This window comes from Budorcas taxicolor, chromosome 1 (assembly GCF_023091745.1).
Source record: "Budorcas taxicolor isolate Tak-1 chromosome 1, Takin1.1, whole genome shotgun sequence".
In the NCBI taxonomy this organism is placed as follows: domain Eukaryota; kingdom Metazoa; phylum Chordata; class Mammalia; order Artiodactyla; family Bovidae; genus Budorcas; species Budorcas taxicolor.
In genome coordinates this window covers 2,145,058-2,284,429 of record NC_068910.1, presented here as the reverse complement: position 1 = coordinate 2,284,429, position 139,372 = coordinate 2,145,058, and the positions used below count along the sequence as shown (strand labels likewise).

The 139,372-nt window shown below is 56.3% G+C and overlaps 1 protein-coding gene across 1 annotated transcript; it reads left to right on the top strand.

Moving 5' to 3' along the window:
- Positions 1-42,637: 42,637 nt before the first annotated feature.
- On the top strand, positions 42,638-138,815 carry NUP210 (nucleoporin 210). The gene is made up of 40 exons (XM_052635703.1): positions 42,638-42,810; positions 56,697-56,833; positions 58,800-58,931; positions 63,231-63,327; positions 67,712-67,862; positions 70,358-70,490; positions 76,789-76,947; positions 77,504-77,572; positions 78,572-78,678; positions 79,384-79,524; positions 80,345-80,482; positions 81,433-81,588; positions 83,268-83,466; positions 86,917-87,062; positions 89,734-89,955; positions 90,449-90,622; positions 93,514-93,706; positions 94,180-94,286; positions 94,850-94,954; positions 95,044-95,145; positions 103,393-103,521; positions 105,805-105,932; positions 106,031-106,166; positions 107,634-107,696; positions 107,851-108,030; positions 109,701-109,781; positions 110,797-110,928; positions 112,084-112,242; positions 115,819-115,910; positions 117,638-117,812; positions 119,610-119,785; positions 122,985-123,205; positions 124,366-124,502; positions 126,513-126,636; positions 127,935-128,081; positions 129,495-129,745; positions 130,952-131,168; positions 136,012-136,107; positions 136,195-136,278; positions 137,488-138,815. The coding sequence occupies exons 1-40, from the start codon at positions 42,638-42,640 to the stop codon at positions 137,586-137,588; spliced, it is 5,670 nt and encodes a 1,889-aa protein (XP_052491663.1). The 3' UTR covers positions 137,589-138,815.
- Positions 138,816-139,372: the final 557 nt, after the last annotated feature.

Genomic DNA, 139,372 nt, shown 5'->3' with positions numbered 1-139,372 from the left:
CGCGTCTTAGTGGTCCCAAGGCCGGGAGATCCGGGGAGCTAGGGACGCCCGGCTTCCGGGCGGGCTCGGAGGCGGAGTCGCTATGTGACCCCGACCCCAGCGGGGCGAGCGTCTGCGCTCTAGGGTCTCTGTTTCCACTAGCGGGATGGGGTCGGGGGCCGGGTGTTCTGGCCTTGACATTTCCGACCTAATACGATGCATGACCTCGCTGCCTCGAGGTCCCCCGCTCCCACTGCCCAGCCTCGTCCGGCAGCTCCGACTTGAGACAAGCGCTCCGCACTCAGTCCTTTAGCCTCTCCGAGCCTCCGTGTCCTTATCAGTAGAACCAGACTGGTGATCCAGTCTTCAGGGTACAGTTGTTTATCATCTGCACGTTCACCCCTCCTCCAGCTCGGGAAGCCAAGACTAGCCGGGTAACAGCTGAGTGTCTTGGGGCTGCGCCCTGGGAGGAGGCCCCAACAATAGAGCCCCAGAAGATGGAGACAATGGGCTTCTCTGAAGGCCCAGCCGCCCCGCCCAGCACACAGGAGCAGCTGACCCCAGGGCTGCCAGGCACAGGGCAGCTGGGATCCCTGCTGGCTGTGTGAGAGCGTAGGTGTCACGGGCCTGGAGACTGGGGGTCCCTATGAAGGGGAAGGGCACAGTCGTTTGAACGGTGTCCTCCACATTCCTATCACCTGATTGCGTGTCAGCACTGGACTCTCAGAGCTCCCCTCGCGGCTCAGAACGTAAACAGACTGCCTCCAACTCAGGAGACCTGGGTTTGATCCCTGGGTGGGGAAGATTCCCTGGAGAAGGGAAAGGCTACCCACTCCAGGATTCTTGCCTGGAGAATCCTATGGACAGAGGAGTCTGACAGGCTACAGTCCAAGGGGTTGCAAAGAGTCAGACATGACTGAGCAACTAGCCCTTTTCACTTTCACTGGACTCTCACAACCTAATACTACCAGGGGGCTCCATCATCACCCCAAGTTTATCATGAGGTCACTGAGGTTCAGGCCTGGATTAAATCCAGACCCAGCCAGCAGCCTGCCAGCGCTGTGGCCTTGGGCAACTGGTCCTTCATTTCTTTGTCTCAAGGTGAAGTGATGCCTGCCCTTCCACCCCATGGAGAGATGGAGAGAATCCAAACAGATACTCATGCTGATTATTATTAAAATAGCACGGAGCATGTGCTCGGCTCAATTCTAAAAGCTTTAAGCTCAGTTGATCCTAGGAACCTAGAATTTGATCCATACAGCAAACCTAGGAGTTGAACTATGGTTATCCCTGTTTTACAGATGGGGTCACTAGGGGCACAGAGTAAAGTACTTTGCCCAAAGGCTGGGGATGCGGACAGATAACCAACCTATAGCCACAAAAAGAAAGAGTCCATATTTAATAATAACATGGGGAAAAAGTGCGCACCGGGGTCCATTGTCTTTCGGAGAGGCGGGCTTCATCTCAGAGAGCCTGCTCTGTGGTTTGGGAAGTCGTGTGGCTGAGCCTCTTGGTGACAGAACAAAGATCTGGGGCAGACTGAATTGGGACCTGAGGCCGAAAGAGTGGGCAAGAGGATTCGCAGGCCGTGTCCTGTGTGGTTGAGGAGCAAGGTGGCCTGGGGAGCCCTGGGACTCGAGAGCACCGTCAAACATCCACGCTAGCCTGGACCACCTTCCCACACTGCTATGGCTGGAGAGATAAACTAAGTTATTTGTGCTGAGTGTTGGGGGGCCTCTTGTTACAGAGTCCTACTCTGTCCACCGAGACACCCCGCAGGCAAGATCTAAAAGCTTTTGTCAGGTCGGCAGGGCCTCTGGAGAGCAGCGGGGACGACTCCCGTCTCTGGACGCCTAGCAGCAGCCGGCTCCGCCAGGGAGGACAGGCCCTGAGGGAGGTCACTGCACAGCCTCGGCATCTCATGAGCCCGCAGCTGCCTGGGCCCTGTCCCTCGAGGGGTGTCCAGCAGCCGCACACATGGAGGGACACACTCCACGGCCATAGGCACACACGCACGACATCACACCCAGACACACACACAAGCACACAGGCGGGCACAGGTGTGAAGCGGATACAAACGCACTAACAGCGTGGTCCACCGTGCCCCGCCCGCGGCCCACTAACCCTGGCCAATTCTTTGGTTCTCCCAGGACGGGTTTTGTGGATTGTCCCAGAAGGCGGCAAGCCCTACACAGTGCTCCCATGGACTCCTGACCCTCCCTGAAATGGAGAGTCTTCACCCCGGTGCCTCCGCCCCAGAAGGGGACGTTGCTGGAATACAGATGCTGAAAGAAGAGAGATGGGAGCGAGGGAGGAGACGCAGACATGGGCGTGTCACATGTGGCTTCTAACCTGTGGGCAGCACAGATCTGCAAGCCCATAAACACCTATGGGAGCACATTCACAGGTTCCCGGACTCCAGGCCTGCTCCAGGTGACCATTAAGGGCTGGGCCCAGGGGCTACCAGCCTTCAGAGACCCCTTCAGCCCTCACTCAGAAAATGGGCTTTGGTTGAGCTGGTTCAGACCAGCAGAGCATCCACTCAGAGCCTTCCCCATCTGCGCTCCTATTTCAGAGGAGTGGACTCTCCTGCCATCTCACCTGGACCCCACCTCCAAGCTCACCTGCCCCATAGATCCAGGTGGGCCGGCCCAGAAGGGTATGAGGCTCCCTCTGGAGAGAACTCTGGGCTGTCAGTGAAGTTACAGCTTCCAGCCTTTAAAGCCAGCAGTACTCCCAGCCCAGCTCCGCCAGCTCTTTCCCTGAGTATGAGAAACAGACCCAGAGACGGAGGGCGTGGATTCTACGAGGGTCCTCATGGGCAACAGCAGTTCATTACGCACACACACACACACACACACACAACCATCACACATTCGTCAGCAGTGCAAGAGATTTTTCAAGGTTTTCTTTTTCAATACAGAAGAACATGAAGAAAATGAAAAGCGGCTTGGAATGCCACTGCACAGATAATCCTGGTGGCATTTAAAAAATAAAGTTAATGTATGCACACATTTAGAAAATTTAAACTGTTCCCAAAAGATGGTAAGATAAGAACTAAAAGCTTCTCTACCGCAGGCCTCCTCCGGGAGGTGATTCCTTTTTTCGCATTTCCTTCCTGAATGCTTGGGTAAATCAGCATTTTTACTGATTGAAACAGAGTTGCTCTCTGCCGGCTGTTCTGTACTTTGCAAGTGTTACACCTGAACGACGTCCCTGAAGATCTCTCCAGACCAACACGGCCTCCGCCTCCACCTCTTTTTGAATGGTTGTATGTTATTTCCACGGTAAGATTGCATTCTCTGTGCACGTGTGTTCATTTCCCGTTTCTTTGCTCTTACAAAGCCCCGGCTGCATCTCCTGGGTGTTCCTGGATGTGCAGCATTTCCATAGGGTCAGCTGGAAGTGGAAGCCCTCGGATGAAGGGCGTGTGCGCTTTTAAATCTGGCAGCGGTTGCCAAAATGCTCTTCAGAAAGGTGCCACCAATTTACACTTTTATCGACGGTATAAGAGGGAGTCTATATCCTTACACTCTTACTAATTTTGCCAGTCTGAGAAGTGCAAAGTCATATGTCAGTGTTTTCTTAACAGCTTTATGAGATGTAATTCACCTGCTAAACAATTCACCCATTTAAAGTGCACAATTTAATCATCTCAATATATTGAGTGTCATGCCACCATCCGCATAATCAGTTTTAGAACATTTCATCACCACTCTCCCGCAAAAAAAAATCTGTGATCACTAACAGACACTGCTGCGTTTCCTCCTGCCCCCGAGCCCCAGGCAACCATTAGTCCACTCTCTGCATCTATTGATTGGCCTATTCTGGACATTTTATAAAATGAAATGATGTATTATATGGACTTCCATGTCTGACATTTCACTGAGTGGGATGTTTTTTTCGAGGCTCGTCCACGTCGTAGCAGGTCTCAGGACTTCATTCCTTTTGCGATAGAATAACATTCCGTGATAGGGACAGAGCACGTCCTGCTTATCCATTTATCAGATGATGGACGCTTGGCTTGTTCCCATCTTTTGGGTTTGGGGAATACTGTTGCTATGCACATTAGGGCTCAAGTTTTGCGTGCACCTGTCGTTTCCTGTCTCATGAACTTGGGCAAACTCCGGGAGCTGGCGAAGGACAGGGAGGCCTGGTGTGCTGCGGCCCATGAGGTTGTGAAGAGTCAGACACGACTGAGGGACTAACACTTACACACAGTAGGACACCCAGCTGGTACCACAGACTTGCTCGCTGTCAGAATAGAGCCCACACAGCGTCACTGGTGGGCAGAATTACAACTGGTGTCAGAACCTTACTGCAGAGTTGAGCTCTCTGTTAATCACGGAAAGCTAGTCCGCTGTCTGGCATGTGTATTCTAAACAGATTTTTCTAGTTTGTCATTCATGTTTTTGCTTCATTTACCGTATTTGGTGACATCCAGGAATCAAATGTTTTTATGTTTTTAAAAGTTACGGGCTTTTTCCTCTTTAGGCTTATAACCAGCTTTGGCAGATCGTCCCCACCGTGAGTATAAACTTATTCATAGCTCCTTCAGGAACTTTCACGGCTTTTCCGTCCCTTCCTTCTCCTATTGTCACATTTAAGACTCTGATCCGTATGGGATTTAATCTGATGCCAGGCGTAAACACCCAGCGGTCTTTCCAGATGCTGAAGTAATCGTCTCAGCAGCGCTGGTTGAAGAACCCTTCTTGTTGCCACCAGTGTGAAATGCCACTTTACCATAAATTACACGTTCCTGGGTGCCAAGCCCGCTTCGGGACTTGCCAGCCCAGTGGTTCTCAGTCCTGGCTGCGCAAGAGTCCCCTTAACTACAGAATTAAACACTGATAAAGACGAAGTTTTTAGAAGGGAAGAAAACCCCAGTGCCCAGGGGCCACCCTGATGGATCACAGTCTCTGGGAATAAGGCCCAAGCACTGTCTCCTGTTTGTGTGTTTTTTAGAAGCATTTTAGGGGAGCCTAACGTGAAGCCAGGGCTGAGAACCACTACTCAGCAGCACCCCACTGATCTATCGAGCTACTCTTTCCCACCAGGCTGTGTCCTTTTAGGGCGGGCCCTGGTCCCTTCTTTTTTCTGGCTAATCTTGGCTGTTATTCGCAGATGTATTTTTCCAGGTGAACTTTACTATCATTTTGTTGATTTAGGGAAGCCGGAAGCCTGTTATTCTAATTTGAGCCACACTGCTCTAATCTTTGTGACCCAGATAACCACGATGGTGTGATCACTCATCTAGAGCCAGACATCCCGGAATCTGAAGTCAAGTGGGCCTTAGGAAGCATCACTATGGACAAAGCTAGTAGAGGTGATGGAATTCCAGTTGAGCTATTTCAAATCCTGAAAGATGATGCTGTGAAAGTGCTGCACTCAATATGCCAGCAAGTTTGGAAAACTCAGCAGTGGCCACAGGACTGGAAAAGGTCAGTTTTCATTCCAATCCCAAAGAAAGGCAATACCAAAGAATGCTTAAACTACCGCAAATTCTCCAAGCCAGGCTTCAGCAATACATGAACCGTGAACTTCCAGATGTTCAAGCTGGTTTTCGAAAAGGCAGAGGAACCAGAGATCAAATTGCCAACATCCGCTGGATCATGGAGAAAGCAAGAGAGTTCCAAAAAAACATCTACTTCTGCTTTATTGACTATGCCAAAGCCTTTGACTGTGTGGATCACAGCAAACTGTGGAAAATTCTGAAAGAGATGGGAATTCCAAACCACCTGACCTGCCTCCTGAGAAATCTGTATACAGGTCAAGAAGCATCTGCATACAGTTAGAACTGGATATGGAACGACAGACTGTGCCTGCAGCCATAAAATTAAAAGACGCTTGCTCCTTGGAAGAAAAGCTATGACCAATCCAGACAGCATATTAAAAAGCAGAGACATCACTTTGCCAACAAAGGTCCATCTAGTCAAAGCTATGGTTTTTCCAGTGGTCATGTATGGATCTGAGAGCTGCACTATAAAGAAAGCTGAGCACCAAAGACTTGATGCTTTTGAACTGTGGTGTTGGAGAAGACTCTTGGGAGTCCCCTGGACAGCAAGGAGATCCAACCAGTCAATCCTAGAGGAAATCAGTCCTGAACATTCATTGGAAGGACTGATGCTGAAGCTGAAACTCCAATACTTTGACCATCTGATGCAAAGAACTGACTCATTTGAAAATACCCTGATGCTGGGAAAGATTGAGGGCAGGAGGAGAAGGGGACGACAGAGGATGAGATGGTTGGATGGCATCACTGACTCGATGGACATGAGTTTGGGTGAACTGCAGGAGTTGGTGATGGACAGGGAGGCCTGGAGTGCTGCAGTCCACGGGGTCGCAAAGAGTGGGACACGACTGAGCGACTGAACTGAACTGACCTGATCTTCAGCCAACAGATATTTGCTGAGCGTCTCCTGTGTGCCATGTAGAGGAGGAAGTGGCAACCCACTCCAGTATTCTTGTCTGGGAAATCCCACAGACAGGAGCCTGGTGGGCTACAGTCCATGGAATTACGGAGTTGGATACGACAGACCCCTTGGGCACGAACATGATGAAGATTCCCAGGAACATGCTGAGTGTGCCCCTCGGGCTGTGTCATCTTCCCCAGCAGGAGGGGTGGGCACGACTTTGTGGTTCCGGAGGGTTGGCAGGATTTCAAGGGGCTTTTTCCCCATTGAAATATTTCACACAGTTACAAATGTGGAGAGAATTATACAAAAGAGCCCCAAGTCCCCATCCTCTGGCCTCGGTAAGGATCAACTCGTGACGAACTTGTTTCAATTGTATCTTTGTTTCCATTCTGAAGCAAATCCCAGGCAACACATCCTGACATTCATTTATTGCAATTAAAAGAGATAAGTCCCCTGATGCCTCTGGGAAGATACAGAAATGTGTTTCCTAACCAAGCAAAACTAAGTGCAACCCCAGTGTATAAATGAACACTGACCCCTGCTACATGACAGTCGTTTACTTCATGCTGGTCAATTCTCTTTCTATTACGCTTGTCAAGCCTGTCACCAGTGGGGGCAAGCACTACCAAAGCATATGGATGTTAGGAATCAAGAAAAATTGGGGCCATTATAACCATCAATTGACCACAGGCTGCATCCTCAGCAGATGGGAGCATGATCTCCATGGCAACCAGCAGGGACCATTCCTGATGCTTGGCTGGGACCAAGATGACACCTCAGTGGAGGCTGCTGACCTGCCCCCAACAGATGCGTCAGCACCATGTTTAATCCCTTTGGGATGTTGGTATATCCTGGGGTTAGGGAGAAAGCAATCTTTGAATTGCCAACCTAGAGGAATGGGGTCTGGAAATAGAAATTAAATTAAGGGACGAAAATTACAGATACTAGCATTTGAGTCCATAACAAATGAGAGAATAATGGCCTCAGGTGGAGTGCAGCGCGGAGGCGGAGCGGGCGGGGAACACTAGAATTCCATGAAGAAATGTCCACCGCTGGAGGGAAAAAAACCCTCCCACCTCCTTGGACTTGCCCCTGTGGTGGTCAGCAGGGTGCTTAAATAGCAACCGGCATCACCCCCTCATTTCACAAGCCAGGAAGCAGAGCCCAGGGAGGGGCGATGCCTGGTCTGAGGTCCCTCGTTTGAGCTGCTGCGGGGACGCGAGCAGCCTGAGGGTCTCTGCTGCACCGGCTGCGCTGGGTCTGCGGCAAACACTCCAGTTGCTTCTTAATTGGAGGCTCCTGCTTCATTAGCTGCTTCCTGAGCAGACTGTGCTCCCTGTCTGGAAATCTCAATTAACACCGTCTCCTCTAATTGGCATGACCGCGCTCTGCTCATCTTTCCGCACTGGGACGTGCTTCCTGGTTTTGGGGTGGGTGGTTAGGTAGGACAGCTGGGGAGGGGACGGCCTGAAGGCAGCGCTTGGAGAGGGACAGCTGTGCTCGCCAGCACCCCTGCTCCCTCGACTTGGGAGCACTCGGCAACCTCACACAGGGGCAGGAGCTGGGAACAGGCACGCTGCCCTCAGTCCTGGGTTTGCTCTGACTTCTCCTGTGTCTTTTTTTTACACTTTTTGACTGCACCCTGAGACATGTGGGATCTTAGGTCTTAGTTCCCTGATCAGGGGTCAAACCTGCGCCCCCTGGATTGGAAGGCAGAGTCTTAAGCGCTGGACGGCGAGGGAAGTCCCTTCCTGTGTGTTTTTGAGCAGATCGCTGTCCCTCTCTGGGCCTCAGTGGCCACTTAAGGTGTCCCCCAGGTCAGGGTTACCAGGTTTAGCAAATAAAAGTGCAATATGCTCATTTACATTTGAATTTCAGTAAATAACAAAGACTCTTAACATCGGTGCGCCCCTGCAATATGGGACATGAAAGAAAGTGAGAGCGAAAGCGAAGTCGCGAAGTCGTGTCTGACTCTGCGACCCCACGGACTGTAGCCTACGAGATTCCTCCATCCATGGAATTTTCCAGGCAAGAGTACTGGAGTGGGTTGCCATTTCCTTCTCCAGGGGATCTTCCTGACGCAGGGATTGAACCTGGGTCTCCAGCATTGCAGGCAGACAATTTTACCGTCTGAGCCGCCAGGGACTAAAAAAAAACCCGCTGTTTACGTGAAGCCCAACTTTAACCAGGCACCTTGCATTTTGTCTGAGCACTCTAGCGCACATGCAAAATTCTGCCCCATTCTGCTTTACAGGGGCGGCCGGATGCAGCACTCAGAGCAGAGACTGCAGTCAGTGTTGGTCTGGGTGTAAAGCCCATTTACCTGGCTCCCATTCCTGTGTAATCTTGGGCAAGTCCCTTCACTTCTCTGAGCCTCAAGTTTCTGAATTACAAGGGACACGTCACTCCCTGGTTCGTTCTCTCTCATGACTGACGTCAGCGTAAATGAGAGGACATTCATTAGAATCCCCTTATAGACTGAAAAATGTGCTGCAGTCTTGAACCTTTATTAGGAAGCTACTCCAACAATTTATAAAAGAAGCTACTGTATGTAGCATGCTGTACCAAATATGAGAATCAGAGATAACAGCGCAACTGGAAGACATTTGCGTAAGAAAAGGAAAATCTGAGGCTATCTATTTTTCCACGGAATCCTTCCATAAAGGGAAATTCCATCACGAATGTGAATTATGACTGCCACGCACTGATAAGGAGTTAGATGGTTTAGGAAAAAAATAATCTGTGCCGTCTTGGGAAAGAGTCACCCCTGGGCTTGATTCCAGAAAGAGCGGGAATAAATCCTTGGATACACTGGGCTTTCAAAGGCACCTTTGGGAAGGGACCTGACTAATTCAAGGTGATCGAGCTAATCAGTTTGGGTGGAATCGCTCTCATCTTTCCTGTGGGCCTTGGAGGTGCCCCTGCTGGGGGAAGAGAGAAGACTAATTCCCACCTGCCAGGAGCCTAGGCTGGTCCGGTGTAGGTCGGAGGAATTGCCTGCCCAGCGCCGCCTGCCGTTAAAAGGACCCACCTTGGCCACCCAGAGAATGGGAGAAAATAGTTGCACGTTACATAGTGGTGAGCTGGACCTAAAGAAGGCTGAGTGGGAAGAATTCTCCGGTTTAGGACTTCCCGGGTGACACAGTGATGGAGAATCCGCCTGCCAATGCAGGACACCCGAGAGACGCAGGTTCGATCCCCGTGTCGGCAAGATCCCCTGGAGGAGGAAACGGCAGCCTCCCGCGGTATCCCTGCCTGGGAAAGCCCATGAATGGAGGAGCTGGACAGGCTGTAGTCCCCGGGGCCGCAAAGAGTCTGAAGCAAGCAAGCAGCTAACAGCACACGCAGCACGCACTAACCCGTCTCACCGGTCGGGGTGTTCCTGACGGGACAGCCCTTGCAGGAATGGACACGTAGAGCCGCCAACGGGGACATCACCGCTGGGCCATCCCCACCAGGGCTCAACGCCAGGCCTAGCTGTGTGTGTTGGCAGAGGAGTGCATATGGCACTTACGCTAAGAATGCCCGGCACAGTGGGCGTGATCTGGGGATGACGGCTCAACACGAGATTAGGAGCCCAGGCCTCAAAGAGTGTGGGACAGCGCTGTGGCCCGAACACGGGCCCAGGGCCAGGCTGCACGGGACCGGGGCTCCACAGAAACTCTCAGTGTGGCAGGGACGGAAGAAATCCCGACCAGCTCGCACCCTGTGAGAGGCTGGACCCAGCTCTCTTTCGAGAGTTCCTTTGAATTGCTGGATTAACTCTTCACCATCTTCCAAAAAGCCATGCTTACCTAGCAGGTGCAGACTGAAGTCTGTTTTAGTTTCAAAAACCAGAGGGGGACTTTATTTCCGCCCCCAAGTTGCTAAACCAAGCACAGGTCACCCTTAATTCTGTTGGTCAGTTGCCTCTTCAGTGCGGGTGCCCCCCTTAGTCGCAGCCCCTACCTGAGGCTTCTTTTCTCCTTTTCTGGTTTGCTCTTGATCTGCAACCATGACGGCAGAAGCATGGGCGTGATTACTGGGACGAGGTTTAGTGTTCTCTCACTTACAAGGGAGAGGGGGAGCTAGGTCAGATGCGTTCAAGACGATTAGTCCCATTTGTTTCCCAACCTCGGCATCCATCCAGGACCGCCAACATAATCATTCGTCAGTGCTCCCAGATTCCTTCTGATCGTGGGCCGGTTTCCCAGGATGCCTTGGCTGTGCTGGAAATTTGTGCAGAGGGAGGGCAACTCGAGGCTGGGGGCTGGCAGAGAGGTGACGCCCTCTAAGGGCCTGTCTATATCTTCTGTGTGTTAGAACTCCCTTTTTTCATGGTTTTTTTTTTTTGTTCGTTTGTTTTAACAATTTAATTTTTTAATAAATCATTATTTTAAAAAATTTTTACAATGCTGTCTTGGTTTCTGCAACAATGCAGATCAGCCATAATTATGCATCCATCCCCCGTCTCTTGAGATTCCCACCCCTCCCCTCACCCCACGCCTCTAGGTCATCAGAGGGCCAGACTGGGCTCCCTGTGTCACACTCGACTTCTCACCAGCTATCCATTTTGCACACGATAGTTTCTCCACGCCTCTCCCTCCTTCCCTGACTGTGTCCACAAGCCATTCTCTCCATCTGCATCCCCATTCCTTCTTTGCAAACAGGCTCATCAGTACCATTTTTCTAGATTCCATATATATGTGCTAATATATTAATACCATATTTGTTTTCCTCTTTCTGACTTACTTCACTTTGTATAACAGGCTCTGGGTTCATCCACCTCACTAAAAGTGACTCAAATTTGTTCTTTGTATGGCTGAGTAATATTCCATTCCAACACTGAATATTATTAATATTATTTAATGTTAGTAATTAGTAATATTCCAACACCGAAATCAGATTGATTATATTCTTTGCAGCCAAAGATGGAGAAGCTCTATAGAGTCAGCAAAAACAAGACTGGGAGCTGACTGTGGCTCAGATCATGAACTCCTTATTGCCAAATTCAGACTTAATTGAAGAAAGTAGGGAAAACCTCTAGACCATTCAGGTATGACCTAAATCAAATCTCTTATGATTATACAGTGGAAGTGAGAAGTAGATTTAAGGGACTATATCTGATAGATGGAATGCCTGATGAACTATGGACGGAGGTTCGTGACATTGTACAGGAGACAGGAATCAAGACCATCTCCGTGGAAAATAAATGCAAAAAAGCAAAATGGCTGTCTGGGGAGGCCTTACAAATAGCTGTGAAAAGAAGAGAAGTGAAAAGTAAAGGAGAAAAGGAAAGATATAAGCATCTGAATGCAGAGTTCCAAAAAATAGCAAGGAGAGATAAGAAACCCTTCTTCAGCGATTAATGCAAAGAAATAGAGGAAAACAACAGAACAGGAAAGACTAGAGATCTCTTCAAGAAAATTAGAGATACCAAGGGAACATTTCATGCAAAGATGGGCTCGATATAGGACAGAAATGGTCTGGACCTAACAGAAGCAGAAGATATTAAGAAGAGATGGCAAGAATACACAGAAGAACTGTAAAAAAAGATCTTCACGACCCAGATAATCACGGTGGTGTGATCACTCGCTTAGAGCCAGACATCCTGGAATGTGAAGTCAAGTGGGCCTTAGAAAGCATCACTATGAACAAAGCTAGTGGAGGTGATGGAATTCCAGCTATTCCAGGTGATGGAGCTATTTCAAATCCTGAAAGATGATGCTGTGAAAGTGCTGCACTCAATATGCCAGCAAATGTGGAAAACTCAGCAGTGGCCACAGGACTGGAAAAGGTCAGTTTTCATTCCAATCCCAAAGAAAGGCAACGCCAAAGAATGCTCAAACTACCACACAATTGCACTCATCTCACACACTAGTAAAGTAATGCTCAAAATTCTCCAAGCCAGGCTTCAGCAATACGTGAACCGTGAATTTCCAAATGTTCAAGCTGGTTTTCGAAAAGGCAGAGGAACCAGAGATCAAATTGCCAACATTCGCTGGATCATTGAAAAGCAAGAGAGTTCCAGAAAAACATCTATTTCTGCTTGATTGACTATGCCAAAGCCTTTGACTGTGTGGATCACAATAAACTGTGGAAAATTCTGAAAGAGTTGGAAATACCAGACCACCTGACCTGCCTCTTGAGAAACCTGTATGCAGGTCAGGAAGCAACAGTTAGAACTGGACATGGAACAACAGACTGGTTCCAAATAGGAAAAGGGGTACGTCAAGGCTGTATGTTGTCACCCTGCTTATTTAACTTCTATGCAGAGTACATCATGAGAAACGCTGGGCTGGAAGAAGCACAAGCTGGAATCAAGATTGCCAGGAGAAATATCAATAACCTCAGATATGCAGATGACACCACCCTTATGGCAGAAAGTGAAGAGGAACTAAAAAACCTCTTGATGAAAGTGAAAGAGGAAAGTGAAAAAGTTGGCTTAAAGCTCAACATTCAGAAAACAAAGATCATGGCATCCGGTCCCATCACTTCATGGGAAATAGATGGGGAAACAGTGGAAGCAGTGTCAGACTTTCTTTTGGGGGGCTCCAAAATCACTGCAGATGGTGATTGCAGCCATGAAATTAAAAGACGCTTACTCCTTGGAAGAAAAGTTATGACCAACCTAGCTAGCATATTCAAAATCAGAGACATTACTTTGCCAATAAAGGTCCGTCTAGTCAAGGCTATGGTTTTTCCAGTGGTCATGTATGGATGTGAGAGTTGGACTGTGAAGAAGGCTGAGCGCCAAAGAATTGATGCTTTTGAACTGTGGTGTTGGAGAAGACTCTTGAGAGTCCCTTGGACTGCAAGGAGATCCAACCAGTCCATTCTGAAGGAGATCAACCCTGGGATTTCTTTGGAAGGAATGATGCTGAAGCTGAAGCTCCAGTACTTTGGCCACCTCATGCAAAGAGTTGACTCATTGGAAAAGACTCTGATGCTGGGAGGGATTGGGGGCAGGAGACGAAGGGGACGACCGAGGATGAGATGGCTGGATGGCATCACTGACTCGATGGACGTGAGTCTGAGTGAGCTCTGGGAGTTGGTGATGGACAGGGAGGCCTGGCGTGCTGGGATTCACAGGGTCGCAAAGAGTCGGACAAGACTGAGCGACTGGACTGAACTGAACTGAATGTTCCATTGTGTATATGTATGAACCCCATCTTCTTTATCCATTTATCTGCCGATGGACATCGAGGTTGCTTCCTCGTCCTGGTTACTGTAAATGGTGCTGCAGTGGATGTTGGGGTGCATGTATCTTTTGTAACTGTGGCTTTCTCAGGGTATATGCCCGGGAGGGGGTTGCTGGGTCACATAGGACCTTTTTTATTTACTGTCCTTTCAATACTCAGTCTTTCTTTCATCGAACCCTTTGAATTGACTGGGATAAAGACTTGGCTGCTAAACCCAGAAACAACAGCAAGCTTAGATCAGCTGGAGTTTTATTTCTTGCTCATAAAAGTCAGTGTGGGTGACCCAGGACAGGTAATGAGTGCACAGATATCTCTGTAAGACACGGCTTTTGGTGGTTTTCCATATATTCCCAGAAGTGAAATTGCTGGAACGTGTCGATTCTACGTCTAACTTGTTGAGGACCCACCATCTTGTTGTTGGTAGGGGCTGCACTGTTTTGAAAATGTTTTCTCTTTATAATGAAAAGTCTTAGGGTTTGTTCTCCTAATAAGTTTCCATGTAGCCGTGGTCACGGTAGATACCATGCCGTACGTTACATCCCTAGTAGTTATTTCTCATACAGTTAGAAGCTTGTATCTTTTGACCACCTTGTTCCAATTTCATCCCGCCTCGTAACCTGAGGTAACCTCAAAGCTGATCACTTTTTCTGGTTTTGTTTGTTGTACATTCCACGGGTAGATGAGATCATATGGTGTTTATCTTTCTCAGACATTTCACTTAGCACCATGCCCTCAAAGGCCGTCTGTGTTGTCAAAAATGGCAGGATTTCCTCTCTTATATGGGTAAACAGTCTTCCATTGTGGGATATATGGAGACTGCTTCTGTGCTGTGCTCAGACATGGCTGACTCCTTGCAACTTTATGGACTGTAGCCGCTGGGCTCCAGTGTCCATGGGGTTTCCCAGGCAAAATCACTGGAGTGGGTTGCCATTTCCTGCTCCAGAGGATCTCCCTCACCCAGGGATCTCAGACCTGCATCTCTTCGGTGTCCTGGACTGACAGGCGAATTCTTTACCACCCAGCCACCTGGAAAGTATGGATGAACCACATTTTCTTTACACATTCATCCATCGATGGACACATGAGTTGCTTTCATATCTTGGCTATTGGAAATAATGCTGCTTTGAATGTGGGGGTGCAGATATATTTTCAAGTGTTTTCATTTCTTTTGGACATATTCCCAGAAGAGGAATTACTGGACCATATGGTAGTTCTATTTTTAAATTTTTTTAGGAACCTCCATACTGTTCTCCATACCGGCTGCACCAGTTTGCACTCCCACAAGAGTTCTCTTTCCTCCATATCCTGGCCAATGCGTCTCAGTTCTTGTCTTTTTCATGACGGCCATCCTAACAGGTGTGACGTGGTATCTCACTGTGATTTTGCTTTGCATTTCCCTAAAGAATAGTAATGATAAGCATTTTTCATGTGCTTATTGGCCATTCGTATATCTTCTTTGGAAAAATGTCTATTCAGATCTTTTGCCCCTCTTTAAGTTGGGTTATTTGGGGGGTAGCTTGTTATTCTGTTGAATGAGTTCTTTATGTATTCCGGATATTGCTTTTGTGTCTAGCTTCATTCATTCGACATCAAAACCGTAGGACTTGTTTTCATCTTCACATTTGGGGCTTGTTTATTTTACTGCTGACTGGTACCACTTTATGGATATACTACAATTTAGTTATGAGTTCTACTCTAATGGGTGTTTAGGTTACTTCCAGTCTGAAGCTTGGGTGTAAACCTGTGAATATTTGCATATGAGATTTCTTCGTGTGTGGACATATTGCTTTAACTAGATAAAGACCTAGCTGAATTGCTTGGTCACAGAGTTGGTCTCATTTTGTAAGCAACTGTTGAACAAATCTCAGAAGCCATTGTACCCTTTCAAACTCCCACCAGCGAAGGATGAGCGTCGATTGATCCACAGCCCGGAGAGCGTTTGGGATTGTCACTGTTTCAGCTGTTCTAGCGGGTGGGAAGGGCTGTCTCACTGTGATATTATCTTGCATTTCTCTGATGACTACTGACAGTGGGCACTTTGTCATGTACTTATTGGTCATTTGTGTGTCTTTTATGAAATGTATTTTCACTTTTCCCTACTTTTTCTTTATTGAACTTTGTCTTTTCAGTATTATTTTGTTGCGCTGTTTTCTTGGTTTGCCTATTCTGGAAAAATTCCCTGGTCAGAAGTAAATTTTCTGATATTTTCCGTCAGTTTCATCTTGCTGATTTTTTTTTCACTTTTAAAGACAGCTTTGAGACGTACAACAATCTGCACATTTTAAAAGCGTAAAATTTAATAAACGTTGACGTAGCTACACCATGAAAACCAAGAGTGCGATCGAGGCACTTGAGTGTATCCATCCATCCGTCACCTCAAAGGTTTCCTGATGCCCCTCTGTGATTCCTTCTTGTGCGCCCTCCCACTGATCTCCTCACTGTCTACATGTTTGTATACACTTACCATGCCCATTGCCCTCCCGTTACCCTTCTTGTGTTTGACTAACCAGTCAGCATCTGCTCAGTCGCTCAGTCGTGTCCGACTCTTTGTGACCCTGTGGACGGCAGCGCGCCCGGCCTCCCTGTCCATCACCAGCTCCCGGAGTTCACTCAGACGTGAGTCCATGGAGTCGGTGATGCCATCCAACCGTCTCATCCTCTGTCGTCCCCTTCTCCTCCTGCCTTCAATCTTTCCCAGCATCAGGGTCTTTTTCAATGAGTTGGTTCTTTGCATCAGTTAGCTTAAGTATTGGAGTTTCAGCTTCAGCATCAGTCCTTCCAATGAATGTTCAGGACTGATCTCCTTTAGGATGGACCGGTTGGATCTCCTTGCAGTCCAAGGGACTCTCAAGAGTCTTCTCCAGCACCACAGTTCAAAAGCATCAATTCTCCTGTGCTCAGCCTTCTTCACAGTCCAACTCTCACATCCACACATGACCACTGGAAAAACCATAGCCTTGACTAGACGGACCTTTGTTGGCAAAGTAATGTCTCTGCTTATTAATATGCTCTCTAGGTTGGTTATAACTTTTCTTCCAAGGAGAAAGCAATCAGCATAGCTTTTTTTTTTTTAAAGAGATTCCTCTCACCCTCGTGTATTAAGAGTTCCCTTGGAACCCCGCCCACTCGGACTCCCTCAGACCGTCCCTCACGCCGAGCTTCCTCTCCTCTGCCTCCCGCCCTCCTCACTCAGCACTCCTATTTTTAAATTAATCCACGCCCAGTTCAGTATCAACACACATCCCTTGCATGGATACACCACAGTTGCTTTTTTGCTGATGGACATTTGGGTTGGTTTCAGTGTGGAGCTAAATCAGCCTGAGCCACCGTGAACATCTGGACCCAGTTCTTCGCGAGATGTAGCCTTCCGCTTCTCTGGGTAAGTACCTAGGAGTGACATTGCTGGGTCGTATCCTAGGTGTATGTTTCACGTCTTTAAAAAGAGCTGATTTCCAAAGTGGTTGTACCATTTCACATTCCTGCCAGTTTGGGATGAGGATTCAAATTCCAACACATTCTCATCGCCATTCGGATTGATCCCTCTTTTTCATTTCTTTGTAAATGTATCTCACTGTGAAAATATTTGCAAATATTTTCTCCAAATCTGGGGCTGTCTTTTCATTGTCTTACCAGTGTCTTCAATGAGCAGAAATTTAAAATTTTGATGAAGTCCAGTTCATCTGTTTGTTTTCTTGTATGGTTTTGCTAGTTAGAAATCTCTGCCTGCCCCAAGGTCATATAGGTATTCGCCCATGTTTTTTTCCAGACAATTTATGGTTCTGGCTGTATCTCAAATTATTTTTTATGTTTTTGTGCACTACTCATTAAAAAAGCTTGTGTTTCCCATTAAATTACTGTAGCATCTTTGCCAAAATTCAGTTGACCATGTACGTTTTATATCATAAATCTGCCTGTCTATTTTTAAATGTCAGTACCATAAAAGTTTGATTACGAGTCTTAAAATTAAAAAGGGTAAGTCTTCCAACTTTGTCCCTTTTCAAAATCATTTTGGCTCTCCTGATGCTGGGAAAGATTGAAGGTGGGACGAGGAGGGGACGACAGGATGAGATGGTTGGATGGCATCAGTGACTCAATGGACATGAGTTTGGGTAAACTCCGGGAGTTGGTGATGGACAGGGAGGCCTGGTGTGCTTCAGTCCATCGGGTCGCAAAGAGTTGGACATGACTGAGCGACTGAACTGAACTGAGACCCTTTTCATTTTCATATAAATTTGAGGATCAGCTTGTCAGTTTCTACTAAACAGCCTGCTGAGTTTTTTTCTTGGATTTGTGTTAAAATTATAGGTGAATTTGGGGATGATGGACATCTTCAGTCAGTCAGTTCAGTTGCTCCGTTGTGTCCGACTCTGCGACCCCATGAACTGCAGCATGCCAGGCCTCCCTGTCCATCACCAACGCCTGGAGTTCACTCAGACTCACGTCCATCAAGTCGGTGATGCCACCCAGCCATCTCATCCTTGGTCGTCCCCTTCTCCTCCTGCCCCCAATCCCTCCCAGCATCAGAGTCTTTTCCAATGAGTCAACTCTTCGCATGAAGTGGCCAAAGTACTGGAGTTTCAGCTTTAGCATCATTCCTTCCAAAGAAATCCCAGGGCTGATCTCCTTCAGAATGGACTGGTTGGATCTCCTTGCAGTCCAAGGGACTCTCAAGAGCCTTCTCCAACACCACAGTTCCAAAGCATCAATTCTTCGATGCTCAGCTTTCTTCACAGTCCAACTCTCTCATCCATACATGACCACAGGAAAAACCATAGCCTTGACTAGACAGACCTTTATTGGCAAAGTAATGTCTCTGCTTTTTAATATGCTGTCTAGGTTGGTCATAACTTTCCTTCCAAGGAGTAAGCGTCTTTTGATTTCATGGCTGCAATCACCATCTGCAGTAATTTTGGAGCCCCCCAAAATGGACATCTTACAGATTTTTAATCCTCCAATCCATGAAAACAGTGTATCCATCCATCTATTTAAATCTTTTAAAATTTCCCTCAATGGTGTTTTATACTTTTTGATATAGAAATTTTGCATCTATTTTATTAGTTTCTAAGTATTAATATGTGATGTTCTTATGGTATTACAAATGATGTCCTTTTATATTTTTTCTTGTTTCTAGTATATGTAACTCAGGCTTTATATATTGATCTTATATTCTCTGTAAAGGAGCAAAATTCGCCAACCCCAAATGTATTACCATCTCTCTAGCCCGCAGATTATTTTGAGTTGAAAATAAAGGCCCCGAAGACTCTGGAAGAATCTTTGATATTCCCCTAACTGCCTAAAGCGCTTCCCACGTGTGACCAGTGGTAAAAAACCTGCCTGCCAATGCAAGAGATGTGTGTTCGACCCCTGGGTCAGGAAGATCCCCTGGAGAAGGGAACGACAGCCCACTCCAGTGCTCTTGCCTGGAGAATCCCATGGACAGAGGAGCCTGGTAGGCTGCAGACCGTGGGGCTGCAGAGTCAGACACAACTGAGTGACTGAACACACACACACACACACACACACACACACATGCACACAAGCACGCACACACACACACACGCACAGACACACACGGACACACACATGCACACGCACACAGACGCACACACACACGCGTACACACACGCACGCACACATGCACACAGACACACACACACACACGGTCACACACACACTCACACACGCACAACTGTCTCAAAGAACACAGATAAAGGTCCTGTTACAGGAAGGGAGCTATAACACAGGTAACTATAGGCAACGTGAACTAGGTGTGTAGGAAGGAGGAACCTGGCAAAGTCTGCTGGTTCAGTTCCTCTCAGTGTCGCATTGTGTATACCGATCAAGCAATCACTTGTTTGCCAGGCATTTGCTTTTTCATTGTCTCTGTGAATTAATTGCCTTCCTGCCCTTTGAGGTCCCAAACCTAGTACTACCTCCAGCACCCTCCCTGTATTTAGCTGAAGGTGCTATTTAAGGTGAGGCTTTCAGCTGTTTCACTAAATTACTTTGTTTTCCTGGGTCTCTCCCATGTATACATATTATTAAAGTTTTGGTTGATTTTCTCCTGTTAATCCATCTCAATTCAATTTAATGCTTAGACCAACCAGAAGAACCTAGAAGCTCAGAGGAAAATTTCTTCCTCCATAACACCTACAACATTGTTAATTCACTTGCTGGTTTTTTGCAGATTTTGCTTTGTATGATTCTGTGGGTTTTCTGTATGCAGAATGGTGTTGCCTGCAAATAGAAACAGCTGTATCTCTTCCTTCCGATACGTATTCTTTTTTTCTCTTATTTGCTGCACTGGCTAGAACTTCCAGTAGAATGTTGAATCAACGTGGTGAGATTAGGCATTCTTGCCTCATGGCTGAAGTGAAGAAAAGTTTTCCACGCTTCATTATTAAGCAGTTGGGTAACTATGTGTATTTATAGATGCAGTTTATTACTTTTCTTCCTATTTCATTGAAAGCGGTTATCATGAGTGGGTGTTGAGCGTCCTAAACTGCTTTTTCTGCCTTAATGAGATGGTCGCGTGGTTTTTGCCTTTTACCTCCTCAATGTGATGATATTTACTGATTGTTTTTTATATTTATTTGTTTGTTTGGCTGCAGCAAGTCTTAGCTGTGGCATGTAGGATCTAGTTCCCTGACCAGGGATCAAACCTGGGCCCCTGCATTGGGAGCATGGAGTCTTAGCCAGTGGACCACCAGGGAAGTCCCCTGATTGAGTTTTGGATGCGAAACCAATTTCACATTCCTGGGACAAGTTTTCTTGGTCATAATGTAGTATATTTTTATATATTACTGGATTCTCTTTTCCAATATTTTGTTAAGATTTTTGTGTTTAAGAGAGATATTGATCTTCACTTTTCTCTGCTTGTATAGCTTCGTCAGAGTTTGGTACGAGAGTTATATCAGCCCACTAAAAGGAGTAGAGAAGCATGTTCACTTCCTCTATATTCTGGAAGAGAAGGTGTAAATTTCCATTATTTCTTCCATAAACGTGTGCTAGACTGTCCCCAGAGAAGCCATCTTGACCTGGATTTTTCCTTGTGGGAAAGTTTTTTGTTGCAAACGTATTTTTTTTAAGTTAAGGGATCATTCAAACTTTTTATGTCTTTTTTGTATCCCTTTCACTGAGTTGTGATTCTCAGGGAATTTGTTACTTTCATGTAGGTTGTCAAATTTATTAGCTTGAAGTTGTTTGTAATATTGAATATTTTAACACCTCCTTCAGTAGACAAAAAAATAATTGAAACAGCAGCGAGGATATAGAATATTTAAGCAACACTATCAACAAACTGTCCTAGTTGATATTTAAGGACTATTACGCTGAACTCTTGCAGAATACACATCCCTTTCAAGTAGCAATGAAATATACATGGCACATAGTTCACATGCTGGACCATAAAGTAACTCTCAAAGTGTGAAAGTGGCTCAGTCGTGTCCGACTCTGCAACCCCATGGACCCTCCAGGCCAGAATATTGGAGTGGGTAGCCGTTCCCTTCTCCAGGGGATCTTCCCAACCCAGGGATCGAACCCAGGTCTCCATCATTGCTGGTGGATTCTTTACCAGCTGAGCCACCAGGGAAGATAAGTTATTTCGGACGACTGTTAGAATGGATACTGTTTTTAAAAATCCAGAAAATAGCAAGTGTTGGCAAGGATGCAGAGAAATTGGAGCTCTTGTGCATTGCTGGTGGGAAGGCAAAATGGAGCAGGCGCTGTGGAAACCAGTGTGATCGTTTCTCCAGAAATTGGACATAGAATTACCATGTGATGCAGCAAGTCCCCTCCTGCATAAACATCCAAACAGCTGAACGCAGGGTCTCAAGAGAGAGTTTTACAAATACGTGCACCATCGTACTATTCACAAGAGCTAAAAGTGTCGAAGCACCCAAGGTGTCCATCAACAGACGATGGACAAGCAGACTGTGGTCTCTGCAGACGGCAGGATATTGGGCCCTAGAAAGGAAGGGAATTCTGATGCACGAGACAACATTGCTGAGCCTGGAGGACGCTATGCTCAGCGAATAGCCGGTCACAAAAAGACAAGTACTGCCTGATTCCACCTACATGTGGTTCCTAGAGTGGTCAGGTTCACAGAGATAGAATGTAGACAGGTAGCTGCCAGGGGCTCAGGGAGAGAGGAATGGAGAGTTAGTGCTTACTGGGGACACAGTCAGCCTGATAATGTGAAGGAGCTCTGGAGACGATGGCGGTGATGCTTGCCCAGCAACGTGAATGCGCGTAAGGCAGTGAACCAGGCCCTTAAAGATGGTTCAGAAGATGATACCGTCGTGTGCACTTACCACGTTATTATCAGGTTTTCATTAGGGAGTTCCCCAGTGGTCGAGGGATTTAAGGCTTTGCCTTCCAGTGCAGGGGGCCAGGTTTCATCCCTGGTCAGGGAAATAAGGCGCCACATGCCATGGGGTGCAGTCAAAAAATTTTTTTTAATTAAAAAGCTATCCAGAAAATCTCAAAAATCTTTTAAATCAAACCACTTCCCAAGTGACTCAGTGGATAAAGAATCTTCCTGCCAGTGCGGGAGACTCAGATTTGATCCCTGGGTTGGGAAGACCCTCTGGAGAAGGGAATGGCAGCCCGCTCTCGTATTCTTGCCTGGGAAATCCTATGGACAGAGGAGCCTGGTGGGCTACAGTCCATGGAGTCCCAAGAGTCGGACTTGGCTGAGTGTGCACTCAAAAAACAAAACAAGGGAAGTTTCAAAATATTTTGAACTGAATGGGAGTGAAAACACAGCGTGTCAGAATTTGTGGGTAGTCCAGAACCAGTGCTTGGAGGAACTTAGCAGATTAAGCTTTATTCGCCAGCTTGACTGGGTCTGGGGGCAGACGTTTGGTCAGTGTTCTGGGTGTGTCTGTGAAGACATCTGTGGGTGGCATTAATGTCTGAATCAGTAGGCTGAGTACACTGAATTGTCATCCCGAATATTGTCTAACCCTAACCCTAACTGAAGACCCAAGTGGAAAAAAAAGCTTGAGTAAGAGGGAATTTTGTGACCTGAGTTCTGAGCTGGGACTTGGGTGCTTTCTTGCCCTTGGGCTGGAACTTGCCCCTTTGGTTTTCCCAGTTTTCTGACCTTCAAACTTGGACTGGACCGCAGCACCGGCCCTTCAGAGTCTCTGGCTTGCAGGCCAGAGATGTTGAGATTTGCAAGCCTCCTTAACTGTGTGAATCATTCCTTATAATAAATGAAATGTACCTGCGTGTTTGTGTACACACGGGCACATTCTGTCCTGGTTCTCTGGACGACCCTTATTAATACACTAAGCAGCTGTGTCAGGAGAGAATGAAGGTTCATAATAAGGACAGGACGGAAGTCGAGGTTACTTGACCGAGGCCCATCAGTGGTGGAGGAGCCAGGGCGGGTGTGCAGACAGCGAGGCTCGGGTTGGGGTCGAGTCCTCATCCTCAGGCTAAGCTGTGTCTCGGTGTCCCCTCCTGCTGTGGGCCTATGTCCAGCGTGCAGAGGATAGACAAGGGGGGCGGGGGCGGCAGAGTTTAGTCTGAGGGATGGAAGAAAGCTGTGGGCAGGTGGATCCTGGGTTGACATGGGGCAGAGGAACAAGCAGCTTATTCAGGCGGTGATGAATCCTTCCCTGGAGGCACTGCGGCTTGTTCTGCTTACAGGTGAAACCTGTCAATCAGGTTCAAACCAGAATTTCAGGGCCACTCTTGAAGAAACTACCGTGTTCTGCCTAACCTATCGTGTTTCTTTAAAAAATGATCATTATTCACAATTTCCTGGCCATTGGTGTAAAGACCATGAAGGTATTTTAAGCAGGAACATGATCCATTTCCCTGTCTGGAAAGAAATAATTACTATATATAAAATAAACAATAAAATAAAGGTCCTTCTGCAAAGCACAGAGAACTGTATTCAATATCTTATCAAGCCTATAATGGAAAAGAATCTGAAGATATATATACATATAATTATATATATGTATATATACCTGTGTCACTTTGTGTACACCTAAAACATTGTAAATCAGCTGAACTTCAAAAAATAAATAAGGTCAGTTGTGTTTTTTTTTTTTTTTTAAAGAAATAAACCAACAAGCAAAATGCTGTTGCCTTTGGACGTGTGGAGGGTTCTAACCTCACCCTGATCCCAGCCCCCAAGTACAGGAACGTGCTCTGGGGCCAGGGTCTCGGTCAGGCTCTGTGGGATCTCGGGCAGCTCACTCTGCCTGTGCGAGCCAGTGTCCTCGCGTGTAAGATGGGAACGACCTTACAGCGTGCGTGTGCTGGGTCTCCTGAAGACACTCTCCCAAGTCCTCTGCCCTGTGCTTTGATGGTTACTGAGGATGGAAAGATCACAGTTGACCAGGGCATCTGGAAAGCTGACCGCTGAGGTGCACGCAGGGTGTCATTTTCTCCTGCCTGGGAGCAAAAGACCCTGGTCTCAGAAGCCCGAGTTTCTTAGGATGTCAGCTCTTCAGCATCCAAGTGCAGCCCATTTTTGCTGAAAGACACACACAGTTCTGTGACAGGCAATCGTCTCATCCCACCTCTGGGAGCAGAAACTGGCTTTGGAGAACAGCAGAGCCCTTCACAGCAGCGCCTTTGAAATGTTTTTAATGACTAATATCCTCTTCTCCGTGTGTCCATGAGTTGACCTGAGCAAAAGCAAACTGAAGCTCATTAGTGTGGAAGAGAGAATGCCTCTGGGCCCAGTTCCTGTTCACGTGGACATCTCACACTCAAAGTGAGAATGCAAACAGGAAGAGAATTCTGATTTTAAAAATGTATATATATATCACTGGGAATATCTTTAGCCCTGACCTGGATGTCAGAAGAACCAAGTTCAAAGTCCTGTTCTACCAACCAAGTGGTCATGTGCCTTTTCGGAAGCCACTGGTCTTGCTCCGTTTTCAGATCTGTGGAACGGGGTTGATTTAACTTGCCTGGTGCTAGGAACACTGTCTGTTCTGATACTGGTCTTTGGCCCGGGACCCTCACGCAGAGCTCTTGCATCCCTTGGGATTTCCTGGATGATAGCAGTGTCTTTTTTGTTGTTGTTACGTTTTGGCTGCTCCGTACTGTGTGTGGGATCTTAGTTCCCTGACCAAGACTATCGAACCTGGGCCCCCACTGTTGGCAGCACGGAGTCTTAACCACTGGCCCCCAGGGAAATTCCTTTCTAAATTTTTAAAAAAATTTAAACAAAAACTTTCTCTTTTTTTTCTGTTGTAATTTTAGGAGTGCCTTTTGTTACATTGAGGCAATACTTGGTGGGTTCCTGGATGGCTTCAAGTTGGGGGCTGGTCTCCAGAAAGACCAAGCCGGGATTAGAAGCTTAGATCGTTCAGCCTCAACCCCTAACCTCTGGGAAGGGGGCGAGGGGCTGGAGAGTCACTTAATGGTGAATCATACCGACAGGATGAGGCCTGCATAAAAACCCCCAAAGTACGGTGACACGTAGACAAGTTCTGGTTCCCCATCCTGGGAGCTTCTGAACCCCCTCCTTTCAGGTTTGTGCTCCGGCTTCCTCACACAGACACGACTGGTCAGTCACTGACCGCTGGCCAGCCATTCGCCCTCCAGCCCATCTCCTCTCCCCGAAATCAGTCCTCTCCCCTCTCTTCAAACTTGGTTCCCCTGGTAACCAGCCCCATCCTTAGATGCTTGCCCAAGTCACCTTATCAACCCAGTGGAGGTGGAAAGGGGCTTGTTATAAGTAACAGGACCCCTATTTCACCTTTGTGGCTCTGAAGCCGAAGTTAAGAACCCAGATATTATGACAAATGGTGTTCTTACTGCTCTCGTGTCCCAGGAAGTTCCAAGGGTTTTGGAAGCTTTGAGCCAGAAACTGTGGCTGAAGACCGGTTGCATGTGAGAAATACATTTTCATCACCTGAGTGAGCAAATATGTGTGCGCTGTATCATCTGTGGCCCCGTGGCCTGTAGCCCGCCAGGCTCCTCTGTCCAGGGGATTTCCCAGGCAGGAATATTTCTGACTCAGGAGGTGCTCCTGACCCAGGGGTCGTCGGACTCCCATCTCTCGCGTCTCCCGTACTGGCAGGTGGGTGCGCCACCACTAGCCCCACCTGGGAAACCCCTTATAAGTCTCAGTCGTGCCCTGTAAACAGGTTGGCACATCATTTTACCCATCTCTGTGTCCCGAGTCAGTCCTCAGAGAGGCTTGTCAACAAGCTTCTCAACAAGCTGAATGAAGAAGCAATCCACTGACTTTGTCATTATTTTCTTTTTCTTTTGAAAGGATGCTGTCTGCACCAACAGACGTCTCAAGCTAATCTTTCATCTAGTTACAAGAGCTTAAAATGATGTTCTTGACATGATATTTCCTCCAAACTATTACACTCATGTAAAATCAGGCGAAAGTCAAGAGCGTCCCTACCATAATGTTTCACTATAAATTTAATACAGGTGTCAAATAGTACTTCAAAAATTTAAAACAAAAGGTAAAAATTCCTGAGGTTACCACCCTACCAGAAAAATCATTAGTGTTTTGGTATATTCTCTTTTTCATTAAGTTCTTTTTTGACTGAATTTTTAGAAGTTAGATTTTTGGAATATATTAGACTCTTAGAACTTAAGGAGGTGCAGAAAAAGAGGCATAATAATAAAATAAGTGCCCATTGTCTCCAAAGTCATAATCAACCATCACTCATATTTATTTAACTTTTAAAATTAAAGACATAAACTGTTATAAAGTTGACTCTGATTACTATCATGACTTGGGTGGGAATCAAGGAGCTCAAATCAGTTAGTCCTAAAGGAAATCAACCCTGGATATTCACCGGGAGGGGTGTGGCTGAAGCTGAAGCTCCAATACTTGGGCCACCTGATGTGAAGAGCTGCTTATTGGAAAAGTCCCTGATGCTGGGAAAGATTGAGAGCAAGAGGAGAGGGAGAAGTCAGAGGATGAGATGGTTGGATGGCATCACCAACTCAATGGACATGAGTCTGAGCAAACTCATGGAGACAGTGAAGGACAGGGAGCCTGGTGCGCTGCAGGCCATGGGGTCGCAAAGAGTCAGACACAACTGAGCGGCTGAACCGCAGCAAAGCTGGCTGAGATCACTGTCGCGACTCGGGTGGGAACTTTTCCTGCATAAACGCTGGTTCTGTCTGTCAGCCCTGTTCCGTCTTTGCCTGCTCTCTGCTTAGCCTGTGGGACCGGCAGCTTCCGAGCTATCTGCCGGACCCCCTTGTTTCTGCATTTGGAGATTGTCAGGGAGGAGAGAGAAAGAAGCTGTCCTCCTTTCTGCCCCAGCTCTGCAGGTGGATGGTGGTTTCAGCTGTGGCAGGAGACGGACCCGAGGCCCCCGAGCTCATGGTGGAGGGCAGGGCTTCTGGCGGGTGCGTGGTACCTGTGTGTTCTCGACGTCAGTCCGGGGGCAGAGACAGCCTCCTGGTGTCTGAGCACTGTTTCCTATTGTTCATCCCCTTCAACACACTTGAAAGCAATTATTTACATTAAATACTTTTCTGCTCAATATAGTTGGAACAACTTCTATTTTCCTGACCAGGCATCAGTTCAGTTCAGTCGCTCAGTCGTGTCCGAGTCTTTGCGACCCCATGAATCGCAGCACGCCACGCCTCCCGGTCCATCACCAACTCCCGGAGTTCACTCAGACTCATGTCCATCGAGTCCGTGATGCCATCCAGCCATCTCATCCTCTGTCGTCCCCTTCTCCTCCTGCCCGCAATCCCTCCCAGCATCAGAGTCTTTTCCAGTGAGTCAACTCTTTGCATGAGGCGGCCAAAGTACTGGAGTTTCAGCTTCAGCATCATTCCCTCCAAAGAAATCCCAGGGCTGATCTTCAGAATGGACTGGTTGGATCTCCTTGCAGTCCAAGGGACTCTCAAGAGTCTTCTCCCACACCACAGTTCAAACGCATCAATTCTTCGGCGCTCAGCCTTCTTCACAGTCCAACTCTCACATCCATACATGACCACAGGAAAAACCATAGCCTTGACTAGACGGACCTTAGTCGGCAAAGTAATGTCTCTGATTTTGAATATTCTATCTAGGTTGGTCATAACTTTTCTTCCAAGGAGTAAGTGTCTTTTAATTTCATGGCTGCAATCACCATCTGCAGTGATTTTGGAGCCGCCAAAATAAAGTCTGACACTGTTTCCACTGTTTCCCCATCTATTTCCCATGAAGTGATGGGACCAGACACCATGATCTTTGTTTTCTGAATGTTGAGCTTTAAGCCAACTTTTTCACTCTCCTCTTTCACTTTCATCAAGAGGCTTTTTAGTTCTTCTTCACTTTCTGCCATAAGGGTGATGTCATCTGCATATCTGATGTTATTGATATTTCTCCCGGCAATCTTGATTCCAGCTTGTGTTTCTTCCAGTCCAGCGTTTCTCATGATGTACTCTGCATAGAAGTTAAATAAGCAGGGTGACAATATACAGCCTTGACGTACACCTTTTCCTATTTGGAACCAGTCTGTTGTTCCATGTCCAGTTCTAACTGTTGCTTCCTGACCTGCATACAGATTTCTCAAGAGGCAGGTTAGGCGGTCTGGTATTCCCATCTCTTTCAGAATTGTCCACAGTTTATTGTGATCCACACAGTCAAAGGCTTTGGCATAGTCAATCAAGCAGAAATAGATGTTTTTCTGGAACTCTCTTGCTTATTCCATGATCCAGCGGATGTTGGCAATTTGATCTCTGGTTCCTCTGCCTTTTCTAAAAACCAGCTTGAACATCAGGAAGTTCTCGGTTCACGTATTGCTGAAGCCTGGCTTGGAGAATTTTGAGCATTACTTTACTAGCATGTGAGATGAGTGCAACTGTGCGGTAGTTTGAGCATTCTTTGGCATTGCCTTTCTTTGGGATTGGAATGAAAACTGACCTTTTCCAGTCCTGTGGCCACTGCTGAGTTTTCCACATTTGCTGGCATATTGAGTGCAGCACTTTCACAGCATCATCTTTCAGGATTTGAAATAGCTCCACTGGAATTCCATCACCTCCACTAGCTTTGTTCATAGTGATGCTTTCTAAGGCCCACTTGACTTCACATTCCAGAATGTCTGACTCTAGATGAGTGATCACATCATCATGATTATCTGGGTCGTGAAGATCTTTTTTGTACAGTTCTTCTGTGTATTCTTGCCACCTCTTCTTAATATCTTCTGCTTCTGTTAGGTCCAGACCATTTCTGTCCTTTATCGAGCCCATCTTTGCATGAAATGTTCCCTTGGTATCTCTAATTTTCTTGAAGAGATCTCTAGTCTTTCCCATTCTGTTGTTTTCCTCAATTTCTTTGCATTGATCGCTGAAGAAGGCTTTCTTATCTCTTCTTGCTATTCTTTGGAACTCTGCATTCAGATGCTTATCTCTTTCCTTTTCTCCTTTGCTTTTTGCCTCTCTCCTTTTCACATCTATTTGTAAGGCCTCCCCAGACAGCCATTTTGCTTTTTTGCATTTCTTTTCCATGGGGATGGTCTTGATCCCTGTCTCCTGTACAATGTCACTAACCTCATTCCATAGTTCATCAGGCGATGGGTACAGTGCTATTGATTGGCATGTTTGTAAAATTTATACATAAATAGCATCGAGCTGTACCTAATATGCCACATTTTCTTTTTTTTTTTAAATTAAGTTATTTATAACTTATGCAGATACAGAGAAGTGTTCAGTTTTACAAAAGGGTGCAAAGTGAACCCTCATGGGACTGTCAGTCAGGTGAAGAAAAAGAACATTCCCGAGAACAGAAAGCCCCAGTGTTCCCTGACGACGTGGCTGCTTCATGCAGCGCTGTGATGCTGTGATCTCAAGCTGTCAACCTATATGTCTGGGTCATCCTTTTTTACTGTTGTATCTTATCCCAAGAGTGAAATTAGAGACACTTCCAATTTATTTATATTCACAAAAAAAGTCTTGCAATAAATATCCTTCTTCACATGTGCTTGTACACGTGGGACTTTCTCTATAGCCATTTCGTCTCACTGTGGGTCACAACCTATAAGCGGCGTGAGAGATGAATGTAAGGGATTTCAACCAAAATTGTGTGTGTGTGAGTGTGTGTGTAGCAGAGTTTTATTAAAGTATAAAAAAGACAGGGAAAGCTTCTGACATAGACATCAGAAAGGGGACAAAGAGTGCCCCAGATTCCAACCAAACTGTTTTTTTACAGCTTTATCAAGATACAGTTTGCGTGTCGTGAAAACTCATGCATTTACAGTGTTTCGCGGTATTTCGGAGTTGTACCAGCATCACAATGTTCTAATTTTACTTACTTAGTTTTTGGCCGCTCAGCGTGGTGAGTGTGATCTTATTCCTCAACCAGGGATCAAACCAATGTCCCTTGCGTTGGGAGTGTAGAATCTCAGCCACTGGACCCCCAGGGAAGTCTCGAGTGTGTGTTAGCCACTCAGTCGTGGCCTACTCTTCGTGACGCCACGGACTGTAGGCCGCCAGGCTTCTCCGTCCATGGATTTCTCCAAGCAAGAATATGGGAGTGGCTTGCCGTTTCCTTCTCCAGGGCATCTTCCCGACCCAGGGGTTGAACCGGGGTCTCCTGCATTTCAGGCAGGTTCTTTACTGTCTGAGCCACCAGGAAAGCCCAGGGAAGTCGCCAACCACCCTCTAATTTTAGAACATTCTCAGAGCCCCTCAAACCAACCTTTGGACCACCAGCAACCGTTCCCCATTTCTGCTCTCCACCCACGCCCCCACTGCCAGGCAACCACTAAGCTACGTTTCTGCTTCTGGAAATTCTGGACATTTCGCATGAATGGGGTAATGCGACATGTGGCATTTTGTGACTGGCTGCTTTCACTGACCATAATGCTTTCAAGGTTTGTTCACGTTGTAGCGCGTCTCAACACTTGCTTCCTTTTTGTTGTCGAACAGTATTCCATTGTCTGACAGACCACACTCGCCTACACTCCTCAGCTGATGGACGGTTGGGTTGTTTCCCCTTTTTGGTTGCTGTGAATAATCTAATGAATGTATACAAGCTTTTGTGTAGAGGAACGTTTCCTTTTCCTTTTGGGTATATACCCAGGAGCAGAATTGTTGGCTCATAGGCAACTCATTGGAAAAGACCCTGATGCTGGGAAAGGTTGAAGGCGAAAGAAGGGGGCGGCAGAGGAGGAGACGGATCGATAGCACCATCAAGTCACTGGACGTGAGTTTGGGAAAACTCCGGGAGGCAGTGAAGGGCAGGAAAGCCTGGCGTGCTGCAGCGCATGGGGTCACAAAGAGTCGGACCCGACTGAGCGACCGAACAACAATGGGGGCTTCCCCCGTGGCTCAGCTGGTAAAAAACTACCTGCAACGCAGGAGACCTGGGTTCGACCCCTGGGTTGGGAAGATCCCCTGGAGAAGGGAAAGGCTACCCACTCCAGTATTCTGGCCTGGAGACCTCCATGGGCTGTGTAGTCCATGGGGTCGCAAAGAATCTGACACACCAGAGCGACGTTCACTTTCAACAACAGGGCAGCTCTATGTTTAATTTCTCAGGAACTGCCAGGCTATTTTCCAAAGTGTCCGCACGATTTTGCATTCCCGTCAGCACTGAGCGAGGGTCCTTTGGGGGCCCAACGAGGCCTCCAGAGTTGAAAGAAAGATCATTTTAAAGGAAAGACATTTGAGATTCACAGTTGCAGGAAGAGCCTCTTCAGAGCTTCCTTCATTTGATTAAAGGTGGAAACTTCTGGACTCTCCTCTCTAGGGCTGGAAAGAAGCGACTGGAAGCCCCTCGTAGCTGCTTGTGTGCTGTGCCAAGTCACCCCAGTCGCGTCCCTATGGACTGTAGCCGTCAGGCTCCTCTGTCTGTGAGATTTCCCAGGCCAGAGACTGGAGTGGCTGCCATGTCCACCTCCATCCCCTCCCAACCCAGGGGTCAAGCCAGCCTCTCCTGCACTGGCAGGTGGGTACCTTACCACTAGCACCACCGGCTGAAACAAACATCACAGGCTTTCTTATTTCCCGTTTGCTCCTCTGGAAGCCCGTTTGTTATTCCACAGAAGCATTTTCCCGTATCCTTCTCCCCTATGAAGTCCTCAGCTATTTAGAGATTATGTTTTCCTGTGAACTTCCAGTACCTATAAAAGTCTATCTTTCTTCTTGCTAACCTGCCCCATTACTGAACCTAACATGGCACAGGAAAGTTTCTCCTTCCCTGTGGTTCCAGTTCCCACATCCTCACCAGCACTTGGTATGTTTCTTTTTTGGTTATCACGGCCATCCCAGTTGACGTGAAATGCTACCTGTTGTGGTTTTGATTGACGTTTCCCTGGTGGCTGATAATGTTGGACATCTTCCCATTGGCTGTTTATATATCTTCTGCAGAAAAATACCTATTCACGCCCTTTGCTCATTTTTTAAATTGGGTTATTTGGCTTTTTTTTATCATTGAGTTGTTATCCAAGAACTTTTGAAAGAATGAAATATTGGGGAAAAGGCTTAGAACTACGTCTGGCACATATTAAACACACAAATGATGAAATATGAAACAGAAGACACCAGAATGGTCACCTGCAGGAAGGTAAACGCTGCTTCATGAGAGTTTCATTTCACTCCCACACAGCACTGTGAAATGGGTCACATGTGATTGCGTTGCTTTGTTTTTTAACAGCACTGAGCAGCATGTGGAATATAGTTCCCTGAGCAGGGATTGAACCCATGCCCCCTGCCGTGGGAGCGCGGAGCCCTAACCTCTGGACCACCAGGGAAGCCTCTGACTGGTGTTTCTCATACTGCGGGTTGCACTCAGAAAAGTTCAGATTCTGTTAGTAGGTGCAACCTGTTATATTCAGGATGGATAAGCAACAAAGCCCTGCTGTATGGCCCAGGGAACTGTAGCGATGCCCTGCAATACACACAAGGGGAAAGAGCGTGGAGAAGACCGCGCATCTTCTCTGCTGCGCAGCAGAAATTAACACGACACGGTAAATCAGCTATGCTTCAAAATTTTTTAATTGAGAAAAAAAGTTCAAGTCTCATATTCTAAGGTACATATTTACAAGATGAATTGCTAGGTCTTGAGCTATGTCTGTGTTCAGGTTTACTAAATACAGATCCAAATCCCTCCCCACCATTCTGAAATAAAAAACAAACCCCCCAAACCCCTCACGTCACTTTGCCTATAAGTTCTCATCAAAGTCCTTTGCAGTGAAAACTGACATACTTGTGTTGAGACGGTTTAAAGTCTTCTGCCCATTCAGTGTGCGTACTGATGCTTGATTTAAGAACAGCTGAAGTGTTGACAGTAGGTGCTGCTCCTGAATTCACTGGGAGTGGTGTTGCAAAGATGGGTTTCTGCACCTTTTACTTTTCAAACTAAATGAAAAACAAAAAAGATTGTGAAACAGGAGCTTCCCTGGTGCCTCAGTGGTAAAGAACCCACCTGCCAATGCAAGAGACGTGGGACTGATTCCTGGTCCAGGAAGATCCCACACGTGTCTGAGCATCTAAGCCCGCATGCCACCACCACTGAGCTGCGCTCTAGAGCCCAGGCGTTGCAGCTGCTGAGCCCCTTGCACCCTGTAGCTCGTGCTCCGCAGCAAGAGAAGCCGCCACAATGAGAAGCCCGCCTAGAGAGCAGTCCCCTGCAGCTAGAGAGCAGCCCCCTCTGGCCACAACTAGAGAGAGGCCCGCACAGCAGCCAAGACCAGCACAGCCAAAATAAATGAATAAATAGAGATTATTTTTAAAAATTCGGAAACATATCTGGTCTCAGATTTCCAAGAAGGACATGCACACACATGTACTGAAAATCTCCAATTGGCTGGAGCAATTTACACCTCCACCAGCCGTGCAAGAGACTTCATTTCCCCTGCCTTTGCTCAGACTCGATAGAGTCAGACTTTAAAAGTTTGGCTGATCTGATCAGTGAGAAAAGACAGCTCATTCCTGTTTTAGTTTGCCTTTCCCTGGGCTCAAGGAGTGGGCAGATCTTTTTCTGTGTACTGGTCGCTGGGACTTTCTCTCCTGGGAATTCTCTGTTTGTATGTTTATCTTCTCTGTATGATTTTTCAGCTCTCCACCAACTGACTCTAACACCACATTCAAGGAGTTCTAATTTGCAGCTGGTGGAGAAGTTGCATATATTCTCACAAACTTCTCTTTTTGCCCTGAGATAAAAATGGTAGGAGAGAAAGTGGGAAGTCTCAAGTGAAGATGATTTCTGCCAGGTCGGGCCATCCCCAGATAGGCCCTAACGGCACACTGGTTATTCTGAGTTAAAATTACTCAGGGCTTCGCCGGTGGCTCAGAGGGTAAAGAATCTGCCTGCAATGCAGGAGATCCAGGTTCGATCCCTGGGTCAGGAAGATGCCCTGGAGAAGGAATGGATACCCACTGCAGTACTCTTGCCTGGAGAAGTCCATGGACTGAGGAGCTTGGAGGGCCACAGTCCTTAGGGTCACAAAGAGTCGGACACAGCTGAGAGGCTAACACTTGAGATAGATGTTAGCACATGAGGGAACCTGTGACCCTCCTCTCTGCCTTCCAGAAAGCAGGGAATAAATCTCTCCTGTAAAAGTGCCACTGCCTGCGTCTGGAACTGGAAGGAAACAGGGGATCTATGGCGGAGAGTCTATATAAACAAACCTGTTACTTCTTTAATTTACCACCCCAAGGCCCAACTCTGATTAGAGTTCCCAAAGCCTCATTTCCTTTTTCCTGTCAATTCCTCTCAAATTTATTGTTTCTTTGTCTAAAAAAATATACAAGCTGCTTGCTTTGGCCACCTCTTAGGTCCCATTACTGTGAAACCTCTATGAGCAAAAATTAAAATTTATTTACTTACATGTCTTATGTCCATTTTATTATTAGCTCAGCCACAGGAACTCAATGGGGTGAGAGGGAAATTTCCCCTCCCTGATAGACACTGCCTGTCTCAATCCTGCAGAAAGCATTCTGGGCCCACGGAGTAGAAATGGGAGCAAAGAACCGCACCCTTCACCCTCATCAGCTACTTAAACTTTGAGTTCATCAAAGTTTCTAATGGATGCAAAACCTAAATTATCCACTCAAGTCACGTTCGGACTTAAAGTGAAAGTGAAGTCGCTCAGTCGTGTCCAACTCTTTGCGACCCCTTGGGCTGTAGTCCACCAGGTTCCTCTGTCCATGGGATTTTCCAGGCAAGAACACTGGAGTGGGTTGCCATTTCCTTCTCCACCTGACTTAAAGGACACTAGGATCTGCCGCAGTCTAATGTGCACCTTTGTGATGTAAATACTGTGATATTGTCAGCAGTTTAGGGACTTCCTGTTGGTCCAGTGGTTAAGGCTCTGCATTTCCACTGCAGGGGGCGAGGGTTCGATCCCTGGTTGTGAAACTAAAATCCCACGTGCCCAGGCCAAGAATTACAAAAACAAAACAAGAAACAAAAAGAACCCCCAGAACAGTTTAGCTAAAGTTACCTGGCTGTTCTGCGAAATGAAAACAAGTGCCCTGCGGGATGGGCGGGGAGGGAGAGCGCAGCTTCAGGCAGGAAGTCATCCTTGCTCTGACAGGCGTCTCGACCGGAGGGCAGACAATCTGAGGCCTGCTGCAAGGTCGCCGGAACTGCGGCCTCTTGGCTTCAGTGGACATATGGAAAGTTATGGGAAAACCTAAAGTTCCTCCTGATCACTGCATTGGCAAGTCTGGGTGAAATGAAAGTTTCCTAATGTATTTTGTTTCCTGGGTGTGAATTTTTATTTATGTATAATGTCAAGCTCATTGGGATGAGTAGGGAGTGATGGAAACTGTGGCAAACTGGGGAGGTTGAAAATCCTTCTTTCAAAAGATATCGGCCACTCGTGTCTGGCAGGTCATTTACCTTGTGGAAAGATGAGCCCCGTGTTGCCAATACTTCTGATTTTTTTTGTTAAACTTCTGATGTTTTGAAAGAAATTATAAAGCTAGATTTTATGTAAAAAAAAAAACAAAAAACTCTGATTATTAAATATTGGGAAACAATTCAAAGGGAAGAAATCTGGGTAGTGTTTTCTGTCTGAGGAAGAGGAACATCCTCCTTGTGGAGAAAGTAATTGACTACATAGTGTCCTAAGCCCTGTCCTAAGGTTACATGTCTTAATGGAATGTCTGTGCCTTGGAGACCATGAGGAACTCCATGTTATCAATGAAGGTGTAACCAGTTACCTTCTCAGGGCCACGCAGCCAACAGGGAGCAGGGACGGCGTCTGACCAGCATATGCAGAGGCCTCAGAGTAAGCTGTGCCCGAGGATGGGCTGGGGGCTGTCCACAGCACGAAGGTGCGCTGTCCAGAGATGCTGCACACAGCAACAGGATGGACTGAAGTCGGTCTGGTCTCCGTAACCACCATGCCCAGGCAGGATTAATGTCAGTGATAAAAGACACACCATATGTTTCTAATTCATCACACAGGGATGAAATACACAAACGCCTGGAAGCCTCTGTAGGTTTAAGTTCTAAAGAGTCCCTGTGGCTACTGTTAAGGGCTTTTTTAAAAATCCTTTTGTTGTGGTGGTGGTAAAGTTCATGTAAAGTTTATCATCTTAATGATTTTTAACAATAGTTTTATTTATTTATGTGTTTTTGGCTATGCTGGGTCTTCCTTGCCTCACGGGCTTGTCTCTGGTTGCCCTGAGCAGGGGCTACTCTCTAGCTGCGGTGTGCAGGCTTCCGACTGTGGCGGCCTCTCGTTGCAGAGCGCAGGCTCTAGGGCACACGGGCAGCGGTGCTGAACTGGCTTAGACGCCCCGCGGCAGGTGGGATTGCCCCAGATCAGGGATGGAAGCTTCGTCTCCTGCATTGGCAGGTGGAATCCTCACCCCCCCCCCCAAAACTGCAAACTTCTTTTTAATTGCATTCTTATTTAGTAGATAGACCCGTACACCCTGATGTTATTTATTACTGCAATGGGCAGATATGTAAGTATGTTTTTAAGAAATGTACTAATATAATTAAAAAGAATAATCTGTTACCTTTCCCTTTGGGGCTGTATTATTTAATTTTTAATAAAAAATAAAAATATCTTTTAATTAAAAAATCAAAACAATAATTTTGTCTTATGAAGGAGTGTTAGGAAAAAACGTTCGTTCCTAAGAGGTTGAAATAGCCAGCTGTGTCCGCACTGGAGGGGAGGGCCTGGGAGGTGGACGGAAGAGGTGATGCTGTGTGGGAAGCAGATACACCTGGAGGGGCCTTAAGATCACGGAGGAGTTTAGACTCTTCTGCCAAAGGCATCTGGGGGGCTCTGGAGGGTGGGCCAGGCAGGCGTGTACTGTGGTGTGTCAACCACTCTGGTACCAGCGTCCGCGTCCTGGTGGTGGGCAGGGCGCATCTGGGAAGCCAGGGCTAGGACATACTCTCCTCCAGTATTTTTCAGATTTATTTGTTTGTGCAGAATCTTCCACCTTTGTTGTGGCCTGCAAGCTCTCAGCTGTGGCATGTGGCATCCAGTTCCCTGACCACGGATCGAACCCAGGGCCCCTATGTTGGGAGCGCGGAGTCTTGGCCAGTGGCCCGCCAGGGAAGACCCCCTCCTCCAGTTTTTGGTGGCCTGGTGAGGTTGAGACCCCCTGTGTCCCTCCAGGGCTGCTGGCGTCAGGCTTGGCGGTGGGATAGCACGCGTGCCAGCACTTCTGAGGGGCCTGACGGTGTGGCGCTTCAGTCAGCTTTCCCTGCCTCCACTGTCCTCTAGTGAGGTCTTCGGGGAGGAGGAGAGCTGGGCGGCGAGGATGAGGGCTTCGGTGGCCCCGGGGCAGAGAACTGGCCCGGGCATTCCCTGATCCTGGCAGGGGATGGAAGTGGCAAGTGTGGGAAGGCCGCCCCTCGTGAGCATGAATGCGCAGATCAGAACGGGACCCGGAGAGCAGGCGGCGTGTCTGAGCACTGGCGAAAAGCTGCAATTTCTGCCTAATTAGACGGTGCCATTCCCTCGAGGCTTTAGAAAGCATTTTGCCGGGGTTGGAGCTGTTCCATTGTGCCCAGCCTCTTTCTTTTTCATTTCCCCAAATGCTGAGGTTTCCAGCTCAGAGATGGTGCTGAAGACCCACAATGAGGACCCCCCGCCTTTACCTTAATCCTCAGGGACCATGACTAGAAGCTGCTGCGGCCTCGTGCCGCAGGAGGACCACGGCTGCCGGGCAGGTCCCACAGATGGATGGCGTGGGGGTGGGCAGGCGGGCGTGAAGGTGCGCTAAAGAGGAGCTGCTGTTGCGAGAGGAACACAGACAATGCCTGGAGGCAGGGAGCCGGCCGGGGAACCTGCAGATTAAAAGCTCATTTCGGCCCATTGCAACGTGTGCACCTTACTTGGATCCTGATTCTGAAAGTGCAATTTGTGGAAAAAAAAAAAAAAAGCTATGACAGCTGGAAGTTTGAACTCTGGATATGTTATGACTGGGAATTACTGGTCGTTTTTTAGATGTGGTGATAGCTTTGTGGTTATCGTGTACACGTGAGAGGGTTCTTATCTTTAGTGATACACACACTGAAATACAGATGAAATGGTAAGATGTCTCGGAATTGTTTTAAAATGAGACGGGTAGGGGCTGGAGTCAGCTGCAGAAGGAGCAAGGCTGGCCACAGCCGTGGTCGTGGGGGTGGAGGGTCCCACCGGGGGCTTCGTTTTGCTATTCTAGCAGCTACTGTGAGCTTCTCCACTGCACCATTTAAAAAATATATTTGTTGCAAAAAGTTGGGAGATGGATTGTAATATGACAACGTGCCAGTAGAGGCAGGTTGCTTGCCTTTGAAATCCCCTCTCGACCCTCAATTGCTCCTGGAGAAAGGTCCTTGTCGGCCGGGGCATGGTCCTCCTCCCAGGAATGAGAGCGTGGGCCTTGGGCTCCGGAAGCAGTGTCTCCTGGTAGAATCATGGCATCCTCTTGTTTCATTGTATTTATTTTATGGCTACTATTTGAGCAACTGATGCTGCGTTCCTATTTACAGAACTGACAAAGTCTCCTTCTTAAATAAATGTGAACGCTTTGATTTGAAGACAAGTAGGAAAAACCAGTACCAGTGGTCCTCAGTTCAGTTCAGTTCAGGCGCTCAATCGTGTCCGACTCTTTTCGACCCCATGAATCGCAGCACGCCAGGCCTCCCTGTCCATCACCAACTCCTGGAGTTCACTCAGACTCACGTCCATCGAGTCCGTGATGCCATCCAGCCATCTCATCCTCTGTCGTCCCCTTCTCCTCCTGCCCCCAATCCCTCCCAGCATCAGAGTCTTTTCCAATGAACCAGCTCTCAGGGCTGCACATTTTTTCTGAGTGGTGGGAGACGACAGGCATGGCACACACTGATAGAAGTCACTGTCCTGTCTCACTTTATTTATCAGGCAGACGAACGTGGGTCCCTTCCTTCCACGGGGCTCTCTGTGCCTGGGGCAGCATGGCCTGCTCAGGCCAGGCCCCTTGGACCCCTGAAACTCAGATAAAGCACTCGATTCCCAGAGAAGGTACCCAGAGGCAGGGCATGGACGCAGATCACACATAGAAGGCAGGTGCTGCTTAGAGTCTGGGACCCAGACACCGTGCGCAACTGGGCGGGGCTGGGGTGGGGTGGGGGTGGGCAGGACTAAGGACCAAAGAAAGAGGGAAGGGAAATGTTCTGTCCATCATTTTGTTGCTTCCTGTTGGCTGGTTTCCTCAGGGGAAATTTCCTGACTGCCTTAAGGTAAGCACACGGGTGGCCAACAAGCTGTGTCTACCGAGATTATTCGGTTAGGCCTGTTTGTACGCTTGCTTTTCCCTTTGCATAATTAAACTTTTTTTCTTTTCAGGTAATTATAGATTCACATGCAACTCTTTCTTTAATGTTTTTTTGTGTATTTGGCTGTGCTGGGTCTTAGTTGTGGCACGTGGGATCTGGTTCCCTGACCAGGGATGGAACCCGGGTCCCCTGCGTTGGAAGCCTGGAGTCTTAGCCACTGGACCACCAGGAAAGTCCTTCCCATGCAGTTTTAAGACACAGACAGGGACATGTGTAAGACAGATCCTGTGTACCCGCTCCCCGGTACCCCCCCCCCCCCCCCCCCCCCCCGCCCCATGGTGACTTCTTGCAGAACTATAGGACACACAGGGAACTCTCTCAATATCTTGTAAAAATTTATAATGGAAAAGAATTTGAAAAAAAATAAACGAATCATTTTGCTGTATACCTGAAACTAAGGCAACATTGTATCGATAAATCAAGTATGTGTCAATTAGGAAAAACCAATAGGACATATTGTAACCAGGATTTACCCTGCAGTGCAGGAGACCCAGCTACAATTCCTGGGTTGGGAAGACCCCCTGGAGATGGGCTGGCAACCTACTCCAGTATTCTTGCCTTTGAGAATCCCATGGACAGAGGAGCTCGGCCGGCTACAATCCATGGGGTCGCAGAGTCAGACACCACTGAGCTACTAACAGGTTCACTTTTTCTCAGTCAAGACGCATTTCCATCCTCACAAAGATTTCATTTTAGAGCCACATCACCACCTATCCCTCCCCTGTCTGACTAACCCCTGTCAAGCACTCACCTGTTCTCCAGTTCTATAATTTTGCCATTTTTAAGAATGTTATATGAGTGGAATTATGCCATATGTAACCGTTTGTGATTGACTTTTTTCCACTCAGCATAATTTCCTTTGAATTCGAGTTACTGAGTGTATCAGTTGTTTTCCTTTGTTGCCAAGTAGCATTTCATGGTGTCGATTGGCCAGTCTGTTTTCCATCACCCATGGAAGGACTTCTATGCTGTTTTCAGTGTCGGGTTGTTCTGAAGAAAGCTGCCTTGAACACTGTATGTATGGGCTTTTGTGAAAACTAAGCTTTCATTTTCCTGGGATAAATGTCCAGGATAAATTACATTCACTTACACTCAAGGTGTTTTCTCTACAAATCGACATCACTGATTTCTCCTCAATAATCAGAAGATCTGGAAAGGTGGGGTCACAGGGATTCATGCTTCCCATGGACCAGACGGGCTTAAGATCCCCAATGGCCTGCCGAGTTCCTTGTATTTACTTATCTGCTGGGCAAGGCTCCTGGCTTGCCAATTTAACTGGGCAGATTGGAACATGACGAGGTACATCATGAATTTCAAATGTACACACACATGTATTTGCTTATATGTGCATAAAATCTGTCTGGAAGCATACCCAACCAGAAAACATGGATTGCCTCTGGGAAGGGGACTGGGTGAGGGGGAGGAGGGGGGAGTCATTTTTACTATGAGCTCTTTTCAGCCTTTTTAGCTGAAACCATCCGTTATTTACTAAAAAAAACGAGTCAATAAAACACGCAAACAAGAACACTAAGAACTCCTCACAGACACCCACTCTGGGGCTCTCATTTCTTTACATAAGAGAGCCCCCTGGAATTTCCCCTCCCAGAGCCCTTGGCTCCACACAGGGAAGAGCCCAGCTCACAGAGCTCTCTCGGCCTTTAGGCCTTGAGTGGAAGTGAAAGTGAAATAGCTCAGTCGAGTCCAGCTCTTTGTGACCCCATGGACTGCAGCCAGTCAGGCTCCTCCAGGCATGGGATTCTCCAGGTAAGAATACTGGAGTGGGTTGCCACGTCCTTCTCCAGGGGATCTTTCAGACCCAGGGATCGAACCTGGGTCTTCCACACTGCAGGCAGGCTCTTTACCATCTGAGCTGCCAGGAAAGGCTTTGAGTGTGATCCCCAAACATTCCTCCCTACTGTCACAAAGCTGGCTGGCCCCTGAGGGGCAGGCCATCAGGGCCTCTCTGAGACCCAGTGAGATGTCTTTGCCCAACACAGGGGCCACCTCCTCCTAGAAGCCTTTCCCAGCAGGACTGAAGTTCAGCCTCTCCCTCGACCCTCAGACAGGGTCGTCAGGGGGCCTGAGTCTGTCAGTCCTGTCTGACTCTTTTGCGACCCGGTGGACTGCAGCCCGCCAGGCTCCTCTGTCCATGGGATTCTCCAGGCAAGAACCCTGGAGTGGGTTGCCATGCCCTCCTCCAGGGGATCAAGGGGCCTCCCGGGTTACAATTGAGGGCACACTTCCTGGACCCCTCACACTGGGGCCCCTGGGCACTTGCTCCGCCCTTTCCTGACCTCCCACTAGGCTGGGGCCTCCCCTCCGCGCAGCAGATTATCATCTTAACTGGGAGTAGGGTACATGCTGAGCCCTCTCCTCCTGTAAGTCTGGACAAAGACAACTACAAACCCAGAACACAAGCTGTAGATTGAATTTAAGATCGAAGGCTTTTGCGCCCAGAATTCACTGATGCTGAGCGTTCCCTGTCGCGCGCGGTTGAGGGCAGAGGCGCGGCAGAGTGTGCTCTGGCGGTGTCAGCCCCTAAATCTGCCCTTTGAGTAACCTGCCATGGCTTCCGGAAGGAAGAGAGCGGGTGCAGCGCAGAGAACAGGGCTTTGGGGGCTGAGAGCCTCGGCGCTATCCTTCGTGGCTGAGCGGCCTTCAGGCCAACTCACCTTGTTTCTCCTCGAAAACTGGGGATCACAGTGCCTCCCTGGGGGAGATAGAAGGGTCCAGGTCTTCAGCAGGTGGCTCATACTTGCGGAACTGGGCGCCTCTTTTGGATGCCCAGGCCAGGATGCGTACACATTCCGGATTTCCTGGGAGCCCGTTCCTTCGCGTGTTGATGGCGGTCTCCTCCGACCGAGCTCGAGGTCTCAGCAGCCTGGCTGACCTGTTTGTGGGGCCCTGGCCAGGCTCACTGGCCAGGGGCGCTGCCTGGGGCCCAGTGAATGGCTGCGGGTGGCAGAGAGGAGTCGGAAACCAGGGGTCCGAACGTGGAGGCCGGGAAACCGTGCAGCGCTTCCCGCGCGGTCGACGGGCGTCCTGCAGGCCGGCGCCTATTCGCCCTGCCCCACTCGCCCACCCCCCGCGGGGCCCCGGGCGCGCCCCAGCCCCTCGCTCCGCCCCGCATGGCCCGGGGCTGGGGCTGGGAGCCCGGCCCCTTCAGTTCCCGCGCTCAGGTCCCGCCGGGGCCCAGGAAGTGGCCCCGGGCCGCGGCCCTCGCCCCGCCCCACTCCCTCCCGCGCTTATCACCTGCCGGCCGGGCGCGCGACCGGGGACGGAGGGCGCGAGGGGAGCGCGCGGGCCGCCGGGCACCGGGTCGCGGGAGGTGACGCGCGGCGAGGATGGCGGCTGGGGGCCGGGGGCTGCGGCCGCAGCTGCTCCTGCTCTCGGGGCTGCTGGCGCTGGGACCCGGCGCGCTGGCGGCCAAGCTCAACATCCCCAAGGTGCTGCTGCCCTTCACGCGGGCCACGCGCGTGAACTTCACGCTGGAGGCCTCGGAGGGCTGCTACCGCTGGTGAGGAGCGGCGCGGCGCGGGCCTGGGACGCGGGCGGCCGGGCGGGCGCGCTGCAGGTGCGCGGGCGCGGGGAGAGGGCCGCGGCCCCGGGCCGGTCCGGCGGGGCCTGCGGCGCGCGGCCTTCGGGCCGGGCCGGCGCCGGGAGGCGGGGAGCCGCGCTCCCCCGCAGGCCCGCGCAGCAGGTGCGCCGACGCGCGCTCTCGGGCCCCGGGCTGGCGGCCGATCGGCCACTGCCCCGGCTGCTGGCCGCTCGTGACCCGGCGGCGTGCGCGCGGGTCGCCGCCACTGCGCATGGCGCCGCCCGGGCCTCGGCGCGTCGCGCAGGAGAGGGCCTGCCGGGCGCGGGGGTGCGAGCGGTAGGCTGGACTCGCGGAGGGCGTCTGGCGGGCGCGGCTGAGGGCCTCCGAAGGCCTATCGGTCCGGGGCTTCCGGAGGGACCCTCTGCTGGGGGAGAGGGTCACAGAGGAGAGCTGCCGGCCCGGGATGCGCGTCCACGTGGTCGCACTCCGTTCTCCTCCAGGCTCCGGGAGGGGTAGTCGGCGCCCTGCAGAGCCCTGGGATGGGGATGCAGGCAGCTCGCTGGAGTTTGTCTGGTGACTCGTTCCTGGCGCCGGCCTGGTGTGGGAACCTGGCTTGTGGGGAAGCCGGGAAGGTGTGCGCGGGAGTTGAGTCAGCAGTGCAGCGTCTTGGGAGGGAATGTAAGCCTTTGATGAGAGATCTTTCGGACAAACCCTTGGTTTTTAACACATGATACACCTACATTGGAGAAAGAAATGGCAACACAGTCCAGTATTCTTGCCTGGAGAATGTCATGGACAAAGGAGCCTGGTGGGCTACAGTCCATGAGGTCACAAAGACTCAGACAGGGCTGAGCGACTGACACTCACAGCTACGCGACAGATGGAAGACGCAAAAGAGCGGTTGGTGATTCACCCCAGGTTGCCCACAGAGCAGGGCTGGCCTGGATTCCTAGCTTGCTGGGGGCTCAGGAATTCTGCACCTTGTGGGGGGTGTGATCTGGGAAGCCCTGGAGCTAATGAGACTAGGGGTCTGCCTCACCCCACGGTGGCTGGGCGATGCGGTCCAGCTGCTCCATCCCTCGGATGGAGAAGAAGGCGGCCTGTGGTGGCCTCCACTCACAGGAGATTCATTCCCAGCAGGGCGCTGAGTGCTGGGTGTGGCGGAGGCCCTACCACACCTCCCTGCCACCTTGCTGGAGATGAAAGGGAGGGGTGCCGCCCACATGCTACACCCTGCTCCTTCCTTTGGTTGCTTGATTCCAGGCTAGACTGTAACAGGTGTGATTGCATTACAGAGTCCAGCGTGTGTTAAGTCTGCGGGGCCAGTAGTCCGTGGATATCGAGAGAGCATGCTGCTGGGGCTCCGACTGTTTTCTCCTGAGTCACTTCAGGCGTCTCTGACTCTTTGCAACCCCGTGGACTGTAGCGCGCCAGGCGCCTCTGTCCATGGCATTCTCCAGGCAGCAAGGCTCAAGTGGGCTGCCAAACCCTCCTCCAGGGGATCTTCCCAACCCAGGGCTTGAACCGGCATTGCCTGCATTGCAGGCAGATTCTTCACCCACTGAGCCCCCTGCATGCATTGCTAGTGCCGATTTGATTTCTGAAGGTCGCCTCCTGAAATGACAGTGCAGTTAGCCAAACGCGCTTTCAGGTTAGTGCCTTCTGCACCTGGGGGTCGTATTTCTGGCTTGGTATCAGAGGCTGAGCTTCGCTCTGACTTTTCTGCATCCTTGTCCAGGGCCCTGACTGGTGTTGGGGGATCAGCTGTCAGCCCAGACTTGGCCTGAGACCGTGCTCCTCCTCTGGTTGAGGTCGTCTCTTCTCTTGACCTGGGAACAAGGGAAAGGAAGCCGACTGTTACAAACAGCTGGCTTCAGACGAGCCCCCTTGGGTGTCCTTGTGTGCTACTTTCTGAGATTCTAGAGCTGTGTTTTTTGTTTTTGAAGTAACAACTGTTTTTTTTCTCTTCCCCCCTAACTGCTGTTTTTGGGAAAACTGATGGATTTTAATTTACCTATCTAGCTTCTTAGGAGGAAGGGGGAAAAACAACAAGAAAAAATGCCTCATCTGTGATGCACCAGGGGAGTGCTAAGTACCTTATAACTTGTTTTGAATCTGATCCATAGTCTTTTTTTTTTTGCAAATGTATGACTGCTTAAGTGTCTCAGAGGTATTTGGTGCTGTGACTTCTCCCTTAACGTCACAGGAAAAGCTTCTGTTCTTCAAGCGCTGGAAATGTTTGTTTTCAGTCTTCTTTTCCTAGCCCAGTCAGGTGGTGTTTTAGTTTTTGAAGAGTCTCTTCTGGAACTTTAAGAGTGGGTGTGCAGGCAAGCTTTCTATCCGCCTTCTTCTTCACCCGAGGAGGTCACTGTGAAGTCTGTGAGGTGGAGAACAGAGAGCGTGAAAACGCCCCTGGACCCTGGGGGAGTGTTTGCCCATCCTTTGTGTTTTCAGCCCAGCTCCCAGTTTTCTGGATCACTGCACACCTGAGCCAGAGGCTTTCAGTTTACTTTCCCTGTTTCTTGATTTTATAGCATCAAATACTCAGGCAATTTTAAGGGGAGGAGAGCTATAGAGATCATTAAGTCAAAACTGTGCACACATCAGTGCGAGCCTCGGGAGGCCGGTGCTCTGGGGGACTGAGTGGTGGTCTCCATCGGGCAGGAGCCCACGGAAGGGGGCAGGGGACAGGGGACGGTGCCTTCTGACCCACCCTCTTTGGGGATGTGCAGCCTCTGGCTAATTGGCCAGACCTGACTGAACCCCTCCCGTCGCACCAGTATTGCTGGTTTTGTGACAAGTTCCTGGTTCTTTTTTGATATTTCGTGTCATTGCTTGGGTGCACGCTCAGTCGGAGAGTCGTGTCCAGCTGTTTAGGACTCCGTGGACTGTAGCGTGCCAGGCTCCTCTGCCCATGGGATTTCCCAGGCAAGAGTACTGGAGTGGATTGCTGGGCTGGTGACCGGGGCCTGGCTGTGCCCCTACCCCCACCCCGGCCCACGGGTCCTGGTTCCCCCATGGGTGCTCGGGTCCCCTCTCCCGGACCCACAGAAGGAGGTGACGGCAAGTGTGTTTACCTGCTTCCTGGGTGGTTTTCTTCCTGCTTCCCTTGCCTGTCCCTGACCCTCACCCCACTCTGCTCTCGCGGTGACTTCCGCCCTGTCAGCCCTGCCTCTGTGTGTGTGTGTGTTGGGGGGACGGTTAGCCAGTGGGGGGAGGGTGTCTTCCTCTGCCCACACCCACCTCTTCATTGCACAGCCATTACTTCTCCTTTTTCCACTCCTGACCTCCCCTGTCCTTGGGTTCCCATGTCCGGTTAGACACCCTGAAGATAAATTTCATTTCTGGCGCCAACGTGTTTCTATTTTTTCTTTAGAAAAAAGAATTGGTGAAATACACATATCATTAAAGTAAGCATCTCTAAGCGTCCAGCTCGGTGACATCAGCTATGTTCACGTTGTTGTGCAGCCATCTCCACCATCATCTCCAGAACTCTTTCATCTTTCCAAACTGAGACTCAGTCAGGGTCCACTAACGCTCCAGCCCCGGCCTCCAGCCCCGGCATCCACCTTCTAGGCTCCTTAACACACTGTGATATCAGCCCGTTTCCTTCTTCACCCCCATCCCTGGAAGGAGCAACATTGTTTTGACTCATGTTTGTTTTTATGGTTACTTCAGATGGACGGCAAATGATATAGGCTTTCTGTTTACACGAGTGATATACAGTTTCCTCTTTAAATACTTTTGCAGGACTTCCCTACTGGTCCAGTGGTTAAGACTTCCACTTTCACTGCAGGGGTATAGGTTAGATCCCTGGTTGGGGGAACCAAGATCCCACATGCCTCAGGGCATGGCCTAAAGGGCGTGGTACTTTAAAACTTTTTAAAGTACCTTTTCGATAAAGAAGAATCAATTTTTTTTTTATTGAAGTAGCAAAATGATACAAGGGTAACTTGGATATAACTGGAGGTAGAAAGAGAGGGGCTGGGAACTGGGGAAGGGACCAGTGGTGGGTGGGTGGCCAGACACCCAGGCCCAAAGGCAGGGACTTGAGTCCTGCAGGTGGGGGCGGCTGAGGCAGCCAAAGAGCAGAGCCAGCGTTTCTGCTAATTCCTTTGCATATTTTGCGTGTTACTCTCCACTCAATCCTGAAAACAAAACACCTCAAGAGTGACCACCCACTGCACAAATAGGGAACCGAGCAGAGCCAAGTTCAAAGCCAGGTGACAGGGACTTGCCGGCGGTCCAGTGGTTAAGACTGCTTCCCAATGCAGAGGGTGTGGGGTTGATCCCTGGTCAGGAAGCTAGGATCCCACATGCCTCCTGGCCAAAAATGCCCCCAAACATAAAACAGAAGTAATGTTGCAACAAATTCAATAAAAACTGGGGGGGAGGGGGGAGAAAGGCCCACTTAAAAAAACCAAAGACGAGTCACAGGCTTGTGCCTTCTCAGTCCTGGGATGCCCAGGAAATGTGCCAGGCCTTCTCATCAATGGCCGTTTTACTCAGGTTCCTTCAGTAGGGCTTTCGGAAAGTGGACGGTACGCTGAGAAGCAGGATTAAGGATGTAAGCGGGGTCGGGGTGATTGAGGACATGGAGTCGTTTTTCACTGAGGTCTGTCGGCCTGGACGCTCCTGTGGGCAACTGCAGGTAGAGGGAGTCTGCTGGCTGTTTTGAACAATCTGGGTGCATTTATCACAAGAGGGGAGGGTGGTGTCCGGGTGAGCGGTCTAGAGACCAGCCTCACTGAGGTGTTTCTAGGAATGTGTCCTTGGGCAAGTGACATCCCATCCGTGCTGTTGTCTCCGTGGGTATCATATGGAAGTTTCAGTTGGCTTGTTGGGAGGCAAATGAAATATTTGTGCTGTGTTTCGTTCTGTGCCTGACACATAATAAGCACATAATAAATGACATTTTTTTTCTTTTTTAAAAAATACAGTACCAGCAGTTTGAATGAAATGAGACATGTCTTGAAGAATTCAATCGGGGTTTCACTTGGCTAGACTGTCCTGAGTTGCCTGCATGTGACAGGAAACTCAAACCACAATAGTTTAAATAAAGTTTAAATAAACTTTGAAGTTATGTAAAGTTTAAATAAACTCTGTTTTGGCAGCGTTTGTTTCAGGCTGCACACAGGGCGCAGTGAGGTCAGCAGAGCCTGGTCTGAGGTCCTAGGCCTGGACCTCTGCCTGGGGCTCCCTGGACAGCAGTTCCAGCCCTGCAAACCCCGTCACTGCTGTCGGGGCTCACCCTGGGCCTGGACCCCTCCAGCCCAGGGTTCACACTGCTTCCTGACCAGGCCTCCCAGTGTCCCAGGAGCATGGGTGCCTGGAACCTCATTGTCTGAGGGTGGAGAAGAGCCACAGAAAAGCTGGGTGCTGTTACTGAGGAGGGGGGCAGAGGCTGGGCAGCCAAAACCCAACACGGGTCCCCTGCACACGGGTCCCCACGTATGCACATTTACCCAGCTCTGTGTGTGTGTGTGTGTGTGTGTGTGTGTGTGTATGTGTGTGTGTGTTGGGGGTGGGGACGGTGTGTATACCCTGGGTTTGCTCAGCTGGGGCCCTTGACGGGAGCTGCTGTGATCTGGCAGCGGGAGGGGGCGGTCTTGCTGGAATGTGGGTGAGAAATTCTAGAGGAAAAGAGGCAACATGCACCAGCACTGCGCCACAGGCTCCCCCAGCTGTGGGGTGCCCCCGCCCCCTCTCCTGTGCAGGACCTGGGGGAGGGCTCTCAGAACACCTTGGTGCCTTCCAGTCCGCTTAGGACATTTGGTAAAATTAAGTTTACAGCCACAGACCTTCTCATAAAGAAAACTACAAGCCTGCGTTGCCTTACTTGTAAATTCTGTGAAACATTTAAGGAGGAAATAGTACAAATCCTTTACAAACTCGTTCAGGGAAGAGAGAAAGAACAGTCATTTCCCAGCTTATTTTTATGAGGCCAATATTACATTGATTGCAAACCAGGCACAAATATTACAAGAAAAAGAAATTCACAGACCCAGAGTTCAAGATTCCTTCACAAAATAGCAAATCAAATCCAGAAAAATATAAAAAGGGTAATGGATTATGACCAACTGGGCTGGTTCCCAGGAATGCAAGGTTGGTTTAATACTAACCAATCAGTGTAATTGCTTGACCAACCATAAACAATTCTATCAACCAAATGAAGAAGAAAAGCCATATAATGGTCTCAATATGTGCAGAGCATTCAAGAGTCACTTATTATAGAAAATGCGGCACATTTAGACTAGAAGAGACTCCATAACAAAACAAAATGAAGGTGTCAGTTTCTCAGTCGTGTCCAGACCTTTGCGACCCCTGTAGCCCACCAGGCTCCTCTCTCCATGGAATTGTCCAGGCAAGAATACTGGAGTGAGTTGCCATTTCCTTCTCCAGGGGATCTTCCTGACCTAGGGATTGAACTCTGGTCTCCCACAATGCAGGCAGATTCTTTACCATCTGAGCCTCCAAGGATGCCTGTCGACCTCTTAAAGGGCATCTGTACAAACTGGCACCAGGGTCTTACCTGCGTGCAGCAGGGGCAAGAAATGAGCATGCCGTGGACGAGGGAGTCTGACGGGGAGGAGGGTCATGCGTGCCGTGGTCTCGGGGCCTTTGCGCTCTCCTGTGCTTTTGCCGGAATGCCCTTCTTGCAGTTATTCAGGGACCCTGTGGTGGGCCCTCCTGCTCACACATCCCGCCTGAGTGAGGCTCCCTTCAGCATCCAGGTGGAAACTGCAGCCCTTCCCTCCCCTGGCTTCTGTTTGTCCACAGCCCTGGTCTTACTCATTTGTCTGTTCTTATTCTCTTCCTACCAAAAAGTAAGCTCCGTGAAGTGGGGAGTTGATGTTTAGTTGGTACTTTGCTGTGTTCCCAGTACCTCGGAAGGACCTGGAACATCGCACAAAACCCAATACAAATGGATTCGTGCCTGAATGAATGAGTTCACTAGGGACCCCAAGGAGGACCAGCTGTGGGGTCAGCATAAGCCCAGGGAAGGCGGGGGGAGGGGAGCTGGGGGGAAGGAGCACAGCTGGGAAACCCACCTCTGACTCTTTGCTCTGACTCGGGGCTCTGAGGATGTCTGTCTGTGGTTGGGGGTGGGGCCCTTCACTCAGGGAAGCGGATGGGCAGGTCAGGCATCAGTGATCACAATCGAGAAGGACCCCTGTTCTCTTCCTCCCTTTAAAAATCAAAAGTTCTTGTGGTTGGAATCTCGCCAAACACCTCAGGGCCACAAGCGCTCATTTGGGCACCTGCTCCTGGTTCCTGAGTTTGAGAGCTTACTGTGTGCGAGGCCCTGTGATAAGGTGTCTATCATCCTATCCAAGCCACCCCAACCCTTTGCAGCAGGTATCATTTTTCTTCCTATTGTACAGATGCAGAAACAGAGGCCCAGAGAAGTTGACTTGTTTGTTCAAGGTCACACAACTGGTGTGTGGCAGCGCCCTGCTGTCCTAGGCCTTCACCTTCTCAGCAGAGAACAGGGCCATCTTGCCAGCACCGCCTGTGCCAGGGGCCTGGGGAGGGCCAGCTCCTCCTGCGGGCCTTGGGGCGAGTGAGCAGGGAGGGTGGGCAGGGAGGGTGGGCACGCCTGCTGACCTCTGGCGAAGATGCACGGAAGGACAGATGGACAGGCTGAAGCAGCTCTCATCCTTTCTGAGCAGCTGCATCAGTGCATTTACAGTGGGGGCAGGGCCCTCCCTGGTGGTCCAGTGGTTGAGCGTCTGCCCTCCAATGCAGGCGACGTGGGTATGATTACCTGGTTAGAGAAGTAAGACGCTACGTGCCACGGGTCAACTGAGCCTGTGGGCCGCAGCTGGAGAAAAGCCCGCACACCGCAACAAAGGACGGTGCGGCCAACATAAAGTAAACAGAAAACTTAAAGCAATTAAAAGAGCAAACAGAAAAACTGGGGGCAGAGGAAGGCTCTTGTGCAGAAAAGCCGTTGAGCCTGAACCTGCTTCTTTGGCAAACACGAGGCTGTATCCAAATGACCTGGCTGTTAGGGCTGGTTCCCACGTGGGCGTCCCAGCCTTCCACCCCACGCAGACCCTGTCTTCTCTATCGAGTGCCCAGCCGTCTCTGAGCCCACAAGGGTCAGGCTGGGGAAGCCATTGCGGCCCGCGTGGTGTCTTTCCCTCTTTCCTTGCCTTCCTCGCCTGGGTCCTCCCCAAGCAGCGTGGACACGGTCTGGTTGTCAGCTCCCCGGCCAGCCTTGTGGAGGCCACTCGGTCCTTGTCCGAGATACCCTGGAGATGGCCGCTGATGGACAGACCCCACCCCTCACAGCTGCCCCAGGAACGCACTCTGATATTTCCTCCCCAAACTGCAGCCACTCAGCCGCTGTTGCACGCTGCCTCTTCAGTGTCCTGCCTGTACTAGAACTGTTTCCTTCAAAATGACTACCTTTGGGAACACTGGAGATGCTCCTCCATATTAACATTTAGGAGCTCATACGTTTGATACATTTGTATTTCCTGAAACAGTAAAGATGAATGTGGGCTAATTAAAAGACGTAGAGACTCAATCTAAAAGCTCATCTGCGCCTCGCGGCTCTGTGGCGCTGTATGTTTCTGGGGAAAGCACTCGTGTGTTGCGAGGACTGTCTGATCTGGCCTCACACGGCTATGACCACTGGCCCTGCCACTCATGGCTGTGTGGCTTTGGGGAAACTACTCAACCTCTCTGAGTCTCAGTTTGGCTTTATCCAGACATGTCTGCTGGAGGGTTAAGTGATCTGATGGATCGAAGGATTTAGCTCTGGGCTTAACACAGGGTAGACAATGCCTTCATTATCTTCTATGCCCTCCCTATATTGCTCCGGTTCTCCAGAGACCCACGATTAATAGGAGATATGTATGTGGCTTCCCAGATGGCGCTGGTGCTAAAGAACCCGCCCGCCAAAGCAGGACACGTAGAGACGCGGGCTCGGTCCCGGGGTCGGGAGGATCCCCTGGAGGAGGGCATGGCAACCCACTCCAGCGTCCTTGCCTGGAGAATCCCGTGGACGGAGGAGCCTGGTGGCTACAGTCCACAGGGTCACAAAGAGTCAGACACAACTGAAGTGACTTAGCGTAGATGAGTGGGGGCTTTTGTTCTAGTCAGGCCTCAACTGAGTGGGTGAGAGCCACCCACACTGGGGAGGGTAATTTCCTTTACTGGTTTACTGGTTTAAGTGCTAATCTCATCCCCAAACGCCCTCAGACACACCCAGAATAATGTCTGACCCTGTAGCTGGGCACCTCATGTCCCAGCCAGACTGACACGTGGAATGAGCCGCCGCACGGCCCCAGCACACTTCTGTGTTTTAAAAGAACCGTGTCTGGATATCTCTGTGTTTGCCGCACGCAAGGGGCTCCCGCCTGTCATCCCCCCTTATCTCCACTCCCTCTGCCTGGCTCAGGCTGCGGGGTGATTAACCGTCGTGTCTGTGAAGGATGGCCCGTCCTCCCTGCGTGGAGGAGGTGATTCTTCTCTTGCCAGACCCCAGGGGCAGCAGCTTTCCAGAACTGCACAGGATCAGCTCTTCCCTTCGCAGCCCAGGAGGGAGCCAGCCTCCTCTGCGGGCAGCTCTCAGGGTGACCAGAGCTCTGAGACGCAGACACAGCACTTCTGAGGGACTGAGACGTGATTCGAACGGCAGGGAACATCCGCGTTTGGGTTTGGAGCCCTGTGTCCTGACCCTGGCCCTCAGAGAGGCCCTAAACCCGCCTTCACGCCGGGGGCTGTAGAGGCTCAGACGGTAAAGAACCCGCCCGCAGTGCGGGAGACCGGGGTTGGACCCCTGGGTGGGGAAGACCCCCTGGAGAAGGCACTGGCAGCCCACTCCAGGATTCTCGCCTGGAGAATCCCATGGACAGAGGAGCCTGGCGGGCTACAGTCCGTGGGGTCACAAAGGGTCACAGCTGACACTGTCACGTCAACACTTCACTCCTCCATAAAATGAGCGCACAGCAACTCTCCAAGTTACATCTAACGCTGACGGGGAAATGCTCTTATTTAGAAGTTAGAGTAACACAGAAGAGGGCAGAATGACACAGTGAACACCCGTATTCCCAGGGTCAGAAGCAGGCACTGTTAGCAGTGTGTGTGTTTGGCTTTCTCCCCTTAGAAGACGTTGTGGGTGGAGCGGCAGCCCCCAAACCCCACTCTGAATTTGGGCTCCAGGGGTCCCTTCCCTTTCGAATCCCTGAGAATCCCTTGACAAGCACCTTCGAAAGTGCTTTTTCCACTGACTCACGCCAGTGACAGGGACACCCGACACCAGGCCCCTGCTGGGCTCTCTGCTCTTAAAGGCACAGCCGGAGCACACGGGCCTGCAAGCATCCTCCAAGGTAACCGAGAATAACCCTCTGCGGGGGACAGAGACACCCCTCCAGCCTGTCTTACGCCCTCTAGGTGGTTGGGATGAGCCCGCCAGCTTCAGATGTGGGGCCCTAGAGCCGGGTGAGAGGGGGCGGTGGTGGGGGGTGCGCTTTCCAGCACCCCAGCTCCCTGTGAGGGTGAACCGTGGCTCCCTTGCCCTGAGCTCCCCTGAGCAGGAGCCCCTGTCTGCTGGCTGGACCCTGCTGCAGTCCTGAGTAGGCGGTGGGCGGCTGCACTGGCTGGTCTGTGTTATCTCCAGGCTGCACTTACTGCCCTCGTACCCACCCTAAGTGTGAAGAGGAGGGGCTTCTTTAAGAGCTGCTGGGAGCCCAGGCTGGGATTAGACACCATCCCCAGGGCTCTCCACCCCCAGAAGGCCTGCCCCGGGACCACTCACTGTGTCCAAAATGCAGGGCCCCCCGGGTCATAAGGATGACTGGGATGTTTGGGTGAAATAATACGCGTCATTAAAGTTAAGATCAACCAGTGATCAGACTCTCACCCCTGCAGTGGAAGTGCAGAGTCTTAACCGCGGGGCCACCAGGGAAGCCCCTAGCCACTGCTTTCGAAGAAGGCAGCGAGGGCATTCTAGATGTGCTTTGCTGTGTATTTCTCTTGGACAGGGCGGCTTAGGGCTGTCCCTGTACCTAGCAGAGCCCCGCAGCCCTGGAGGCCCTGGATGAGGGGTGGGGTGCCCCTGGCCAGGCTCCGGGGCCGCAGGCATCTCAGGGGCCGCTCATGGGGGTCCTGGGTGTGGGAGGACTCCAGGCCTCTTGGACTTAAATGAGGGCAGTCGGCTCTTATCCGCGTTGACTTCTTTACTGGGAGAGTGAGATTAATTCACTGCCCTGAGGGAGTGCGAAAAGAGCTTGTCACCCCTGTTCTTGAGGAGCCTGAGATTCGGGGTTGGGGAGGGATTTAGAGCCTGGATCCCTGGCTCCCAGGGGCCACTGAACAAGGTGCCCCACATTGTTTCTCAAAGTTAGAAGCAGGAGAAAATGGGCTGTCTTGTTTTTTAAAACAGACTCTTAAAAAGAGCAGTCTTAGGTTGATTGAAAAATATGAGCCCCAATTACAGCCATTTCCTGTGTATACCCCCTCCCCCCACAGCATCTGCCACCGTCAACATCCCCCACCAGATGGTGCATTTGTTTCAATTGGTGAGTCTGCACGTGTGTGTGTGTGTGTGTGTGTGTGTGTGCACGCGCGTGCGTGCTCGTGGTCCGTTGTGACTGACGCTTTGTGACCCCATGAACTGCAGCCCACCAGGCCCCACTGCCCATGGGATTTCCCAGGCAAGGTACTGGAGTGGGTAGCCAGGCCCTTCTCCAGGGGATCGTCCCGACCCGGGGACCAAGCCCAGGTCTCCTGCACGGCAGGCAGATTCTTTACCCCTAGCGCCGCTTGGGAAGCTGTACCTGCATGGACCCCTTATCACAATCAACGTCTGTGTGCCGTTACACAGCCGGCACTGATTCATTGTAGCCAGCCAAATGTGTCGCGACTGTATCATTGGAGTATCACACAGAGTAGTCTCACTGTCCTAAAAATTGTCTGTGCTCAGCCTATTCATCCCTCACTCCCCTTGTCATTGAAACATTTTTTTAAAGTTTGGAGCAATTTTAGATTTACAGGAAAGTTGCGAAGATAACACAGAGTTCCTCTGTGCCTTCGCCCAGCTTCCCCTGCAGTTACCATCCTTCCAGACCAGGAATGCTGAGAACGGGAAACGGTAGCCCTGGTACTGGAGCTGACTAAACTCTAGCTGGCTTGGGCTGCGTCAGGGCCTCCACTGAGCTTCCTTCTTTACCCCTGGGTCCCCTGGATCCAAGCTGCGCCCTCCGTCACATTTGTCTCCCGGTCTCTCAGGTCTGATCTCTCTGTGTGTTCTGTTCTTGTTTCCATGTCAGGTTTTTGTTTTTTTTTTCTTCAAAGTGAGGTATAGTTGATTTACAATGTTGTGTTAATTCCCACAGCAGTTTTGTGAGCCTCTGTGCACGTGTGGGGAGGTCTGATGCCCTTTGAAATCACCTTGGAACAACGAAGCTGCCGCAGTTCTGTGGTGTGGGGCGAGGCTGTGCCCCGGACCTGCTCGCTCCCCCCTGTCTGGGCTCAGTCTTTGTTGTCTCCGCTGGTCTCTGAAATGGACTCTTCTCGGGGGACGTCTCTTGCTGCGGGGACCACAGGTGCATTTCCCTGGGGGCTTGGACGTTCGTCTCCCTCAGCCTCGGGTGAGGTTCATTCTCAGAGTAGAGGCGTTGCTACACCCTGCTGGGTGCTGTGTGTTTGCCTGTCTGAGCGTCCGTGCTGAGCTCGGAGAGGCTTACATCGACTTGGAGATGTCAGTTGGGTATATTTCACACCATTGCCTTTTAACAGCAGACTGTACAAGTTTCCTTCTGAGTAACCCAGGACACTGAGGCTCCAGGCAGTGAAAGCCCAGGGCGGGGGTGGCAGCCATGACTTGGGAGTGCCCACTCCCTGCTGGGCACCACGGTGCTGCACGCAGCCCTGGGGACCACGGGTGCCCTTCCCTGGGGCCTCCCTGCCTGGAGCACATGGAGGGCAGCCCTGACTGCGCTCTGAAAAGTGGGGATCAGATTAGAATGTTCACCTGCTCAAGATGGCCCAGGGGCTGGTCACTGTCCTCGGAATAAATCTTAGTTCCTTCCTGTGGCATCCAATGCCTGCTTGCCCTCCGTACCCCGTGTCCCTGAGCTCAGCACCCCATCTTCCTGACCTCAGCACCTTGACCTCAGCATCGATCTCCTGACCTCCCGAGTGGCTGTGCTCACCCGGTACTGCAGCGTCCACTCTGCTCCTCCCCACTCTCCGCATCTCGCTCCCCTGGGAACTGCTGCTACACCAGGTCTCAGATGAGAAACCTCACGCTAACCCTGGGTGCCTGCTCATCACACTGTCCCTTCAGCCGGTTAGTCCAAGGCCCGAGTCTCCGAGGGAAGTCACGGATTCTGCGGACCCGTCCATCTGAATGTTTACCTGCGCTTCTGCCCACCTTCACGTAACCTTGGCCCTGAGTGTGCTGGGCCGTAGTGCCTGTTGTCTTGGTTCCTGTGGGTGGGCTCTGGGTTTGCAGAGCTTGTTGGGTAAGGAGGTGACTGTCTGGGAAGCTGCCATATGCGCGACCCAGCCTAGAGACCAGCGGGTACCTGGCCTGTCCTCCTCCCTGGGGGCTGTAGGCACTTTCCCCACTGAGAGTTATTTCCAGTTCCAGGGAATTACCCTGTCAGGACTGTTGAACGTAGGGGTGTTTCCAAGTGTCCCGGCTCCTGTGGGATGAGCTCGGGGCGGGCGGAGCCTGTTTCGAGCAGAGGGGCTTGGCCGCCCAGCTCACCCAAGTCTGAAGCTGGCGGAGCCCGGCCGCTCTCTCCTATGAGTCTGGGGCAGACGGAGGCCACAGCTCTGGCTTCGGGTCGCAGCCCTGCCCCTCCAGCAGCTCCAGGGAGTGCACTCTTATCTTCCCGCTGCAGGTCGTCAACCCGGCCGGAGGTGGCCAGCATCGAGCCTCTGGGCCTGGACGAGCAGCAGTGCTCCCGGAGGGCGGTGGTGCAGGCCCGCCTGTCCCAGCCCGCCCGCCTGACCAGCATCATCTTCGCAGAGGACATCAGTAAGGGCCTCTGGGCCTGGCCCTGGCGGGGATGGGGGAGGTGGGGAGGTGGGGACACCCTACTGAGACCTTGGGCCGCTGGGGCTGTGGAGCCGTGGTTGGGCACACTTCCTCTTCTCTTGTTGGGTTGCAGGATGCCTGCAGAGTGGGTGGGGGGGTCACCAAGCAAGGAGCACCCAGCCTGGTCCCTCCTGCCAGCGCCATGCTCCGCTTTCCCTCCCGTGGAGGGGGGCTTCCATTTCTAAGTTGTTATTTGTTACCAAAATAACTCTTAGTGATTCGAAATGAAGAGATTTGTGCAGTGTTCACTTCGCCATCTTTAATTGACCGTATTATGGTCATAAGGGGCTCCCCAGGGGGCGCTGCTGCTGCTGCTGCTAAGTCACTTCAGTCGTGTCCAACTCTGTGCGACCCCACGGATGGCAGCCCACCAGGCTCCCGCGTCCCTGGCTAGTGGTAAAGAACCTGCCCTCCACTGCCGGAGATGTAACAGTTTGATCCCTGTGTCGGGAAGCTCCCCTGGAGAAGGCAATGGCACCCCACTCCAGGATTCTTGCCGGGAAAATCCCATGGACAGAGGAGCCTGGCGGGCTACAGTCCATGGGGCCACAAAGAGTGCTCAGAAAACAACGAATTCTCCACTGTGCTTTCCCCCCACCGAAGATGGCACGAAAAGGTTCCCATTTTAGTGTAGGAGTATTTTTAATGGCTGAGTAACGAGCCTTCCCCGCACTGGATATTCAGACTGTTTTCTGATGTTTGTTTCAGTGTTATGTAAGAAACTCATGTTATGCAAGATAACAATTTTGGGTTCTTTCAGGTTATTTCCTGCCAAGGATAGAGTCCCAGCTTTACTGGGTCACAGCCTATGTAAATATTTTTAAGACTTTTGATAATGAGGCTGAATGACTTTCTCAGAAAGCTAAGCGTGTTCAAGTAGTTTTATATGATGCCTGGAGAATAGTCGGAATGATTTTTTATCACAAGTTGTTTTTTTACCCTAGATTCTCCAGGTAATGCCATTTATGTATCTTATTGATGGAGCAAATAAAAATGTCTGTGTGGAAGTGCACACACTCTTTTATAGTCGAGTGAGAAGGGCATGGCGACCCACTCCAGTGTTCTGGCCTGGAGTGTCCCATGGACAGAGGAGCCTGGCGGGCTACCGTCCATGGGGTCGCAGAGTCGGACACGGCTAAAGCGACTTAGCACGTCGTTGCTAGTGTTATGCAGCAGCGGTGTACACACGCTCAGATGCACAAGCTCTGGGTGTGGCTCCTGATCTCAGCGCGGGGACAGGTGCTCAGAGCAGCGTCGTCCTTTTGGGTGCTAACTCGTCATACCAGGGCCCTTGTCGGGGAGCTCAGAGGTGACAGCTGAGCAAAATTAGGGAGTCTAGGAACTGGTTGCCACAGCGTTAAGAAGCCGTGTGTTTGCTCACTTGCCCTGGGCCTCGCTGGGCCTCGCTGGGCCTTCTCTCCAGCTACGGCGAGCAGGGCTGCCCTCGAGTTGCTCTGCGCCCGGCTTCCCCAGGCGGTGGCTTCTCCGTCGTGGAGCTCGGGCTCCAGGGCGCGCGAGCTCAGTCCTCGCGGCTCCTGAGCTTAGTTGCCCCACGGCACGTGGGATTTTCCTGGACCAGGGATGGAGCTTATGTCTCCTGTGTTGGCAGGCGGGTTTTTGACCACTTAGCCACCAGGGAAGCCCCTTGTCACAGCTTCAAATGCTGGTGCCCAGGGTGGAAGAGTACAAGACGGACAATGAATGTGCCTGCAAAGCCCTCACTTCCTGGATGTCTGGGCTGACTCTCAGGCCGAGTGAGGCTCCTGATGACTTGGTTCTTCCAGCCCTGTGTTTTTGGGGTCATTGGTCACCCCCAGTCTTTGCCAAAGTGTGAGACCGCCCACCCTATGAGGCTCTGGAGGGGGTGTGAGCCCCCCACTGCCTGACCGTGCACTCCCACCTGCAGCCACCGGCCAGGTCCTGCGTTGCGACGCCATCGTGGACCTCATCCACGGCATTCAGATCGTCTCCACCACCCGCGAGCTCTACCTGGAGGATGCCCCGCTGGAGCTGAAGATCCAGGCCCTGGACTCGGAAGGTGAGGCTGCCGGGCTGTCCGCCCTCCCCTTGCCTGTGGCCCGCTCTCTCCCTTGTGGGGGGGGTGGGGCGCTTCTCTGGCCAGGAAGGTGTTGCGCCACAGGTCGGGACTGCCTCTGAATGGACACCGGGCCCCCGGGGGCAGCAAGGCCACAGCCACGGCTACGACTCCACAGGGCCTAGAGGTCAGCCCTGTGCCTGGAGGGACCCGGTTGGTACAGCGTGTCTTTGGGAAGCAACAGCATCGTCTGGGCAGCGGTGGGAGCTGAGAGCGGCTCACAGGGTCAGTGCTGTGACCAGCAGAGGCCTTGAGGGCTGGGCTTGGCTTCCTGGTCCAGACTGCAGACTGCGTGCGTGTGTGCACGCGTGCTCGTGTGTGTGCATGCGTGTGCACGCGTGTACATGTGTGTGCACACATGTGCATGCATGTGTGTGCGTGTGCGCACGCATGTATGTGTGTTGTGGGCAGTGTGTCTATGCTGCCAGCCCCATGCACCGACCTTCCGTTCGTAATAGAGCATTCACTTGTTCTGGGCTGGGACTCTTCTCACAGTATCTGTGTTGCTGGGTGGCTGACTGCCCCGGCTGTAGCCCAACCTCTCAGTCAGGGAACAAAGGGAGTATTTGTAGGTGGAGGTTTTGTCAAAGAAAGTAGGTCAGGCCCAAAGACATCTTTTCAACAAAGGAGCTTCTAAAACTTGCAGTCCAAGTCAAGTCTCACCTTGTCTTTGAAATCTCCCCTGACTGCTCTAGCCCCTGCTTTTAGAAGCACTTTTCCAGATCGGGGTTTCTCGGGCTCGTGGGGTTGACATTTGGGGCAGATAATCCTTTGTGGTGGGGGCTGCCCAGGACACTCACGGCAGGCTGGTCAGCAGCGTCCCTGGTCTCTGCCCTGGATGCCAGGGGCACACCCTGAGCTGTGTCAACCAAGGCTGTCTCCCAGCCATCGCCCAGTGTCCTTTGGGGTCAGAGTCCTGTTTTGGAGTGTCTCCACGCTGTCTTTCCTCTCTGCGTCATTCATCTGGTGAGCTGCCCGGCTTCTCTGAACTGCTCTCTGACCGGCGAGACTAACATAGAGACACTCACCTCGCTGGTGAGCAGATGTGCAGGCCCTGCCCTGCCCGGCGTGCAGTGGGCGCTCAGCCCACTAGCTGTCACTGGGTGGGTTCTGCCTCCGGAGTTCTGCCAGGTACTGGGGTGCAGCATCTCAGGCTGGGGGTCCACATGTAGGTCAGGCCCCACATGTACCCCAGCAGGCACTGTCTGTAATCACTCTGGGGGCAAAGGGTGAAGGGTCCACAGGTTGGGAAGCAACCCCAGGGGGCTCAGAGGCGAGGCGTGGAGATCACAGGTCAGGAGAGTTTCTTAGAAGCTGTGATGCTTGAGCCTTGAGAGGTGTGGGGTCCGCCAGACGGGGACCCTGTTTCATCCTTGAGACTGAGATTGGAGAGGCCGCACTGCCATCTCCTGATGCTGAGTTTTTCCTGGGCGCTGGGGTCTGCGCCAGGGTCTGGGATCTGTTTTTTTGGCCTGAGGTGGTCTGCAGGGTGTCTGTCCCGGGTTCGTGGTTTTCTGATCTGTCCCAGCCTGCATGTGGCTGGTGCCCGGGCAGCGCTGGGTAGCTCTGGTCCCCCAGACGCCCCGCCCCCGTCCTGACACCCAGCCTCTGCTCAGAGCACCTCCCATCTGCTTTCAGAGGCTGAGCCCCTCGGGCCACAGCCGGCACCCCCGCCTCCCCATGATATCCTGTCCTCAGGGCTCCCGGCGTGGGGTGAGTCCCTCCCCTCTGAGACCCCCCAGCACTTCCCAGCCCGGCCTTGGGGTGCGGGCGCTTTTCAGTCTGCCTCTGGACAGGGTCGGGGTCCCACCATTCCCTGTTTGGCGTTGGACTTTGGTCCAGCAAATGTTCGTTAATGTTTGCTTATGTTTTCTAGCTGCCCTCCTGAGACCAGGGCGGGGGCAGGGGGGTGCCAGCTCCAGAGACTGGGTCCTGGCATTTCTTCGTTACTGTGAGCACTCGGCACCCAGTAGGGCTAACAGACACGTTTGAAACAGACAAGCGCCCGAGCCTGCAAACTCCTGCTGACCATGTGGGTCCTGCAGCCTGTGTTGCGGGGAGGCGCCCTTGCTCGCTGTCTGCTCTGAGAAGTCGCGCTGAGACTGCTTGCTGTCTCCTGTGGCTTCATTCCGTCTCCCAGACGTCAGGGCCAGCTTCACGCAGGGCCGTGTGCGCCACAGGGCCCTGGGCTTGATTTAACGCTCCACTGCTGCCGTCTTGAAATTTTAACGCGTTTCTTTTCGCGCTCGTGTGTGGTGAGTGGGGTCCGCTGGGACTTGGAGCCTCGGGGACTTGAGATGCTGCTTCCCCGCCCCCGGGGTTCCCTGCCTCCTGTGCCCTGTCCCCTGGTGTCCTGGGTCCTGCCTGGCCTGTCCCTCGTGGTTCTTGTCCCATGACAACAGCCGCCTTCCATCCCCCTGGGCTGGGCGTGAGCACGCCAGGGTGTGTCGGGTGGAGCACGGGCAAGGCCTTTCCTGTCCCAGGGCCGTCCGGTCCAGCGGCTGCGTTTCGGCCAGAGTGAGCCTCTCCCCTGGGCTCATCTGGCTTCCGAGCACAGCTGGGCACAGCTTTAGAGGTTTAGCATGGAGGTCGGGGGGCCGGGGAGGGGAGACGCTGACTCCATTTCCCGGGGCCTGCTCAGCCGGGACGCAGCGTGTTGGTTCAGCAGCCGGCAGGGGCGGACCCCAGTAGCTGGCATGTCCGTGTGTAACCCGAGTGGCAGGGCAGGGACTCTGGGTGCCTCTGAGGGTCTGCACTCACACTGGGGTGTCTGTGCCCTTCCAGGGAGCCCCTTCATCCGCCCCGGTGTCCGGGGCTGCCTCTGCCTCCTTGCAGCCGCCCCGTCCGACTTGCCTCCTGACACCTTCCTTCCCTTTGGGATGAGGGCCCTGAGGAAACCAGGGCCCTGCAAACCAGGCGCTGGTCCTGCGTGTGCACCTCCCCACGTGGGCGAAACTTCCAGAAGCCCACGGACGCTTTCTGCTCTAGGAATGGTCCCACAGTCATCCCTCCCTTCACGTCTGAACGTGCAGGTGGGAAGGGATTTTGATGCTGAAAACAGAGCTCCAAGCGTAGCCCCTGAAGTGGATAAAGACAGGGATTTCCTGTCGCCAAATCCCAGGTTAAGAGACCCTGGGAGGCCTGCCCCAGCCTCCGTCTCCTTGTCCTCAGTAGGCCATGGTGACCTGGCTGGCACCCTGCAAGCCCCGCCTGGGGCCCTGTCTCCTCTCGGCCTTCTCCACAGCCCTAGACCTCAGAGGTGGGCTGGGGCAGCCTCTCAGGCCTGTCTGACTCCAAATGCCTTGGTCTTCGCACCATACGCAGAGCTTTTCGAGGCCCCCGAGGCTCTGTTTTGGGGGCTGGCCGGGTGGGGAATATCCGAAGATGATTGAGGTGGAGCAGGAGAAGCAGTAGCCTGTGCTGGGGCGTGCGGCGAGCCGGCGGAGAGGCTGGGCCAGCCGCGGGCCACTAGAGGAAGAAGGGGCCAGGCCGCCGGATCTGCGGACTTGTGAACTTGGACACATACATTGCGCTTCTTCATTTGAAATGATGGGAACCAGTGGAAAGGGGCAAGATCAAAATCACCCGGGGAAAAGGCAACCGTAGTTCCGGGCAGGTCAGGCCTCTGAACCCCAGGTTTCATCTCCCACCCTGCTTCTGAGTGTCTGTGTAGCAGCGCTAGGCATTGCCCTTTCCTTGAGAAGGTGTGTACAGAGGGTTTCAGCCCCTGCCTGGGTCCTGTTCCTCCAGAAATCATCGCCCACTCATGTGCTGGGCTCCGCCTGTTCTCCCGTCTGGCCCAAGGCATTCAGGACTTCAGAGCGGAGGCCAGCTGTGCGAGGCCCACCTCCTCCACCGGGACCAGGGGTCTCAGTAACTCGGGGAGGAGAGAGGATGGGCACGTGAAACCAGACGGCCGGGGTTCCTCTCCCAGCATGGGGAGGGGATGGGGGGTTGACTCACAGTCTCAGGAGCCACTGTCTAGACTGAAAAGCGCTTACCCACTCGAGGGGTGATGGGTGCACAGGTGGGACACAGTGTGTCCATGGGAGACCCGGGGTCAGGGGGCAGCCCCACTTGGTCACGTGACCCTGATCCCTTACGCCTCGGTTTCCCCTCCAGAAGGGAGGCTGGAGATGGTGCCCCTCTCCATGGGGGGTGGTGCTGAGTCCGCCACCCCTCCCCTTGGCCCCGGGGGGGTAACTCGGGTGCACCCCCCCACCCCCTGCTCTGCTCCTGCAGGAAACACGTTCAGCACGCTGGCCGGGCTGGTCTTTGACTGGACGATCGTGAAGGACACGGAGGCTGACGGCTACTCAGACACCCACAATGCGCTCCGGTAAGAGGTGGGAGGGAGGTGGGAGGGAGGGTGGGCTGGGGGCTTTCACCCTCATCGTCACTGTTAGCACTCCTGTCAGCGAGGAGCGCAGGATGGTTCCCAGGCTGCCGGCCGACGTGCCCTGGGACTGGTCCAAGTGTTCAGCTCGCGCAGCCGTGCTGGGGCCTTGTCCCGGGGTGTGTTCTGGGGGCCGTTGTCGAGGGCGCTGGGCTGTCCAGCTGCAGCAGAGAAAGCTCATCCTGTTACCTGGAGCTGTCACGGGGTGCCAGAGGGGTGGGGAGGGGCCCCACGGTGGGGTGAGTGGGTAACAGTCCTGGCTAGGAGGTCCCTCCAACAGTGACAGCTGGTCACAGCTGTCCAGGCACGGGAGGGTGCCTGTCCCAGCGCCTGGCGGGACAGGAGGCAGGGGGCCAGTTCTGCAGACAGACGGACGGCTTGTGGGATGGACTCGCTCCCCATCTTGACTTGGGCGGTCCTCCCGACAGCTGTGTGGCTTATGTTCCCCTGTCCACTCGCCTCGGACTGGTAAGGGGTGGAGCTGGACTTCAGCTGTTCTGGTCTGTGGGAATCCTCACCGTGCTGCATGGCGGCCACTGGCCCCACCCTGGCCGTTCACGCTTACACCAGGGAAGACGGGGGTCGGTCTCCGATGCACGGACCCCATCAGGTGCTCGTTAGCTGTGTGGCCGGTGTTACCCGCACTGGGCAGGGCGGACAGGGCGTTTCCATCGGCGGAAGGTTCTGCTGGCCGGCACTCGTGCGCTCCCGGAGTCTGGGCTAACATCCCCTGAGAGGAGGTGGCTCAGTGGTAAGAGAACCCGCCTGCCAATGCAGGAGATGCATAAACGTGGGTTCGATCCCTGGGTCGGGAAGATCCCTTGGAGGAGGAAATGGCAACCCACTCCAGTATTCTTGCCTGAAGAGTCCCATGGAGAGAGGAGCCTGGTGTGCTGCACTCCATGGGGTCACAAAGAGTTGGACGCGGCTGAGCGACTAAACAGCAATAAGAGCAAAATGCTGCATCGCGCCGAGCTGCATTGAATACAGTTTGCGGGGGAGGAAGACTTACTTTTTAAAGATTTGCAGCGATTTTCAGCCTACAGAAAAGTTGCAAGTGCGGTACAGGAAGTGGATTCCCCAAACCATTTGAGAGCAAGCAGCCAGCCTGGCTGTGGCCCCCGATTATTTTAGTGTGCGTTTACCACCTCTTAGGACGCTTCCCTGCATATCGACGAGACCGTCATCACAGTTAGGGAATTAACACTGATGCCTGCAATCACTGGACCTCATTCACCTTTTGCCAGTTTACCCTGTTTGTGGCAAACACGCAGCCCAGGGCCCCCTGCCTCAAGCTGTCCTGTCTCTCCTCGTCTCCGTCAGCCTGGGGACTTGGTCCAGTTTCCTGGGCCTTCTTTGACTCCTGGGATGTGGGACCTGTGATGACGGTAGTGTAGATATTTTGTAGAGCTTCCCCCATTCCAACCTGACGTTCCCTCTGATTCGACCCAGAGTGTGCATCTTTGCAGGAACATCGCCAGAGGCGAGATTCCGCATTCTCACTGCACTTATCATAAAGCAGCACTGCCTTTGTTCTGTCATCCTCGGGGAGGGTGGTGTCTGCCAAGTGCCCCACTCGGAAGTCGCTTTGTCCCCCCTTGCAATTAATAACTTTTTTTATGGGGAGTTATGAGTCTGACCTCTTACTTACACTTTAAAAAGTCCAGCTCAGGGCTCCAGGAAGCACTGGGTCTCAGCTCACGGCCATTTCCACAGCGGACACCCTCACAGCCTGACACCGTGTAAGCCAGTTGCCCTCCTGGCTCAGAGCTCTTTGGGGGCTGGGCCGTCAGCCTCCATCTCCTGAATGATGAGCTCTGGAACTCCTGCTGTCTTGTAAGCCCAGAGTGCAGGCTTTAGGTCAGAGAGACCTGGCGCCCAATCCTGGCCTTGTCATGTCCTGCCTCTGGCCGTCGTCAAGGACTGTGACCACCTGAGCACCAGCTTCCTCCTCCAGCGGATGGAGGCGTCACCGTGCCTGCCTCCAGGGGTGCCGGGTGGGGAGCACCTTGACGGGATGAGAGCCCGTCGCCAGGCCTGGCACACACTAGGTGTTCAGGATTTGCGGGCTGCCTGCCCCCTCCCCCCACCAGCCCTGTTTCCTGCCCTGACAGTGGCCCGGAGCTTCCGAGCACCGGGCGTGAGCTGCGTGCTGACCCAAGTCCAGGAGTGCTGAGAGCGTTGGAACCAGAGTGCCCTGGGCTTTTATTCAGTTCAGCAGGCGATTACTTACAATAGCCAGGACATAGAGGCGACCCGGATGTCCGTCGCCAGAGGAATGGGTCAGGACGCCGTGGTCCATACGCTCAAGGGAATGCTACTCAGCTGTGGAAAGGAATGCATGAGTCAGTTCTAACGAGGTGGATGAGCCTAGAGCCTATTATACAGAGTGAAGTGAGTCAGGAAGAGAGAGACGAATTTCATCTATGAACACACACGTGTGAGTCTAGAAGGGCGGTACTGATGATCCTACATGCAGGACAGGAGAGGAGACAAGCACAGACAACGGGCTGTGGACCCGGGGGAAGGGGAGGGTGGGACGATGTGGGGGAAGGGGAGGTGGGATGATGGTGGGGGAAGAGGAGGTGGGATGATGGGGGGTGGGGAAGGGGAGGGTGGGACGACAGGGGGGTGGGGAAGAGGAGGGTGGGATGATGGGGGGAAGGGGAGGGTGGGACAAAGGGAGTGGGTGGGGAGAGGAGGGTGGGACGACAGGGGAGAATGGCTTTGAACATACACAGATGTACCTGGTGGCTCAGGCTGTGAAGAGTCCGCCTGCAATGCAGGAGACCTGGACTCCATCCCTGGGTCGGGAGGATCCCCTGGGGAAGGACCTGGCAGCCCCCTCCAGCATTCTTTGGCTTCCCAGGTGGCTCTAGAGGCAAAGAACCCGCCTGCCGGCCCGCGCAGGAGATGTAAGAGATACGGGCTCGCTCCCTGGGTGGGGAAGATCCCCTGGAGAAGGAGAGGACACCCCCTCCAGTATTCTTGGCTGCAGAATCCCATGGACAGAGGCGCCTGGTGGGCTACAGTCCATAGAGTCGCAAAGAGTCGCAGAAACGACACTGCTGAAGTGACGTAGCATGCACGTTACCGTATGTAGAGTAGACAGCCAGTGGGAGGCATGGCTTAGCATGCACGTTACCATATGTGGAGTAGACAGCCAGTGGGAGGCATGACGTCAGATGCAGGGAACCCAGACCCCATGCTCTGTGACAACCCAGAGGGGGGCAGTGGGGAGGGGGCGTATGTATACCTACGGCTGATTGGTGTGGATGTATGGCGAAAACCCTCACAATATTGTTAAATAATTATCCTCTGAAAAATAGAAAATGATAAAAGAAAAGAACCCAAACTCTTCTGTACGCAAAGAAAACAAATTTCAGCACGCAATACCTTGTGCAACGGCGAGGAGATGAATCACCGCAGCACTCGGCCGACCTTGGGGAGAATGAACGTGTCTGACTGCTCTCGTTCGGGCGGAATGGGAGGCTTATTTATAGATCTCAGTCTGTCAGGAAAGACTCAGGCTGGCCCCGCTCACCAGCCTGCGCTCTGGGGGTCCCACTCCATCCCGAATGCTCCCTCCCTTCCCACAGCCTAACGGTAGGGCTAGGGTAGGATGCAATGTGACCCCTTGTTCCTGACACTTGAGGGGTCATCGCTGAACCGTTTCCCAGATGCAGGAGCTGGCCGGGGAGAGGAGAGTGGGACTAGTGGGGAGCCCTGGCTGGGCCTCTGGTCCTGGGGCTCACCCTTCACGTCTGTGAGACCAAAGCATTTCATAAAGTTGACTGAGTGAAAGTCACTCAGTCGTGTCCAACTCTTTGCAACACCATGGACCGTAGGCTGCCAGGCTCCTCTGTCCATGGGGTTCTCCAGGCAAGAATACTGGAGTGGGGTTGCCATGCCCTCCTCAAGGGGATCCTCCCAACCCAGGGATCAAACCCAAGTCTCCAGCATTTTGGACAGATTCTTTACCGTGTGAGCCACCATGCTCATATCAGCTCACACGCTCACCATGCTTAGCCGTCAGCTAAGTGGGCAGTCCTCAGATTTCAGTGCTACCTTTGATCAGAGTCACAGCTGGATGTTTATAAAATGCAGGTTCCCAGGTGCAGACCAAGGGCCGGGCCGGGGACTGAGAGCCCAGGTGTTTCCAGGGATGCTGGAAGTTCTGAGGCAGGGGGTTCTGAGGACGGTTTTCTAGGTGACACCCACTGGGTCGTTTCTGTGGCACCTGGCAGCACGCAGAGGAGCCACCTAGAGAGAATGTGTGAGGTTCCTGGTTCCACACGTCAGGGCTGAGCACACGCTCCTTTTCCAGCATCCTGACATTCCTGGAGTCCACCTACATCCCCCCCTCGTACATCTCAGAGATGGAGAAGGCGGCCAAGCAGGGCGACACCATCCTAGTGTCCGGGCTGAAGACGGGCAGCTCCAAGCTCAAGGCGCGCATCCAGGAGGCCGTGTACAAGGTGGGCGCGGGCGGCCCTGGGCTCTGGGGCGGCATCTGAATGCACGGGCCCCTGGCGTGTTTACTAGCGGAGAGGAGATGCTGTGCGGGCACGAGCGTCTGCTGTGAGCCGTGCTTGGGAACAGGTGGCCTGGGAGCCAGCACCGGCATCGCTGCACCCCCAGGCGGTCCCTCCATTTCACCCTGAGCCCCGGTCTCGAGCCCCAGCAGCCTTTTCTAGGAAGATCAGCTTCCGGGGTGCGCTGACTCCTGCTGTGCGCTGGGGCTGATAGCTGGTTAAGAGCTTTCTCGGCTGGTTCTGGTCCCGTGGAACCCGAGAGCCCGTGTCTGGGCACCAGAGCCGGGCGCGGAGACGTGTCGTCCGGCAGCAGCTGCCAGAGTCAGGGCCCCGGAGATGGGTGCTCCCCGCTTCTGTAAGTCAGGTGGGCTCGACTGAGGCTGGGGTGTGGCGGTGCCGCCCGGCCTGCAGAGCTCTCTGCGGGGGGGGACCCCTCTGGGCAGGCCGACCGGCCTCTTTCCCAGCACGGCTGGGCGTACTGGTCTGCTGTCTGCATGCCCTGGGCTGGGGTCCTGCCAGGAACGGTCTCTCCAGTGGTAACAGTCCTGTGGGACCCGGGAGCTCAGCACCCCCACCTCAGCCCCCAGCATGTGGTGACCTGGCGTGTTTCCTGGGTGGTAGCAACAAAGCCAGGTGGAGATATGAGAACTGGGGCACCGGGGAGGGGGCGTCTGAGCTCCGGGGCATGGCCGAGCAAGGGTCCGCTGGCGGGAACGAGTTCAGCAGGCGATGAGTCTCTGTCACAGCACGTCTGAGCATCTTCTTTCTTCGTTTCTTCTTTCCTTCCTTCGTTTCTGATATTTTGGTCCCACCACACGGCTTGCGGGATCTTAGTTCCCTAACCAGGGATTGAACCCATGCCCTCAACAGCCAAAGTGCTGAGTCCTAACCCACTGGACCACCAGGGAATTCCCTGAGCACTTTCCCCGGGCTGTGCCTGCTCTGGGCCCCAGGCGGTAGGTTTCTGCATAGCCAGGCCCTTCAGGGATGCCTGCCAGTCCCCGCAGCCCCTCTGGTCTTTTTTTCCGTAAGTGCACGTATTGGTTATCAGCTGTGCTGGGCCTCGCTGCTGTGCGGGCTTTCAGTTGCAGAGATCGGGGGCTGCTGTCTGCTCGCAGTGTGCAGGCTTCTCGCTGAGGTGGCGTCTCTCTCTGCAGAGCACGGGCGGTAGGGGCGTGGGCATCAGGAGCTGCCACCCCCCGGCTGTAGAGCATAGGCTCAGCGGCTGTGGTGCCCGGGCTTGGCTGCTCCGTGGTGCGTGGGGTGGTCCCGGGTCAGGGATCAAACCCGTGTCTCCTGCAGGCTCCGGCAGACTCCTTACCACTGAGCACCAGGGAAGCCCCCGACTCAGGTCTTTAAGACCAGACATTTTGGGGCTCATCTCTCAGGCACTGGAGCCTGATGTGAGATCCAAACCCTTCCCTCCTCAGGGAGAGGCCCCGGGTTTGGGTTCCCGGTGAGGGGTGAGGTTTATGATGAGACCGTCCTGGGATCCTAGGCGCTTTGATGTGGTTTCCCTGCTGTTTGTCCCGTGTGAAGAGGTTGCTCTGCCAGTTTTTAGGGATTCTTTAAGAGGAAGTTTTTGCAGATGTAGTTGTAGACACAGCTGTATGGGAGGGGGTGAGTGCAGGGTCTTCCTGCATTGTCACCGGGAATGGGAACCTTAACTTAAGGTTGACTTACGGTTAAGTGAGGATGCATGTAACATGTCAGAGCGTGTTCAGTAGAAAACCCAAAGAGACCTACAGAGAGGTGCAGAACCGGCCTGCGTCCAGGGATGAGCACTGCTTGTCCTCCAGGGAACACATGTCTGCATTTCTGTGGACAGGGATCCCTTGCTTTGCCCTCCATTTTCCCAACTTGCGGGGTGACGAGCAGCTCCAAGACAGTGGAAGGTGCAGGCCCCACAGAGTCTGACAACCCGGGGGCGCCCCGGACTCCATGCAGGTGGTCTGCCCCCGATTTCAGACTCTGTCATGATGCTTCCTGAGGAGGGAATCTGGGTGGGGACGAGAGGCGGGCTGGTGGGGTGGCTTGAACAGTGGGCACTTGTCAGAGCGCAGCTGTTCCTCCTCGGGTTGCGAGCGGGCCCCCATGTCCCTGGCCTTTGGGGCTCTTGCCTGGAGCCCCTGGCGCCTCCGTCTCCATAGCCATCACTCCTGGCTCCTCGATCTTCTCTGTACTTCTTACATTTAAAACTGACCTGCAGGCTACACGCTGTAAAGTGCTGTGCTCAGGGTATTTTGGCCATGACCTCTGAACGCCTGCCCCCTCTGCCACAGGGCCCCCTGGGGCTTGGGGCGTTCCAAGGTGTTGCCTTGGTTTCTCAGCCTCGCCTACCTTCAGTGAACAGGCTGAAAAGCTCTCGAGGTTCTGTCTCTCGCCCACACCGACCCCCACTCGGGCTCACCGCCCCTTCTCTCTCTTCCTCATGCTAGAACGTCCACCCCGCGGAGGTCCGGCTGCTGGTCTTGGAGAACATCCTTCTGAACCCGGCTCATGACGTCTACCTGTTGGTGGGGACATCCATCCGCTACAGCGTGCAGAAGATCAGGCAAGGGAAAATTACAGGTGGGCCGCCCGCTCCGTGCTGCGCTCAGGCAGCCTTTTTATCGCGGTGAAATAGGCATGACGTGGAACTTGCCGTTTCAGCTATTTCTTAAGTGTGCGTTTTAGTGACATTGATTATATCTATCGATAGATTGTTGTACAGCCATCGCCACCGTCAACTCCAGAACTTCCTCGTCTTCCCAAACTGAAGCTCTGAGCCCGTTAAGCACTAACTCCCTAGCCCCCTTCTCCAGCCCCTGACCAGCCCGCTTGTACTTTCCGTTTCTATGAATCCGACTGCTGTCGGGACCTCACGTGAGTGGAATCGTGTAGTGTCTGGCCTTTTGTGGCCGGCTTATTTCACTGAGCAGAGCATCCTCAAGGCCTGTCTGGATTGGACCAGGCAGCACGACGTCCCTCCTTCTCAAGGCTGAGTACTGTCTACTGTCTGTATAGACCACATTTTGGACGTTCATCCTTTGATGGACACGGTTTCTTCTGCCTCTTGGCTATTATAAATAGTGCCTCTGTGGGCAGAGGTGAACAAACATCTTGAGATCCGGCTTGCAGTCCTTGGGGGTTTATATCCCTTTGTTTGAAGAATGTCAGAAGCCACGAGCTTCCGCCGGACTGGGTTTTGTTCCTGGCCTGGTGCTGACTCCTGGGTGGCCTGGATGAGGCACTGCCCCACTTTAGGGCTCAGCGTCTCTGCTGGAGCCCTCAGGGCCTTTCTGCCTGTGTCGAGGGCACGATGGATGAATTATTGTGGGTTTGTTCCGGAAGCTCTAAGGCGCTGTGTACGTGTGATGCATTCTTGGTGGTGAGTGTTCTTCATGCATCACCAAGCCTGCTAAGAATTATCATCGTCATCATTTTGTTTAGTTTACACACGTTTCGTGGTCAGAGCCCAGGGCGTCCAGGCTCGTGGGTACGAGAGTGTCCCATTCAAGGCCTGCGGGCTGCGAGGCGTGTCCGGGCAGGCGCCTCCCCCAGTTGCTGGCTTCCTGTCTGTGAGGCAGGACAGCAGTTAAGAAGTGTGTAGCTGCTCCAACGTCGGAGCAGCCTGCGCCTGTTCCGCAGCTGGGTCTGCAGATCAGGGCGGTGGATCTGGTCTGTCATTACCATGTAGCAGGCGCTGCAGGCCTGGGGAGGCCTTGGGGTCCAGCTCTCTCCCACTCAGGGTGCCCTGCTGAAGGGCAGGAGACTGGGGGTCCTGAGCAGCCCTAAGTGGTGGGCGCTCAGCGTCTGGCTCTTCTGCGTGTATCAATGTGGAGGTGGGGTGTGTACAAAGCTGGGTGGGGTCCTGGCCCGAGGCTGACGTGCCCCCCAGATTTAGGACCCGGGTGTGGCCTTCTGAGACTCTGGAAGGGGAGATGGCTCAGGGGCAGAGTTCTTGGGATCCTGCTCCTGAGTGCTCAGGGGGAACGTGGTAGGAACAGGTTGAAAGGCCAGAGGGCACCTGGTGGGGGTTCCTGACAATACCACCTCCCCCTGCGCACTGTCGAGAAGCACCTTGTGACCGGATGGAGGCGGTCTTGAGACGTCTGACCGTGGTGAGCATTTCCTCGGAGTCGTGCTTGTCACGTTATGACCCACCAATGCTGTGACGGGGGTTTCAGAACTACCTTGTTTTACTGAGGAAGGAAAACAGGTTTACAGATGAGGAAACCGAGGCACAGATGCCCGATAGTCACAGAGCTGTCAGTCCTTCACCTGTAATACCACGCCTGCGGGATCGGGGCATCCCGGCCCTGGGGAAGCACGACAGCGGCTCTCTGTCCTCCCAGGGCAGGGCGGGTGGCCTCTTTGCAGGGGTGGATGAGGGTGGAGAGGTGTGCCCCCACCAGGGAGGTTGGGGGAGATTTAATAAAGCGGACTTCACAGCTTACCCTTCAGTGTCTGACGGACAGCACGTCCCAAGACACCCAGACGACTTTTGGGCTTGGTCACTGACCTCCGGTAGAAAGCAAAGAATGGAACCCAGGAAAGTTAGCCCCGGAGAGGAAGTAGTTAAGCTGCCTTCCTTGCATCTGTAGGGTAATGAGATGGAAAATGCCTCTAAAAATAAACGCACCTGCGTGACTGATGGCACCAGGCGCCGGGGCTGGCGTGCCTTCCAGACAGATGCTAGGGGACGGACGGGGCGGAGCCAGCACCAACCCACTGTGAACAAGACGTCTGGGTGGAAACGCACTGTCTGTTTTTTTTTTTTTTTTTGGATGGCTTGTTTTTAATTGACATAGAATTCACATTGCTGTCATTTTTAACGCGCTGCCAGACAGGAAAGTCAGGGGGACGGCGTCGTGACAGGGGACCTGGATTTCGGCAAGCCCTAGTCTTGTATGACGTCCCGCAGAAGGCTCAGAGGATGACACCCAGAGGGCAGTTACCCCAAATCCGTTCTTCATGTTTTCTCTCAGTCTTTCTTCCTTCCAAATGCAGTGTTCCTCCTTTTCTTTCCTATTTTCATCTCCTGACGTCTGCCTGCCTTCCGTTAAGTGACGGTGTAAGCGAAGGTGTTTGTTGCTCAGTCACGTCCGACTCTGCGACCCCACGCAGCGTGTGCTGTGTCCCTGGGGCTCTTCCGGTGAGAATCCTGGAGTGGATGGCCATTCCCTTCTCCGCTGAGTGGTGGCGTGCTTTCTCACAAGCCTGTTTGTTTATGGAGCCCCTGCTCTGTCTGTGGGCACTGTTGGGGGGACCACAGCAGTCGGGGGGCGGCCCAGGACCCACCCACCTGGGTCTCCAGGGACGGCCTGCAGTGGGGCAGGTGAAGGGGGCAAGGGGCCCAGAAGAGGGATGTCTGTGAGGCCCTGCTTGGTCATCAGTGCATGGTGCTGGTGTCGCAGGCTCGCCTGGCGCAGTAACCAATTGTGAGAACAAGACGTGGGGAGGACGTGCTGGCTGAGGAACAGGGTGTCTAAGGAGACCTTGGTGACAGGGCTGCTGGAAATTCCTGGGATAAATTGGGCTGAGGTTGAAAGATGGATGGGTGTGGAGCAGGGGTTCCTGAGTCCAAGACGCAGCTATTAAAGGACCCAGTGCACCCTGAGCTGCGGCTGCCCAGAGCAACTGTATGCTGGGCTGCCTGCAGGGCTGGGCTCAGAGGCAGGGCTGTGTGCTTCTCCTCGTCCTGGGCCTGGACCCACCTCCCCAGGAGCTCCGTGGTCGTCCCTGCAGCCTACACGGGGTGGGTGTGGGGGTTCCAGCAATCAGAAACACGTCTGGAGGATCAGCCAGGGTTGAGGGGGGTCAGAGCCCGGCTGCCCTCCTGGCCATGGAAGGGCACCTTTGGGGCTGGCCTCTTGCCCTCAGCAGTGGTAGCTGGGCTGGGCTGGGGCCCAGGAGCAATCTCCTCCACCTGTGGACGGACAGGAACCTTTCACATCCACAGAGCCTTCCCTGCTCAGGACCTCTGACAAGCAGCAAGGTCCTGTGATACAGGAGGCGCTGGAGAGGTTCGCCAGGCAAGCCCCTCATTTTCGTTGTCTTCAGTTCAGTTCAGTTGCTCAGTCATGTCCGACTGTTTGTGACCCCATGAATCGCAGCACGCCAGGCCTCCCTGTCCATCACCAGCTCCTGGAGTTCACTCAGATTCACATCCATCAAGTCAGTGATGCCATCCAGCCATCTCATCCTCAGTCGTCCCCTTCTCCTCCTGCCCCCAATCCCTCCCAGCATCAGAGTCTTTTCCAATGAGTCAACTCGTCTCATGAGGTGGCCAAAGTACTGGAGCTTCAGCTTTAGCATCATTCCTTCCAAAGAAATCCCAGGGCTGATCTCCTTCAGAATGGACTGGTTGGATCTCCTTGCAGTCCAAGGGTCTTCTCCAACACCACAGTTCAAAAGCATCAATTCTTCGGCGCTCAGCCTTCTTCACAGTCCAACTCTCACATCCATACATGACCACAGGAAAAACCATAGCCTTGACTAGACGGACTTTAGTCGGCAAAGTAATGTCTCTGCTTTTGAATATGCTATCTAGGTTGGTCATAGCTTTCCTTCCAAGGAGTAAGCATCTTTTAATCTCATGGCTGCAATCACCATCTGCAGTGATTTTGGAGCCCCTCAAAATAGTGTGACACTGTTTCCACTGTTTCCCCATCTGTTTGCCATGAAGTGATGGGACCAGATGCCATGATCTTCGTTTTCTGAATGTCGAGCTTTACGCCAACTTTTTCACTCTCCTCTTTCACTTTCATCAAGAGGCTTTTCAGCTCCTCTTCACTTTCTGCCATAAGGGTGGCGTCATCTGCATATCTGAAGTTATTGATATTTCTCCCAGCAATCTTGATTCCAGCTTGTGTTTCTTCCAGTCCAGCGTTGTCTTAGGGCTTTGTAAATAGAGTTACCTCTTGTTGTGCAAGATCCTTCCAGAGTCAGTTTATGTATTTCCCAAAAAGGGCCTTTTTCTTTTGGAGAACCTTAAACAAGGGGGGAAACGGGTGCTTCTGAAGCAGCACCGGGCGCTGTTGCTCAGTGAGCGGCGTTGCCTTGCTCTTTTGTTACATTTCCTCGATGTGGGGCCTCCCTGGTGGCTCAGCGGTGAAGAATCTGCCTGCTGACGCAGGGGGCATGGGTTTGAGCCCTGGATCGGGAAGATCCCCTGAAGGAGGAAATGACACCCCACGCCAGTATTCTTGCCTGGGAAAGCCCATGGGTAGAGGAGCCTGGCAGGCTATAGTCTATGGGGTCGCAAAAGAGTCGGACACAACTGAGTGACTGAACAACAGCGGCAGTCCTCCGTGCCCTGCAGCCGTGGTCTGATCCCTGGGTGCGTCGTTTGCAAGCGTCTCGGCCACCGCTGGGCCTGTGGACCGGAAGTGGGCCGTGTGGACCGGAAGTGGGCCGTGTGGACCGGAAGTGGGCCGTGTGGACCGGAAGTGGGCCGTGTGGACCGGAAGTGGGCCCTGTGGACCGGAAGTGGGCCGTGCGGGCCGGAAGTGGGCCGTGTGGGCCGGAAGTGGGCCGTGTGGACCGGAAGTGGGCCGTGTGGACCGGAAGTGGGCCGTGCGGGCCGGAAGTGGGCCGTGCGGACTGGAAGGGCTTCTCTGTTCCAGGCGTGTCAGAATCCCCTGCCGGGCCTGTGCTGGCCCCTCCCCTGCAGTCTCCTCCCTGCCTGGCCCCCGACTCCTCCCTGCTCCCTGAGTTTGGTTCAGCGGGCCTGGGATGGGACCAATTATTTACAGCTTCCCCGGTGATGCTGATGGTCCAGGGAACACACTTTGAGAACACTCTGCTCCAGGGCAAATTCCTGGGGACTTACTGGAACACACAACCGGTACCCCAGGGCTGGAGATGGGCATGTTGCCCACCCTGCCTTTCAGAATTCCTGGGAGTTCTGAAGGATGTTCTGGATGAAACGCTTCTCGGATCCTTGTCCTGGGCGCCTCCCGGGGCAGCCCCCGCCTGGGATGCGGTGGTGAGCAGGGAAGCTGACTGTGGTCCCTCTCTGGAGGGCTGGAGCGGGGCCTCACACACAGGCTCGGTGAGTGGGCTATCTGATAGGAAGTCCTACAGACGGCGGAGAGGGGGCGTGTCCGCGTGGTCCTGCTCTCTGTGGTCTGCGTCCCAGGTCTGCTGCCCGCTGCTGAGGGGCCCCTAGCAAGCTTCCGGTCTTGATTTCTGCTCACGTGAGGGTTTCAGGGGCGTCATGGGATAAACAGGGTGAGGTGCACAGGAACGTCAGACCCCGTGGTCATGGGTTTGTAGAACCCGTTATTTCCCATGGAAATTGTTTTCCATCCTGGCCCAGATTGGGTAAGTTCTCTCCCACAGCACGACACAGAGAAGAACACCAGTGGAAGGTCAGGACAGCAAGAGAGAAAATTCTTTACAAATATTTCTTGAAACCCAATGGGGCACCACAGACCAGCATCTCTTTGCAGACCCCCGGAAGATGGCCAGGTCCAGTGAGCCCTGCCCTGGGCCCCTCAGTGCAAAAGCAGCATCATTTACTTCTGTGACAAGCAGAAAAAGCTCTGATGTTGGTATCCTGCCAGATGCTGGCAGTTTGATTCAGAGGCTGTGCTTAATTATTTAAAAAAAAAAAAGCTGCTCATGGCATCCACAGAAAACTGATTGCCTCTGAAAATTCATGGAGAGTGTCAGCTTTGTCTACAGGCATGGAGAATACTATTAAAATTGAAAGTGCTGAAAAAAATTGGGCAAAAAAAGAAAATCAAGCAGCTGTACTGACTGCAGGGTCCAGGGATTGCTGTGGTGGGGGTGGGGGTGGGGGAGAGTGACATTGACTTTTACCATTTCCTGCCTTGGCTCTCTCCGCCCGCTTTGCTCATCCCTGTTTCTGGGTGGCCAGAACTCTCAATGCCCTCTGATCAGTACGAGCTACAGCTTCTGAACAACGTCTGGGACCCGCAGGGAGCCCCGGGCCGGCCTGTGGCGGTCTTGGCCCAGGATACGTCGACGGTCACCGCCGTGCAGCTGGGGCAGAGTAGCCTGGTCCTCGGCCACAAGAGTATCCTTTTCCCGGATGGCGCGTCCACACCTGTGTGTCCTGCACACACGTGCTGTTTGGAAGTCAAGTCACTTTTCTCCCTGAAACCTTGGCGAGGCTAAAAATAGCCCTGTTTTCCTTCAAGGTCTGCAAATCAAAAAGGACCAAAATAGCACCGTGTCTGAGCAGAATGGCTCACCTCCGTGCAGGACTCCTTGGAGAGGCTCCAAGGTGGGAGCGGTGGCTGGGGCTGAGCCCCCCTCCCTGCCTCTGGAACTTTCTCTGGTCTCATCCTAGGGGCCTGGCCTAGGCCGTTCCCATACCAGCATGTGGGCTGTCACGTGTCCCGGACTGGTTCACATGGCCCAGGCGGTCTCCAGGGTCCCTGTAGAGGCCCCCTTTGGAGTGGAGGAGGTGCCCTGTGGCCGCCGATCCTGGAAAAGACCTGTGTTCTGCAGGCCTAGGGCAGGGGCCCTTCCATCCTTGCTTCTGCCTGCGTGATGTTGACGATGACAGAGCCACAGGAACCAAACCGAAGCCTGCCGGCCTGTTCATTGCTCCTTAATTCAGAATCCAGGCATCCGCATGCAGGGAGCTTCCCGGTTACCCAACAGCACAATCTACGTGGTGGAGCCTGGGTACCTAGGTGAGTGTGCGCGTCCTGGGTTATCTGGGATTACAGGAGGTAAAGAGTCAGATGAAAGCAACAGCTCCCCAGAAAACGGCCTCACTTTGGCCAGATCTGCTGGCTGGGAGGCCTGGGACATCAGCTCCCACCCTGACCCCCAGTCCTTCCCCCATCTGTGTACAGGACAAGCGGAGGGAGGGTGGGCCAAATTCCAGCAGGTAGCTAGCTCTTCAGGGAGAGAAGCAGGACAGAGTAGAGTGGGGAGGGCTCTGTCTCCCGGCTTTATACCTGGGCGCTGCACAGACCGCACCATGGCTGTGGACGCTGGCGAGATGGTCTTGGAGGGAAAGAGGGGAAGGCTGGAGGCCTAGAGAGGAGCGGAGGAATTCCCAGCCACAGAGGACCCAGAGGAGCATAGCCAGGGCCGGCTGCCCAGGGGCAGTGCTCAGAGTGTAGACCTACTGTGGATTCAGGGTGCAGACCTACTGTGCACCCAGAGTGTGGGTCTGCTATGGATTCAGTGTGCAGACTCACTGTGTGCACAGAGTGCAGACCTACAGTGGATTCAGGGTGCAGAACTACTGTGCACCCAGAGTGTGGATTTGCTGTGTATTCAGAGTGCAGACTTACTGTGAAATCAGAGTACAGACCTACTGTGCACCCAGAGTGCAGACCTACTGTGCACCCAGAGTGCAGACTTACTGTGGACTCAGGGTGCAGACTCATTGTGGGTCAGAGCTGGGCCCACCATGGATAAGGTCAAGTTTGAATGGGCCTGGAGCCACCAGGAGTGAATGTTCAGGTTTGATCCAAGGGCATCTGAGGTCCGCTCGGGTTCTGAGGGCTCAGGGCTGCTGTGGGCATTAGATCTGCCATTCATGGGCGCTGGTCCCTCCCCGGGAGGCGTGCAGCGGAGCGGCTGTGGCCCCAGTGCTCACGGGGCCTGGTTTGCCCTCTTCCTGAGCCACAGGCCCCTGTGACCCCAGTGCTGAGACTGTGCACCTGCCTCTTCTGCAGGGTTCACGGTCCACCCTGGTGGCAGGTGGGTGCTCGAGACTGGCCGTCTGTACGAAGTCACCGTCGAAGTGCTTGACAAGTCCGGCAACAGGGTGTACCTGTCGGATGTGAGTCCCCTTCTGGCCTGGTTGGGGGTGCAGGGGTACTTCTCCTGGAGCAGGTGCCTGAGGAGCTGCCTCAAATCACAGGGCCCCCTAGCAGGCGGGCTGAGCTGGGGGGCTTCTTATGGTACTGCTGGATCCCTGGGAAACCCTGTCATGGGGAACCTCGGGCATCTCAGGGCCCCATGAGCCCAACCCTGCACCCTAAGGCCGCACTCCCATCAGGATTGGAGCAGGGAGAGGAAGCCACAGGCAGCAGGGTTACAGAGGCGGTGATGGTGGCGGGGGTGGCGTCTACCATCTGCCCTTCCAGGATCCTGAGAATATCTAGACCTTCCTCGTGGGCCCTGAGGTTTCCCTTCGGCCTCTTGGCAGAAGCCACCGCCTTCCTTGTGTTTCTAGACTCGCTCCATCACCGTCTTGGGGGGAAGTTAGCTCTAAGGGATTCCATTGTTGTTCTTTGTATTTGGTGGTTTCCTTGTTGGGACCACGGGGTTTGAGAGCCAACTGTGACTTCGCGCTCCTGAGCACCAGCTCATCGGGACATGCACGAAGGGGCTGAGGCTCGGGGCTCAGAGCTCAGTCCTGGGTTTTGTGTGGCTCATCAGTCTGGCCTGACTGCTCTTTGGAGGCCACATGGCTTCTTTCCCACGTCCTGACTTCCCCAAGTTGTCCCGGAATCTCCTCTCACCATCCTGTGTTGCTTTCCAGAACATCCACATCGAAACTGTGCTCCCTGCGGAGTTCTTTGAGGTGCTGGCTTCTTCCCAGAATGGGTCGTACCATCATGTCAGGGCGACAAAGAGGGGCCAGACGGCCATCGAGGCGGCCCTCACCTCTGTGGTGGACCAGGCAAGTTGGCACCTCCCTGGGCCACCCCTGGGCCCTCTGCAGGCAGAAATGTCAGCCCAGGGTGGACCTCAGCTGGAGGAGTCGGGGCCCCAGGAGCTCAGTGCTGTCACGGGTGCTGTGGGGGTCCCTCCTCTTCCAGGCTCCCCGTGGCACCAGCCGTGGGGGCTTTGGCTTTTGCCTGTCCCCTGTCCTCTGTCCCTGTCGTGGACCAGAGCCCCCTTCCTCTGCCCCTTGCTGGCTCCTGAAAAAGCAAGCCCTCCCCCCTGGGACTGGATTTAGAAACGCTTGTTGGGGCCTGTGTGTCCAGCTGTGCACTGACTGGGACCCATGAGTGTTTCTTTGACTGTTTTTGGTCCTTCAGAGATTTTAAATTCTCCCCACCCCGGTTTTGAAAGGCCAGTTGGTTTCGGTGGGAGCAGATTCTACTGACTGGAAGCTTGGTGTAGGGATTCTCATCTCCCCAATACACCTCTCCTGGGCCTAGTGGAGGCTGCTGTGGCCTGGGGACCAGGCAGAGATTCCTACTGAAGCGGCCAGGTCTCCTCTGGGGGCTCTGGGAGAGTGGCTTTCATGTCCCATGCCTCGGTTTCCCCATCTGCAAAGGGGGGATAGCCACGACCATCCCGGCAGGAGTGCCACGAGGATGCAGTCAAGCAGTGCTGACTCGAGTGGCTGTTGCAGAGCCACCGAAAGCCGTCTCTGTGGAGACAAAGAAGGCTGCAGGGTACCCGGCGTCTTCCTTCCCACTCCCCCACAGTCTGAGTGGAGGGGCAGGGGTCTGGTTGTCATGCTGGTGTGTGGCCCCCTCACCCCCTTGCAGGATGGAGGGGTCCACACATTACGGGTGCCTGTGTGGAACCAGCAGGAGGTGGAAATCCACAGCCCCATCACCCTTCATCCGAGCATCTTGACGTTTCCATGGCAACCAAAGGCAGGCGCCTATCAGTACACGATAAAGGTAACTAGGAGACTCCATCTGGGTGACTTTCTTTGGGTGTTTCCATGTGTTGGGGCTTTAACTCCATTCTGTTTCTGTTAAATTACCTTCTGTTGGTTGAAAGAATTTGAAATCAAAGTCTTTATGCTTTCTGTATCTTCCAAGGCTTTCTATCACAGTAGGGTATTTTGGTAATTAGAAAAAAAACTTGAAAAATAGGAAAGAAAACACGATGAAGAAAGTCCTGAACGTGGATTTAACTTTCACACGTGGTTTCTATTTTTCCTAAAAATAATTGCTTTCTGGAAGCAGTGTAAATATCTTTAGAGAAAACCTTGGACCTGGCGGGGAGATGTCTGAACTCCGTCGCACGTCTGGTGCTCTGGGTCTCTGAAGTTCACGTGTGGCCCAAGCGTCAGTGGCAGGGCCCAGGGCCCTTTGGGGCTGGGTTCATGGGGGCCGCCTTCCATCCACCCCACTGTCTCCCGGCAGTGAGGACAGGTGTCCTACTTGTGCTCTGGGACCCACTGTCCCTTCCCTCAGCTGTGTCACCTTCCCGGCCCCTCCAGGGTTCAGGGGTGGTGGCCCCAGCGCGGAGGCTGCCGGGCTGTCCTTGACTTCACGGTAGATGATGGGGCGGGCAGGGTCTCTGCAGGAGGGGCAGGGACATCACGAGCCTGTGGCTGGGGTCTCCCCCCTGCAGCCTGAGCTCGGGAGGTGCCCCTGGGTCCTGGGGCCACTCGGGCGTGTGCATACATGCGTGTGTCAGTCAGAGATCCGTGGAATATGAGGACCAGAAAGAGACAGGGCAGGGAGAACGAGGAGTGGGGGCGGTGCCAGCCGGACATTGGCTGATGCCTTGTGTCTCCCCGTGGGGACGCGACGCCAACACATGTGAGTGAAGGTGTACGAGGGAGAGGGATAGAGGGGCAGGGCAGGTGGGCTGACCCGATGATGCCTTCCCCCTCCAGGCCCACGGTGGCAGCGGGAACTTCAGCTGGTCCTCCTCAAGCTCTGTGGTGGCCACAGTCACTGTCAAAGGCGTGATGACCACAGGCAGTGACACGGGGGTCAGTGTGATCCAGGCACACGACGTGCAGAACCCGCTGCATTTCGGCGAGATGAAGGTGAGGCCTGGGTCGGGGCAGTCGCAGGGCAGCTCTGGGAGTGATCCGAGCCGCCGTCTTAACCAGCCTCAGGCTTAATTCAGAAACACCCTTTAGTCATCAGTCTTGACCTTGGCTGGATTCTGGTGGGGAGGGGGTCAGGGGTCAGGTCCAGCCTGGCTCCTGAGCTCATGGACAGACCCAGGAGACAGCCATCCCATCCCACACCGGGCAGGGGTGGGACCGCTGGGATTCTAGAGGGAGGTCAGAGGATTCAGAAACACGAGGTAGTCGAGTCACTAGAAGACCCTCCAACCCGAAAGATAGGACTCTGGGCCAGAAAGGCCGCTGGGTGCTGGCTTGTAAATTCATAGGGAGAGGAAGCCCCCAGACCCCAAGAGACTGGCCTGTTCCTTTCCTCTGATTCCTGTTCAGATCCAAGTCAGGAGTCCCCCCGACCGGGACGCTATACCTGGCATCCATCCTAAGTGACGTCCCAAGCAACGGCTGAAGATGGGAGTGACCCCCTGGACAGCCCCGCCTGGTGGCTTCCTGGCCCCAGCTCTTTCCTGACCGCCCGACCCTGACCTCAGCTGCTTTTATCACTCCATTTAGGGCCAAAACGGAAGCTCCATACATAGCGTGTCCAGCCCCAACCCTCTACACTATGTGGGACGTTAACGCACAGGTCGTCCTCGTCTTTTTATTTCGATCCACACGCACCTACCTAAAGATCCACGTAACTCCCGTGTGTGCTAAGTCATTTCTGTCATGTCGACTCTGTGCGACCCCATGGACTGCAGCCAGCCAGACTCCTCTGTCCGTGAGAACACTGGATACTGCCGTGGGTTGCCAGGCCCTCCTCCAGGGGGTTTTCCCGACCTCAGGGTCAAACCTGAGTCTCTTGTGTCTCCCACACGGGCAGGTGGGTTCTTTACCACCAGCGCCTCCTGGGAAGCCCTAACTCTCACGTAAGCAGGGTTGTAGCCGAGACAGCTTAGCTGCAGCATCACTTCCAGGTGTTTGGATGATCTGTGGCCGCGGGCTGATTCACCTCGGTGACTGTGCCCCACCCACCCCCACGAGCCCAGAGCCCGCCGTGTGTGCTGGTCAAAGCCTGGCTTCCGAGGCTGCCTGCCTGGCCCAGACTCACCCTGCTGCAGCCAGGCGGGCTCTCAACCCCCACAGCAGGTTCCTTATTGGGCAGAGGCACTGGTGACCTTGTGGACAAGGAGGCTGGGAGGATGGGGTGAGCTCGCCCAGCTCTTGGAACGGAGCTTGGCGTGTGGGCAGTTTTGTTCGGTGTTGACGCTGGTGACGCCTCTCACCCTGTGCTCCCCTCTTCTTTACCTCCCTCCGACGCCTCTCACCCTGTGCTCCCCTCTTCTTTACCTCCCTCCGACACGCCGAGCTGCACATGCCTCAGGGCCTTTGCACAGACCCTCTCTTCAGCCAGACTGCGTCTGCCAGTCTCTGACATGCTCCCAGGTCAAGCTCATACGTCACCTTCCCAGGGAAGCCTTCTCTGCATCTCTTCCCTGAACGTCTCTCTGCCCCCTGCACAAAGCGTCGTGTCCACCAAGCTCAGGCTTCTCACCAGCGGGTCCTGAGTGCCCACACGCAGGAATCAGGAGAGCTGAGCAGCGGCTCTTCCTCCTCTGTGTAGCCGGCTGACCACACCCCCCAACCCTGTCCTGCAGGTGTACGTGATCGAGCCCAGTGGCATGGAGTTCGCCCCGTGCCCAGTGGAGGCCCGCGTGGGCCAGAGCCTGGAGCTGCCCCTCAGGATCCACGGCCTCATGCCGGGCGGTGCCAACGACGTGGTCACCCTGAGCGACTGCTCCCACTTCGACTTGGTGGTGGAGGTGGAGAACCAGGGCGTGTTCCAGCCGCTCCCAGGTAACGAATGCAGCGCTGTGAGCGGCCGCCGACTGGCGGGGTCACCGCCGATGACCTGGGTTCTCAGCGTGGGTTGCCCAGATTCCTAAATCGGGAACTGAGCCAGCGGAGGGGTTGAGAAATGGCGTTTATCCCCTGTCCACCCCCAGCTGTGGTCTGCCCTGCACCTTTCTGCTGTGCGGCCCGCTTGTCGCTCGGCTTTCTGAGCCTCAGTTTCCACGTCTGTAAAATGGGCGTCATCCTAAGGAGACTCACGTGTCGTGGTGCCTGTCGCAGTACCTGAAATGTGGCAGCTGCCTGGAATACACTGTCCACAGCAGTTCTGATGAGTGACAGAATCGCAGCACCTTGGTGACGCCATGGTCTGCCCCTCCAGGGCCGCTGGAGCCAGGCCCCCTGCAGCACTGGGTGGTGAAATGGGTGGTGATGGTGGTGGCCCTCAGTCATAGTGTCAGCCCTGCCGGGTGAGGTGCGTGCACTTGGCGTGCATGACCTCACCAGACTCAGAGCCTCTGTGGGAGGAGGGGCTGCGGTCAGGCCACGTGTTGGACAAAGAGACCGAGCCGTGTCACTGCCCAGGGTCCCCCGAGGGCCCAAAGCCAGGTCCTCAGGGTGGAATGCAAGGCTGGGTGTGTCAGCACTCACCCAGAGCCTTAGTGCCCGGGAAACGGGGCCTCCCGGGGGAGTCGGCCCCCGGAGTCCCATAGGGTTGCAGGTGATGCTAACCAAGGACTGATGGTGAGTACACCCCGGGCAGGGTGAGAGGGCTGGGGAGCAGCGTTCATGGGCACGCCTGTGGGCCGTGTGCACACACAGTGGTCTGAGGTTGCGGAACCTGTCAAACCCTGCATCACTGGGGCTTTGGGGTACGTGGACCTCAAAGTGACCAGAGCTGGGGGCCACCTCTGGTTTCTGAGCAGAGGAGTGACCACTGGCTCCTGGCAGGGTTTAGGAAGCCTGACAGTCAGAGGTGTTTGTAGGCTTGCCTGTGGGGCCACCGTGGTTGTGGTCATCCACGGAGCTGTTTGAAGGCGAAGCTGCTCCCAGGAACATCCTGGGACATCACCGTGTTCACATACTTCCCCGTAGCTGCGGTTGCATCTTCTCAGACTGTCCAGGGGAAACCAGGCCTTATGGGTCCTGTGTCTTCAGAGAAGCCACTGTTTAGTGGGGAGGCAGACATCAGCACGGCCTTCCCAGGTGGTTCAGCAGTACAAGATCTAGTTGCCAAAGCAGGAGACACAGGAGGCCTGGGTTTCATCCCTGAGTCAGGAAGATCCCCTGGAGGGGGAAATGGCAACCCCCTCCAGTGTTCTTGCCTGGAGAACCCTGTGGACAGAGGAGCCTGGCGGGCTATAGTCCACGGGGTCACAAACAGCTGGACGACTGAGCGGCTGAACACCAACGACCAAACATCAGCGCAGAAGAAAGAGGCCATCCTCCTGCTGGCCCGAGAGGGGCCCGCGGCCCCATCCCGCCCCACGTGTCCTGGAGGGGCGTGCACGGGCTGCAGCCGCGAGCTCCGCGGTCGGAGGAGAAAGGACAGGTTGGGGTCCCTGGTCCTGGTCCCGGCGCTGCCTTTGTCAGAACCGCCGATGGGCTCTACTCCAGATCTGTGCACCTCCCCGTGTGTACATCCACCTCCGGGGAAAAAAGAACCCAAAGAAATACTGACCTGTAGTTACTGCATGCGTGTGAAGCGTTCAGGAGGAAGTGCCCCGACGCTTGAGGCTCACTTCTAGAGGCACGAGGTGTGGAACGGACTGTTGGGTGGGTAGACAGGCACCCCGAGGAGCAGAGACGAATGTTCGCTGTGGCCTCTAAGGGGCAGGGTGTGCAGCTTCATCTCGTCATTCTTTCTAAGTGTTTGGGGAAAACACTGTAAAATACCACCAGAATGGCTTTTTTTCAAACAGGTGGGAAATACCGAGGATTGGCGGGGATGTCACGCAGCCGCTGGTGGCAGCGTGAGTCAACACAGCCATTTGGGGAAGGACGGTTGGCAAAAGTGATGAAGCTGAGCATAGACACTCCCAGGCAGTAAGGACCAGAGAAGAAATCCCACTGTCTGTGGCATGCCAATGGAAATGCTGAAATGCATCCCCAGAGAAATGCCGTGTGTGCTCATGGCAGCTCAGGGTGCCCTCGTGGCCCCACATGGCCAACGGCACGTTAGAAGGGTTAAATGCAGCAGCAGGTGGGATGTTCTCCTGGAATGCAGTGTCTCAGCAGTCTAACGTTAACATGATACACCACGTTAGCAAAATAGAGGAAGAAAACCACGTCGCTATCTCAACGGAGGCAGAGAGATCAGTGGACACATCTCAAAACCTTTTTCTGATAAAGTCAGCCTACAAACTAGAAATAGAAGGAAACTGTGCGAACTTAATAAAAGCCCTATATGAACACCCATAACTGACATCATACTCCGTGGTAAATGGCTGAAAACCTTTACCCTGAGATCTGGAAGATGAGGCCACCTGCTGTCACAGCGTCAACGCAATAGCGGAAGTCCTAGCCAAGCTATTAGGCAAGAAAAGCAAATAAAACACACCCAAACTGCAAAGGAACATGTAAGCTTAACCGTTTGCAAATGAGCCAGTCTTAATATGTGAAAACCCTAAAGATTCCACCAAAAAACACCTCTCAGGAGTGAAATGAATGTGGAGAAATAGTATTCGTGTGGAATCTGGAAGATCCAGCGTAGCCAGCGCGATGCTGAGCAAGAACAAACTGGGAGACCTCATTCTTCCCTCTTTCAGGACCTGTTTCAGGCTGCTGTTGATCAGTCGCTGAGTCGTGTCCGACCCTTTGTGACCCCATGGACGGTAGCCCGCCAGGCTCCTTTTCCTATGGGATTTCCCAGGCAAGAACCCTGGAGTGGGTTGTCGTTTCCTTCTCCAGGGGATCTTCCTGACCCAGGGATCAAACCCGCATCTCCTGCTTGGCAGGTGGACTCTGTACCACTGAGCCACCTGGGAAAGTCTTTATTATAGTAACTGAATCTGAGTGGCGGCTGCACAGACTTGGAGACTGGTGAAATAGAACAGAGAGCCCAAAAATACTCTGATGCCTCCAGTACTGAGCAGGAGAGAGCCGGTTACCAAGGACTTCTGCCCAGCAGTTCCCTTTGTTTGAGTTCCAAGGCCAGCAGCACTTGGCTCTGCTCTTGGAAGTGGTTAGGTTTTCCTCTGGGGAGGGGCACGGGGAGGTGCAGGTCCTGCTGGTACATGATCCCAGTCCTAGAAACGGCGTGTTCAGTCTGCGGGGGAAAATGGTGAGCTGTATGCTTACGACACGCATATGCTTTTTGGTATGAGAATTATACTTGAAAATGGTAAGTTGAAAAAGTTGGATTTGTATCAAGCGCAGCATGAAAGAGGGCGTCTGCCCGTCGAGTCTCCCCTGACAGAGGCGCGCGCTCACTGACCTCTGCCGCCCCCATTGCAGGCAGGCTGCGCCCGGGGCCTGACCACTGCAGCGGCGTCACGGTGAAGGCGGAGGCCCAGGGCTACACGGCGCTGCTCGTCAGCTACAGGCACGGCCACGTGCAGCTGAGCGCCCGCGTCACCATCGCAGCCTACCTGCCCCTCAAGGTGAGCCCCAGGCCCCGCCCTCCTCTCCTCCCCGGTGCGAATTACCCATCCGCTCTGGCAAACGTGTGTTAAATCGGAGCAGCTCCAGAGGCGCTTCTCAGTCAGGATTCCGGAGCCTGCAGCAGAGCAGGGCCTGCCTGAGGGCGGACGGTGAGTGCTGACATCCACGCGGATGAAGTGAGCCTGCAGGGATCCAGACGGGGGGGCTCCTGGCCCACTCGAGTCAGCCTGCAGGGTCTCCACACGGCCCCGTGGTGGGGACAGTGGCCCTGGGGATGGTATGGATGCTGGGGCCTCGGGGCTCTGGGTCCAGTCTGGACGTGCCCCTCACCTGGTGGCAGGTGAACGTCAGCGTCTGGGTTCCCTGTGCACACATGAGCAGAAGGTGTGAAGCGTGTTCCCGCTCAGAGCACGCTGCCTTTGTTGTGACATTGACTCCCGAGTCTGAATCCAGGTCCCACAGCAACTCTGCGACTTTGGTTTAGTTTCTCAGGGCCTCAGTTTCCTTGCCTGTAAAATGGGGTTAATACAGCACCTGCCTTGCAGGGTTGTAGCGAGGAGGAGGATCTGAGCAAAACCAGATGGGCTGAGCACCGTGCCCGGGAGGTGGCAGATACTCAGTAGGGTTAGTAGTTAACGTGGGGGCGAGAAGGGCCCGGCCCTCCCTCTGATGTGGGGTCGTGCAGCCTCACACGGAGACCCGAGCAGGGTGGGTCTGCGCCTCTGGGCCTGTCGGTCTGGGGTGTGTTTCCCTCTCCTCTTGGCCCACCAGAAGCAAGCTCAGGGACATTAGAAACCGTCGTCTCTGAACCCCTAGCCCCGGGCACAGTGTCTGATGCAGGGCAGACCACAGCGCGGGGTTGTTCTGGATTTCTTGTGGAGACGTAATCGGCAGATAATGCTGTGTGGTTTCATTGGTGCTGCACAGTGACTGGAGACTGGTCTGTACTGTGAAACGACCGCCATGACGAGTGTGCCTCGCGCCCATCACCACACACAGTCACGCGGGTTTTTTGCTGGCTCCTCTTGTCCTCAGAAGGTGCCATCCTCTAGATCCTGTCCTGCACCTTGCTCCTTTTCTGAAAAACAAAGAAGGTGACCTGCAGATCTCTTCACATATACACGGGAAGGGTTTTGCTATTTGGTCATAAAGATAGCACCGTGCTGACGGGTGTTTGGGCTGTCCCCACGCTTTCCCCTCTTAAAAAATAACACTGCAGTGCGTAGTTCTGAGCCTGCAGTTGATGTATTCACGGAGCCCTATCTTCCGAGTCCATCCCTGGAAGGAATACTGCTTGGACAGGGGATAAATAGGCCTGTGATTTTAGCAGACACTGAGATTTTAGCAGACATTGCTGACTTTCCTCCTGTTGGGGTTGTGCCATTTTCCTATCTTCCCCAGCAGGATAGGAGAACACATTTCTCAATAATACTGTATTTGAAAGTTGCTGAGAGAGTAGATCTTAAACGTTCTTCTCCTCACGCGGAAAAAAACATTAGTAACTTTGTGTGGTGACAGCTGTTGACCAGACGTACCGTGGTGATCATCAACAATCTGTGCAAACGTCGAATCCCCATCCTGCACTGATGAAGCTCACATAACGTTATCTGTCCTTGATCATATCTCAAGAAAACAGCTTCTTTTTATGAGAGAGTGTGTGTTTAGGACTTCCCTGGTGGGGAAGACTCTGTGCTCCCAATGCAGGACATCGATCCCCGGGTTCGATCCCTGGTCGGAGAGCTACATCCCATGTGCCACAGCTAAAGACTCCACGTGCTGCAGCCAAGACCTGGCACAGCCAAAGGAAAAATAAATGAAATGCACGTGTTGCTAGAGACTCATCAGCAGTGTGTGTCCTCAGACTTTTGATTTTTGCTGATGAGATGGCAGAGAAATAGTATCCAGTGTAGTTGTGATTTGCTCTTCTTAAAATATTTTACTTTATTCTACATGGTGTTTCATTTCTCATGTGGTTGAGATCACTCTACAGATACGAGAGGAAACAGACATGCCCTTCCTTTAATGGAGCCCGTAGGCCAGGAGGGGAGACAGACACCCAAACAGGTCTTTCCTGGCAGGGCAGGGAGCATCACGTGGGGCAAGGACCAGAGAGTGGGCCCCCCGCCCAGCAGGCCTGCTCCTCCCGGGGACACGCCAGCCCTCCGCCCGGCAGGCCTGCTCCTCCCGGGGACATGCCAGCCCCCCGCCCGGCAGGCCTGCTCCTCCCGGGGTCACGCCAGCCCCCCACCCGGCAGGCCTGCTTCTCCCGGGGACACGCCAGCCCCCCGCCTGGCAGGCCTGCTCCTCCTGGGGACACGCCAGCCCCCCGCCCGGCAGGCCTGCTCCTCTGGGGGACATGCCAGCCCCCCGCCCGGCAGGCCTGCTCCTCCCGGGGTCACGCCAGCCCCCCACCCGGCAGGCCTGCTTCTCCCGGGGACACGCCAGCCCCCCGCCCGGCAGGCCTGCTCCTCCTGGGGACACGCCAGCCCCCCGCCCAGCAGGCCTGCTCCTCCTGGGGACACGCCAGCCCCCCGCCCAGCAGGCCTGCTCCTCCTTTAGACACGCCAGCCCCCCGCCCGCCAGGCCTGCTCCTCCCGGGACACGCCAGCCCCCCGCCCGCCAGGCCTGCTCCTCCCGGAGACACGCCGACTCTGCTGCTTTCCCCCACAGGCTGTGGACCCCTCCTCTGTTGCCTTGGTGACCCTTGGCTCCTCGAAGGAGATGCTCTTTGAGGGTGGTCCCAGACCCTGGGTCCTGGAGCCTTCCAAGTTCTTCCGCAACGTCACCTCGGAGGACGCAGACAGCATCAGTCTGGCTCTCTTTGGGCCCCCTGCCTCCCGGAATTACCAGCAACACTGGATCCTCGTGACTTGCCAGGTCTTGGGTGAACAGGTGAGAAGGCAGCCACCCCCAGGCCTACCTTGGCCAGAGGAGGGGTGGAAAGTCATGTCCCCGAGTACCCTGCTGTGCCTCACATCCTCATTTTGTCTAATCCTCAAGATAGTCCTGAGACACAGCTGCGGCGGTTGTACCCATTCCACAGGCAGGCAGACTGAGGATCAGGGCAGGGGGGTGACTGAGTGAACACCAGGTGGGCCGAGCAGGGGGCGGGACCCTGACACGTGCCGGCCAGTCCTGCGAAGCTGCATGGCATCCCCAGACCCTCCTCTTGGAGCAGGCCCAGTTCTGTTCTGTTTGTAGGGGGCTCCAGGGCCCCCGCCGGAAGGTCCGTCCATCTCCCACCCACATATCCCTGGACCGTTGTAAGCCCTCGGGATGGGTTATCACCGCCACCCCCATTCTGCAGAACAGCCCCGTGAGTCCAGGGGCTCCCAGTGGAGCGGGGACTCAGCCTGGGTGTGCGATGCGTCTTCCGCCCCGCCAGGTCATTGCCCTCACGGTGGGGAACAAGCCCAGCGTCACCAACCCCTTCCCAGCGCTGGAGCCCGCCGTGGTGAAGTTCGTGTGCGCGCCGCCCTCCCGGCTCACGCTGATGCCCGTCTACGCCAGCCCCCAGCTGGACCTGTCCTGCCCGCTGCTGCGGCAGAACAAGCAGGTGGTGAGTGGCCTCCAAGGGCCGGGCGATGGCTGGTGCCGCCCCTCCCTCGTCGGCACACCCGTCCTGCCCAGCAGCACTTGTCTGGGGGTGCCGTGGGGTGCCCGGGACCTGTGCTGTGGTAGTGTCAGGAGAAAGGGAACCTTTCCAACCCCAGGCTCGGCCGCCGCTCTCATCCCCTGTGGCAAGAGTGACGTTTGTAAGTCCGGGCTCTGGGAAGACCCGGCCCACTGGGTCCACTGTGAGGCCAGAGCTGGGGGCCGCTCAGGGCGGCAGGCCCAGCCCCGATCTCACTCGCGTGCATCTGCCTCCTTGAGTGACGTGGCGTGACAGCGGCCTCCAGGGTTACTAAGGGCGTAAGGGAAGCTGCACACACATCGGCGCTCGGAGGGTGGCTTAGGCGTCTCACCTTGCTCCTTGCTTCCGTCCTGCCGCGGCTTCCTGTGTGCCCAGAGCGAGAGCTGGACTCACACCCCTGCCTCCTGAGGCCCACAGGCCCCGGGACCGCCCGTCACCTTCCCCACCCCACCTCCGTCCCCTGTTGGACCAGGGACGGCCCCGTGGTCTGGCTTGCTGTTCCCTGACTGGGATGGTCTCCTTCTGAGTGCCCAGGCCCGCTCCTGCCTCCCTCAGCTCTCCGCTCACACGTTACCTTCTGGGAGGGCCTTACTCAGCCTTCAGTTCAGTTCAGTTCAGTCACTCAGTCGTGTCTGACTCTGCGACCCCATGAATCGCAGCACGCGACCCCATCTAATATGTGTCCCCCGGCTTCCCTGGTGGCTCAGTGGTAAAGAATCTATCTGCCTGCAATGCAGGAGCTGCAGATTCAACCCCTGGGTCGGGAAGATCCCCTGGAGAAGGAAATGGCAACCCACTCCAGTGTTCTTGCCTGGAGAATCCCATGGACGGACGAACCTGGCGGGCTACCGTCCATGGGGTGGCAATTACTGAGCATCTAACCAACAGTAATAAAGGGCATCCCCAGAGTTTCCTCCTCTGGTTTGCTCCTCCTCCCCCACCCCTGCCCCCAGGCACCTGACATCCTAACGCTGTAGAATTTACAGGAAGGCAGACCTCAGAGAGAGCCGGGGTTTCGTTCTAGACCCACCGATACAGCTTGAATGTTGTGATAAAATGAGTCACATGAACTTCTTGGTTCTCCGGTGCGTTTAAAAGTTATGTTTATATTATCCTGGAGCCTGTCTAGTGTGCAGTAGTGTTACAGCTAAGGAAGACCACGTACAGACCTTAATTTTAAACTACTTTATTGCTAAACAACGCTGACCACCAACCGAGCCTTCAGAAGTGAGTTGTGGTAGTAATTTCAAAGGCCCCTGATCACAGATGCCCTAACAGATACAGACAGTAATGATGAAAAAGCCTGAAGCACTGGGAGAATTTCCACGACGTGACCCGGAGATGCAAAGTGAGCAAACGCTGCTGGGAAACTGGCCCTGACAGGCTTGCTGTACGCAGGGCTGCCACTGACCTGTGAAAACACAGATTCCGCGAGGCTCGGCGCGTCCGAACTGCGTCTGTGCTCATCTCCCTCTCTGTGGTTCTAGAGCGGGGCCTGGCTCGGGCTGGGAGGCGGGGGACTGTGGAGCGGTGTTGCCCGGGGACCCCCCACCCCTCTAGGCTCACGTCCCTGCCACCCCCTGCTCTTACTCTGCAGACTCACGTGCCTGGGGACTCCGAACCCAGGTGTGGTGGACAGGGCTGGGAGGGGTCAGGCGTGGAGAGCGGATGCCCCTCCAAAGCCCCCTCACTCTGGCTCATGCCCCACCAGGCTGGCCAGACCGTCTCAGTTTCAGAGAATAAGATAATCAGATCCCTGTGCGTCCGTCCTGGCCATAAGCACTGGCTGTTCGCCAAGAGGGCTGCGTCTGGCCGTCGGTCAGCAGTGACCTCCAGGTCAGCCCAAGGTTGCCTCTTGGTTGAAAGATGGCGACGGGCAGCAAGCACGGCTCTGCGTGGGCTTTCATGTGTCGTAGGTCTTGCTTGAATCTGCCCTGAGATCCGGCCTCCGTGGGCCTGCAGAGTCTGCAGCCAGGCAGACAGGGCCCCTGTGATTTGTGGTCCTGCAGGGGCCTGGGGAGGATAGATCCCTGCTGTGTGTGCTGACGCAATGTCAGTTTCGCTTTATGCCCCTCCGGAGCCAGAGGCCGCCCAGGACGTGTTTGCAGAGTAAATCACTGGTGACACCAGGCGCTGAAACAGGGCTGGCCTGCCACAGTGACAGACGGGGGCCGCACTCCAGCCTGACCCCGGGCTCCTGAGCTGGGCCTCGGCCGGGAGTGCCAAGCCGGGGCTTGGATGGAGCCACTGCCTGACTCCTGCACGGGGGAGACGCTGCACAGCGTCCAGGGAGGCCCGCGGGCTTTACACTCAGACCAGACCGTCCACCCCAGAACCTGTGTGACCTCGGGCGAGTGACTCAGCATCTCTGAGCCGCCTCGGCCTCCCGTCCGTGAATTTGGCGGTGGTGTTGCCGTCGCAGGACCAGGGAGCTTGCAAGCGTGCTTGACGCCTGGTCCCCTCGGCACTGCCGACCCTTCGGGCCGGGTCCTCCCTTCTTGAGGGGGCTGTCCTGTGCCCTAGGCAGCACCCTGACCTCTACCTCCTGGGTGCCAGTAGCGCCCCCTACAGTCGTGACAACCGAAAACGTTTCCAGACGTCACCGAGGTCCCTGTCGAGGAGCATGGGCTGGACCTGGAGGCCGGGTTGTGTAGGACTGTCAAGGGCACCTTGACAGCAGCAGTAGCGAGCATCCCTTAGTGGGTCACCCCCAGAAGCTCGCCAGGGCCCCTGTGAGCCCCCAAGGTGCGTCGTGCGTCAGGGACAGGCCTGCGCAGCCCGGGGTGCGGCCCCGAGGTGAGCTCGGCTCCTTGCAGGTTCCCGTCTCCAGCCACCGCAGCCCACTGCTGGACCTGGCCGCCTACGACCAGCAGGGCCGCAGGTTCGACAACTTCAGCTCACTGAGCGTCCAGTGGGAGTCCAGCAGGCCGTCGCTGGCCAGCATCGAGCCTGCCCCGCCCCTGCAGCTGGTGTCTCAGGACGACGGGGGCGGCCAGAGGAAGCTGCGCGGTGAGCAGCGGCCCCCGACCGGCGAGCTGGGCGCAGAGGGGCGGGCAGCTGCGGGCGGGGGGCCGGGGCCCCGTCTGTCCAGGACTGAGGCCCGGGGAGCGTCGGGACTCCCCTTGACTCCTCACATGTCTGCGAGGGAGGGACAGACTCTGGGTGGGAGGTGAGGAGCAGCTCAGGGCACACGGCGGCTGAGCTCAAGGCCCAGCTTGTGCATGGACTGGGCTGGAGCCCAGACCCGGCTGCTCCAAGCCGCGAGACCCCTGACGCTGCCGTAGGAGACCCTCGCGGCCAGGACCTGAGCTGTCCCCTCCAGCTCCTCTAAGCCGCTCTCGGAAGCTTGCTCAGGGCCCCTCAACTCTCAGAGGTGCACAGGGTGTGCCCCGCCCCCCAATTTCAGGGCGGTGGGCGGTGGGGACACACTGGGTAGAGGGGAGGCGGGGCTACGTCACAGTCAGCTTCCCTCTCACTCTCAGGCCTGCAGGCCATTTCAGTTCACCGGGCCTCGGGCACCACGGCCATCTCTGCCACCGCCACTGGCTACCAGCAGCCGCACCTGGACGTGGCGAGAGTGAAGCAGCCGGTACCGATCGGGGCCCCTGGGGTGGGCTGTCCTCCCATCTACTCCCCCCCCCACGCTCTGCCCAGTGCTCCCGTGGTCCTGAGGCTGGCCTACTGACGGCGGGTACTTCCTTGCTGGCCCCCATGCCTCAGTCTCCCCTCCTGCGCTCCCTGCAATCTGGTGATGGGGGGGGTGGGGGGGTCCATCTGAAAGGCAGAGGGGCTCACCCATCTAGACTCTTCCGCCCGCCTCACAGCCCCTGCTGAGTGCGCCTGGGTGGTTCAGCCCCATCCCTGTCAGCCCGCAGCCCCCACTGCCTGGAGCACTGCCCCACTTCCCTGGGGCACATGGGGGGAGTCCAGCCCGTGGCCTGGCAGATCAGGGGGCGGCGGATTTGGCGGGACTAGGGGATGCCTCACAGGGACGCAGCTCAAAGCTTGACGGGTGTTGCTGGGCTTGTGTCCCCAAGACAGCGAGGTCCCCGGTGTGATGCCAGCGCCTGGGGCTGCTCTTCCATGGGGGTGCCCATGGGCCTGTCTGGCCCTTGGCCCCCTGGATCTGACCGTGTGGCCTTGCCCCTTCAGCACGACCCCCTCACGCCTGTGTCGGCCTCCATTGAACTCATGCTGGTGGAGGACGTGAGGGTCAGCCCGGAAGAGCTGACCATCTACAACCACCCAGACGTGCAGGTACGGCCGCCCCATTCCCCACCCCGCCGCCCCCCATCGCGACCCCCGAGGACCCCTCACCTCTGACACCAGCCCGGCCCCTCCCGCAGGCGGAGCTGCACGTCCGAGAAGGCTCTGGCTACTTCTTCCTCAACACCAGCAGCGCCGACGTGGTCAGGGTGGCCTACCAGGAGGCCCAGGGCGTCGCCACGGTGAGTGTGGGCTCCGCCCGCCTGCCTCTGCAGTCAGCCGCGGGTCATGTCAGTCCCGGTGCAGGGTCTTCGGCGTCTCCCAGGGGTCACTGCAGACACCCTCGAGCTGCCTGTGCGCCCCGTATCGTGTCTCACAAGCTGCCCACGCCGTTAGCTACCTAATGGTTTCCTTTCAGTCGGCCTTTCGGGTACGATGGAAGTATTATTACGTGAGCGACACTGTAAGAACGGGAAGGACTGTTGCCTTGACGGACACGTCGGCTTTTTCTGTTTCTCCATGTTCCTTCCCTGACCTCCACCCAGCCGTGACCACGGAAGAACCGAGCCTTCCACGCTCATCAGGGCCTTAATTCAAGTTTTCTCTTTCTCCATATTGCTCTGCACGCTGGATAATGATGACAACGATGATGATTTTTTGGCAATCATTTGTACTCAGCCATTCTCTCCTTGTGGGGCATTTGGGTTGTGTAATTTTTTTTTAATTGCCCTGTGGGACTTCTTTGGCAGTCCAGTGGTTAAGACCCCATGCTTCCAATGCAGGGGGCACAGGTTCAATGCTTGGTCAGGGGACTGAGACCCTGCATGCCACGTGGTGAAGCCAAAAAATACAAAAAGGAAAGGCCTTCCTATGGCTATGACAAAGAGTAAAGGCTGAGACCAACCCAGTGTCCTAACTGCCCGTGTATCAGCACAGAGAGTTGCTATACGGTCACGAAAACTGAGCTGTGTTTGAAAGGAAACCGTCAGGACGGAGTGTGTCAAAACCCTATGTGAGTCATGGTATCCTGGCATCACAGCTCTGCCGTGAGCTCTGCACCACTCAGAGCCGAAGGCCTGCATTCCCCTGTGGGGGTGGTTGCCAGGCGTTGAAGGAGCTTTACAGTCATCCCAGCGCCCAGCAAGGCTTGGTCCCAGACTCGGGAGAGGCCGGGTGCTTGGTGCTTGGCGTGCGGTGAGCGTTGCGGCAGGCTCACCTGCAGGCTTGCCGTCTGCACTTGCTTTTGGGCACTGCCTGTCTGTGCGAGGGAGCCCTCACCACTGGCAAGAGCACTTAACACTCATTCTGGGCAAGGCTGCCATCGGACTCAGCCTTCGCAGGGACCTGGTACCACCAGCTCCTTTCAGAAACACAGCCCGGTGCCTTGCCCACGGCTGTGCAGAACATTTGTGCCTTAGCCTGACACCTCGCTGTCTCGGCTGTAACTCCCTGCAGGTCCCTTTCTCTGACTTTCTGCATCCGATGACTGTCTTGATGCAAGGGTCACAGCATCAGTTGCTTCTGAAGTGGAACAGGTGCTGAGTAAGTGAGGCAGGTGAGCAGGATGCAAGGACCACACTGGGAAGCGCCGGGCTAGCGGACACCAGACGCTTAGCGGTAGTGTTGGAGGTGATTAGGGCATGGTGGGGACTGCGGCAAACTGGAGAGCAGAGACTGTGGCTCAGCGATAGCTGTGGCCCCTCCTCAATCTTTAGTGTTTTCAGTAGCAGCTTTATTGAGGTGTAGACACACCATACAATCCACCGACTCAAAGTCACAATTCAGTGGGTCTTAGTGTATTCGTAGATGAGTGCAACATCACCAAAGTCAGCTTCAGAGTATTTTATCACCTCAAAAAACCATAGTAATCACCTCCCTGCTCTTCCACACACATACACACGTGGAAGTATGCTGGATTTTCTAATTTATTGTGTCTTTGTTGGTGCACTCGGGCTTTCTCTAGTTGTGGCAAGTGGGGGCTCCTCTCTGGTTGTGGTGCGTGAACTCCTCCTCGCAGGGGCTTCTCCCGGCTCTGGAGCACAGGCTCTCGGGCATGTGGGCTCAGGGGCTGCCCTCCCGACTCTGGAGCACAGGCTCTCGGGCATGTGGGCTCAGGGGCTGCCCTCCCGGCTCTGGAGCACAGGCTTTCACTGGGGCATGTGGGCTCAGGGGCTGCCCTCCTGGCTCTGGAGCACAGGCTCAATGGCTCTGCGCACAGGCTCTGTTGCCCCTCGGCCTGTGGGATCTTCCCAAGTCAGGGATCGAAGCCATGTCCCCTGTATTGGCAGATGGATTCTTAACCACTGACACCAAGAAAGTCCTGTATATTGATTTTGTCCAATATTTTTTCTGTGTTTCTTGAAATAATTGTGTGGGTTTTTTTTTATTCTGTTGATATGATGTATTACATTAATTGGCTTTCAGATGTTAAACCAGCCTTGCATTCTGGGATAAATGCTGCTTGGTCACGATATGTAATTCTTTTTCTGTATAACTAGACGCAGTTTGCTGGCATTTAATTGAGTGTATGTTCATATTCCTGAGAGATACTGGTTTGTGGTTTTTGGTGGTGTCTTTGTCTGGTTTGGGATCAGGATGTCAACCTCATGGAATGACTTAGAAATGTTCCCTCTTCTAACTTTTAGAAGAGTCTGTGTAGAATTGGTAACAAGTACTCTTGAATGTCTGGTAGAATTAACCAGTGAAGCCACGTTGGCACGGGCTTTCCTCATGGGTAGTTTTTTTTATAGGAATTCAATCTCTTCACCTCTTATGGGTCTGTTCAGATTGTTTTTTTTTTTTTGAGTCAGTTTTGGTAGCATGCGAGTTTCTAGGAGGATTGTCTTTTTGTTACATTGTTTTTCTGACATTTTCTTACCTTCCCCCAGTGGGCAACCTTGGTCTTTAGCTCTCTTGTGGAGCCCCTCCGCGAAGGTGAAGCATGAGGAAGCATGTCATAACATACCTGTTTTTTTCAGAGGCAGAATTGCGGCTGTCAGGGCCTCTTGGGTTTATTGCCGTAAATCAGAGCAAGAAAAAGCCGTCCCTTGGTGCCTGTGGACAAGCGTGCGTTGTTAGAGGGAGTCTGGGGGCAGCTGGATGCCTGAGATCATAGGAAGCTCCCCCGAGGCATTGTTATTTCTTTCGTCCGAGAAAGGACAATCCCCTGGCCATTCCTCTTCCATGTAAATGAGTGGTCAGCATCAGATCCTTCCCACTGAATGGAAAACCTCAAATTGTAAATGATTCCAACTGCTTGAAATATGCCTTGCTTTGCTTTATCTCTGGAGATTAAAAATAACTCTCCTGTTATCTAGAAGAGGGATGTGTCCAGTTCAGAAAGATGTGTGCAGTGCCAACAAAACTCGGGCTCCTTTTTACTCACAGTTAACCTCGCACCACACATTTTGAGTGAGCCCTGGGGCCAGGGAGAGACCTTTCCTCCAGGAACAAGCGCCTCTAAGAGTCTGTGATGGACTAGGCTACTGCTGCAGAGGCTGAGCTCCCTGTCCAGGCAAGCTGGCACGCTTGTCTGAAAGACTCAAGACGGGATTACAGCATCAGAGTCAAGTCTTCCCAGAACTACGAACCCCTGCTCAGTCCTGCAGTGTCCGATGGTGTAGGGTCCCTGTTGGCAGCAGATTTTAGGCTTGTCCGTGCCAAGAGAGGCATGATGTCCCCGTTTATAGATGGTCCCAAAGAGCTCGAGCTCGAGCTACAGCAAGGAGTCCCTTGAACTGCAAGGAGATCAAACCAGTCAGTCTTAAAGGAAATCAACCCCGAATACTCACTGGAAGGACTGAAGCCAAAGCTGAAGCTCCAATACACTGGCCACTTGATGTGAACAGCCAACTCATTGGAAAAAACCCTGATGCTGGGAAAGATTGAAGGCGGGAGGAGAAGAGGGCGACAGAGGGTGAGATGGTTGGATGGCATCACCGATGAATGGCCACAACTTGGGCAAACCCTGGGAGAACAGTGGGGGACAGGGACACCTGGCATGCTGCAGTCCGTGGGGTCACAAGAGTCAGGCACAGCTTGGTGACTCTAAACAAAAGAGCTGGAGCAGTGCTCTCTCCGCGTGGTGGACGAGCCTTCGCCCACGTCTCATCTTCCGCGGCTCTTGCTGACAGGGGCTGATCCCTGCCGCAGACACGACCCTGTGACTCGTCTAGTACTGTGTGTGGGGCATGCCAGCAGCGCCCGATGAGGCAGGCCCCACCAGGATTGTGTTTGCCCAGAAGGTGTCCTGGAGGGGCCTCGGCCCCGGGCGTCTCTGCTTCCCCCGACCTCGGCCTGCGCAGACGCTCCTGCGGCTCCAGATGCAATCAGACGCTGATTCCTTTGCCTCCTCCTCCAAGGGCACGAGGGATTTTTCACGGAATGTTGACAGCCGATGACGGGTCCTCGCGGTGTCTCAGAGCGCTCCTTCTGAAGGACATTTACACATTTCTGCAGCATCTCCCAGCTGCTAATTAGCAGCATTCTCATTTCCCTTAATTGCAGAGACAAGGAAGCCCACAGCAGTTCTTCAATTAGCTCAGAGGAAATGTTTCTTTCTTTCGCTATCGAGGCCCATTCAGAGGCAAGAATGGCTCGTGGGTGCGTGTCGGCTTCCGCGTGTCTCTGGGCGGGGGCCTGGTGCGGGCGCACCTGGGCTGCTGCAGGGCGATGGTGCCCGCACGATGGTCCCAGGGCTGCACAGGCTCACACAGTCCCAACCCTCTGCCAGGCGCCTGTTTCCTTCTCGGCTGGCTTACACACGGGAGGGTTTACCTGACTTAAACTCAGGGCTTCTTTATTCTCATCACCTCTTTACATTTCACAGGCTCCCTCCTTGCAGAAGCCGTGTGGGAATTCTAAGGGTGGTGGGAAGGAGCCTAGCACTCGGGCCTTTCATCAAGCGGTCACTCTGCAAAGGCGGGTTCCCGTCATGCGCCAGCCCAGGCTAGGCTCTGGGGACTCAGCAGGGAGCAGTCAGCCAGGGGCCCTGCTCTTAGGAGCCGACCCCTCTCCTGGGTCCTGGGCTGTGGGCTGGTCCCCGTGAAGCTGTGCCTCTGAGGAGGTGCTTTGGCATGGGGGTTGGGGGGTCCTTCCTTGAGACCGGGTGGGTTGTAGGTGGCGGCTGTGCGGCATGAACTCAGGTATGTCCCACCTTTTTCCTGAGAGTGGACAGTGGGCAGAGGAACCGGTCCCCAACCTGGCCCCGTAGGAAGCCTCGGGGCTGGGCGGGGCCCCTTGGATGGCATTTCTCACTTCAGTGTGACCCTGGCCACTCCCCACCAGCCTCGAGGGGGACGTATCTGCGGGGGCACAATCCTTACCTCCGGCATGGGCCTGGCCACCATGGGATGTTGCTGGGCACACACGGGCGACAGAAGCCGATGGCACCGGTGACATTTGGAGGCATCCACAGGGTCCTCGCTCATCTATAGATGCTGCTTGTCAAGGGACAAGCGTGACGTGTGACGGGCCTGGGGAGCGTGGAGCCGTGAGGACGCATTGGCACCTCGGAGCCTGACGGGCACGGGCAGACGTCCTGAGCAGAGCTGCCCCTGGCTCCACGGCAGCATCTTAATGAGCAGTGACGTGTCCCCCACTCCAGAGAGATGACAGGGCTTCCTCGGGGCTCTCAGGGGGCAGTGTCACCCCTGAGGAAGGAGAATTGGTTCTGGGGGTGGACTCGCTCCCCTCCCCTCCTGCACACACATCCCCCTGGCACGTCCTTCAAGAGGCAAGTGGGTCTGGAGCCTGGAGAAGCAGGTGGTGACGCTTGCACAGTGGGGGTGGGGACAGGACCCCCCACCCCACCCCGTGCCACCCGCCAGCCTGCCCCCTTGCCTCCTCCAGAGCAGTTTGTCTCCAGAGCGGTGGGCAGGCTCACCCGTGGGGCACCGTTCACCGTCGGGTGAGCTGGCAGGGCTGACGTGTGGGTGGCCCGGTGGGCCGTGTGGTCTCTCTGTTGGCTGCCATCCTCCCCCCTGTCACCCGGGAGGTGCCTGGACGTCCAGCTGCTGGGAAATCAAGTGGGAGAGACACCAATTTCCTCAACGTCAGTTAGATCTTTGTTTAAAATGTGCAAAATGGCTCTTTTGAAGGAGAGACAAAAACACCTCCCCTGCGCACCCACCCCCGCCTCGCGCGTCTCTCCCCGTGGGTGCAGCAAGCCATCATTTCTCTGCCTCCTGAGTGACAGGCTGCTCCCGATGGCGGTGACGTTTGCAGGGGGATCAGGTCGGAGCCCTCGCGTCTTCCTGGGATTTTTAAGTGGGTTCTCTTTGGGGGAGATGTAATCAGCCAGGTGAATCGTCCACCACAGAACTGGAGACCCGTGGCTCTGACCCCCCATCTTCAGTGTATTTAATGCCAGGCTGGCTTGGTTGTTGTTCAGGGTGCCGGCGGGGTTTCCGGTCTGGGATTTTTACTGAGTGACCTGGGTCCTTACGTGAAGTGCCCTGAGCATCCTTCACCTGTGCTTATGCCCCTGAGCCCCTGAGCCCAGCGCTGCAGGCATAGTTAGCCCGCTTTGTCCGGCCCGTCCCCCTGCCCGACAGCTCCCTTCTGGCTGCTGGTGGCGTCCGGCTCTCAGGCGTGGCCGAGTGTGGCAGAAGGCGCCCTAACGTGACGGCTCGGGCACTGTGCTCCCTCCCCAGCACCGCCCCTTTGAGGCTGGGTTCCTACCCTGGGTGGGCCTGTCTCTGTATGTCCGCTGGGGGGGCGTGGACTAGTCAGTGCTTCCCAGATAGATGAGGGTCCCTGGGGTTTGCAGACTTCTTTCTGAATTCTGGTCTCGATGAAGGCAGGACCAAAGCCGAGCTGGTGGAAGCGCAGGTCTCCGTAGGTTACCCAGTGCCTCGCAGCGGTGACCCTGAATCTCTGTGTACATAGACGCTGCGGGGCTAGGCCGTACTCGAGGCTCAGCCCTGAGCCTCTGCGGTAGGTGCACCGCAGCCTTGGGGCGGACACACAGGAGGTCTGCCTGCTGACCAGGTGGGGGCGGCAGAGCTGCCCCAGGAGAAGTGAGCAGGGGGGCGAAGTTTCCCACGTGGATCGGGGGAGACTTGGCCAGAGAGGGACCTTCGGACGGGGCTGAGGCTCAGAGGAAACCAGCAGGTGGACGCCGGGGAGGAAGAGCCCAGATTTCAGGGGTGGATCGTGCAGCCCCGAGGGGCAGGCGGGTGCCAGCTGTTCAGAGGGTGACGGCCGTGGGGGGGCACGGTTTGCGGTGACATCAGAGCCCCGGGCAGGGGCCAGGTATGCCAGGTTCTCGTAGAACATGAAGCTCACTCTGGGTGGCCTTTGAAGGCTTTTAACCTATTTGGTGTCTCCTGACATTTCTTTCCCCCACGTGTTCTTGATATTAAAACTGTAGTTTTGCCAACACGGAACTGTTCGCTGTACCCACACCTACCCCCGGTGAATATAGGCCGCAAACTGCAGGCGGCAGAGCTGGGCCACATAGAGGTGGGAGGCACAGGCCCCCCGCTGGCTCCGCGACGCGCCTCCACCCGCCCAGCCCCAGACCACCCGGCGGAGATGCGTGTCTAAGCAATACAACCAATCACTGCAAGTCCGTCTGCCGCGTGAGAAAGTGGTGATGAGGCAGGCTGTCTGGGGCGGGCTTCTTCTGAAAGTGGGATCCCTGGAAGGAAGTAGAGAGAGAAGAAGGTCTTTGGCAAGAGGGTCTTTGGCAAGGAAAGCTTGGAAGACAGGAGCTCAGATGAGTTCATCCACTCTGAACATTTCACACAGCCTCTACGTCAAATATAGGGAAAGTGTGTCAAAGTGTAAGTCGCCTGGTCACATCTGACTCTTTGCCACCCCGTGGACTGCAGCCTGCCAGGCTCCTCTGTCCATGGGATCCTCCAGGCAAGAATACTGGAGTGGGTTACCATTTCCTTCTCCAGAGGATCCTCCCGACCCAGGGATCGAACCTGGGTCTCCCGCGTTGGAGGCAGACGCTTTGCCCTCTGAGCCACGTCAGGCTCAGCAGAGGTAGGGATGAATGCGGAGATGAGAGATCCGAGGAGCTCACTGTGAAGATGTGGTGGCCTCTGGGGCCTGTTCCCAGGCTCGGAGAGTCTGTGGGCCCAGGTTAGGGTTCCCCAGTGAGGGCTTCATGTGGAAAGCAGCCACCTCACTCCCTGCCAGCATCAGAGGAGACCCCACAGGACGCTCTGCGCTGATGGAGGTGGCAGCAGGTGGCCTGGACATGGGATCCTGGGTGTGAATCCTCTCTCTGCCGAGCTCTGATCACCCCCCTTGGAGCAGCTTCCATTTCTTCTCTGTAATTTGTGCCAGGTTGCAATAAATGCTCCTTGAAATCTATCCTGGCACTAACGTATTACATCCCAAGCCCGTCGCCCAGCTGGCAGTGGGGGCTCATGGCGAGGGGCGGGCAGGGCCGGCTTTGGGTTCGGGTTTTCTGAGCGGGCGACAGGCCGCGGCCCTGAGCGGCTGTGTGACCGCACCCCGCTCCCGCCTTGCAGGTGCGCCCTCTGCTCCCCGGCACCTCCACCATCATGGTCCACGACCTGTGCTTAGCCTTCCCTGCCCCCGCGAAGGCCGACGTCTACGTCTCGGACATTCAGGAGCTGTACATCCGCGTGGTGGACAAGGTCAGTGTCAGCCTCCCCGTACGCTCCCTCTTTAGCTGCACAGGACCCGGGAGCACAGCGGGGCTGTGGGGGGTGCTTTCCTGGCATCTCCCCACCCCTTGCAGCGCCGTCTCACCTGGCATCCTGGGCTCAGCGCAGGGCGGCCTCTGGGGGCGTCCATCTCCATCTCGGTCGACACTGGCTGTAAATCCCCCTGGAAGTTGTCCTCACGTTAGCCCCGGCCTGGGGATTCCTATTCTCTGGCTGCTACAGGTGACTAACCAGCCAGACCCTGAATTTTCTTCCCCGTCTGTCCTTTTTGGATTCTCAGAAATTCAGCGGCAGATGAATAAAGCGTACTAATGCCGAGCGCTTCTGCACAATGAATGCATAATAGATCTAGGCTTTTCTTTAATGTGAGGAGGGATTTTACGTAACTCAGATACATGAGGTGACTGCAGCGGTTTCCAGAGGAATGCCGTCAGGGTCCTGTCTTCCCGAGGGAGAGAGGGGTGGTCATTAAAGCGGGCATTCATGCAGCTTGGGCTCCTTCAAAGTCACTTTTCTCTCAGCCTCGGATATGCCTTCTGTGATCTCGTTTCCGCTGGTAAGTTGCTTCTAGACTTGTGTTCTTTCACTGAGCACCTCTCACTCATGTTTCCCAAAGTTTTCACTGAGTACAATATGTGCTGCCAAGTGTGAACTGCTGAGCGCTTATTAAACCCCCACTATATGTCTTCCTGGAGAAGGAAACGGCAACCCACTCCAGTGTTCATGCCTGGAGAATCCCATGGACCGAGGAGCCTGGTGGGCTACAATCTGCGGGGTGGCAAAGAGTTGGACACGACTGAGTGGCTTCCGTGCGTGTATGTGCGCGTGTGTGTGCCTGTTGCCATCCGAAGGTGTGGATTAGCTCTCTAACTAGGCCCTCGGTTCTTTTCTTACTGATGTAGCATCAATTTGCAGTGCTGTGTTAGTTTCAGGTGTTCAGCAAAGTGATCCGGGTTTATATTTATTTATGGACACATATGCTATGCTTAGTCGCTTCACTTCAGTTCAGTCGCTCAGTCGTGTCCCACTCTTTGCGACCCCATGAACTGCAGCACGCCAGGCCTCCCTGCCCATCGCCAACTCCCAGAGTTCACTCAGATTCATGTCCATTGAGTCGGTGCTGCCATCCAGCCATCTCATCCTCTGTCGTCCCCTTCTGCCTTCAATCTTTCCCAGCATCAGGGAAATGAGTCAGTTCTTCGCATCAGGTAGACAAAGTATTGGAGTTTCAGCTTCAGCTCTCAAGTCTTTCCAATGAATATTCAGGACTAATTTCCTTCAGGATGGACTGGCTGAATCTTCTTGCGGTCCAAGGGACTCACAGGAGTTTTCTCCAACACCACAGTTCAGAAGCATCAATTCTTTGGCGCTCAGCTTTCTTCACAGTCCAACTCTCACATCCGTACATGACCACTGGAAAAGGCATAGCCTTGACTGGACAGACCTTTGTTGGCAAAGTAATGTCTCTGCTTTTTAATGTGCTGTCTAGGTTGGTCATAACTTTCCTTAATCGCTTCAGTTGTGTCCTGCTCTTTGTGACCCCCTGGACTGTAACCTGCCAGGCTCCTCTGTCCATGGAATTCTCCAGGCAAGAGTATCCCCAAGCTCACAGCCAGAGGCCCACGATGACTTCTGGAGTGGGTTGCCATGCCCTCCTCCAGGGGATCTTTCCGACCCAGGGCTCAAACCCAGGTCTCCCGCGTTGCAGGCGATTCTTCACTGTCTGAGCCCCCAGGGAGGCCCAGAATACTGGAGTGGGTGGTTTTTCTAGGGGATTTCCCGACCCAGGAGTCATGCTGGGGTCCCCTGCATCGCAGGCAGACCCTTCACCAGCTGAGCTGCCAGGGAAGCCCGTCGATACATTCGCTTCCATTGTAGGTTGTTGTGAGATATGGAAGATGGTCCCTGCGCTGTTGATAGATCCTTGCTGCTTACCTGCTTTCTGTGCAGTCATGTGTCTCTGTTAATCCCATCCTCGTTTATCCCTCTCCCAGATGTTAGTTCTCTCAGAGTGGGATGTGACCTTTATGTCACATTTATGCTTCGGGCAAAGCCCCTGAGTATCCCCTTGAGGTCCCCTGAACATGGAAAGCATGCAAACAGTTCCGCTTGTTGGTAGGCTGATAGTCTGGAGGTCATCGTGGGCCTCTGGCTGTGAGCTTGGGGATGCTTTTGCAGAGAGCTATAGGCACCGCAGGTGGTGGCCGTGGTCATTCGAAGGCCATCGCGGAGTCTCTGTCCCCCACGATGTAGGTGGAGATCGGGAAGACGGTCAAGGCGTATGTCCGCGTGCTGGACTTCCACAAGAAGCCTTTCCTGGCCAAGTACTTGGCCTTCATGGACCTGAAACTCCGGGCAGCCTCCCAGATTGTCACGTTGGTGTGAGTTCTCGTGGGGTTGGGGGTCGAGGGAGGGCATCTGGGGGCAGCGGCAACGGGTCTGCCTGGGGGAGAGGTCCCAGCCCCTCCCTCTGCTCCAGGGCGCTCGATGAGGCCCCGGACGACTACACCGCCTCCTTCCGCGTCCACGGCGTGGCCATCGGCCAGACCAGCCTCACTGCGACTGTGACGGACAAGGCGGGACAGAGAATCAACTCAGCCCCACAGCAGATTGAGGTAAAGCCGCTCCTCCCCACGCCTCCTGGGCCCGGCCCAGCCCTGGGGCACGTCAGGGCCCTGTGGGGGTGGGACATGGCACTCTTTGTGATCGGCTGGGCCTTTTAGGGGCAGCCCAGGTAGCCCCGTGGGAAGGGAAAGTGTTAGTCGCTCAGCCGTCCCCCTGGACTGTAGCCCACCAGGCTTCTCTGTCCGTGGAATTCTCCAGGCAGTAATACTAGGGTGGGAAGCCATTCCCTTCTCCAGGGGCTCTTCCTGGCCCAGGGATGGAACCCGGGTCTCCCGCATTGCAGGCGGACTCTTTACCATCCGAGGCACCAGGGAAGGCCCCACGTGGAGAGGCCGTGTTAAACCACTCTCCAGGGTCCTCTGATTGAAAGGGGGCCTTCCGTGGTCCTGGGGGTCTGGGAGCCCAGGAGTGAGGGGGCTGGGTCACTTCACTCTCTCCGGGACTCGGGGGTCCTGGTGTGGCTCGGAGGAGGGGAGTGACTTGTCACAGACGGGGGAGTGGCCAGGGGGAGCGGTGGGTCTGGACTCGAGTGTAGAGGCAGGCACTGGTGGCTGGGGCCCTGAGGCAGCAGGCTTTTCACGGGAGCCCCCAGAGTAGCGTTTCTGGGTGAGGGAGCTCGGGGCCCACCTGGTGCCCCCACGGTGTTAGGCTGAGACGGGAGCCCAGGGCCGCCAGGGCCGGGAAGTCGTGTCGGAGCTTATCGTTCGGTGGCAGCACGCTGCTCCTGCCACGTCCACTGAGGGCTCAGCCTCGCGGGCTGGGGGGCTTCGTGCCGGTGGGTGTGGGTGGTGCTTGAAGATGGAGGCGTGCCCTTCTCCTCCGGGTGAGAAGGCAGTCCTCTGCGCCTATACTCAGGGCAGCCCTTCGGAGAGCACGCCTCACGCACCTGTCACCCTGGGCTGACTGGCGTGTCTTCAGGCAAAGCGGGGACTGTGGGTTTGGAGGAGGAGGATGCAGGGGCTTTGCCCTGCTGCAGAGACAGGGCCTCCTCGCCCTGCCCCCCCGAGCCCCCCTTTCCTCGTCTGGAAAATACGGAGGCCATGGGAGTAGAGAACCATTCTAGGTGATTATTCAGCAGAAATCTGGAAACCGCAAGAGTCAGCCTTCCAAAGGGAAGCTGGGGAACCTCGAAGGCAGAGGGTTGGAAACGTGGGCGTGCGCCAGACTGTCCTGGGGACTTGCTGAAACGCGCGGCAGGACCGCCTCTGACGGGCAGGTCCCGCGGGCGTTTCTGCCGACCCCACCAGAGCGGAACACGCCCCTGAGAGCCCCGGAGCCGCGGGCCCAGGGAGCGTGAGGTCCCCCCAGGGCTGGCCGGGGCCCCAGGCCCTCGTTGGCCCCCTTCAGCGGCAGGAATCTGTGCACGTGCTCCCGCAACCCTGGAGTCAGAGGTGGCCGCCCCCGGCCGTGTGCGCCTGGAGCACAGCGGCCTGTCTCCCTATTGTCTCCACGCCCAGGTCTTCCCCCCGTTTAGGCTGCTCCCCCGGAAGGTGACACTGATTATTGGGGCCACGATGCAGGTAGGTGTTCAAGGCCACGCCCTACCCCCACCACCACCTGGGGCTTCAGAGCGGGCTGTGGGAGGAGCTCCGGGGTGTCGGCGCCCCGGCCCTGGAGGGCGGGGTGTGGGCACCCGGGGGGGCTGGCTGATGGGCCCTGCTGCCTCCCCTCCAGATCACCTCCGAGGGCGGCCCCCAGCCCCAGTCCAACATCCTCTTCTCCATGAGCAACGAGAGCGTGGCGCTGGTGAGCGGCGCCGGGCTGGTGCGGGGCCTCGCGGTGGGCCGTGGCGCCGTGTCGGGGGTCGTGCAGGCCGTGGACGCCGAGACCGGCAAGCTGGTCGTCGTGTCACAGGTAACGGCGGGGGCTCTCCGCTCCCCAGGACCTGAGGACCACCCCTCTCCCAGAGTCCTGCTCTGCCCTCGGAGCCCGAGGCACCTGCCTGTCGCCTTCCCCTCTCCCCAGGCCAGACCTGCACTTGCATACCCACGGTCACTCTTCTGCAGACTGGGGGTCCCTGAAAGTGAAAGCCGTCGGTCGTGTCCGACCCTCTGCGGCCCCATGGACTATATATACAGTCCATGGAGCTCTCCAGGCCAGAATACTGGAGTGGGTTGCCGTTCCCTTCTGCAGGGGATCTTCCTGACCTAGGGATTGAACCCAGGTCTCCCGCATTGCAGGCGGGCTCTTTACCAGCTGAGCCACCAGGGAAGCCCAGGAATCCGGGAGTGGGTAGCCTATCCCTTCTCTCACGGATCTTCCCGACCCGGGAACCGAGCCTGGGCGTCCTGCGTTGCAGGCGGATTCTTTGCCAGCTGAGCTCTTGGCTCCTTACGGGGTGGGCCCAAGCTCTCCCGCCTTGGGGACACTGCCATGCAGGGTGGGGTGGTGGTTGTGACGGCAGGCCCTGTTGTCCGTGCCTCCGTGGCTCCTCTCCGGACTGTCTGCTCTGCCTGGGTGCAGCTCGCCCACGGCCATCCGCAGCTGTCCTAGGCCTGAGCTAGTGTTGCCCATGTCGGAGCCCTCCCGCCTTTAGTTTGTCCATCTCCAGCAGGGCTTGCAGACATTCTCACAGGAGAGCTGGGATGCTGAGGGCACTGGGGAGCTTATGGTGTGTGTTTTTAGAGGCACATGCTGGCTTGGCTGCCATAAACCAGGGTAACTGGGCGCCAGTGGTATTTCAGACCTGGATTGATATTTCCAGGAGAAGAAAACCTGAGTCAGCTGCTAGTATCTGCTTGGCTAGAGGTTAAATTATCTCTAGGCCTCCTCTCCGGAGCGGGGGACATTTCCTAGCAGCTTTTCTGGGTCGGGGGAGATGCTGGAGGCCGAGTCAGGAGGGCCTCACCCAGGAGGGGCCCCATCCTGCCCCCCGTGGTGGCTCCGGCCCCAGCAGGTGGTGGCGGGTGTGTCGCTCTCCTCTCTTCCTGCTTTCCTGGGGCGGGCACTTCTGTGGGCCTCTGGGAAGGACAGAGCAGAGCGTGTCCCCTCCTGGGAAGGGCTCAAGGTGCCTGGGTTCCGTGGCCGGCAGTGACTTGCAGGAGCAGTGACTTGGTGGTCCGGCCACGCTGGAGCCCCAGCTCTGAGAGTGCTTCCTTCTGGGTGGCGTGACTGTGGACGGAAACTGGGTCCCTGACAGTGGTCCAGGAGCACTGCTGAGTTCAGAGCATCTAAGCACACAGCTCTGGGCGCTGGGACCCCCTGGAGTGGGTGGGACTGACCTTGACCCGGCCCTGAGTTCACTGATTCACGCCTTTCCCAGCAATCCCAGTGTCTCCAAGAATCCTGGTCAGACCGCAAAGTCCTTTTGAGTCACAGGGTGGATACTCCAAGTCTATCAATTTTATAAAAACAGGAAAGTACCAGGCGTGTTGAGAGTAAAATTAAGTACGAGGGAGGGCCTACTTCGTTCCTCTCTGCAGAAAGGGTTGCAGCCTCGGAAATGGGAGTTTCAGGCAGGGACCTATGCTGTTGGCATGTAGCCCTGAGCCCTGCCGGCCTGAGCCCCAAAGCCCTCTTTCCAGGATCTCGTGGAGGTGGAGGTGCTGCTGCTCCAGGCTGTGAGGATCCGTGCGCCCATCACAAGGATGAGGACGGGGACCCAGGTGAGGTTCCCATCACAGGGATGGGGGCAGGGACCCGGGTGAGGCGGAACCTCTCCGGCCCCTCCTGTCTGTGTCCTTGGAGCAGCCTCCAGCAGGCGTCGAGCTCTGAGACCTGGTTCAGGATGAGCCTGGGGGGCCTGCTCCCGGGACGCTGTTTCCTCTGCTGGGGCGATTCTGCAGCCCCTTGACCCTGTTTGCTCTCTGGGTCCTGCTTCACTCCCGCCTCTCCTGCTGCGTAGCCCAGGCTCCCTGTCCTTCTTCCCCGGGCGCCAGCTCCCTGCACGTGTGGCGCCTACCCCTGCAGTCCCGCGCGGGTGACGCCCGTGTCTCCCCGGTCTGGCGCCTCCCCGCAGCTGGAGTAGCACCTGGTGCCTCCCTGCGCCTGGAGTAGCACTTGGCGCCTCCCTGCAGCTGGTGTTTGGGTGGCGTGCCTTTCTCGTGCTTTGTATGTCGTCGTCCGCGTGGCGTGCATTTCAGCCCCCCAGGGTGGCTCCGGGGTCATCTCCGCATCGCAGATGAGGAGGTGCATGCGTGGCAGGCTTAGGGCATCTGCTGAGGCCACGCAGCTAGTGAGCGTTGGACCTGGGCGCCGGCCTGCAGCTGGACTCAGGTCCACCCCAGCCCCTTGCTGCGTTGCCCCCATGTCTGTCTGCCCTCGGATCAGCACTTGGTAAATCCAGAGTGTAGGAGACCAGGCCCACCGCTGTGAGCAGGGCCCCCACTAGACTGAGAGGGACGGAAACAGGGTGAGCCGGCCTGCCCGGGGGCCACAGGCCCCTCAGAGCGCTAGGCGGCCATTCAGGAACGGGGTCCCTCGGCCCTGGAAGGACGGGCGGGCGGGCTGGCGCTGTGCCGTGCCGGCCGCCGACTCAGCAGGACTTGATGGAGGCCCCGCCCTGCCCTCAGGAGGCAGGGTGGCAGTGGGCCCCGCAGGGCAGTGCAGGCTGTGTCTCAGGGCGTCCGGGGGCTCCGGCCACGGGATGCAGGTGGGCACCGGCCTGGCTTCTCCCCGCAGATGCCCGTCTATGTCACCGGGATCACCAACAACCAGAACCCTTTCTCCTTCGGCAACGCTGTGCCGGGCCTGACCTTCCACTGGTCTGTCACCAAGCGAGACGTCCTGGATGTCCGGGGGCGGCACCACGAGGTACTCACCCCCCCCCCCCCCGAGACCCCTCCCTCCATCCCAGACGACAGCCCGTCAGGCCCTCTTGAGGCTTGCTCCTCTGCAGCCACCCTGTCCCTCACTGGGGTCCCTGCCCCCTCCAGCCCTTCATGTGTCCAGGAACCTGGCCTTCAGCTCCCCTCTCCTGGGTCCCAGGACAGGCTTCAGCCTTTTCCTCTTAAGCTCATTCTTGCTGAGCAGCCGCACCACCCAGGTGCTTAGAGGCAACCTGTGGGTGGAAGGCAGCAGAAATTACAGGCTGGTGGGAAAGTCGCGAAGGTCCTGAGTGTCATGGGGTCCTGGGTGGGGCCCCCCGTCTGTACTTTCTGACCCCCTTTCTAAGATGTCACCTGCCTCTGGCAGCCCTGGAGTTTTCTCCAGGTTTGTCCCAGGGCCCTACCCTGTCCCCTTAGGCTCCCTAGGGGGGCCCTGGCCCCTCCCCAGGTCTGTGCTGGAAGGTGCTGGAGAGACACGCCACCCTATGTGTGTGAGCTGAAGGCCGTGTGTGGGGAGGGCGGACACGCCCGGGTGACCCAGCCAGTGGGCTGTGCAGTGGGTACTGGCCCTGTGACTCCAGGCAGTAACCCCAGGCGGGCCTCGGTCACACGGGGCCTGAGTGCGGCTGCTTCCTGGGGTCTCTCCTTGTCTGGTTTGTGGACAGTGGGGGCCTGGAGAGGGGGCCAGACAGGGGATGGGGTCTCTTAGAGGCTGCCTGAAGCTCATACAATGCAAGATGAGTACCCCCCGCCCCCGACCCCATGGGACCAGATCCTGTCCCCAGACCATCCCCACAGTACCCAGGCGTGTGACCTCTTCACAAATACCCCATAACAAGGTCTCTGTGGGCAACACCCCAAGCCTAGTGTCGTCTGGGTGATCCACCCTGAGCCCAGCAGCCAAGGCTCTGAGAAGTCCTGCGTGAGAATGCTGGTGGGGTCCACCGCTCCCGCGGGCCCTGGGAACGGCGTGAATTGCAGTGTGGAGTGCCCCACACGCATGCCGGGGTTGGCAGGCCCCCACCGGGGCGAGAGGGCAGCAGGGGGACAGCAGGCGGTGGCTTGGGGGTCTGGGGCGCCTGCCCTGTGTGGGAGCCGGGCCTGGGGCCCCCGGGGACATTCCGCTCTGTGTCTGTCGCAGGCGTCACTCCGGCTGCCATCGCAGTACAACTTTGCCATGAACGTGCTCGGCCGGGCAAAGGGCCGCACGGGGCTGAGGGTGGTGGTCAAGGCCCTGGACCCCTCCGCCGGGCAGCTGCTGGGCCTCGCCAAAGAGCTCTCTGATGAGGTCCAGATCCAGGTGAGGGTCGGGTGGGCAGGGGCTGCTGTCAGCAGGGGAGCGCTGGCCAGCCCAGGGCGCTGCTCCCCTGGGGCGTGTGGGCACACGTGGGGGATTGGGGGCCGGAGGCCTGCCCTGGGGGGTGCTCGGCCTGCGGGGAGCTGTGGTGAGGCTGGCGGGGCCTGAGCTGGGACTCCGAGGTGCTGTGGGAACCCAGGGCTGGGGTGACCGTGGGCTTCGTGGAGGGGAGGCGTTTGGGGCTGGTAGGGCCTGCCGGGGGCAGGTGGGGGCCTTGGCCTGTGCGTGCAGAGGCCTGGAGGTCTGCAGTAGCTCAATGCACTTCCAGAGCAGGAGCTGACTGGGAGTTGGGTGCCTTCTTGGGGGAAGAGGCTGGAAAATCTGGGCCGGGCATGCATCTAATTGCCTGTATTTCATGGAGGACAAGACGGAGGCAGATGCGTGCCCGCTGCCCCTCCCCGCTCCCGCTTCCTTATCTGGGTCCTGCGAAGCCCCGGGGCAGGGGGATCCCAGGGAGCAGGCAGTGGAGAGAACCAGAAGGCCTCGAGAGCTGTGCCCCAGGAGACAGGGTGTGACCCCATCTTTCACAGATGGGACCTGAGCCTCGGGATGGGGGCAGCCGGCCTGCTCAGAGCCCCTCGAAGGGGCAGCGGCAGGATAGAGCTGTCCACCCAGGGCCTGGCCCACGGCTCTCTCCAGCCCCACTGCCCTGAGCACGTTTAGCCTTAGGGACCCTCTTCTGCTAACGTGAGACTCAGTAACGTCCTGACCTCGTGCGTGTGTGCTCAGCTGTGTCTGACTCTTTGCAACCCCTTGGGCTGTAGCCCACCAGGCTCCTCTGTCCGTGGACTTCTCCAGACAAGAACACTGGAGTGGGTTGCCGTTTCCTCCCTCAGGGAATCTTCCTGGCCCAGGGATCGAACCCAGGTCCCCTGCATTGCAGGCAGATTATCACTTGAGCCATCTGTGTAATATCTGGATCCCCCTAAATTGCAAAGAACCAGTCCATCCTAAAGGAGATCAGCCCTGGGATTTCTTTGGATGGACTGATGCTGAAGCTGAAACTCCAGTACTTTGGCCACCTCATGTGGAGTTGACTCATTGGAAAAGACCCTGATTCTGGCAGGGATTAGGGGCAGGAGGAGAAGGGGACGACAGAGGATGAGATGGCTGGATGGCATCAGTGACTCGATGGATGTGAGTCTGAGTGAACTCTGGGAGTTGGTGATGGACAGGGAGGCCTGGCGTGCTGCTGTCCATGGGGTCGCAAAGAGTCAGACACGACTGAGCGACTGAACTGAACTGAACTGAAACTGCAAAGAAAGACTGAAAGCGACTCCTAGATATCATGAGGAAAGACACCGGTTCAAACCCCTCTTCAAGATGAGGAAACAAGCCATTTTTGGTCAGGCACAGACCCCACGCAGGGTGAAGAAGCACATTTCAGAGAGAAACGCCTGTCTGCCCAGCCTCCGCCCCCGACTCCTGCCTGCATACACAGACTCACACACACACACACACACACACACACACACACACACAGACTCACACACACACACAAACACAGATAGACACAGACACAGACTCACACACATACACAAACACACACAAACACACATACACATACACAAACACACAGACGCAGACACACACAGACGCAGACACACACAGACTCACACACATACACACACACATGCATACACATACACAAACACACAGACACACACATACACAGACACAGACACACACAGACTCACACACACACAAACACACATACACAAACACACACAGACACATATACACACAGACACATATACACAGACTCACACACATACACAAACACACACATACACACAGACACAGACTCTCACACACACAGACTCACACACACACAGACTCACACACACAGACTCACACACATACATAAACACAGACACACACACACAAATACAAACACATGAACACATACACACAGACTCACACACACACACATATACACACAGACTCACACAAATACAGACACATACACACAGACACATAGACACACAAACACAGACACACACACACAGACTCACACACATACATAAACACAGACACACACACACAAATACAAACACACGAACACACACACACAACAAACACACACATAGACATACACACAGACACACATACACAGACACACATGAACACAGAGACACACATATATACACACAGGCACACACACACACAGACACACAAGCATGTGTTCTTCCCAGCTGAAGACAAAGTGAAGCGAGCTCTGACCCTGTCCTGGAATTAGAGACAGGGCTTTGCATCTTCCGAATTCTGTGACCTCAGTCAGGTCATTTAGCAGCTCTGCGCCCCGGTTTTCCTGGCTGACTTTCAAGCAGGTAACTTTCAAGCGCATCGGAAATTCAGAGACGCTGGATCCAGCCCACAGAGGTGTTTTATTTGGCTCATTCGATGCTTCAAAACAGTTTTTTATTTGTTGCCAATGTTGAAAAATAGTAAGATTTTGTCTAAAAGCCCAGTGTGCAGCTCGTCCTGGGGACGTGGAGTGATGCCACCGGCCAAACTGGCAGATGAGACAGCTTCTCACTGATAGAGCTGAGACCCCCGGTCACAGCCCCCAGGCCCCCTCGTCACCCTGACCCCGAGGCTGTGCCCCATGTAGGGACCCCTGCCCCTCTGTAGTGTCAAGCACGTTCCCAGCTCTGGGAGGTGAGAGTGCCAAGGATGCTTCCCTCGGGACCCTTTTTACTTACTGATGGGGAAGGTGCACCTGAGTGTGTTCAGAGCAGCCGCTGGGCGGGAGGGGACGTAGGCAATTTCCTCTTCAGAAGTCACCCGTTTGGTTTTAGACACAGGCCCTCGGAGCGTGCAGCTGGTCTGATCGCATCAGAAGCCAGCGGGGAGCCCCAAGGTGTGCTCAGCACCCAGGCTCAGTGTCAAGGGTGCCAGCAGCCCGAGGGTCCTCAGACAGAGGGCCTTAGAAGGGTGTGGGCGCAGTGGGCTGCGTGCAGAGAGCGGTCTGGAGTCCCTGGGGGAGGGCTGCCTCATGGGCTCGGGGCTGCCGGGGAGGAGCACGGGCAGATCCTCCCGACATCGTCAGGTGTATCAGCACTGGCCAGAGGTCACCAGGCACCCTGTCCCGGTTCTGTGGGATTCAGCAGGAGCCTGGCAGGCAGAGAGGGTGCGAGGTGGGGCTGAGGGGGGTGCCTGGGGGGTGGTTGTGGGAGGGGCCGACGTGGAGAGCATGTCTGGCTGGGGGAAAGAGAATTCAGACAGAGCCTCCCCAGCCTGGCAGCGTCGCCGAGCAGGACCCTAGGCCCCATCGCTGAGTGTGCCGCCTTTCACACGCACACCCTGAGAGCTCGGGGGGTCACGCCCCCGCCCCCTGAAGAGCCCTGGGGGCCTCCCCGGTGCACCTGCTGCTCCTGCCCAGCACACGCTCAGCGCTCGCTGCCACACCCCAGCTCCTAGTGGGGTGGCACCTGGGTCTCTTGGCCCATGGGAGGCACGCCGCCCCTGCACGTGGTTCGGGGATCACAGGAGACCAGAACTCGCCCTCTCCCCAAGGTGTTTGAAAAGCTGCGGCTGCTGAGCCCTGAAGTAGAAGCGGAGCACGTGCTCATGTCGCCGAGCTCATTCATCAAGCTCCAGACAAACAGGTACGTGACTCGGCGCGGCTCCATGTGGGTCGCGAGGCTGCGCTCACATCCGACGGCTCATTTGTCAACGTCAGCAGGAGCTGTGAGTGCCGAGGGCCAGCTGCACGCCCTGCCGTCCTCCTCCTCCTCCCAGCCACAGGGACGGCCCCTGCTTGTCTGCGGCATCTCCCTTGGGCCCTCCTCCTCCTCCCCGCAGCCCAGAATGCCTCATGCTTTCTGCACAAATCCACGTCTTCAAAGGCGGGAAAGTGCCAGCTTGGAGGGGTGCAGTCTCTGAGATGCCCCGTGTCTGTAAGACTTGCCACTCAGTGTAGCCTGGGAATTGGGACATCAGCTGGGGGGAGGGGCACGTGAACAGTGCAGATCTCAGCCCCTCCTGGGTGGTGGAGACGCCTGTGAAGGCTGAGAAGGGAGTTCTGAAGCCTGCGGGCACACCAGACTCCTGACTGTGTTCTGAGGCGGTGCTTTGGGTAGCAACGCCTTGTATGTGAACTGCAGTTGCAAAGTTGGGAATTGCAAGGACTTTGGAGAAACACACACACACACACACACGGTGGGCACACAGCCAAAACTGTCAGTGCCCGGCTCCGAGCTGGACTCTGGATCCCAGATGGACGGTAGAGGTGCCTTGGAGGAGGCTGGTGGGGGAGAGGGGAGGGTCGTGTGAGAAGGCTTGTAATGGAACAAAGCCACAGCCACAGCCCAAAGGAGGGCCTCCGTGCCAGGATTCTGGGGAGGCACGGCCCCCGTGGACATGCAGGGGTCGGGTCTCGCAGGATGCATAGGAGTCCTGCAGGTTAAGAGAAGGGCGTTGATGGAGGGGGCAGGAATTTGAGGCAGAAGCGGTGACATTTGCTTAAGGAGTCATCTGCAGAGGACTTGTGGGGCTGCGGCACGGAGGGTGACTGGGGGGCGGGCCTGGGAGCCTTTCTTTCCTTCCTGTCTTTGTAACATCATGAATATGTAAAAGAGCAGAAGAGGCTGTGCCATTTGTCTTCTCTGGTGCACGTTATCGGTAGTTTTCCGAACCACATTCTTATTATAGAAACGGCCCGTTTTTATCCGGTTATTGGCGGAAGTAGGACAGGGCCAGGCCGTCGCTCCCGTTTCACAGCTGAGCAAACCAAGGCCGGGAGAGGGTACTTGTGTGTCTGAAGACGCACAGTTGCTGGTGGGCCGTTGGGACGGCCTCTGGGCTCCGTCCGGCTCAGAGCCCGCGGGCTTCTCATGTTGGTGGCATCCCTCACTGCAGAGCGCAGGCTCTAGGCTTCGCTAGTTGCGGCTCACAGCCTGCAGAGCGCAAGCTCAGTAGTCGCGCTGCGTGAGCTTAGTTGGTCCGCAACACGTGGAATCTTCCCGGACCAGCATAGAACCTGTGTCCCCTGCACTGGCAGGGAGATTCTTATCTACTGAGCCACCAGGGAAGCCTTAAAATGGAAGGGTCTTTTGACTGCAGGCATCCGTGTGGCTCATGAGACCCTCAGCTCCCACATGCTTCCGGCTGTGGAAGGTGCTGCTCTACTGGGAACCCTTGCTTTTCCAAATGAGGTTTCCCATTGGTGGCCAGTGAGCTGCAGCAGGCTGTGCATGGCGGCCTGGTGCATCATGAGGTCAGGATTGTGCTGCTGTTTCCCCTGCAAGGAGCAGAACTCCTGAACCCCAGGCCCCTCTCTGTGGCCGTCTCGCTGCAGTTGTCTGTGAGCATGCGTGTGTTTCCTTTTCCCAAGGGATGGTGCTGCCTCTGTGAGCTACCGCGTCCTGGACGAGCCAGAGAAGGTTCCTGTCGTGCATGTTGACGAGAAGGGCTTCCTGGCGTCGGGGTCCGTGATTGGCACGTCCATGGTCGAAGTGACCGCCCAAGAAGCTTTCGGGGCCAACCAGACCATCATTGTTGCTGTCAAGGTAGGATCTCGTCTGCCTCCTTTTTGGAGTAATAGCAGTAGTACTGTTTTCCGCGTGCAGGTGTGCAAGTAAAGATGCTCACCTTCTAGCCAAGAAATTGTAAGAAACTATTAAGGTCCTAGGTGAGACTATAAAGAAGGCTGAGCGCCGAAGAACTGATGCTTCTGAGCTGTGGTTTGAGAAGACTCTTGAGAGTCCCTTGGACAGCAAGGAGATCCAACCAGTCCATCCTAAAGGAGATCAGTCCTGAATATTCATTGGAAGGACTGATGCTGAAGCTGAAGCTCCAATACTTTGGCCACATGATGCAAAGAGCTGACTCATTGGAAAAGCCCCTGATGCTGGGAGAGATTGAGGGCGGGAGGAGAAGGGGATGCTAGAGGATGAGATGGTTGGATGGCATCACCGACTCAATGGACATGAGTTTGAGCAAACTCTGGGAGATGGTGAAGGACACGGAAGCCTAACATGCTGCCGTCCGTGGGGCTGCAGAGAGTCAGACACGCCTGAGCGACTGAACTGCAACAATAGGTGAAAAGCCGCAGCACCTCCTGGGCATCAGAGCAAAGATCCCTGGACATGACTGATGGCAACAAACTCCGTTCACAGATGAGTAACTGGGGCCCAGAGCCATATGAGGTTTGCAGGACTGGCACCCTGGTGTCCTGTCCGGCCAGCAGTGCCTGGATCAGCAGACACCTAAGCGTGATGAACTCAGCGTGTGCTGTGTCCTGGCCCAGAAAGCACTCGGTCACAGACAGCACCGGGAGGGTGAGAGGGCCTGTCTCGCAGGTGAGGCAGTCAAGTCGCCGAGGCCGCCTGGGGGCTGGGAGTCAGGCTCTGGGCCCCACCCCACGTTGGCCTGCCCTGGGTTGGTGCCCTCTGGTCCCCCCACCCCCGCCACCATGCCCAGCATGCCTCTCTGTGCTCCTGAAGACTGGATGTTCTCCTTGGGAGTCCCCTGGATTGGGTCCCAGGGTTTATCCTGAACAGAATTTTCTTTGCACATCTCATCACAACCACGACATAATCCTTGCTGACAGAGCAAATACATGACCTCTTGAATATTAATATTTAGACTCTGCTTGGGTCCTGGGCCTCTTTCCTTACTAGTATCTTTTTGTTTCAAGATGGGCGTCTAGCAGGGAACCCTCAACCCTAGTTTCCGAGTAACCGAAAGTGACTGAGGACTCGTCCCGGGTCACCAGATGGTACTGAGTGCCAGCTGTGTGCCCATCCCTGGAAGCGGGGTCTTTGAGGGGCTGGCGTTTTGGCTACGATGGATTTTACTGGAGACAGAGAACCAAGTTGGCTCTCTAAGGACTTTGGGTTCCCAGGCTCCCAAAAGCTGTCGTCCCTACCTTTCCCATCCCCCCTTCCGTTCCCATCCCCCTTTTCCCTGGAGCACCTCTAGGCACCTCAGCAGCATGCAGTGAACCCCAGATACCACCACCGTCCGCGCGGACACTGTTTCTACTCTGTATGCCTGGAGAGCCAGGTCCTCCGACGTAGCCCAGCATTCAAAGCCCAGGGGATGTTTTTGCAACATGAATAATGATCTAATTTTTCACAGTCATGGACTCTGACTCTTGCGGGTTAGATTTCCTCGGAATGAGGCCAGCCACCACAGGGAGGAGGAGGGCCAGCATCTGGGCTGGGCCAGTCTCTCCCAGACCCCACGTCGGTCTCGCCCGCAGGCGTCCTGCGCGGGGGAGGAGTGGGAGCAGCGCCCGTCCCCGGGGGGCTCTCGGGGGCGTCCCTGGCGCTGTTGCCGCTGCAGCTGCTTGCTGTCCCCAGGTGTCCCCTGTTTCCTACCTGAGGATCTCCATGAGCCCCGCCCTGCACACTCGGAACAAGGAGGCCCTGGCGGCCCTGCCCCTGGGCGTGACCGTGACCTTCACCGTCCACTTCCACGACAACTCTGGAGACGTCTTCCACGCTCACAACTCCATCCTCAACTTTGCAACTAACAGGTAGGCGGTGGGCCCCCCGCGTTCCCCACGTGAAGTCACGTCTCCATCACATCCAGATCTGACTCACACAGTGACCGATGACCATGGGGAGAAGCCAGCGCTGCTGAAGGATGAGTTCGTCACTCATGGTTCCCAAGAGCAGGGTGTTCGCCCCACTCTCAGGACCCCGGGAGGAGCACCAGGCGCGGCCAGGCTGCGGGCGTGAGGGGCCGTTGCCGCGAGTCTTTATTATGAGACACAGTCATTCAGCAGGGACGTCCCCTAATGCCCAGGAAGTGGAGCCCGGAGGTCAGGGCTTGTGGCTGGAGATCTGTACTGAGGCTCTGTGGGAGCTGGGCTGCAGGGGAGACGCAGACAGCCCCGGCCCTGCAGCCGGTGGACGCGCCGCGCTCGCTGCTCCCTCTGCCAAAGCCGAGCAGAGAAGGCGTGCGCCTTCCAGCGCCCAGAGGTCGGCGAGGACGGAGTCGACGGCCGCTGGCCTCTGCTGTGTGCAGGCCCGCCACGCGCCGTCTCGCTGACTCCTCGCTGCTGCCCACGTGTCGCGGCCCGGAGAGGTCAGGCCGCGCGTCTCAGGCCACGCAGCCCAAGAGCAGGGCTTGAACACCAGGCCCCATTTGCGCTGCACAGGCTGACACTTCGGGAATAGAACTGCAGCCTCAGGCTGAGTGTGAGGGAGAGGGCAGTGGTCTCCAGGACGGAGAGCTGTGGCCCCAGGCTAGACCTGCCCGCCTGTGAGTCCCCTGGAACAGCAGTTCTCAAAGTGCGGCCCCCGCACGGCAGCGCCGCCGCTGCCCGGGGACCCTCAATGCACGCCCTCAGGGCCCTTGGGTGTAACAAGGCCTTCGGGTGATTGTCAAGGCTGAGGACCGCCGTCCCAGGGGATGTAGGCCAAGCCAGGAGGAGCTGAGAGGAGCCTCAGGCCCGGAAGGAGGCAGCAGGGCTCCAGCGCGTCCTCTCCGGGCACAGCGTCCTCTCCGGGCACAGCAGGTCCTGACCGGGGGCTGGTGACCCCTGCAGCCAGGGCTTCCCGCGGGCCCTGGAGCAGAGGTGTGCCCCACGCTGAGCACACCTGGGCCCGGGCACTGGGAGAGCGGGGTCTGGAGTTGGGCCTGAGTCAAGCCTGGCTCTGCCCTCTCTGGGGCCTGTGAGCCTGGATGGACAGGTCACCCCTCCAGGCTTCTGTGTCTACACCTGTCGTGTGGGAAAGTGGCCTCGTCCCCGGGGCCACCAGTTGAGGCTGTGGTCATGAGGGCCTCAGGCCTGTGGGGTGCTCCATGCACACAGCAGGGCGTCTGCAGGCCTGGGGCACAGGCTGCCCCTTGTTCAGTGCCCCAACTCCCCTGCGGAAGTCACATGGGCCCTTCTGTGGCCGACGCATCCATCTCCAAGAGAGCGGTCAGGGCTCGGGAGGCGGGGGCATGGGGAGGGAGGCCGTGGAGTGGGGGCCCTGACCCTCCGCTTGCTCAGCCCAGCCGTCCCTCCCAGCCCTGTCCCTCCCAGCCCACAGGGGTCCCTGAGTGCCTGCGTGTGCCCACATGCCTGGCGCTGACCTTAGCTCTTTCCAGCCCACAGGGGTCCCCAAGTGCCCGCGTGTGCCCGCACGTCTGGCCTGACCTTAGCTCTTTCCAGCCCGAGTGCCCGCATGTGCCCATGTGTGCCTGCACGCCTGGCCTGACCTTAGCTGTTTCCAGCCCGAGTGCCCACGTGTGCCCATGTGTGCCCGCACACCTGGCCTGACCTTAGCTCTATCCAGCCCGAGTGCCCACGTGTGCCCACGTGTGCCCGCATGCCTGGCCGGACCTTAGCTCTTTCCAGCCCGAGTGCCCACGTATGCCCACACGCCTGGCCTGACCTTAGCTCTTTCCAGCCCGAGTGCCCATGTGTGCCCACGTGTGCCCGCATGCCTGGCCGGACCTTAGCTCTTTCCAGCCCGAGTGCCTGCGTGTGCCCGCACACCTGGCCTGACCTTAGCTCTTTCCAGCCCGAGTGCCTGCGTGTGCCTGCATGCCTGGCCTGACCTTAGCTCTTTCCAGCCCGAGTGCCCACGTATGCCCGCACGCCTGGCCTGACCTTAGCTCTTTCCAGCCCGAGTGCCCACGTATGCCCACACGCCTGGCCTGACCTTAGCTCTTTCCAGCCCGAGTGCCTGCGTGTGCCCACGTGTGCCCGCATGCCTGGCCTGACCTTAGCTCTTTCCAGCCCGAGTGCCTGCGTGTGCCCGCACACCTGGCCTGACCTTAGCTCTTTCCAGCCCGAGTGCCTGCGTGTGCCCGCACACCTGGCCTGACCTTAGCTCTTTCCAGCCCGAGTGCCCACGTGTGCTCATGTGTGCCCGCACACCTGGCCTGACCTTAGCTCTTTCCAGCCCGAGTGCCCACGTGTGCCCACGTGTGCCCGCATGCCTGGCCTGACCTTAGCTCTTTCCAGCCCGAGTGCCTGCGTGTGCCCGCACACCTGGCCTGACCTTAGCTCTTTCCAGCCCGAGTGCCTGCGTGTGCCCGCACACCTGGCCTGACCTTAGCTCTTTCCAGCCCGAGTGCCCACGTGTGCCCATGTGTGCCCACACACCTGGCCTGACCTTAGCTCTTTCCAGCCCGAGTGCCCACGTGTGCCCACGTGTGCCCGCATGCCTGTCCTGACCTTAGCTCTTTCCAGCCCGAGTGCCCACATATGCCCGCACGCCTGGCCTGACCTTAGCTCTTTCCAGCCCCAGTGCCTGCGTGTGCCTGCACGCCTGGCCTGACCTTAGCTCTTTCCAGCTGCTGACCGGGTGTGCAGCTCACGTCAAGCCTGTGATGTGGGTACATGGTCAGCCCCACTCGGCAGATAAGAAAGCAGGTGGACGGGGGTGATGCCCTTGTCCCGGTTACTCGGTTGAGGGCCTCTCGTGTCCCCAGAGTGTCCTGGTTCCCTGCTCGGGCGGGCTGGGAACACAGCCTCATCACCTGCTCTGGGCCTCGGCCTCCCCGTGGGACGTGGGGGTGCTGAAGCTGGCCGTCCTGTCTGGGCCATGGATGGTGGGGGAGTCTGGTTGGTATGGCCTGAGGCCCCTCACCTAGAACAGCTGCTTCATGAACCTGAGCTGGGCAGCATCAGGGCGCAGTGGGCAGGCGTGAGGCCCAGCCGGGGCCCTGTGCCAGCCCCTCCTTGGGAGCTGGGGCCACTCCCAAGACTGAGAGCCACGTCTCCCGTGCTGCAGGGACGAGTTCGTGCAGATTGGGAAGGGTGTCGCCAACAACACCTGTGTGATCCGCACGGTCAGCGTGGGCCTGACGCTGCTCAGGGCGTGGGACTCGGCGCACGGCGGCCTCTCCGACTTCGTCCCACTGCCCGTCCTGCAGGCCATCTCCCCCGACCTATCCGGGGCGGTGGTGGTGGGGGATGTCCTCTGTCTGGCCACGGTACTTGTCAGCCCGGAAGGTACGAGGGGTTTCAGCCGAGGGACGCGTGTCTTGGGTTGGGAGGTGGGAAGGGCTGCTTTGCCTCCCGAGGCTGGTGTGCATGTGGAGGTTGGTGAGGTTCTGGAGTGGGCATCGGAAAGCTGCTGTCCCGACCGGAGCCAGCCCACGGCCTCTCTCTGCACTGGGCTGTAACTGGTGCTCGACCGCACCCCCAGCTCCCCGTGTCAGCGGCCGTTTTCGTCTGCGTGCTGAGTGGCAGCGTCAGAGACAGTCAGGCGTGTCCAACCCCGAATACTTACCGTCTGGCCCTTTACAGGGGCCTGGTGGCTCAGATGGTAAAGAATCCGCCTGCAGTGCAGGAGACGTGGGTTCCGCCCTTGAGTCGGGAAGATCCCCTGGAGGGGCATGGCCACCCACTCCAGTGTTCTTGCCTAGAGACTCCCACAGACAGAGGAGCCTGGCGGGCTGTGGGCCAGGGGGTTGCAAAAGAGTCGATGAAAGTGAAGCCGCTCAGTTGTGTCCGACTCTTTGCAACCCCATGGACTGTAGCCTACCAGGCTCCTCTGTCCATGGGATTTTCCAGGCAATAGTACTGGAGTGGATTGCCATTTCCTTCTCCAGGGGATCTTCCCAACCCAGGGACTGAACCCAGGTCTCCCGCATTGTAGACAGACGCTTTACCGTCTGAGTCACAACGATACCAACAAACTCATTTTAAAACGAAGTTACACACTGCCTTTAAAGAAAAGCAGATATTATTTGCCACAAATAGAAAGTGGTTGTTGAATGTTCTCATCATGTTTACTGTATAACGAGGTTGGCTTTTCACTAAGGACCGCCGTCTAGTGACAGCTCAGAGTCTGCCACCTTCTTTGTGTAAAAAGGATTGCATGGCAGGGTGGCTGAGCAGGGGCGATGCTGGGGGATGGCACGCAGGGGGCCAGCCCCGGAGGACCAGCGCCCGGGTCACCCAGAATGGTCAATGACCGTGAGGTTCCTGGCGGGAAGGCACTGGGCAGGGGCCTCGGCTGCTCAGGGAGCAGGTGGCGTGGCCAGGAGCCAGGGGAGGGTGGGGGCAGGCTTGGGGCAGCGGGGACACTGCCCGGTGAGCCAGGCGAGATGGGAACGACTGGAGTGTGAGGCGTGGGAAAGACGGTCACGCGCAGCTTCCCCTCCCAGGAGTCCCCGGGACCTGGAGCTCGTCAGCCAGCAGCGTCCTCCACGTCGACCCCAAGACGGGCGCGGCCGTGGCCCGGCAGGCAGGCTCCGTGACTGTCTACTATGAGGTCGCCGGGCACCTGAGGACCTACAAGGAGGTGGGCCTCGGGCACACGTGTTTGACTCCCGGGGGTGGAAAGCTCGTCTTCCCTGCTGACTGCTTCTCTTCATGTAAGAAGCTCCGGCGCCTTGCAGGGCAGTTGGCTGGGGGTCACGAGCCTGGTGGGGGGCAGGCCCCTCCTCGCAGGCCGCCGGACCCCCCCATCCACGGCGGTGGGAGGGCAGAGCTGGCCTCTTGGGGGCATTCCTGCGCCCATGCCACCTCGACGGAGCCCCGTGGGCAGGACTGTCCGCGTGGGCGTCCCCCGGGGCGTGGCAGCCGTGGGCGGCCCCGTGCAGCAATTTGGCGTCACCGGCAAAGCCAGCCTCCCCCAGCGAGTCACCTTTTGAGTCTTTGTGGAGGCGAACAAGACCGCTCTCTCTCCTGTCTATCTCCAGCCGAGAATCAATCAATGAGCGGAGTCGGGCTGCGTTGCGCGCGTCTGTCTCATTCTCCGAGCAGCGTGTGCTCTGTGGAGCCCAGCAGTGTCACCTAATAGCGGGCGTGCTCAGCGCTGCTGCTGGGGCGAGCTAGTGCAGACAGAGGCGCCGTGTGACTGACAGCGGTGCCCCCACCCCGAGCAACCCCGGGGGACAGCCGGACAGGCTTGGGCGGTGGGGGCAGGGGCGGGGCTGGCAGAGCAGGGCACCACCCAGCAGACGTGTGCAGGCTTTGAGAGCCAGCTCTGGGGCAGTGGAGGCTGGCGTTGCGATCGGATCACAGTTCGGTTCAGTTCAGTCGCTCAATCGTGTCCGACTCTCTGCGACCCCACGGACTGCAGCACACCAGGCCTCCCTGTCCATCAGAACATGCGTTCAATTCCAGGTAGCTCCTAGCGTGGTTAGGTGTGTGGGCTCTGGGGCCAGGCTGTGTGGGTTCAAATCCCAGCTGGTCACGGACAGGCTGTGTGACCTCGGGTTGTCCTTTAACCTCTCTGTGTGAACCTCTCTGGGCTGACGTTGTGTGAAATAAGTGAGTCGTTGACGGGTGTGAAGCCCTTAGGACGGTACTTCATGGGCATGAGCCGCTGCTGTCCAGGGTAAGGACGTTGTAACTTTGGCCAGATGCAGTAGGGATTCAGCAGAGAAATTGTTTAAGGCAAAGAGTGATGTCGACCAGAGGTACGTTTGGAAAGATTGCCTGGTACCTGGCTGAGTCCAGGAGCCCGAGGGAGGGGGCAGTAAGGCCTGGGGCCCCTGGGTGGGGCAGACTAAGGGTTTGGAGATACTCAGGAGGGAGGGTCATCGGAGCTCGGTGACCATTTGGGAGGAGGAAGCCTTGGGAGTGAGTGTCAGGGTCTGGCCTGGGCGACGAGAGGGGAGCGAAGAGGGGAGCAGGGAGGAAGGCGGAGCTGGGGGCAGGTAACGGGGGTTTGAGGTGGCTGTGGCTCCTGCCGGCGGGGCTGGGGACCACGCAGCTGGGCAGCTGTGTCAGGAGCTCCAGGGTTGAACGCTGGAGACGGCAAAGGGTGAGGGGCGTGGGAGGGGGTGGGGATCTGCAGCCCTAGAGGCGGCGGGAACACACAGGGCCTCCTGGAGCAAAAGCGAGTGGAGCTGGGCCTGGGGCCTCTCCCCAGGGCGGGGGAGGAGGCATTGCATGGGAGCGGTGAAGGGGGAGAGACCACCCCTCAAAATGCCCGTGTGGGCCTGCATTTTGGTCAGGCTGGTTCATCTTGAGTAAATGGCACTGAAGTAAAATAGACCCGTCTCTCTTCACTGAAAGATTGATTAACCGAGCTGACGTTCAGAGGAGGCCGTAGCTGTCGGGGAGCCAGAGTCCTCAGTCCACCCCTGGCTACCACGTGGTTTCAGGCCTGACGTCGGCCCTGCCCCGTGCTGGGAGAGGCAGCTGGTTCCGTGGGGGCGTCCAGCCGGCGTGGGGTCTAGCCCAGCTCTGCCCCATGCAAGCAAATCACGTGGCCAGGGAGCCTCAGCCTTGCCCCCTGTACCGCGGAAAGGGCAGTACCTGATCCCGGGCGCTCAGCGACCTGCCCCGGCTTCCTCCCCAGATCGTGGTCAGCCTGCCTCAGAGGATCGTGGCCCGGTACGCCCGCCCCGTCCAGGGCAGCTTCCAGGAGGTCTCGGCCTCCAAAGTGATGGTCACCGTGGGAGACCGGAGCTCCAACCTGAGAGGTAGGGAGCAAGGGGCTAGGAGGCCTGGGGGGCCCTGCTGGGCTGGGGAGCGGGCCCTTCAGATCGGATTCTATGTCCTTCCTGCTCAGACTCACCTCCCCATCTCCTGAGAGGGCATTTAACCCTGGCTGGCCCATTTAACGCCCCTTCCAGCTCTTTAGAAATTCGAGTTCTCTAAGGCAGAACCAGTGAGGGATGTTTCTGAAGGCCCAGTGCTGAGAAACTGCCCGTTTCTGGGCTTGGCGATGCAATGTCAGCCCCAGGCACCCAACTAGAGAAAGCTTCACCATGCCCCCACACAGCCCTGAAAAGCTGGCCTAGCAGGCCTCGCTGTTCATTCTGATTTTCGTAATTCAAGTCCCGCGTGGAATAGTCAGCCTCCTCCCCTGCCCACGGCAGTCCTGGGCAGCAGCTGCCGGAGAGAAGTGCGTCCCCGTGCTGTGCCTGCTTAGTTGCTCCGTCGTGTCCGACTCTTTGCGACCCCATGGACTGTAGCCCGCCAGGCTCCTCTGCCCATGGGATTCTCCAGGCAAGAATATAAGAATACAAGAATCCCTTCTCCAGCGGATCTTCCTGACCCAGGGATCGAACCTGGGTCTCCTGCATTGCAGGCGGATTCCTTACCAGCTGAGTACCAGGGAAACCCAAGTGCATCCATACAGGTTGTTACACCACTTAACCAGTAGAATTAAATGCCAGTGCTATCAATCTGCGGCAGCTTTGCTGCATTGTGGCGGCCTCTCCCCACTCCAGGGCACGTGGACAGGAACAGTGCTCGGTGCCAGTGGGGAACCGGTGTCCAGGGATGAGGTGCCCATTTCCCTTGGTGGTTCAGTGCTAAAGAACCCGCCTGTCAATGCAGGAGACGCAGGAGTCGAGTGTTCGATTCCTGGGTCTGAAAGATCCCCTGGAGGAGGGCACGGCAGCCCTCTCCAGTGTTCCTGCCTGGAGAATCCCTGTGGACAGAGGAGCCTGGCAGGCTACAGTCCACGGGGTCGCAGAGAGTCAGCTACGGGTGAGCACACACACACACACGTGCTGACAGGCAGACCCAGCTGCCCAGCCTCTGGATGCTCTCTGGACGCAGGCTCTGAGCAAACGCTGACATGGCCCCTTCCCTCAGCCTTCATCAGCTTTGGTCACCAAGAGGGCTGTGGCGCAGGTCTGGTTCTCAGAGCAGCCGGCCCCCGCGTGGTCTGCTCCGGCGTCCTGTGCTGGGCTCCGCAGGCAAGGGCTGAGGCGGGGGCCGGGGGCTGGGGGCCTGGGTGTGGCGCCCCTCACTGCTCCCCCGTCTGCAGGCGAGTGCTCCCCCGGTCAGGCGGAAGGCATCGCGGCCCTGCGCCCAGAAGCCCTCCTCAGCTGCCAGCTGCAGTTCAAGCAGGATGTCTTTGACTTCCCGGCACGAGAGGTCTTCACCGTGGAGCCCGAGTTTGACGCCACCCTGGGTGAGCCTGCGGGTCTGGAGGGGAACGTGACCTCCACGCCGGGTGTGCCTGTGGTGTGTCTGGCTCGCAATGGCAGTCTGTCCGTGCGGCCCGTGTCTGTCAGGAGCCTGACCTGGGGACAGATGTGGTCATCCTGGCGTCCGGGTCACTGCGACCTCCGGGAGGGTTCGCACTTCTATGCCAGGCGCCGGCCTCTCCCAGCGGCTGCCTCCACCCGGGGAGAGGACGCACTTCCGAGCTGAGAAGCCTGGTCCAAGCCCTCTCCTGGTCTTCTCACTCAGCTTGGAGGCTGCTGCCCTCAAGACCTGGGAAGGAAGGGTGGTGCCCTGCGCCACCCACATGATGAGGCTCTGGCTGGGGGCTCCACGGAGGCAGGGCCCTCACTCGCTCTTAGAGTCCTGGGCGTCCCTGGAGCGGAGCTGCTCCGCAGGCCTGCTGGCCAGAGCCAGGGAGCTGGCGGCTGGCCCCACGGGGTGGCTCGGAGAGGGGGGCCTCCGCCACGGGAGCCACAGCTGCTCAGGACAGTCCCCGTGGCGAGCCTGCACGGCGCCCAGCTCGAGTCAGTGTTGCCGTGAGTCTCCGTGGACGGGCGTGCAGCGCGTCGCTCAGCTGTTTCTGAGGATGCGCGGCCCGATGTCACCGGACGAATTTGGCTGCAGGCTGAGGCGAGGCCCTCCTCTGTCCACTCCTAGGATCCGGGGGACCAAGCTCGGGCTCAGCACGGAGTAGGCCCTCAGCTGTCCCAGGCCCTGTGCTTTCGCCCGCACGGCCCCACACGGGCTCGATGTTACCCCCAATTGAAGGACACAGAGTCAGCCAGGAAGCCGACTTGCTGGGGGCTCCCAGCTGGTGGCGGTGGGGGAGGAGGAAAGGAAGGGACCGGCCTCGAGGCGCCTGGCTGGCAGGAGCACGGGGGGGGACCCATCCCAGGCGCCCTGGTCCCTGCTCACCGAGCCTCCCAAGGCACCCTCGGCAGTGGCCACTCAGCCCAGGCACCTGCTGTGGGTCAGGCGTGGACCCCAAATCCCAGCCAGGCAGCTGTGGGACCTCCTGCAGCACCCGGGGCGCCGGCTATGGAGGGGTCAGCCCCGCTGGGTGTGGGGCCAGTGCTGGGCCGTGATGTCAGTTCACCCATTCCTCACCCCCACTCTGAGCTAGCCTGGTGGGGCCCCAAGATTCAGAGATGGACCTGGCATTCCTGCCCAAGGGGAGTCCGTGAACGGAGGATTCCAGGACACTCGGGAGCTCTGGGCCCAGAAAGGGGGCCCATGGCGGGCGGGGACAATGAAGAGGGCCTTGCCAGGAGGCCCCTGGAGGAGGGCATGCCTCACCTGGGTGCCTCCAGGGGGACGGGGCGGTGGCAGGGCCTGGGTGGGGAGGGGCCCGGGCGGAACGGTGCCCCTGTCCCCGCAGGCCGGTACCTGTGCTCCGTGACGATGCTCCCGCTGACGGACCGGCAGCTGAAGCACCTGAGCCTGAAGCGGACGGCGCTGCTGGTCACAGCGAGCCTCCCGGGCAGCCCCTCCCCCACGGAGCAGGTCGGGGCCGAGGTGCCCTTCAGCCCGGGGCTTTACGCCGACCAGGCCGAAATCCTCCTGAGCAACCACTACACCAGCTCCGAGGTGAAGGTCTTTGGTGCCATGGAGGTTCTGGAGCACCTGGAGGTGAGTGCTGAACAGGTGGGAGCCAAGGCCCCCGGGAGGGGGAGGTGGGCAGGACCAGCTGCAGCCATGAGGTCCTGGGCCGCCTCTCCTGGAAGTGAGCACAGAGCTGGACTCTCCTGACCATCCTTTTCCCCAGAGCAGAATCGCTGTCTGTTCAGTCATTGAGTCGTATCCGACTCTGTGACCCCGGGGACCGCAGCACGCCAGGCTTCCCTGTCCTTCAGTGTCTCCCAGAGCTTGCTCAGAGTCATGTCCATTGAGTTGGTGATGCCATCCAACCACCTCCTCCTCTGTTACCCTCTCTCCTCCTGCCTCTGTCTTTCCGGGCATCAGGGTCTTCCCAGCACTGTCTGTCGGCCCGTGTGCGTGTGTGAGGGGCGTGGCTGCTCCTCTCCTCTGCAGCACGTGCTCAGCAAGCACGTCACGTGTCTGTGAGTGAGTGCAGCGCAGGACGGTGGTGACCGAGAGCAGGGCGAGCGGCTCTGAGCCCTCACCTATCGCAGGTCCTGCACACCTGCCACAGCAGGTCCCCAGCTCTGGGCCTGGGCCGCCCCGTGTGCTGAAGGGTGGTGTAGGACGGGGGCTCCGGGGCCCGGCAGCACGGGAGGGGCTCGGGGCGCCGTGTGCAGGGCCCGCCGGCGTCTCCTCGGCCTTCTCCGGTCTCGCTGCGGCACCCTCGGGTGCAGAGTGAGGCAGAGATGAATTGGCTGCTGACGGGGGAGCGTCTGCTGGGCCCTGGGCTGGGCTGCTGGCATCTGACAGCCCAGTGGCAGAGCCCCGGCTGCCCCCTTGGGAAGCGAGCTTGGGGGCGGCTCGCAGAACGCAGCACTATTTAAAAGGAGCTGTGGCACTGATTTGTCCTTTTGAAAAACATCCAGCCTGACAGCGTGCTCCTCTGACTGTGGGTTGCGCGCCTGTCAGCTGGATGTGCCCAGCCAGCAGGGCAGTGTGAGTGTCAGGAAGAAGTGGGGGTGCGCCCCTCAGCCCTGGGGCTCCCCAGGTGCCAGTGCAGGAGATGCAAGAGACGCAGGTTCGATCCCTGGGTCGGGAAGACCCCCTGCAGGAGGGCAGGGCAGCCCACTCCAGTGTTCTCGCCTGGAGAATCCCATGGACAGAGGAGCCTGGCGGGCCGCAGTCCACGGGGTCGCGGAGAGTCGGACACGACTGAGCCGGCATTCACATCCTCAGCCCTGACGTCTCTCCCAGGTGAAGTCAGGGTCCCCAGCCGTGCTGGCCTTCGTGAAGGAGAAGTCTCTGGGGCTGCCGAGCTTCGTCACCTACACAGTCAGCATCTCGGACCCCACGGCCGGCAGCCAGGGGCCTCTGTCCACCTCCCTGACCTTCTCCAGCCCCAACACTGACCAGGTTGTCACCATCCCAGTCACCGTGGCCTTCGTGATGGACCGCCGAGGCCTGGGCGCTCGTGAGTCACGGGACGGGGCCCCCGGGGGGAGGGCAGTCAGTGTGGTCCAGCAGGAGCCGACCGGGAGTCTGGGGGCGGGAGGAGCAGAAATGCACCTGCCCACCCCCCCCCCCCCGCCCCGCCCCGAGCGAGTGGCCGAGCCACGGGCAGGCGGGCTTCGCTCCCCTCAACCCCATCTGCGCTCAGGGCCGCCGGAGGGCTTGTCACATGTGACTGAGCTGCGCCCCTCGAGCACGGCCTTCGCTTTCGGGGCAGCACGCCCATGAAGGAGCAGCAGCTGAGCCTCCTCCCTGCTCCCGGAGGCCGGGCCCCGGGCCCAGGGGCTGGGCTCAGGAGAAGGACGGGGACGGGCCCCGGGCCCAGGGGGTGGGCTCAGGAGATGGACGGGGCAGGCCCTGGGCCCAGGGGGGTGGGCTCAAGCAGCCAGAGATGGAAGGGGCAGGCCCTGGGCCCAGGGGGTAGGTTCAGGAGATGGACGGGGTTGGGCCCCGGGCCCAGGGGCTGGGCTCAGGAGAAGGACGGGGATGGGCCCTGGGCCCAGGGGGGTGGGCTCAAGCAGCCAGAGATGGAAGGGGCAGGCCCTGGGCCCAGGGGGTAGGTTCAGGAGATGGACGGGGTGGGCCCTGGGCCCAGGGGGTGGGCTCAGGAGATGGACGGGGTTGGGCCCCGGGCCCAGGGGCTGGGCTCAGGAGATGGACGGGGCAGGCCCTGGGCCCAGGGGGGTGGGCTCAAGCAGCCAGAGATGGAAGGGGCAGGCCCTGGGCCCAGGGGGTAGGTTCAGGAGATGGACGGGGTTGGGCCCCGGGCCCAGGGGCTGGGCTCAGGAGATGGACGGGGCGGGCCCTGGGCCCAGGGGGTGGGTTCAGGAGATGGACGGGGTTGGGCCCCGGGCCCAGGGGGTGGGCTCAGGAGATGGACGGGGTGGGCAACGGGCCCAGGGGCTGGGCTCAGGAGATGGACGGGGCGGGCCCTGGGCCCAGGGGCTGGGCTCAGGAGATGGACGGGACAGGCCCTGGGCCCAGGGGCTGGGCTCAGGAGATGGACGGGGCAGGCCCTGGGCCCAGGGGGGTGGGCTCAAGCAGCCAGAGATGGAAGGGGCAGGCCCTGGGCCCAGGGGGTAGGTTCAGGAGATGGACGGGGTTGGGCCCCGGGCCCAGGGGCTGGGCTCAGGAGATGGACGGGGCGGGCCCTGGGCCCAGGGGGTGGGTTCAGGAGATGGACGGGGTTGGGCCCCGGGCCCAGGGGGTGGGCTCAGGAGATGGACGGGGTGGGCAACGGGCCCAGGGGCTGGGCTCAGGAGATGGACGGGGCGGGCCCTGGGCCCAGGGGCTGGGCTCAGGAGATGGACGGGGTTGGGCCCCGGGCCCAGGGGGTGGGCTCAGGAGATGGACGGGGCAGGCCCTGGGCCCAGGGGGGTGGGCTCAAGCAGCCAGAGATGGAAGGGGCAGGCCCTGGGCCCAGGGGGTAGGTTCAGGAGATGGACGGGGTTGGGCCCCGGGCCCAGGGGCTGGGCTCAGGAGAAGGACGGGGATGGGCCCTGGGCCCAGGGGGGTGGGCTCAAGCAGCCAGAGATGGAAGGGGCAGGCCCTGGGCCCAGGGGGTAGGTTCAGGAGATGGACGGGGTGGGCCCTGGGCCCAGGGTGTGGGCTCAGGAGATGGACGGGGTTGGGCCCCGGGCCCAGGGGCTGGGCTCAGGAGATGGACGGGGCAGGCCCTGGGCCCAGGGGGGTGGGCTCAAGCAGCCAGAGATGGAAGGGGCAGGCCCTGGGCCCAGGGGGTAGGTTCAGGAGATGGACGGGGTGGGCCCTGGGCCCAGGGGGTGGGCTCAGGAGATGGACGGGGTTGGGCCCCGGGCCCAGGGGCTGGGCTCAGGAGATGGACGGGGCAGGCCCTGGGCCCAGGGGGGTGGGCTCAAGCAGCCAGAGATGGAAGGGGCAGGCCCTGGGCCCAGGGGGTAGGTTCAGGAGATGGACGGGGTTGGGCCCCGGGCCCAGGGGCTGGGCTCAGGAGATGGACGGGGCGGGCCCTGGGCCCAGGGGCTGGGCTCAGGAGATGGACGGGGCGGGCCCTGGGCCCAGGGGCTGGGCTCAGGAGATGGACGGGGCGGGCCCTGGGCCCAGGGGGTGGGTTCAGGAGATGGACGGGGTTGGGCCCCGGGCCCAGGGGGTGGGCTCAGGAGATGGACGGGGTGGGCAACGGGCCCAGGGGCTGGGCTCAGGAGATGGACGGGGCGGGCCCTGGGCCCAGGGGCTGGGCTCAGGAGATGGACGGGGTTGGGCCCCGGGCCCAGGGGGTGGGCTCAGGAGATGGACGGGGCAGGCCCTGGGCCCAGGGGGGTGGGCTCAAGCAGCCAGAGATGGAAGGGGCAGGCCCTGGGCCCAGGGGGTAGGTTCAGGAGATGGACGGGGTTGGGCCCCGGGCCCAGGGGCTGGGCTCAGGAGAAGGACGGGGATGGGCCCTGGGCCCAGGGGGGTGGGCTCAAGCAGCCAGAGATGGAAGGGGCAGGCCCTGGGCCCAGGGGGTAGGTTCAGGAGATGGACGGGGTGGGCCCTGGGCCCAGGGGGTGGGCTCAGGAGATGGACGGGGTTGGGCCCCGGGCCCAGGGGCTGGGCTCAGGAGATGGAGGGGGCAGGCCCTGGGCCCAGGGGGGTGGGCTCAAGCAGCCAGAGATGGAAGGGGCAGGCCCTGGGCCCAGGGGGTAGGTTCAGGAGATGGACGGGGTGGGCCCTGGGCCCAGGGGGTGGGCTCAGGAGATGGACGGGGTTGGGCCCCGGGCCCAGGGGCTGGGCTCAGGAGATGGACGGGGCAGGCCCTGGGCCCAGGGGGGTGGGCTCAAGCAGCCAGAGATGGAAGGGGCAGGCCCTGGGCCCAGGGGGTAGGTTCAGGAGATGGACGGGGTTGGGCCCCGGGCCCAGGGGCTGGGCTCAGGAGATGGACGGGGCGGGCCCTGGGCCCAGGGGGTGGGTTCAGGAGATGGACGGGGTTGGGCCCCGGGCCCAGGGGGTGGGCTCAGGAGATGGACGGGGTGGGCAACGGGCCCAGGGGCTGGGCTCAGGAGATGGACGGGGCGGGCCCTGGGCCCAGGGGCTGGGCTCAGGAGATGGACGGGACAGGCCCTGGGCCCAGGGGCTGGGCTCAGGAGATGGACGGGAGGGGGCCCGGCCCAGGGGCTGGGCTCAGGAGAAGGACGGGGATGGGCCCTGGGCCCAGGGGCTGGGCTCAGGAGATGGACGGGGCGGGCCCTGGGCCCAGGGGGTGGGTTCAGGAGATGGACGGGGTTGGGCCCCGGGCCCAGGGGGTGGGCTCAGGAGATGGACGGGGCGGGCCCTGGGCCCAGGGGGTGGGTTCAGGAGATGGACGGGGTTGGGCCCCGGGCCCAGGGGGTGGGCTCAGGAGATGGACGGGGTGGGCAACGGGCCCAGGGGCTGGGCTCAGGAGATGGACGGGGTGGGCCCTGGGCCCAGGGGCTGGGCTCAGGAGATGGACGGGGTTGGGCCCCGGGCCCAGGGGGTGGGCTCAGGAGATGGACGGGGCAGGCCCTGGGCCCAGGGGGGTGGGCTCAAGCAGCCAGAGATGGAAGGGGCAGGCCCTGGGCCCAGGGGGTAGGTTCAGGAGATGGACGGGGTTGGGCCCCGGGCCCAGGGGCTGGGCTCAGGAGAAGGACGGGGATGGGCCCTGGGCCCAGGGGGGTGGGCTCAAGCAGCCAGAGATGGAAGGGGCAGGCCCTGGGCCCAGGGGGTAGGTTCAGGAGATGGACGGGGTGGGCCCTGGGCCCAGGGTGTGGGCTCAGGAGATGGACGGGGTTGGGCCCCGGGCCCAGGGGCTGGGCTCAGGAGATGGACGGGGCAGGCCCTGGGCCCAGGGGGGTGGGCTCAAGCAGCCAGAGATGGAAGGGGCAGGCCCTGGGCCCAGGGGGTAGGTTCAGGAGATGGACGGGGTTGGGCCCCGGGCCCAGGGGCTGGGCTCAGGAGATGGACGGGGCGGGCCCTGGGCCCAGGGGGTGGGTTCAGGAGATGGACGGGGTTGGGCCCCGGGCCCAGGGGGTGGGCTCAGGAGATGGACGGGGTGGGCAACGGGCCCAGGGGCTGGGCTCAGGAGATGGACGGGGCGGGCCCTGGGCCCAGGGGCTGGGCTCAGGAGATGGACGGGACAGGCCCTGGGCCCAGGGGCTGGGCTCAGGAGATGGACGGGAGGGGGCCCGGCCCAGGGGCTGGGCTCAGGAGAAGGACGGGGATGGGCCCTGGGCCCAGGGGCTGGGCTCAGGAGATGGACGGGGCGGGCCCTGGGCCCAGGGGGTGGGTTCAGGAGATGGACGGGGTTGGGCCCCGGGCCCAGGGGGTGGGCTCAGGAGATGGACGGGGCGGGCCCTGGGCCCAGGGGGTGGGTTCAGGAGATGGACGGGGTTGGGCCCCGGGCCCAGGGGGTGGGCTCAGGAGATGGACGGGGTGGGCAACGGGCCCAGGGGCTGGGCTCAGGAGATGGACGGGGCGGGCCCTGGGCCCAGGGGCTGGGCTCAGGAGATGGACGGGACAGGCCCTGGGCCCAGGGGCTGGGCTCAGGAGATGGACGGGAGGGGGCCCGGGCCCAGGGGCTGGGCTCAGGAGATGGACGGGACAGGCCCTGGGCCCAGGGGCTGGGCTCAGGAGATGGACGGGGCGGGCCCTGGGCCCAGGGGGTGGGTTCAGGAGATGGACGGGGTTGGGCCCCGGGCCCAGGGGGTGGGCTCAGGAGATGGACGGGGCGGTCCTGGGCTGACTGGGCTCGAGCCCGGCCCTTTCCCCCGAGCGCGGGCACAGCCCTTGGGGCTCTGCGGGCGCGTTGGTGACTGTGTCCCGGGTTGCAGACGGTGCCGGGCTCTTCCAGCGCGTCCTGGACTCCTACCAGGCCATGTTCTTCACGCTCTTCGCCCTGCTGGCCGGGACAGCAGCCATGATCATAGGTGAGCTGGGCGCACTGCGTCCCCATCCCCCGCTCCATCTGCCCCGCCGTCCCCGCCCCCAAACTAATAGCCGCTCGTGCCTCTCAGCCTACCACGCGGTCTGCGCGCCTCGGGAGCCCCCTGCCATGCCAGCTCTCTCGCCGAGAGCCAGCCCTCAGCACAGCCCTCACTGTGAGTAGACGCCCCGCAGAGCAGTCCGGGGATGGGGGGACCCCGGGTCTCACAAGGCCCAGCCCCGGGCGTGAGTTGCAGCTGGGCTGTGAACCCCAGAGGGCAGGTCCGGGCGCTGGTGGGGGAAGGGGAGCTGGTGGACGTTGGTCCTGGGCAAGGAGAGCTTTCCCCGGGGCAGACCAGGCAAGGTGGAGGGGCTGGGGCCAGGGACGCCGGGTCTGCCGGTGTGCCCCGCAGCTGGTTCCCACCCACTGCTGCTGCTTCCTAGGGCTCTCAGCGGGGGGCGGATGGGCTGACTCAGGGAGAGGGTTTGGGTGGTCCCGAGGAGATGCTGCTCAGAGAAGAATCCCGTGGCTTGCTCCTCTTCGTAATCCAGCCGTCTCTGCGGTCTGAGGCCCTGGGGACCCGTGAGTGGCGTCCCCTGGGGCTGCGCAGTGCAACCTGCGCCCCTGTACAGGCGGCCCCGTGTCTCCCGATTGCCTTCCAAGGGTTCCCTCCTCTACACAAAGAGTCCTTGAGGGGGTGTCTACTGACCTACACGGGGGCCTGGCCTGGGTGCGAGGGGCCTGTGCGTTTCTTGGAAGAGGACACAGCTTTCTGTATAGATGCACGTTGCTGGGTAACGAGACCGTCCATGTGTCATGGGCCCAGAATCACAGCCCTCTTCCGGGCTGGCTCTCAGGCCTGTGACGCCCAGGGGAGGGCGTGGACTGCTCAGCAGCTCGCCCCCCTGTGTCGACCCTGCTCACAGAGCTGTCCTGTTGTTGACGGTCTGCTGGCCTGTTGGTCAGCTGTCCTGTAGTGGGCGCCCGCCTGGCAACCCGCATCCCCCAGCACACGCCTCCCTGTTTTGCGGGAGCCGTGCCGGGGGCTTCACCTTGCCCCCTGAGCACTCCAGACCCTTCCACCTACGCACGTTGGAGTCTGTTCTTACGACTTTCACTGCCCAGATGGACAGGCCCCTTTCCCCAAGTGCGCCCTGGATGGGACGTGGTCCTGGGATCCTGAGTCTCTGCCCGGCAGGCTGTGCGCTCTGGGATGTCAGGCTGTGGCCCAGGCCTCTGGCTGTGCAGCTCAGCAGGCCCCTATGGACCCCGCCTACCGGCCCGGGAGCCTGGGTCGCTTCCTGACCATCGTCTGGCCTGGGCCTGCGGGGTCCGCGGGCGTCGAGGTCTCCTTTGGGCTGACCACGTCTCTCTTCCCGCCTAGATTTTGCTGCCTCATGGCCAACACCTTTCAACGCACTCCCTCCTGCCCGCCGAACCAGCCCCGCCTCGGGGCTGTGGAGCCCACCGTACCCGTCCCACTAGGCAGCGGGCCGAGACCCTGGGCCCCCACCGCCCCCGGGGACAGGCCTGCCGGGTCCAGCCTGGAGCGAGCCCCGGCCCAGCCGCCGTTGCCACCATCACCGCCGCCCCCTGCCTGTAACTGGAGTCTAGGCTGTCCCCAAGAGCTCAATCTTAACATGTAGGAATTTAAGTTTGTTGTTTGGGTTTTTTTTTTGCTTTTATTGTTGTTTTGTTTTACTCAGAGTCTTGCAGAGGCGAAGACTTTGGCTCCCTCCTCGACCTGTTGTCTGGGGTTTCTTGAAGTACACGCAGCTTTTGTCATTTCGGGGTCTCTAGAATCACACCGTTCTCAGGACCTAGAGCCGGCGGCCGTCTTTGGACCAGGGCTCTGTAGATGCTGTGACAGCAGCGTTCTCAGGGAAAGGACTTTGTCAGTGATGTTTTTTATTTGTGTGAGTTCTTTTCTCTCTGGAAACCCAGCATTTCCCCCGTCCGGCTCCTGCTGGGAAATGATTGGAGTGAATGGACGCGAGTGGCCTGGGCCACCCCAGGGCTACACGAGGGGCCTCGGGGCTGGGCCAGGGTGCCCAGCTCAGCCTCAGGGGCTGCTGAAACTCCCGGAGCCGGGAGCCTTGCCTCCTGCCCCCACTGAGGGCAGCTGTGAGCAGAGTCTCCTCTGTGGTTCTTTGTTTTCCCGGCAGTGAACTTGGCCTCTGCCCCAGGGGACAGCCCGTCCTGCCTGTCCCGGCTTCACTATCAGCACAGGGGCTTCAGAGTCGAATCAGGGAGGCGTCCTTGACCTGGAGCCAGGCGCCGCCCGTGAGCTCAGACCTCTGCCCACGCACAGGCCCGCGTTCTCCGCCCCTCCTTCAGATCGTACGAAGCACCTCGCCGATCTGAGCCTCCGGCGCCCTGCAGGACGGGCTCCCTCAAGGCAGCTCCCCAGACGGGCCAGGGAGGAGGCAGCTCGGAAAACGGCCTCCCGCCCAGCCCTCATCCATGTGGCAGCTGAGACCTCCAGGACGCAGCCCTCCCATGGCCGGGGAGCCGCACCACCCCAGAAAGCCCCAGAGCCTGGTGCGAGTGGACCCTGCCATGGGGCCTCCAGCTTTGACCCTGAGCCGTATGCCTGAACCTGCCTCAGTCCTTTGGGGCTGGACCATGCAATTTATTTTTTTAAAGCTAGAGACAGGAAGAATTGTGCCTTGGCATATTACTTGAGCTCAAACTGACAACTTGGATGTAAATAGGCACATTTCTACTTGGTTTATTTAATAAAGCTCGATTTAGTTTCTTAACATGAGTGTGATTATTGCCGGAGCCCCATGCGTCCTGCCCGGAGCCGACCCAGGGCTGGTGTTGCCGCCTCCCGTTGTGTGAATTTGGGGAGCGGGGCTGCTCTACGGGCTTTCTTCTCTGGCTGCACACCCAGGCCCCCCTCCCCTCTGAGGGATCTCTGTGACCGTCATTAGCCCCACTGCCCCACCCTGGCTGGTCCAGCCTCGAGGATGGGAACAGACCTGGTGTGTCTCCAGAGTCTGGTCCGCAGGAACACCTAGAAAGCATGTGATGATACCATATGCCCCTGGTGGCTCAGACGGTAAAGAAGGTGCCTGCAATGTGGGAGACCCAGGACAGAGGAGAATGGAGAATCTCCTCTAGAGAGAGTGTCCAGAGAATCCCATGGACAGAGGAGGGTGGTGGGCAAAGCGTTGGACACAGTTGAGTGACTAACACACCCATATGCACACATGCTCAGCGCAGGGCCTGCCTGGCACGCAGCACTCAATACAAGTCAGCATAGC

What these genes read in the sequence shown, in the direction of transcription:
- NUP210 (XM_052635703.1), top strand. Translation starts at nt 42,638, where the DNA reads ATGGCGGCTGGGGGCCGGGGGCTGCGGCCGCAGCTGCTCCTGCTCTCG. An exon ending in ACAACCACCCAGACGTGCAG is followed by an intron (nt 94,955 to 95,043) that starts GTACGGCCGCCC and finishes CCCCTCCCGCAG; the next exon opens with GCGGAGCTGCACGTCCGAGA. An exon ending in AGCTGGTCGTCGTGTCACAG is followed by an intron (nt 108,031 to 109,700) that starts GTAACGGCGGGG and finishes CCCTCTTTCCAG; the next exon opens with GATCTCGTGGAGGTGGAGGT.